Source organism: Hemiscyllium ocellatum, chromosome 2 (genome assembly GCF_020745735.1).
Source record: "Hemiscyllium ocellatum isolate sHemOce1 chromosome 2, sHemOce1.pat.X.cur, whole genome shotgun sequence".
NCBI lineage: Eukaryota > Metazoa > Chordata > Chondrichthyes > Orectolobiformes > Hemiscylliidae > Hemiscyllium > Hemiscyllium ocellatum.
This window is the reverse complement of record NC_083402.1, coordinates 39,130,196-39,251,047: the sequence shown is the minus strand read 5'-3', so window position 1 is coordinate 39,251,047 and position 120,852 is coordinate 39,130,196. Positions and strand designations below refer to the sequence as shown.

Here is a 120,852-nt window from a genome sequence, read left to right as displayed (position 1 = left end):
GTCTGGGTGGGATAGTCTTCAGATGGTCAGTGCAGACTTGTTGGGCCAAATGGCCTCTGTCTGCACTGTAGGGGATTATGATTGTAACATTCCAAATGGGCTGAGAAGGGGTTGGGGGGGGGGCACCTGAAGGCCATTTCCTTGGGGAAGACTCCATGCAAGACCCACCATCATATTAAGATGACCCTATGTGACCCATGAACCGAGATCAGTGAATTGGATCCAGTAGCCCCATCGAGTTCACCAGATCAGTTTGTATGTATTTTCAAGCAATCAGCCCAGCTTGAGAAAAATTAACTTAATTGTGTAAGAGTTGTTTCTTTATAATGCAAGTGTTTTAATAAAACTGAGTTTGAAGCACAGTCCTTTTACTCGTACAGTAACAGCACCTGGGTAAATGTGTTTGGTGAGAAATAAACTGGGTTGAGGTGTCTGTATAGAATATTTCACAGGCAATACGGAAGTCTCCCCTTTCTGTTGAAATTGTATAAAATACCCCTTGACATTGAAGAACAGCAAGGCTTCTTTCACTAAGGTAAAACATTGGAAATCTGGAAGAAAATTGAGATGCTAGAAACAACCAATCGGCTAAATTCAGTGGGAAGAGAAAGTTTAATGACCTTTCTTTGGAAAAGGAAGGTATAGTCTGGTCTGATATAAGGAGCCAAAATGTCAATGGCTATTCTCTCCACAAATGCTGCCCGAGTTGAATACTTTTGTCCTGATCAGCATCTTAACTCATGCTGATTTGAAAAAAACAAATTCATAAATCATACTTCACTTGCTCTGCAGGCCCTGCTGATGTCTTGCCACGAGTGATCTAATTTCAAAAGTAATTAATTGACCTGGGTTGAAAACTAGATATTGTAGGCCCATCCAGAGTACAATCTGTACCCTTTCCACCTTCAATGCATCCTCCAGTTGAGGAGCAGTGATCTATCAGCTCAAAGGGAGTGGTAGTTGTTGAAACAGCAGAAGTTTTCTTTTTCGTTGTTTGACTTGATGCCTCGAGACTTCATGGGGTTGGATTCAATATTGAGGACTTCCAGTGCAATTCTCATGACTATGTGTCATGGCACAACCACCTTTGATGAATCTGTCCTGCCAGTGGAACTGAGTGTACCCAGGGCTGGTGATTGTGGTATTTGAGACATTACAATATTGAGAGTGTTACTATGCCAGTCTGTAATTTGACTTGGGCGCACAAGCCCCCAGATGTTAAAAAGATGAGGAGAAAAGTTGAGAAAGAGAATCTGCCATAGTTTTATCAGACAGTGCAGGAACTGAATCCATGCTATTTGGCGTCACTATGCATTACAAGCCAGCCATCCAGCCAACTAAGCTAACCAACATGGGAGGGAAGGAGAGATGAATGGGTGTTGTTTGAGATAAGTGGGGGAGGAGCGTGATGAAAATTTATTATTATTTGAGAACTTGATTTCTAAGATAGAGGTAAATGGGGTTTTGACTGTGGTTCTGTGAAGATGACTTTTTGAAAACAGCTAATGTCATTTTGAACAGTGAGTTCAAAATAGCATTTCCAATAATGTGATTTGAGCTATCTGGTGAGATAGTTTAAATTTTACTTTGATACATTTTTGTAGCCGACAGAGAAGCTCGGGGCAATAATCAGATTCTATTCAGAAGAAGCAAAGTATCTAGACCAACAGAAAGGCAATTTAATTTGCATCCTCCAGGCCATCGGAATGAGTAAGAAGTTACTTTGGCTGCCTTGAGTTGAAAGACTGGAAAGCCCTGAGCTTTTCTCTGGCTCAGTGAGGAATAGTCTGAGAGTTGGCCCGTCTCTCTGGGTCTTTTAGAGAAACAGAGACCCGCATGTGGCAATGTGCGAAAGTCATTGAAAGAAAATGATTATGACCTCATCAGTTGAACAATAAATTTTAAATTGATGTCAGGGTGATATTTCATTGAGGCTGTGTGTCTGGGCAAAGGGTTAGAACCTTTTTCTTTGCAGTTTATGATGAGCTCTTTTGAAATCATCATCTTGTACGTTAAAGTTTTGTTTTTTTTTATTTTGTGTAAGCAGGTTGAAGTTTTAGTGTGACCTTTGCTGTTCACCTTATCTATACCCCTCATGGTTTTATAAACCTCAATAAGGTCAGTTCTCAACCTCTTATGCTCCGGCGGAAAATATCCCAGCCTATCCAGTCTATTTTAATCATTAAAACCCTCTGTTTCCAGCAACATCCTGCTAAATCTTTTCTGAACCCTCTCTAGTTAAGTAATATCCATCCTACAGCAGAGCACCAGAACTCTACACATTACTCCAGAATCTTCATGCCAACCAGCACTCCAACATTGCAGCATTGCTAACAGCAGAAGTGAGCTCATTTGTCACTTCCACATGTGACACTGACTTCACTGGCTCAAGACCAAAGTCCAGAGACAGTGGCCCAGTACTACTGTGACTAGGCCAGTACTCAAGGTCTGGCTAATGTTCTGGTGACGAGCTCTAATCTCACACCATTGCAGATGGTGAAATTTTAATTCAGTAAAAATCTGGAATTAAAAAGCTGACCTGATGTTGACTGTAGAGGTTGTAAGAGCCCATCTGGTTTACTTAGTTACCCTCTAGACAATAGAGATGGACAATAAATGCAGCCCTTGCCAGAGATGCCCATGTCCCTTGAATTAACAAAAAAAAGTGTTGTACACCTCCAGTGTCTTCCAATTAGGGCTGTGACATCAGGGCATTTAACATAAGAAACTGAATCGCAGTAGGCTGCACAGCACTCAAGCCTGCCCTGCCATTTAGCAAGACCATGACTGATCTGCACCAGGCCCTGTGTCACCCCAGCTTTCTGATATTTCAAAAACCTATTTCTCTCTCAATTCCTGTTAAGACCACTTAGGAGCTGTATGTTTCAATTATATCACACCTCAGTCTTCTAAAATCCAGTGAATTAAAAACCTATGCTGTTAGTGTTCTTAAGAGTCATAGAGATGTACAGCATGGAAACAGACCCTTCGGTCCAACCCGTCCATGCCGACCAGATATCCCAACCCAATCTAATCCCACCTGCCAGCACCCGGCCCATATCCCTCCAAACCCTTCCTATTCGTATACCCATCCAAATGCCTCTTAAATGTTGCAATTGTACCAGCCTCCACCACTTCCTCTGGCAGCTCATTCCATACACGTACCATCCTCTGCATGAAAAAGTTGCCCCGAAGGTCTCTCTTTATAAATTTCCCCTCTCACCCTAAACCTATGCCCTCCGGTTCTGGACTCCCCCGACCCCAGGGAAAAGACTTTGTCTATTTATCCTATCCATGCCCCTCATAATTTTGTAAACCTATATAAGGTCACCCCTCAGCCTCCGACGCTCCAGGGAAAACAGCCCCAGCCTGTTCAGCCTCTCCCTGTAGCTCAGATCCTCCAACCCTGGCAACATCCTTGTAAATCTTCCAAGTTTCACAACATCTTTCCAATAGGAAGGAGACCAGAATTGCACGCGATATTCCAAGTGACCTAACCAATGTCCTGTACAGCCACAACATGACCTCCCAATTCCTGTACTCAATACTCTGACCAATAAAGGAAAGCATACCTTCTTCCCTATCTATCTACCTGCGACTCCACTTTCAAGGAGCTGTGAACCTGCACTCCAAGGTCTCTTTGTTCAGCGACGCTCCCTAGGACCTTACCATTAAGTTTATGAGTCCTGCTAAGATTTGCTTTCCCAAAATGCAGCATCTCGCATTTATCTGAATTAAACTCCATCTGCCGCTTCTCAGCTCATTGGCCCATCTGGTCCAGATCCTATTGTAATCTGAGGTAACCGTCTTCGCTGTCCACTACACCTCCAATTTTGGTGTCATCTGCAAACTTACTAACTGTACCTGTTATGCTTGCATCCAAATCATTTTTATAAATTGACACATCAACCTTTCATCCCTGGAACTGGCCTGCTAAATCTCTTTTGAACTGCCTCCAATGCCAGTATATATTTTTTCTTGAATACGGGGACCATAACTGTACACAGTATGATGCTGCCTCAGTAACACTGTACAGTCATAACAAAACCTCCCTATTTTTAAAAAATCTATCCTCTAGCAATAAAGGTAAAAATTCCATTTGCCATAATTGCTTGCTGCACCTACATGCCAACATTTTGTCTCATGAACAAGAACTGCACTTTTTTGTAGTCTCTCTATTTAAGTGACAGTCTGCCAACTTTAAATAACAGTTCTTACTACCAAAGTGCATGACTTCATTCTTTCCTATAAAAACACCATCTGACAAGTTTTTGCCCACACATTCAACCTCTCTACCTCTTTGCAGATTCCTTCTGTCTTCATCACAACATGGCTTTCCACCCACTTATTGTATCATCAGCAAATTTGGATACATTATACTCTGCCTGCTCTTCCCAGTCACAAATATAAATAAGTGGCAACAATTAAGAACCCAGGGCTGATCCTTGTGGCAATACAAGTTATGTCTTTCTAACCTGAAAAAGATGCACTAATCATATCTCTCTTTCCTTTGTGTTAACAAATTGTCAATCGATACTAACACATTAATCCAATACCTATCTTGCACAATAATCTTGATAGCACTAAACAGTATAATTTGAAAACAATGTTTGAGGTATAGCTCATTTTCCTAATTGTCTCCTTCAGTTGCTAACAAATTAATACTTATCTGGACTAAAAGCCTAGTGTAGAGTGGCATGCAATGCTGTGTTATTGCTACTCTGAATGGACCTCCTCAAGTCAAAGTGAATGGCTTGCAGTTGCTTTGTCATGTTTTGGTTTTATCTTCAATTGTCATCATCAAATAACCTGTTCACGAAGAGAATGTCATAGCCTGAGCCATCTATTAGATTAAAATGTCACATTTTTTTTATTTTCTTAAGATTGGAGAAGAGAATTTACCAATATGCTGACTTAAGAATATTTCCAGTGCCTCAATTTCCATAAGCTAATAATGCTCCAGTTTATTAACTAGCAGTGGCCAAATGCTACTCCCTTTCGGTTTCATGAATATCTAGGGATAACACCATTCGAACGTATAATTCATAGGACAGAAGGAGATCATGAATCCACGATAATTTGAATATTTATTTTGATTTTGCCATAAAACCATACAGCTGCAATTTTTCGGATTTTAATGAACCACTACAGACACTTGAACTTAGACCAAATTAGACTCGTGTAGAAGTATCACCAAGTATTAGTCTGAATAGTCTGTCACTCATGAGCTAGTAAGGCATATCACAGGGTGTTCTGACATGGAGACATTCTTGGCTGGAAAGATAATTACATTCTGGAGGAACAAATTGTCTTCATATAACTAAGACATACATACATTTTCTTTGGAAGCTAAAATAAATATAGGTATTCAACTATTTTACTGAATTATTTCCAAATACACAAATTGCTTTGCATGAGGTGAGTAGACGTATCTTCGAACTTAGTTATGGTACTAACTTACTGCGCATTTAATTTTCAAGAAACAAATCAAGGCACCTGGTATTCAAATATATTAACAGAAAGGATATTTGTGCTTTTGCTGGCATTTCTCAACTGGTAGGGAGATTCAGAAAGAGATTCAAATATATCATCTTGGGCTATTTTTCATATAGTTTAATGTGAATTTGCAGATGCAATGTTTTAGGTTTCTCAATGCTATGCCAGCTAAGAATGTGTCCATGTTAGCTATCAGAAAAATGGGACAAGGAAGGTGTTACCTGCAGAAGGATATTTTATATAATCGCTCTGTGGTGCAGTTTGTTACTGCCTTGATGGTCTACAATAGTAACATTTCCCAGCCAAGTAATCCCACCCTGTTGGTTGTTGATTGCAATAAAGGATCATCTTTAGGGACACGAATTGAAAGCAACATTCTTCTGAGAGCAAGGTGCCTATTACATAAAAGAACTTTAGCATCGGTACTTGTATTGACTGACTAAAACAAGTACAGGAAAAGTAAAAACTGTTTAAAAACATTTAAATAAGGGCAAGCTACACATTAAATGCATTTTAAAAAGAGGTAGAATTTTCACTTTGGTTCTAATTAGCAAACTGGAAAGAAATTGGTAACTTTCTAAACTGAATATTTTGCTTAAGTTCCCACGCCCTCATTTGTGTTTAATAGTGTAAAATTGACCATCACCAGCACATTTAAACAGTGTTTATGGCACTTGACAGAATATTATTTAATGCAAGTAACAATTGAGTAGTAACCCACAATTTTATTAAATCTATTTTTAGCTACATTATTACATTAAACAAGCATTTTTAGTAGGTATCTATCTTACTGTCTGTCCTGATTTTAAACCGCAAAATTTAAATCACACAGAACCATTTACTTTTTTTTTAACTGATATAAAGTGATTAATTTTTATAAAAGTTAGTGTCCTTGCACCAAAAAGCTTAAAATTAACCACATACAGGAACAATTATCAAAAACTTGGCAGTATGATTAATGCAGTCTGAGGTCATGGCTAGTATTCTAGTTTTGTGGATCCAGCTAATTTCTAGTATACTACTTTTTTAAAAAAATCAACATGTAATGATACACCTCTGGGGCAAGTGAGCCTTTAAACCAGATATTATGGCTCAGAGTTAGGTAGACTACCACTTCACCACAAGATCCTTCCAGCATGTGATAAACTAGTGAAACATACTGTTAAATTTCTATTGTTAAACTTAATTCATGTTTGAAAGTTCTTGGTCTTTTGTGCCACTTGGATAAATATAGCATAAACTCTATCCCAAACTTGAACCAAGTTTTAGTTCCCTGTTCCATTTGAATCAAGTTTTTAATATGGCTTTTCCCATCTGCCACCAACTTCTCACCTCAGCAACAGAAAATGCATTAAAGATTTTCAAAGTTGATAAATGAATTCCTTTCATCGTGTTCTGGTGGATGCACGATTGTGACGGACCTACAAGGAGACAAAACAAGCTATAATTAAACCCTTGAATGGATTGTACTCGAAATGGTCTGTAGATCGCTGTATGACTACTCGTGGCAGATCTTCTGAATCTACAAATACAGTGAGATAGCGAAGCCACTGTCAATGCAGGTCAGAAAATCAAAGTCTGCACATACATCATGTTTTGAATCCTGACAAAATCTACCCTAATACCTGCAAAACATGTATAATTATTGTATTACTATCTGGCCTATAAGATTTTAAAGATTGATAATCTTATTGTATTTTATGTTTTTTTGATGCCTCTAGAACAATGAACTGAAAGACTGGTAAATAACCAGTGTTCAATCTTACAGGATATACACTCAGAACTTCTGCAGGATCTCTCCTGCTTTACTACTGGAAGTTTGGTGGAAATCATGTGTATGAACTCACTTTTATTTGTATCAGGCATTTTATTAATAAGAAACCCAAGGCTCCTTACAGGAGCATTATAAAATGTGACACTGAGCCACAAAGATACATTAGCGTACACAATCAAAAGGTTGCTTCAAGAACCAAGTTTAGAGAAAAGGTTTATTTTGAGGTGGGGAAGTGTAGTGGGGTTAATTTCCAGAATTTAAGCCCTTTGGAACTTCAAATGTTAGTGCAGAAGTTAAATAAAAGATGTTTCATGAGAAAGTATTGGACAAGTATAGATCGTGACATAGAAAACAGAAAAGTGTAGCTGGAGTGGGCCATTCAGCTCTTTGAGCCTGCCCTGCCATTTTTCCCACTCTCTCTCCATATCCTTGATGCCTTTAATATTCAAAACTCCCAATCCCTATCTCTCAGTGCATTTAGCTGGAGATTAAAAATCCAGAGGACCAAGACCACAAATGAATTTATAAACAACGATGAGAATTTAAAAATCACTTTTGGTGCTTAAACAGGTATAATTGTGTGCCAGACAGCAGGATAAAAAGTACTTGGAATGGCTAAGTCACATAGTACTTCAACCTCAGGTTTAGTAAGGGTAGAATGTGGCAGGTTAGCCAGGAGCGCTTTTAAATCTTCAGGCCTGGAAGACACTTCTCATCCAAGAGTGAAAGCTGGATCAACAGCCTGACGGAACGAGGAGAGGTTTGGCAGAGGGGAAACATTAGTTTACAAAGCAAAAGCATATGACAGCATTGCAGGGCAGCTATTCAGGTAATAATACCCAGATTAGGACAGACTATACAGACATAAAAGCAGGAGCAAATAGGTCCAAGGGAGAAACAATGGCTAAAAAGACAAAACCAACAGCTCTTTACATAGCACAGTGATCTGTGTAGCTAGCTGAACAAAAATGTGAATTAAAGGCACAAACACAGGTTCACTGGTATGATATTATTGTCATTACAGAGACACGACAAGAAAATCAAAGCTGGAAACTAAATAGTCTGGGGGTATGTGACTTTTCAAAAGGACAAGCAAGAAGGGAAGAGTGGTAGGGTAGCATTGTTCGTGTGAGGTCAAACAAGTACAATAGAAATAAACTATCTAGGATTAGATGTTGCAGAATCCAGATCAGTTGGGGTAAAAGTTAACAAGAGGGAAAAGTGGGAGTAGTCTGTGGATCACTAACACTAGGACAGAATAAATCCAAAATCTGGAGGGCATGTTAAAAATCATGGATGACTTTAACCTTCATGTATATGGGGAAAATCAAATTTGAAGAATTTATAGTGTGTATTTGAGATAGTTTCCTAAAATAATTGTGTGTGGATCCTACCAAAATTAGGCTATTTTGGATTCAGTAATGTGTAATGAAGCAGATTTAACAAATTATCTTAGATCTGCCAGGGAAAGCAACCATAGCATTGTAAAACATAGCATTCAGTTTGAAAATGAGAAGGTAACATACAGGCTCAGCAGGCGATAGGGAAGGCAAGTGAAGTTAGTCTTTATTTCAAAGGTAAATTTTGCTAAAAATATGCAAGGCACTAATCAGAACACATCTAGAATATTAGGAACAGAACTGGACATATTATTTAAGGAAAGATATACTGACATTGGAGGCAATGCAGAAAAGGTTCTCTAGATTGACGCTAGCTATGGAGAGGTTTTTTTTTACAAGTAGTAGTTGATGAGGTTGGGCTTATACTATTTGGCATTTTGAAGAATGAGGCAATCATACAGAAACAAGATTCTTAGTGGGTTTGACAGGGTAGATGCTGAGAGATTGTACCATAATCTCAAGAGTAGGGGGTCATCATATTAAAACAAAGCTGAGCAGTAATTTCTCTCAAAGCAATAGCAAATCTGAAATTCTTTTTGGCACAGAGCTTTTGAGCTAGATTGTTAAGTATATTCAAGACTGAAACAGACCGCTGTTTAATCAGTGAGGGTCTCAAAGCTTATGGGGAAAAACACAAAAGTGGAGTTAAGGATAATCAGATCAGCTACGATCATACCGAATGGCAGAGCAGACTGGGTAGGTTGAACTTTTGCTCCTACATCTTGACAGATGTTGAAAGGAAGGTATACATATAAAAACTCGCTGCTTTTGGATGATGTTACAGAGGGAGAACGTCCAGATGCAACAGGTTGTTTATATAGCACCTCTTAAATTGAATGTTCCAACGAACTTCACAATGTCATTATAAAACAAAGTGTGACGCCAAATCACAATGGGATATTAGGTGATACGATCAAAAGCTTGGTCAAAAAAAATGATTTTAGGAAGTATCTTGGAGGAAAGTGGGATAAAAAGAAAGGTCTACGGATAAATCATGGGGGTGAGAGGGGGTGGGGAGAAACACCTGAGGCTACAGGAAGGGCAACCTTTGTAGTTAACTTTCTAATTGTAACCAGAGAATTAAAAATGAGACTGGTGTGTGCAGTCTCAGCCAGCTGGAGAGGTTTTGGTGAAGATGGTGGGCTTAACTGTGGCAGATTCATAAACTGTCATATAGAAAGACGTTTGTGATACTGAAAACAAGTTTTATACAGTGGTGTGTTGGGGGTGCTTGGAAAGGGAGGCTGGAGTTTTATGAATGACAGTTACTTTGTATTGTCACCTCCCAAATTTGTAAAGTCACGATAGTCCCATCAGACCACAGACTTCTCTCAGAGAGCGATGACGAGTGGTGTAGTTTAGGCTGAGGATCACAATGCCTCAGAGAGGGGTAGAGGTGGAATGAAGATTCCTTCATGGTAACCTCAGGTGGTGTGGGAATGAACCCATACTCTGGGAATCACTCTGCACTGCAAACCAGCCATTCATATATCCTAGCACAAAAAAGGAATAGGAAATTGAAAAAGGGGCAGCAGTTAGCAATGTTTTATTTTGGAAGATGGATGTTTTGAAAAGGGAACAATATCTAAAGAGAGATGCGTTAGTATGAGGGCTGGGAAAGTAAATTGGTTGGGAAGCATGTTAGTGAGAATAGAGTGGTGAGTCCTATGGCAAGATTTTTCCATAAACCTGCACATCTTTGGATTGAGAGAGGAAACCGGAGCACCTGGCAGAAACCCCCGCAGACATGGGGATAACGTGCAACTCCACACTGGTACTCATCCAGTGGAATCAAACCCAGGTCCCTGGCGCTGTGAGCCAGCAGTGTTAACCACTAAACCACCGTGCCATCCTGGATTGCAGACAAGTGCAAAACCCAATACAGCTTTAGATTGGCAAGTCAGTTCTGACAATGGATTATTAAACCAGTTTACCTGTCCCAATTGGACTTCAGGATGTGATTGAGGTGAAAGACAATATTGGTTTTAGTGGGGACTATGGCATAAATGGTACGGGAAGGTGAGACATTATTACAACTATTGTTCTATTTAATTATGTTGTGATAGCACATTTTCCAGGTAGAAGAAAGATTGAGGGGAAAGAGGAATGCAGATTGAGAGTGACATAAGGAAGTGGTCAGAGACCGCCTTTTTATGACTGTGAGCAGTTCTATGCAACATGGAAAGGTCCAGCTGGTGGCTCTGAACGTAGGTTGAAGTGTTTTCATGGAGGGGGAATAATAAGGTAATGAACTCAGGAGGATCATGAATAAGAAAGGGAATTTGCCCTGAAACCGCAGCATCAGAATGGAAGCTGCCATGAAGGAACTGACTTCCTTAAAATTTTCAACCCTGGGCTCTGCTCAATAAAAGTGTTTGCATGTTTTTAATGCAGCTTAGGATGCCAAGATACTTCACACAATGAAAAATATTGGTATGCAATGAATATTGAGCAAATATGGTAACTTTTTATTTTGGAAGATGGATGTTTTGAAAAGGGAGCAATATCTAAAGAGAGGCGTTAGCAGGAGGGCTGGGAAAGTAAGTTGGTTTAATTCTTGCATGGGGTCTGGGCATTCATAGAATCGAGAATGTGTTGCTGGAAAAGTACAGCAGGTCAGGCAGCATCCAAGGAGCAGGAGAATCGACGTTTCGAGCCAGAGCCCTTCATCATTTATAGGGTCGTACACCCTTTGGCCCAACTCGTCCATGCCAACCAAGTTTCCCAAACTAAACTACTTCCATTTGCCTGCATTTTACCCGTAAACATCTAAATCTTTTCTATTCATGTACCCATTCAAAGTCTTTTAAATGTTGTAACTGTTTTGGCAACACAAGCATTTGTTGGTTATCCCTAATTGCCTCAGAACTGATCGACTCACACTGCAGTTAAGAGTTAGCCTTATTTTGAGAGTCTGGAGTCACATGTTGGCAAGACCAGGTAAGGACAGTAGATCTCCTTCTCTAATGAGTATTAGTGAACCAGATGGGTTTTAATGACAATTGTTACATGGTCACCATTAAATGGATGTTTTTTTCCTCATTTAATTCAATTTTGACAATTTGCCACAACAGGACTCGAATTCACCTCCACAGAACAGTAGCCTTGGTCACTAGATGACTAGTCCAGTGACATTACCATCCCACCACTACCTCCACTTTATACACAAGGCTGCACATTGAGAGAAGACCATTGGTCAGGTATCTCTCCTCTTCAAATAGTTCATGAATAATTAATGTTCTTTGAAGAAGGACAGCACCTCAGACAAAGCAGCAGCCTTACGGTACCCCAAAAAAAGGCTAGCTTGAATTATTCCTTAGAATAAACTCATTCTTGATGCAGAATTGTTGAGCATATCCTTCCTGATCAAGAGTGACAGTGGTATTGATCTAATTGACACCAGCTACAATATCCACACTTACAATAATCCTGCCAGAGGCTAAAAGGGGAGTTTCAAATGGGTTTGAAATAGCTGCTGCGCCATAAGGGGCATAGCAAGAGGATGTTAATAGCTGGAGAAATTTAGAGGTGGGGAGGTGTGGAATAGTCAGATGGTTTTGGATGAAAATTCGTGAAGTCGGAGTCCAAGTAACACAGTTTTTAAGGAAGAAGAGAAAAGGATGGTAGAGTTGGAGGAAGTCAGAAACAGGAGGAGCAAAAGGTCAGAAGGGATTTAAACAAGCATGATAATTTTAATCTACAATCAACAGTTGTGTCCTCTGTGTACTCTCAAACAGAAAATATTTCTTTATCTATAAATTCCATCAAATGTACAGTTCTACTCTTCCAAATTATCCTGTGTACTTGTTAAAATAAATTTATCAAGAAATTGTCTCCCGAATGCAGTGCGATACATATAAAGAAGTATTTTTGAGAGGCAATGCCTCAAAATGGATTAATTAAATGTTTACCGACTATTTGGATTATGAAAGTCAGTCAAATACTTATGACTCATGGAATCTTGCTCTAGGTTAGCAAATCAGCACAATTTGACAACATCCAGCAAGAAAAAACAAAATTCTTTTATTACGGCAGACATTTACTGTAAAAACTATGCATTATACACAAACAACTTCTGACATTTTAGTACCAATGTAAATGACTAAATACACGAAAAGTTGTCTCATTAAATAGCAGAATGTATTAAAAGATTTCAACATCCCCTCCCTAGACTTATTGTTAAAAGGACAATATGCCTAGAGTTGTGAAATTATAAAACTTAGAGACAGAATTGAATAGTTTTGCATTTGCTCACTAACATAAGTTGAAAGCAGTTATTAGGACAGAATTAAAACTCTACAGTAGTTGTAAAATCATAACATTGGAAAACGCAACAACTGGATGCAGATGAACTTGTTAACCATCCCTACAAACGGTGGAAAAGTGAGCAACTCCAGTTACAGTAAGTTTGTTCCCATGTGCATTTTTATTTTAAAATTATTGTAGTGGATTTCATTGCACTTGACAGACTCCACAAAAGCGTTTTCTCTTAAAACACCATATAACAAAGTAAAATGCATAAATTCTCCCTCAGTGGTTGTGCTTTCATGACAAAAAAAAAATCCATACTGTTCGACTAAAACACATTCTTAGCATTGCATTTCAGAATGTAGACATTTTAAGCATTCTGCAGCACTGATTTCTATCAGTGAAACCATGTCTAACATCATTAATTTGTTAGACTGAATAAACATTTTAGAAATAAATCTGGTTATTGAGCAGATTTTGCCAGTTAGTCAATAACATGAAGTCCCTGACAAATGCCTTCCCCTCCATGCTTTAATGCTCCACCATAACAACGACATAAAATTATAAACTTTATTTTAACACTTGACACTTGATATCTAAAAACAAACAACTACAACTGGAAATGTTGGAATTTCTGAGCATCAAGATATCCTTGTTGGAAATAGCAGGAGACACAGGCAAGTACTGTACTGGTAAGTCTGGTCTAATTCAAGACATCCGATGCACCAAACAAGCTCGCAACACAAAACATTGTTCTTTGGATTACCAAACTTAAGCAATGAAGTAAACGGGAAAGATTGTGGTGATGGAGGTTATCATAAACAGCCTATATTATTAAATTTAGGCACAGTATCAAAATATTACTGCGAAGAGTAAGTTTAAAAACAACCCCAAAATTGGAAAAACAAACCCTGCAACCCAGTATCTATTAAATGGGTCTTACGAGTCACTCCCCTGTAATACATTACCAAACGAAACATTTGTAAGTTCAGCGTGTTCTATAATTACAGTCCAAATCTTATTAAGATTCAATGTTTATAAAACAGTTTTTTCATAGGTGCAGACTTTCCTTCTTTTTAAAGTCTGTAGAACACACAAAAATCTAGAATTGGATTTTAAAATGAATAGGGTTGTGACTGATAAATGCTGGAGTCTGTTAATGGAATACAGGAACATAGGGCTAGCATTATAAAGCTATTATATAATACAGCATTGAGGCTAGAGCAGTACTCTTAAATAGGTAGCTCCAATACTGACTGGGTTCAATTTTCAGTAAACATTATTTCTGGATCTTTCGTTACACAGTGGGCTACAATTAGTTACACACGTATGGTGTGACGTGGACTTAAGCTGCTACCTTGCTTCGTTTCTTGGGAGGTCCTTTGTTTGCCTTGACTTTCCTTCTCAGATTTCTCCTGTCCACGACTGGTACTTCCGTTTCCATCTCTTCCGAGCTGCTGTCAGCCGCCTTCTCAACCACAGCAGGTGATGACTGATCTTTCAGATCATCAGACTCTTTTGTTTCATCTTCAGACAGCTGTACAGAAGAAACCTGCTTCAGTGAAACATCCTCAAGTTCAATCACAAGTAAGGGACCTAGACTGAGGTCCATTGGGGCATTAGATTCCCCAGTCTCACTCTCCGGTTGTGCTGTAGCAGTCTCCGAAATGCCCTCACCCTCCAAAGCACTATGTTGTGATACTTCCTCATTGACTGAAACATGGCTGTTATCAGATGTCTTTGCATTAGCTTGTACATCAGGCAATTCCCCAATTTCAGCTAGTGCAGGCTTATTTGGAATAGGTGCATGGTGGTTGGGAGGACAGCTGTTAACTGCTGGTCCTTGCACTGGTTCACACTCCTTGCCTTCATTCTGTGCAAGAACAACTTCAGCACTTTCCTCTTCAAGCTCTGCAGCCTGCACAAACAATAAAAAAAATTCTCTTAGCAAACTGTTTGGAATTGCCCAATGTCAACTAATAGGTTTGCTTTAGATGCAAATTGTTTCCCAATGTATTTGGTTAAATCAGAACCTTACTGCAAAAAAAGTATTCTCTTATTTATTTTAAAAAACATTTTATTTTGCTGTACTCTACTATAAGCAGAAGTATGGGCCAATAATTTGAATCCTGCCTCGGCATGAAGATTAGTTTCCACTATTATAAATTGTGTATACTAGGGGGACTGTGACTGGATCATGAAAGTATTATCAAAAATGATCTGAATATTGGCCTTTATCTCAAGGGGGCTGAATGAGAATGCAATGCTTCCATTATACAGGGCCACCCACTGAGTTGTAGGCACCAAAAGTCAGGAAAGGCTTTGGAGAGGGAGGCTTCACAGAATCACAACTTATACCAGGTTTCAAAGGGCTAAAATATAAACATAGGTTTGTTTGACATGTGTCCCCTTGAATTTAGGCCATTGCATGATGATGTTACCACTCCTTAAATGTATCAGAAAATGATTTAATTGGGTAAATATAGATAAATTATTTTCTCCAGTCTAAGAATCCAGATTAAAAGGGAATTTTTTTTGAGTAAGGATGTCATCAACATAAAATCCCTACAATGTGGGAGCAGGCCATCCAGTTGACACCAACCCTCCAAAGAGCATCCAATATTCGATTTTGCCCTTGGGCAACTGAGCAAATTCCACGCAGACATTCTACGTGTCTACATTGGTTTCTTCTGGGTGCTCTGGTTTCCTCCCTCATGCTAAAGATGTGCAGGTTAGGTAGATTGGCCATGCTAAGTTGCCCATAGTGTCCAGGGATGTGCAGGTTAGCTAACGGAAATGCAGGGCCAGAGGGATAGGTTGGGGGGTGGGTCTGGGTCAGTGTGGGCTTAATGGACCAAATAGTCTGCTTCCGCACTGTAGGAATTCTAATGATTCTATGAATGTTGGACAGTTAGATTTGTTAGGGCAGTGATTTGATTCTCTTTTGCCGAAAATGGTCATTGCCTAGCACTTGTGTGGCACAAATGTTCCTTGCCACTTGTCAGCCAAAACCTCAATGTGTTCCAGATCTTGCTGCTTTTGGACACAGACTGCTACAGTATCTGAGGAGTCACAAATAATGCTGAACATTTCACAATCACTGAACATCCCCACATCTGGCCTTATGATGGATGGAAGGTCACTGATGAAGGAGCTGAAGGTGGTTGGGTTGAGGACATTACCCTGAGCAACTCCTGCAGAGATGTCCTGGAATTGAGATGACTGATCTTCAACAACCAATTGTGTTCGCTTTATGCTAGGAAGTGGAGAATTTTCCCCATTAGGGGACTTCCCATTAGGTCTAGTTTTTAAATGGAGCTCCTTGAAGCCACACTCAATTAAATACAGCCTTCCTCTTGAGGGTGATCAATCGCACCTCACCTGGAATTCAACAATTTTGTCCATTTTGGAACCAAGGGTGAGATCAGGAGCTGAGTAGCCCTGGTGGAAATCAAACTGAGTGTCAGTGAGCAGCTTATTCCTAAGCACGTGCTACTTGATAGTATTGTTGATGACACCTTCCATCAACATCCATTTACAGAGGAACCTTGATTGTCTGGCATTTGATTAATCAGATTTCGGATTATGCGAACAGGTTCGCAAGGTCCCGATGCTTGGCTAACTATGTTATCCAGCACTCCATTAACTGAACGAAATGCTCTCCACCCATGTCCTTTGGATAAATGAGGTTCTTCTCGATAGGTTTCGTACTGAAGCAGACTGGGACCAAACAAAAATGGCCAAATCTTTGATTATCACCCACTTCAACTGTGCACATAAGACTTGCCAAAGTCAGTGAAAAACACATCACTCGAAAATGTAAGTTACAGTGCCCACAGCCCCAATTTGAAGATACTGTAATATTTTGCATAAAAGTCGCATTATTGTGCTCAGTACATTATATTACAGTATGGAAAGACCCAGATTCAAAGCCATGATTCTCCAGATCGGAAGTATCCAATAGCATGCAGACAGAGTTATTCATCACACAAAGTATAGCTGTTGATTCTATGCCAGCTTGGTACAGCAATCCAAGAAAGGTAGCATTTAAATGCAAAACCAAAACAGAAATTGCTGGAAAAGCTCAGCAGGTCTGGCAAGATCTGTTGAGAGAAATCAGAGTTAACATTTGGAATCAGGTGACCTTGCTCAGAACGGGTCTGTTCTGAAAAGGGTCACTGGACCCTAAACATTAATTCTGATTTCACTCCACAGATGTGGCCAGACTTGCTGAGCTTTTCCAGCAATTTCTGTTTTTGTTCTTAATTGACATTTCTATTCTGGGAAAAAGACTTTGACTATCCATGCCTCTCGATTTTTCTTTAGCATTTAAATGTAGTTCCTCAGCTGAAAATGTGTTGCTGGTCAAAGCACAGCAGGCCAGGCAGCATCTCAGGAATAGGGAATTCGACGTTTCGAGCATAAGCCCTTCATCAGGAATCCTGATCATTCCTGATGAAGGGCTTATGCTCGAAACGTCGAATTCCCTATTCCTGAGATGCTGCCTGGCCTGCTGTGCTTTGACCAGCAACACATTTTCAGCTGTGATCTCCAGCATCTGCAGACCTCATTTTTTACCCTTAATGTAGTTTCTCACACAGGAGGAGATGAAGGAAATCTCACAGAGAATCATTACTCAGCAGTCTGAAGCACTTATTCTCAAAATCAAAACATCAATAAAGTCTGAGGGTGAGGTTATTACTGCTCATGAGACATGATGTCTAGAAAAAGCTTAAAAAATTAAATTGTAAGTCCAAATGCAAAGACAAGTAAAACACTGCTGACAGTCTACAGATGATCACTATATTGCATGTATCATTACAATTATTTGGTCTACAAACCAAACCAGGCTCTTCAGTGTATTTAAAATGATCGTGGTAATCTGGTTGAAGAAATGGCTGCTCTGTTTCCCTGCATATAATCTAAAGGAATTAAGAATATTTAAAAACAAAATGCTTCAATTTTCTACTTGAACATGAGTTCAGGCATTCAAATTAAATGTCCTTTTGAGTTTTGAGAAGATTTGTAGCTCAGGTTGAGGTTCTGGATGTAAGTTTGCTAGCTGAGCTGGAAGGTTCGTTTACAGACGTTTTGTCACCATACTTGGTAACATCTTCAGTAAACCTCAGAATGAAGTAGTGATGGTGTAGCCCACTTTTTATTTATATGTTTGAGTTTCCTTGAGTTAGTGGTGTCATTTCCTGTGTTGACATCATTTCCTGCAGTGATGTCATTTCCTGTTCTTTTTCTCAGGGGGTGGTAGATGGGATCCAAGTCAATGTGTTTGTTGATAGAATGCCATGCTTCTAGTAATTCCCGTGTGTGTCGGTGTTCGGCTTGTCCTAGAACGGATGTGTTGTCCCAGTCGAAATGGTATCCTTCCTCATCCATAGGTAAGGATCCTAGTGAGAGTGAGTCATGTCGTAGCTGTTTGAGTCTGTACTAACCATCCAATCCAAACTTTGGGTCCGCTACGTTGATGACACCTGTGCCATCACTAAACAAAACAAAGTAGAGGAAACCTTCACGACCATCATTAATACCCTTACTGGCATAAAATTCACTAAAGAGGAGGAAAACAGCAACAAACTGCTATTCCTAGATGTCACAGTAGAACAAATAGCCAATGGAGGACTTCAAACCAGCGTTTACAGGAAAACAGCACATACGGAACAAATATTGAAACTACAGAAGCAATCACTCCAACACCCACAAATGAAGTTGCATTAGAACGTTACTTCAACGAGTCACCACACATTGCAGCACTGGGGAACTCCACAAAGCAGAGGAAAATCACCTATATAGTGTATTCAAAAAGAACGGGTACCTAATAAACACAGTCCGCTGGTTTCTGAGGAACAAATCCAACAAACAAAACACATCCAGAAACTCTAGCCACTCTCCCCAATATCAAAGACATCTCAGAAATGACTGCCAGACTACACAGACACCTTGGCATCGTGGTAGCCCACAAACCCACCAACACATTAAAACAGCAGCGAATGAACTTGAAAGACCCCATACAGACGAGAAGCAAAACTAATATCATCTACAAAATGCCTTGCAAGAACTGTAACAAACACTACATTGAACAAACAGGCAGAAAACTAGCCACTAGGATACATGAAAATCAAATAGCCATGAAACGACATGACCCTCTCTCACTAATATCCTTACATACAGATTAGGAAGGACACCACTTTGACTAGGACAACACATTCAGCCTAGGACAAGCCAAACATGCATGAGAATTCCTAGAAGCATGGCATTCTAACTGGAACTCTATCAACAAACACATTGACTTGGACCACATCTACCACTCCCAAGAAAAAGAACAGGAAGTGACATCACCGCAGGAAATGGCATCATCACAGGAAATCACGTCACCAATCCAATAAAACTCAAACATATAAATAAAAAGCAGGCTACACCATCAACGCGTCATTCGGAGGCTCACTGAAGAAGTTACTGAGTATGGTGATGAAACGTCCGAAAACGAAAATACAGCTCAGCGAGCAAACCTACATCCAGGTCCTTTTGAGGATTTATACCAATCAGCCAAGATAGGTGCACAGGATGTTTCACTGTGCAGCTTGAGTACTTTAAAGAGAATTACATTCAATCATCATAACGGAGAGAAAAAAAAATTAACAAAGACTTGATCCAATAAACATGTCTTCTTTCAGTCTCTCAAAATGACAATTGAAACAGAGTTAAACTCCGCTGCTCAACCTATTCATCTTGGAGGCTGGAGTGGATTTGTGAATCTAAATGGGATGAGGAAAGAAAAACTACAAGATTTCAAACATTACCTTTTCTGTCATGTTGCCTTCACTGTGATCTTTCAAATCTTCTTCAGGACTGGGTTCTTCAGGCACATTTTCTAACTGATCAGAAGGTGCTCCATTAGCAGCTTCATTCACTTCCCTGTCTATGTTTGTCGAGTCCTGAATGACCTCTTCCTTATCACTCACTGTATCTTGAGCAATTTCTCTCTCAGGCTTCACTGACTCTGGAGGAATCTCCACCTCAACCTTGATTGCATCCTCAGGAATCTCCTCCTCAGCTTCAATCGGAGCCTCAGGAATCTCCTCATCAGCCTTGGTTAGTTCCGGAGGAATCTCCTCTTCCATCTCCTCCTCAGTCTTGGCTGGATCCTCAGGAATGTCCTCCTCAGCCTTGGTTGGATTATTGGCAATCCCTTCTTCAGCCTTGGCCAGATTCTTGGGAATCTCATCCTCCACGATAGCCGGGTTCTTGGGAATCTCCTCTGCAGCATCAGATGGATCCTTGGGAATTGCTTCCTCTACCTTGACCGGTTCCTCAGGTATCATCTCTGCCGACTTGCTGGAGTCCTGAACAACCTGCTCTCTCATTTCCAAGTTTACTGATTCTGGAATTGTCTCAGAGGAAGATTCCTTATCCTAATATTAAAACAGAAATCAAATTAGTTCACCATTTCTTCTATATTCTCCACAGAAATAACCATTTGCTGAATGAAAGTTTGTTCAACTACTCAGATCACCTAGTTTAGTTTCATTATGACCCAGACAAATTACCAACAGACAGGTGGATATTTGAAAGCAATTCTATAAATGGATAAGAGCTTGAATTCATCCAAAGGGGCAGAATGAAGGGATCTTCAGCTTATAAAACTTAACCTAGAAACAGAAGAAGAGGAGAGTTTGGGATTCAGAAAAGACAGATCAATCATGATTGGTCTCTGTCAATTGTTATTTCAACATTTATAGTTGGTATTGGAGTAGGGGCAGAGAACTCCTCTCTAAATAGACAGGAGATTCATCAAAGTATGAAAATACAGCAGGAACTCCTTGTGCACATGTTCACATCCTGAAACTAGATGTCTCTTTTCTTTGCGGTGGGGGTTATCGGTGTGAGAGAGGTTATTGTCACAAAGCTGTTCCTTTTCTCAAGAATACTGTGTCCTTGATTTTTTTCAAAGAGGTTGTAAACAGCTCCTGGTTCTGTGTAGACTGGTTTGGTACAAAGGTTAAAAGGGTATTGAGAGGCCTTTTTGTAAGCAAATGAGACATCAAGCTAAAGTGGTCATGTTTTAGAAGTGACCTGTATAATGAAAGTGTAGTGGTCAGCTCTCAGTTGAGCAGTTAATTCCAGAACTAGTTAGAAGTTCAGCAGTGGACTGTATGAACAGGTCAAAAGCTCTCCTTCTGCCCTTCTAACTTCAACCTGCAAGCATTTGTTCCATTGTAACTGTTTTTAAGGGGAGTTGCTTTGGGACTGTTGTATATATTCAGAACAGCATAATTAAGTCTAGCTTGGATAGACTGAGTTCTGTAGGGGTTCTTTATTCTGTTCATTGTGTTTCATTGGGTAATTGGTGAATAATTTTTTAAAACCTGGTAGTTTACTAGCTGATTTACTCCGGTAATTTTCACTGTACACTTAAAATAAATTGCAAAGTTATGGTCCTGGGCTACCTGCTTAAGAATGAGTAATCTGGCCTAGTCCATAACAGCTGTATGACAGCACTTTTTTTTAAAAAAATCAATTTGATTATTGTTGAATAGATCACCATTTACTGCTCATTCCTAAATATACCTTGGAAGTTGGTGGTAAGCTGCATTCTTGAACTGCTGAAGTCCATGGAGTGTAGGGACACCCTAATGTTCAGAATGAGGTTTCATAATTTTGACCCAGTGACAGTGAAGGAACAGCAACTTGGTTGCAAGACAGGAAGGTGTGAAACATAGAGGAACATGCAGGTCATAGTGTACTTGTGCCCATGCTCCCCTCATCCTCTTAGCTGCGAGAGTTCGCAGGTTGAGAAAGTGCTGCTGAGTTAGTGCAGCGTATCTTGTAGATGGTACATACTGCTACCCACTGTATCGTTAATGAAGGAAGTAAATGTTGAAAGTGGTGGATTGCGTGGCAAGTAACTGGTCTGATTTGTTCTGGATGGCATCAAGCTTAAGTACTGTTGGAGCTGCACTCATCTAAGAAGTTGGGAATATTCCATCACACTCCTGACTTATGCCTTGTAGATGGTGTACAGGCTTTGGGGACTCATGAAGTGAGTTACACAGTGCAACTAACCTACTCCTCTATATGGCTAGTCCAGTTCAGGTTCTGGTCAATGGCAACCCTTGAGATGTCAATAATGAGGCTACCAGCAATGTAATTCCACTGAATGCCTAGGGATGAAAATTTTTAAAAAAGTACTGGAGAAACTCAGAGGAAAAATAGAGTTAAAACACTTCAAATAAATCTTGCTCTTCTTCAGAGCAAAAACAGGCTGGAATAGTGGTGGGTTTTGTGCTGTAGAAAAGAGGTGAGAGGTTTAGTGGTTGGTGTAGTAAAGTAAGTGGAATAGATGGTGAAGATGCTCCAGAGAAAAAAAATCAAATGGGGTTCCAACGATAGTACAGAAGAGATATAGATGAAGAGTGGGTGTTATTTCAAGTGTTAAAGACCGTTATGTGTGGGACCAAAACTATGCCATTTGGCCAATGGAGTCCACACTGTCATTCAGTGCAAACACGACAATCCTCAACTCCATTTTCCAATAACCCTAGATTCTGTTATTAATTTTATAAAAAGAAAGAAGTTATCTGACTCAGCCTTGAATATACTGCATGACCCAGCCTCGACAGTCCTCTGCAGTGATTCACTACCCTCAGAGCAGAAATTCTGCCTCTGTCCTAACTGGGTGACCCTTACTCTGAGATTATGCCCTTTGGACCTGCACGCTCCCACAATGAAAAAACCCCTCAACATTTATCCTGTCAGGATTCCCAAGAATATTATGTTTCAATAAGATTCAGTCTTCTAAACTCCAGTAAGTACAAAGCTAACCTCTCCTCAATAGAAAATCTCTCCATACCCAGGGCCATCTTAGAGGAATTTTTCTGGGCTGCCTCCAATAAGTATTCCTTTCCTTAGATAAGGGGACCAAAATCGTTCACAGTATTCTAGGTTGTGGTCCAACTAGTCCTCCTCCCTCCTCACTGTCCAAGGTCCTGAAGATAGCTTCCAGGTGAAGTAGAGTTTCATTAGGGTTCCTTGATACCATACTTTGTCTTTGTCTTTGACATCAAGACTGCATTTGACTATCACCCACCCTAATACTGGGATGTTCGCCTGCTCACTGACATATTTGAGACTTCATGGTTATGACTTCATAATTTGATGTATCTTGGCAGAAGCTTGACAATGGTTTAAAATGCTTTCCTGAGGACTGCCAAAGAATCATGACATCTTTAACTGACCTCAACCGTTTAAAATCTTGTGAAGATGTAATTCTTACTCCCATCACTCGTGTGCTCCCTTGACTCAAACTTAATTATGTCGGTTGTATGCGAGCATCACTGGCCAGGCCTGTATTTGCTTCCTATTCCCATAATGTCCTTGAGGTTGATCAATAATTATTTCAAATTAAAAATAGAGCATTTAGCATTTTCTCATTCCAATAGACTTCACAACAGCTCTTAACCATGTAAAAGTAAATCAGACCAACTCCCTCAGGATATTTTCAAGGACTTCACGCATAAAGAAGAAAATAGTGAAGTACAAGCTGGTTGCATCATTTCTAATTGATCCCATCATTCAACTTACTCAGCTCTCTTCCTTATATCCCTTTAAGGCTTTTGCTGAAATAATTATCCAGCAGCACTCTGAACTGCTGCCGTCCAAACACTCTTCCTGAGTAGTCTGTCCAAATATCCTCAAAGCCCTCTATAACACACTAATTACCTCACCAACATCCTGTTTCAAGATGTCAACGTCACTCTCCATTATTCCTGCAGGACCTTCTGGAATTATGCACTTTTCCTGATTTCCAATCATTTGTGGAGCATCTCCACTTCCATCTACCTTGGCTTCACATCTGTAAAATATACATATTTCACTTGTGACAGATCGCAATAGTAAAGCCTTTTGCCTTAACATAATTATAAATACATTATGCAACAGTACGTATTAATTGAATAAGATGTTAATTGGTAACAATTAGAGAAATGAACAGAAGCTTACAGCAATACTGATAATGAGAGAAATGTTGGACTACATGTACATTCCAGTCTCTCTCACAGACAGGAAATGCAGTATTTATAGATAAACCATCAGGTGTCTCATTTATAAACACACTGCTTTTGAGAGAAAGGGAAACAAAGACTACATTTAAAGCACAACTTCCATTTACATTGTATTTTTTATGACCATGGACATTTCACCAAGTGTTACAGGTAATGGTGTACTTTTTCTAAAACGTGTCATCATTGTAGAAAGATATAGGAGGTATGACCGTCAAGTTCACACAGACAGCAATGTGATCATCCACTCTGGTGATGTTGGTCGGGGATAAATATTGACCAGGTCATCAGGCTTAACTCTCCAGCTCTTCTTTGAAATTGTGACTTAGGATCTCTTCCATCCATTCACAGAGGCATGTGGGACCATGGTTTAGCATCTCAGCCAAAAGTCAGCAGCTAATTCAAGCAGTGCAACAGGACCTCGGTACTGTACTGAAGTGTCAGCCCTGAATTTTATGCTCAAATTCAAGAATAGGTTTGAGAGTCAAAGGCACGAGTGCTATCAACTGAGGAAGAGCTAATTGAAGCATTAACCTTTTGTTTATTTTTATTGATACTACAGAGGAACCTCAATTATCTGGCGAGATTGTAACATCCCAATGCTTGGCTGAACTATGTTACCCGGCATTCAATTATCCAGAGTTCAATTAACCGAACAAAATACTTCCCGCCTTTGTTCTTTGGATAATCAAGGTTCTCTCTGTATATGATTTACTGAGTGTTTCCAGCATTTCTGGTTTTAAATTTTTAAGGATTAACTTGACAATGGGAACTTTCCTTATCTCCCCAGCAGTCAGCAGGAATCAGGTTTATGGCATACAATGGGTTTGAAAGATGACCCTATGCCAAATATCAACCAGCTTCATTGTTTTTCATGATAGCCAATTGGACGCAAGACACTAGAAAATACCTCAACACATTTCACAAATCCAAAGAGAAACCTAAAAAGGGGGAAACCAGGGAATAAGGATATACAATGGGACATCATTGTTTAGTTTCCAACAGACTTTCCTATTCCAATTGGCTATAATTTAATTTGCGAAAAAAAGCAAGTTGTACAAAAGCATTTGTGTTAACACAAATTTAATATCAATCATCAGCACTTGGTAAACTAGCAAGTGATTTTTTATGAAAGAATTAAGAATGCAAAAGAAGTCTCCAGTCTAAACTCAAAAATGTAGGTCCGAGATACAATGTTTAATTTGTAATGAAGTCTGTTAGAAGTGTAGCAATATCAGTTTTATTAAAGTGTACAAAAGACTGAAATAACATCCGGCATCTTCATATAATGGTGCTGATGTGAAACTAATTGAGCTATATATAACAGACGCAATTACCTGTTTAACTGATCCTTAACCTCTGCCGATGCACTTGCCTCCTCTTTATTATTGAAACGTTTTGATTTTGTTTCCGACTCAACTCGACACTTTGCTGCTTTTGAACGTTTGGATTGGCCGCTTCTTCCCCGTTTAGCAACAGGTGGTCTTGTGAGCTCTAGTAACAAAATATTTTGTGGGAAAATGGGAGTTCACACGTTGAGAATTTCTCAACTAATAAAGTAAGCAACTGTTCCCATAACTGCTCCCATAACAGTTCACAACTGTTACAACTGCTACCACAAGGGTTCCCACAACAGTTCCCCACTCCTACCGCAACATTTTCCTGCGACAGTTCCCACCTGCAACCACAATTCCTGCAACAGTTCCCAATTGTTACCGCAACATTTTCCCACAATAGTTCCCAAATGCTACGCAACAATTCCCAACAGCTATGGTAACAGATCCTACAACAGTTCCCAACTGCTACGGAAACAGTTTCCAACAGCTACAGTAACGGTTCCTGCAACAATTCCCAACAGCTCCGGCAACATTTTCCCACAACAGCTCCCGCTACAGCAACCACAACAATTCCCATGTGCTACGGCAACAGTTACCCCAACAGTTCAAAACTGCTACGGCAACATTTTCCCACAACAGCTCCCCCAACTGCTACAGCAACAGTTTCCAACCGTGACGGCAACAGCTCCGACAACATGGTGAGGACAGTGCAGGAGAGACAGACAGAAAGAGAAAACCTGCACAGTTACTGCCTTTGCTGTTTGAATTTGTGTGTCGCTGGACATCAGAGTGCATCTGGGAAAATGACCCAACAGTGAAATTCACAACTAATCTTGGAGGAACTGTTGGGCGAAGTTCACAGCACAGAATCACATAAGTCAATTATTGGTTTAAGTCTGTCCAAGAGAAAGGCTGCAGTAGTGAGTATAGTGGATTCTTTCTTGATTGTGTGTTTTTGGAGAGAAGTCTCTTGATTAAACTTAAAATATATGCCATAGCTATTAATTTAACCTGGGGTAGTGTTTGTAGAGGACTAAGACGGTGTTATTTTTTGGGTCTGTAGATTGTGAAGGAGCAAAAATGGCCTTTGCAGTGATATGTACTTCTTGTCAGATGTGGGAGTTTAACGAGAGTTTAAGGGTTACTGCGGATTATATCTGCCATCAATGCTGTTGGATGTGAATCTTATCAGATCAAGTGGATCGGTTGGAGAGACAGATAGGAGCGATGAGGAATTTGCAACAGTAACAGTATGTGATGGATGGCAGTTATAGGAAGGGGGGAAAGTCTCAGATACACAGTCACATAGATGGGTTAACTCCAGGAAGGGTGAGAGAGGTCGGCACAGAGGGCAGGAGCCTTTTGTGAATATACCCATTTCAAACTGGTATGCTGCTTTGGAAAATGTAGGGGGTGATGGATTCTCAGGGGAATGTAGCACGAACAGCCAAGTTTCTGGTTTTGAGACTGGCTCTAATACAATGAGGAGTACGTTGGCTTCCAAGGGATCAATTGTGTTAGGGGATTCTGTAGTCCGAGGTACAGACAGACGTTTCTGTGGCCAGCAGAGAAAAAGCAGAATGATGTGTTGTTTCCCTGGTGCCAGGATCAAGGATGTCTCAGAGAGGGTGGAGAATGTTCTCACAAGGGAGAGGGGCCAGCAGAAGGTCATTGTCCACATTGGAACCAACGAGATTGGAAGGGAAAACGTTGAGACTGTGAAGGGAGATTACAGAGAGTTAGGCAGAAATTTAAAAAGGTCCTCAAGGGTAGTAATATCTGGATTACTCCCAGTGCTACGAGCTAGTGAGGGCAGGAATAGGAGGATAGAGCAGATAGAGGAGCTGGTGTATGGGAGAAGGATTCACATTTTTGGATCATTGGAATCTCTTTTGGGGTAGAAGTGAGCTGTACAAAAAGGACGGATTGCACCTAAATTGGAAGGGGACTAATATACAGGCAGGGAAATTTGCTAGAACTGCTTGGGAGGATTTAAACCAGTAAGGTGGTTGGGGGTGGGGGGGACCCAGGGAGATAGTGAGGAAAGAGATCAATCTGAGATGCATACAGCTGAGAACAGAAGTGAGTCAAACAGACAAGGCAGGGAGAGACAAGGTAGGACTAATAAATTAAACTGCATTTATTTCAATGCAAGGGGCCTGACAGGGAAGGCAGATGAACTCAGGGCAATGTTAGGAACATGGGACTGGGATATCATAGCAATTACGGAAACATGGCTCAGGGATGGGCAGGACTGGCAGGTTCATGTTCCAGGATACAAATGCTACAGGAAGGATAGAAAGGGAGGCAAGAGAGGAGGGGGAGTGGCGTTTTTGATAACGGATAGCATTACAGATGTGCTGAGGGAGGATATTCCTGGAAAGATGATTGATGAGGGCAGCAGTAGATGTGATCTATATGGACTTCAGTAAGGTGTGCGACAAGGTTCTCCATGGGAGACTGATTAGCAAGGTTAGATCTCATGGAATACAGGGAGAACTAGCCATTTGGATACAGAACTGGCTCAGAGGTAGAAGACAGAGGGTGGTGGTGGAGGGTTGTTTTTCAGACTGGAGGCCTGTGACCAGTGGAGTGCCACAAGGATTGGTGCTGGGTTCACTACTTTTTGTCATTTACATAAATGATTTGGATGCGAGCATAAGAGGTACAGTTAGTAAGTTTGCAGATGACACCAAAATTGCAGGTATAGTGGACAGCGAAGAGGGTTACCTCAGATTACAACAGGATCTGGACTAGATGTGGACTGAGAAGTGGCAGATGGAGTTTAATTCAGATAAATGCGAGGTGCTGCATTTTGGGAAAGCAAATCTTAGCAGGACTTATACACTTAATGGTAAGGTCCTAGGGAGTGTTGCTGAACAAAGAGACTTTGGAGTGCAGGTTCATAGCTCCTTAAAAGTGGAGTCACAGTTGGATAGGATAGTGAAGAAGGCGTGTGGTATGCTTTCCTTAATTGGTCAGAGTATTGAGTACAGCAGTTGGGAGGTCATGTTGCGGCTGAGTACAGGACATTGGTTAGGCCACTGTTGGAATACTGCGTGCAATTCTGGTCCCCTTCCTATCGGAAAGATGTTGTGAAACTTGAAAGGGTTCAGAAAAGATTTACAAGGATGTTGCCAGGGTTGGAGGATTTAAGCAATAGGAAGAGGCTGAATAGGGTGGGGCTGTTTTCCCTGGAGCGTCGGAGGCGGAGGGGTGACCTTATATAGGTTTACAAAATTATGAGGGGCATGGATAGAATAAATACACAAAGTCTTTTCCCTGGAGTTGGGGAGTCCAGAACTAGAGGCCATAGGTCTAGGGTGAGAGGGGAAAGATATAAAAGAGACCCTTTTGCCTGCAGAGGGTGGTACGTATACGGAATGAGCTGCCAGAGGATGTGGTGGAGGCTGGTACAATTGCAACATTTAAGAGGCATTTGGATAGGTATATGAATAGGAAGGGTTTGGAGGGAAATGGGCTGGGTGCTGGCAGGTGGGACTAGATTGGGTTGGGATATCTGGTCGGCATGGATGGGTTGGACTGAAGGGTCGGTTTCCATGCTGTACATCTCTATGACTCTAACAGTTCCCAACACCTGGCAACAGTTCAAAGTTTGGCAGAAGATTTGTAGCTCGGGTGCTCGTTGTTGTGGTTTTGTTCGCCGAGCTGGGAGTTTTTGTTGCAAGCATTTCATCCCCTTTCTAGGAACCTCCTGTGAAGTGCTTCTGTCATGTTTCCTCCGGCATTTATAGTGGCTTGTCTCTGCCGCTTCCGGTTGTCAGGTGCTGTCCGCTGCAGTGGCCAGTATATTGGGTCCAGGTCGATGTGTTTGTTGATAGAATCAGTGGATGAGTGCCATGCTTCTAGGAATTCCCTGGCTGTTCTCTGTTTGGCTTGCGCTATAATAGTAGTGTTGTCCCAGTCAAATTCATGTTGTTTGTCGTCTGTGTGCGTGGGTACTAAGGATAGCTGGTCGCGTCGTTTCGTGGCTAGTTGGTGTTCGTGGAGGCGGGTTGTTAGCTGTCTTACAACGCAAATACAACCCAAACTCTGGGTCAGATATGTGGACGACACCTTTGTAATCATTAAAAACACAGAAATAGAGAACACACACCGGATCATCAACGCCACACTCACAGGAATCCGATTCACAAGAGAGAGGAAGAAAAGGACAACCAGCTCCCATTCCTAGACGTGATGGTACAGAGAACACCGAATGGAGAATTCAGCACGAAGGTATACAGAAAAGCCACACACACAGACCAACTCCTGAACTATGAAAGCAACCACCCCAACACGCACAAACAAAGTTGCATCAGGACACTGTTCAAAAGGGCCACAACACACTGCAATACACCAGAACTGCAAAAAGAGGAAGAAGAACACCTATACAAGGTATTCACCAAAAACGGATACCCACGCAATTTCATCAACAGATGCCTAAGGGAAAGACAATGGAACGAGGACATGCCGCAACCCAAAGGGCTAGCCACACTACCATACATCAGGAGCATCTTCGAACTGACGGCCAGACTACTGTGACCACTAGGACTCATAACAGCACACAAACCAACAGCCACGCTCAGACAACAACTCACCAGGACAAAGGACACGATACTCAGCATGAGCAAAACCAACATAGTGTACAAAATCCCATGCAAGGACTGCACAAAACACTACATAGGACAAACAGGAAGACAGCTAACAACCCGCATCCACGAACACCAACTAGCCATGAAACGACACGACCAGCTATCCTTAGTAGCCACACACACAGACAACAAACAACATGAATTCGACTGGGACAACACTACTATTATAGCCCAAGCCAAACAGAGAACAGCCAGGGAATTCCTAGAGGCATGGCACTCATCTACTGATTCTATCAACAAACACATCGACCTGGACCCAATATACCGGCCACTGCAATGGACAGCAACTGACAACCGGAAGCGGCAGAGACAAGCCACTATAAATGCCGAAAGAATCATGACAGAAGCGCTTCATAGGAGGCTCCCAAGCACTGAGGATGTCACCTAGAAAGGGGACGAAACGTTTGCAACAAAAACTCCCAGCTTGGCGAACAGAACCACAACAACCTGGCAACAGTTCCTGCAACAGTTTCAAACTGCTATGGCAACATTTTCTCACAACTGTTCCTGCAACAACTACAGCAACAATTCAAACAACAGATCCCAACTGCTACGGCAACAGTTCCTACAACAGTTCCCAACTGCTCCCAATTGCTAGGGCAACAGTTCCCAACTGCTACCACAACAGTTCCAGCTACAGCAACCACAACAGTTCCCATGTCCTATGGCAACACCTTTCTCAATAGTTCAAAAACTGCTATGGCAATATTTTCCCGCAACAGTTCCCAACAGCTACGGCAACTGTTCCCAACTGGTATGGCAACATTTCTCACAATAGTTCCCAACAACTGCGGCAACAGTTCCAACAACTGTGACGACAACAGTCCCCAACAGCTACAGCAACATTTCCCGCAACAGTTCCCAGCTGCTATGGCAACAGTTCCCAACAGCGATGGCAACAGTCCCCGCTATAGCAACCACAACAGTTCCCACATGCTACGGCAACAGTTTCGCTAACAGTTCAAAACTGCGACGGCAACATTTTCCCACAACAGCTAAGGCAAGAGTTTGCAACCGCTACGCCAACAGCTCCGGCAACAGTTCCCAACAACTGGTAACAATTCCTGCAGCAGTTCCCAACTGCTACGGCAACATTTTCCCACAACAGTTCCTGCAACAGCTACAGCAACAGTTGCCAATAGCTACAGCAACAGTTCCCGCAACAGATCCCAACACCTGGCAATAGTTCCCAACAGCCATGGCAACAGTTCCCGCAACAGATCCCAACTGCTACGGCAACAGTATCCAACCGCTACAGCAACAGCTCTGACATCAGTTCCCAACACCTGGCAATAGTTCCCAACTGCTATGGCAACATTTTCCCACAACAGTTCCCACAACACTGCCCAACTGCTACGGCAACAGTTCCCGCAACATTTTCTCCAACAGCTCCCAATTACTAGGGCAACAGTTCCCGCAACATTTCCCAACTACCACAACACTTTCCCACAACAGCTACCGCAACAGATCCCACAACAATTCCCAACTGCTACAGCAACAGATCCCACAACAATTCCCAACTGCTACAGCAATAGTTCCTGCAACTTTTTCCCCAACAGCTCCCACAATAGTTCCCAACTCCTGGCAACAGTTCCCACCTGCTACGGCAACAGTTCCCTCAAAAGATCCCAACTGCTATGGCAATAGTTTCCCACAACAGTTACGGCAACCATTCCCGCAACAGCTATCACAACACTTCCCAAGTGCTAAGGCAACATTTTCCCACAACAGTTCCCGCAACACTTCCCGACTGCTACGGCAACAGTTCTCGCAACATTTTCAGCTACAGCAACAAATCCCACAACATTTTCCCGCAACAGATCCCAACAGCTATGGCAACAGTTCCAGTAACACTTTTCCGCAACAGCTAAGGCAACAATTCCCACAACAGATCCCAACTGCTACCGCAACAGTTCCCAACAGCTGCAGCAACAGTTCCCGCAACATTTTCCCCCAACAGCTCCCAATTCCTTGGGCAACAGTTCCCAACACCTGGCAACAGTTACCAACTGCTAACGTAACATTTTCCCACAACAGCCACAGCAATAGTTTACACAACAGCTACGACAACAGCTTGAACAACAATTCCCAACTGCTCCAGCAACAATCCCTGCAACAGTTCCCAATCGCTACGGCAACATTTTCCCACAACAGTACCCGCAACAGCTATGGCAACAGTTCCGCAACATTTTCCTGCAACAGTTCACAACTACTACTGCAACATTTTCCCACATCGGTTCCCGCAACAGGTACGGCAACAGATCCCACAGCATTTTCCCCAAGAGCTCCCAATTGCTAGGAGAAAGTGAGGACTGCAGATGTTGGAGATCAGATCTGAAAATGTGTTGCTGGAAAAGCACAGCAGGTCAGGCAGCATCCAAAGAGCAGGAGAATCGACCTTTTGGGCATGAGCCCTTCTTCAGGAATTCTTCATGAGCCCTTCTTCAGGCTGTGCTTTTCCAGCAACACATTTTCAGCTCCCAATTGCTAGGGCAACAGTTCCCCTAACAGTTCAGAATTGCTAAGGCAACATTTTCCCACAACAGTTCCCGCAACAGCTATGGCAACAGTTCCCGCAACATTTTCCCCAACAGCTCCCAATTGCTAGGGCAACAGTTCCCAACCCCTGGCAACAGTTCCTGTGACAGTTCCCAAATGTTACAGCAACATATTCCAGCAACAGATCCCAAGTGCGACAGCAATAGTTCCCAATTGCTATGGCAACATTTTCCCACAACAGTACCCACAACAACTACGGCAACAGTTCCCACAACATTTTCCCGTAACAGTTCACAACTGCTACTGCAACATTTTCCCACAATAGTTCCCGCAACAGCTACCACAACAGTTCCCAAGTGCTATGGGAACAGTTCCCCCAAAGGTTCACAACTACTACTGCAATATTTTCCCACAACAGGTCTCACAACAGCTACAGCAACAATTCCCACAACAGGTCCTAACTGCTACCGCATCAGTTCCTGCAACAGATCCAGACTGCTATAGCAACAACTCCCGCAACAGCTACAGCAACAGTCCCCGCAACATTTTCCCCAACAGTTCCCAATTGCTAGGGCAACAGTTCCCACAACAGACCCCAACAGCTACAGCAACAATTCCCACAACAGATCCCAACTGCTATGGCAACAGTTCCTGCAACAGTACCAACAGTTTTGGCAACAGCTCCCGCAACAGTTCCCAACACCTACAGCAACAGTTCCCAACAGCTATGGCCAATAGTTCCCAACAGCTGCAGCAACAGTTCCCGCAATAGTTCCCAACAGCTATGGCAACAGTTTCCACACAGTTCCCTACTGCTACGGCAACAGTTCACCCAACAGCGATGGCAACAGTTCCCAACTGCTACGGCAACAGATCCCAAAACACTTTCTAACATGTGGCAACAGTTCCCAACAGCTACGGCAAAAATTCCAGCAACAGTTCCAACAACTGCTACAGCAACAGTTCCCAACAAGTACGGCAACAGTTCCCAACAGCTACGGCAACATTTTCCCACAACAGTTCCCAACAGCTATGGCAAAAGTTCTGCAACCGTTCCCAACTACTAGCGCAACAATTCCCAACAGCTACAGAAACAGTTCCCGCAACAGTTCCCAACAGATACGGCAACAGTTCCCGCAAGCTACGGCAATATTTTCCCACAACAGTTCCCAATTGCTATGGCAACCATTCCCAACTACAATGGCAACAATTCACAACTGCAACGGCAACAATTCCCGCAACAGATCCCAACTGCTACGGCAACAGTTCCCAACAGCTATGGCAACAGCTCCTGCAACGATCCACAACAGCTACGTGAACAGTTCCCTACTGCTACAGCAATAGTTCCCAACAGCTACGGCAACGATTCCCACAACAGATCCCAACTGCTACGGCAACAGCTCCCAACAGCTACGGCAACAGTTCCCAAAAGCTACGGCAACAGTTCCCACAATAGTATCCAACTGCTACGGCAACAGCTTCCGAACAGCTATGGCAACAATTCCCACAACAGATCCCAACTGCTATGGCAACAGTTCCTGCAACAGTACCAACAATGATGGCAACAGCTCCCGCAACAGTTCCCAACACCTACAGCAACAGTTCCCAACAGCTATGGCCAATAGTTCCCAACAGCTGCAGCAACAGATCCCGCAATAGTTCCCAACAGCTACGGCAACGATTCCCACAACAGATCCCAACTACTACGGCAACAGCTCCCAACAGCTACGGCAACAGCTCCTGCAACAGTCCCCAACAGCTACAGCAACAGTTCCCACAATAGTTCCCAACAGCTACGGCAACAGTTCCCAAAAGCTACGGCAACACTTCCCACAATAGTATCCAACTGCTACGGCAACAGCTTCCAAACAGCTATGGCAACAATTTCCGCAACAGTTCCCAACAGCTACAGCAACAGTTCATGCAACAGTTCCAAACTGCTCTGGCAACAGTTCCCAACAGCTCTAGCAACAGTTCCCAACAGCAACAGCAACAGTTCCCACAACAGTATCCAACTGTTACGGCAACAGTTCGCACCAGCTACGGCAACAGTTCCTGCAACAGTCCCAACAGCTACGGCAACAGTTCCTGCAATAGTTCCCAACAGCTATGATAACAATTCCCGCAACAATCCCAACAGCTACGGCAACAGTCCCCGCAATAGTTCCCAACAGCTACGGCAACAATTCCTGCAACAGTTCCTAACAGCTACAGCAAAAGTTCCAAACAGCTCCGGCAACAGTTCCCGCAAACACTATCCAACTGCTACGGCAACAGCTCCCAAACAGCTATGGCTACAGTTCCTGCAACAGTTCCAAACAGCTATGGCAACAGTTCCCTTGACAGTTCCTAACAGCTACGGCAACAGTTCCCAACTGTTACTGCAACACTTTCCAACTGCAACGGCAACAGATCCCACAACACCTTCCAACACGTGGCAACAGTTCCCACAACAGTTCTCAACAGCTACAGCAATAATTCCCGCAACAGTTCCAACAACTGCTACGGCAACAGTTCCCGCAATATTTCCCAACTGCTACGGCAACATTTCCCGCAACAGTCCCCAAAAGCTACGGCAACAGTTCCCGCAACAGTTCCCAGCAGCTACAGCAACAGTTCCCGCAACAGTCCCCAGCAGCTACGGCAACAGTTCCCGCAACAGTCCCCAGCAGCTACGGCAACAGTTCCCGCAACAGTCCCCAGCAGCTACGGCAACAGTTCCCGCAACAGTCCCCAGCAGCTACGGCAACAGTTCCCGCAACAGTCCCCAGCAGCTACAGCAACATTTCCTGCAACAGTTCCCAACTGCTACGGCAACATTTCCAAACTGCTCCAGTAAAGGTTCCCAACTGCCACGACAATAGCTTTTGCAGGAACTGTTGCCATAGCAGTTACAATATGTTGCATTAGCTGTTGCAGGAACTACGGCAACAGATCCCGCAACTGTTCCTGCAACAGCTATGGCAACAGTTCCCAACTGGTACGGCTATAGTTCCCGCAACTATTCCCAACTGCTTTAGCAATAGTTCCCACAACTGTTCTCGCAACTGCTACGGCAACAGTTCCCAACTGCTACAGCAACAGTTCCCGCAATATTTTCCCGCAACAGCTCCCACAACTGTTCCCAATTGCTGGGGCAACAGTTCCCAACACCTGGCAACAGTTCCCGCAACAGTTCCTAAAAGCTACGGCAACAGCTCCCAACTGCTTTAGCAGCAGTTCCTGCAATATTTTCCCGCAACTGCTACCGTAAAATTTCCCCACAACAGCTAAGGCAATAGTTCCAATTGCTACCGCAACTGATATGGCAACCGTTCCCCCAACAGTCTCCACAACTGCTAGGGAAACAGTTCCCACAACGGTTCCCCCAACAGCTATCGTAACAGTTCCTGCAAAAATTCCCAACTGCTACGGAAATAGTTCCCACAACAGCTCCAACCGTTCCTGCAACTGACGGCAATATTTCCCACAACAGTTCCCAACCGCTACGGCAACAGTTCACAACAGTTACAGCAACATTTTCTCAACTGCTATGGCAACATTTTCCCACCACTGTGATGGCAACAGTTCCCCCAAAAGTTCCAACAGCTACGACAACAGTTCCAACAACTGTTACCATACCAGTTCCCGCAACAGTTTGCACAACCACTACTCAACAATTTCCGTAACAGTTCCCAACTGCTCTAGCAACGGGTCCCAAAGAGTTCCCACCTGCTCTTGCAACAGCTACAGCAACAGTTCCCACAACAGATAGGGTGGCACGGTGACTCAGTGGTTAGCACTGCAGCCTCACAGCACCAGGGACCCAGGTTAGATTCCAGCCTCGGGCGACTGTGTGTGACATTCTCCCAGTGTCTGCGTGGGTTTCCTCCGAGTGGTCCAGTTTACTCCCACAGTCCAAAGATGTGCAGGTCAGGTGAATTGGCCTTAATGTTACGTGCATTAGTCAGAGGGAAATGGGTCTGTGTGGTTTACTCTTCGGAGGGTCGGTGTGGACTTGTTGGGCCGAAGGGTCTGTTTCCACACTGTAGGGAATCTAATCTAATCTAATCACCTATGGCAACATTTCCTCCAACAGTTCCCAAATGCTACGGCAACAGCTACAGCTACAGCAACAGTTCGCAACTGTTACGGCAACAGTTCCCACAACAGCCCCTGCAACTGCTACGGGAACAGTTCCCGAAACAGCTATGGCAACATGTTCCCCCAATAGTTCTGGCAACTGGTACCGCAACGGTTCTTGAAACTGGTACGGCAACTGCTAGGGCAACAGTTCCACCAACAGTTCCCACAACTGCTATGGCAGCGATTCCCCCAACTGCTACAGCAACATTTTCCAGGAACAGTTCCCCAACTGCGACAGCAATATTTTCTCACAATAGTTCCTGCGAAAGCTACGGCAATATGTTCCCACAACGGTTCACGCAACTGCCACGGCAACAGTTGCTGCAACTGCGACCGTAATGGTTCCCGTAACAGCGATGGCAACGGTTCCAGCTGCTCCCGCAATAGTGACGGCGACTGCGGCCATGACAGTCCCCATAAGTGTTCTCCCAACTGTTCACAACTATTGCAACAGTTCCCACAACTGACCAAGATAAACCTGAAAACAGTCTGGTTTTATTTTAATAGCACCTCAGTAAGTAAAGCTTTCCCATCAAAAGTTCTCATCATCTTACATACGACGCTTTGGGAAGCTCTGCGTTTCTTCACAGTTCAGTGTCTTTAAGCCACCTTAACTCTAATCTCAGCAGCAAGTTAATGCAGAGTTATTCTCATCTCCATATGAGGGTTATGCTCATTTTCAGCAAGACTGGAGTGATGCTACGTATTGAGCCAAATGAGGATCGCAATATACTTCGAGATGCAAGAATTGGAAGAGTCAATTAAAAAAAAAGGATAGAAGAGGTGGTGGATGTTGTTGATCAAAGGAAGAGAGTTTCTGCAAGAGGTAAGGCAGCCATTAACAATGGGATCCAGCATGGGAGCCAGAAAGAGCACACAAACTGCTGTATCATTGATTAGATGTTCATGGGAGGCATAACCTTGGAGAAGGGCCCGGGGAAGATGGGACTAATTCACAATGATGATGGAGTGAACTTTGAATGGGTGGGCAAATAAGCCAAACATGGTTCAACTCAAATATCTTGTACACACAGAGACTGAAGTTTCAATACACCTTCACACCAACAAATCATTTCAAAATGCATCAACCACTGCAATGGAAAAATGTATTATAAGCATGCCAATATTCACCTGGAATTGAAATAGCAAATGCATTATTCAATGCCAGAATACTAACAGCAAAAAGCTCTACTGGCAATAAAATTTGCTTTCCCATCTAGTGTCAATAGAGAGATTTGTTTAGATTGTGAACTGCTAGTACATTTTGTTTAGAGCTCCCATTTATAATGCCATGGACTAAATCTCAAAGTATTCTGACCCCAACAAAGCCAATGAAGTAAGTAACAGTCATTTTAATCCAGCTTAAATAGTATCAATTCATGGAATTTCCAGAACCCCAAATCTTTAGAATCTCAATTTTCTGTTTAGAAAGTAGAAGCCAAACACAGTCACTGCTGTGCAAAGCAGTGGAAGACAGGAGGCTGCTGAGGAAAACTGTTTTACTGTTGGAGACAGGATGTTTGGTGATTTAAGGATGAAAGGAGTTGCTGCTTAACAAAGGCTGAATTAACTGGAGGTCAGTCTGAGGATTCTCAGAAGACTGATTGAGGGGACTTTCAAAGGTCATTGAAAGGCTTGCTCTGAGAAGAAGGCTGTTGAAAAGTTTGGAGGAGTGTGGGACTTGAGATTAAGACTACATACACACGGATAGTGTAGTTTGACGTATTAATGGATCATAAAGTCTTTTTGGTTGAGTTAGTTAAGGAGGAAATACCTTTCTATAGTCTCGAAGGTATATTAGCTAGCTATTAAATAATGCAGAGATTCTGATTACTGTGACAAGCTAAATACAGTTAAGTCATAAAATATTAAACTTTATTGGGCAATTCTTTCCCCCAGTCACAGGGAAGTACTTTTTCTAAAATAAAATATTTTGTCTTTATGGACATAGGCGAAAGTAGCCATAGTCCCAAGGGACCATACAGTTACTCTGTCATAACAGGGTGGGGCGGGGGTGAGAGAGAGAGAGAGAGAGAGAGAGAGAGAGAGAGAGAGAGAGAGAGAGAGAGAGAGAGAGAAGATGGCTGTTTAACTTGAGGGTCACTATGCATCAGGCAAGGGTGGTTCTTCATGGTGGCCTCAGGCAGAGCTCAGGGAATTGAACCTGCACTGTTGGCATCACATTCCTGACGAAAGGCTTATGCCCGAAACATTGACTCTCCTGCTCCTCGGACGTTGCCTGACTTGCTGTGCTTCTCTAGCGCCACACTTTATCTGCAGTCCTCACTTTCTCCTAATCGCTGTACATCACAAGCCATCCAGCCAACTGAGCTAACAAACCCCAATTATGGAGATAGAATAAACTCTGCTGTACATTGTTCATTTCACTAAAAACAGCACAAAAAAATACTGAGGAAATCCAACTTCCCATAGTTTGTAACAATTTGCAATTCTCACCTTCGGAAAGGATTGAAGAAGCACCTGGCAATGCTTGGCGAGCAAGTAATTCAGTCTGAAAGAGATCACAATGTTACAACATCAACCTTACTCACAGTCTAGTAATTCTCAGAATTTCAGCATTTCCTTTTTTTTCGTCATCTCACTAAAAACAGAAAAATAACACCCTTCTGTCAAAATAGCTTCGAACAGAAAATAAAACCCTATCCCTTCCAGACCAATTAGATCATTCCTATCCCTGGCAGACCAATCAGATCACAGTAACATAGGGACAGGTGTAGGCCATTCTGCCCATCAAGCCTGCCCCTTCATTCAATATCGCATGGCTAACCGAACACTGCAATGCCTTTCTCTCACCTCACTCTCATAACCCCGTCTACAACAGAAACCTACCTATCTCCCCTTGAACATACTCAAAGACTGAGTTTCAACTACCCTCTGTAGCAAAGAATTTCAAAGGTTCACAACCCTCGAAAATAAAAATCATTCTCCCTTATCTCAGATCCTTTACATCACTAAATTTCTAATTCAGATGGATTCTTTACCGGTAACCTTAAAAACCCTTCCTCCGAGTACACTCCATGCAGTCTCTATAATCTCTTTCTGATAGATCTTCCATATCCCTTTCTCAAAGAAGTTTCTTCAGAACTCTGAAATAGTCCTATCAGACTCAGAACATTAACTCTGTTTTTCTCTCTCCACAGATGCTGCCAGACCTGCTGAGTTTCTGCAGCACTTTGTCAATAGACAACATACAATCACGATGTCAAGCGTGTAGCTGCAGGAACGTCCATCAATTCCCATAATGAAAGTAATCCCCCAATGTTGCTCTCCAACCTTCCGTGCTGTCATTCCATCTCCTCACCTCATGCAACTGAGCCATGTGTCATGCCACGGACGTGGCTCCTGCTATCCTTCCCTCAACCAGGCCTTTTAATCAGACATTCAGTACTTGACAACAACAGCCACCCTCAGGACCCCATAAGCCAACAGCACAGGCTTTGTTCACTGAGCTACTGGTGTGGCAAGCCCCCTACTCACTGCTGGTTGGGTGGCTGTCCACGCGGCTTCCTGCCACAAAAATATTTGGAGAGGAGATGGGGAAGGGGACCCTACTGTCACCTACCATTAGATGTCCCTACTACTGTCAAACACACCACAAGGAGGGCACAAGATGATGCTCTTCAGCTTGAGGACAAATTTAATGTTCATTTAAAATTAAAACAGTTACCCAATAATTAATGTCATGACATGGAATTTTTGCATTATTTGAATCCTAAATTTGCTGTTTGCCCATTTCATAAAATGGTGATCGATGTGGGGAGGTGGTGGCTGAGTAACATTGGGCCGCACACTGGCTGTGGTTAGCACTTCACAGCGCCAGGGACCCGGATTTGCTTCCGGCCTTGGGCGACTATCTGCGTGGAGTTTGTACGTTCTCCCAGTGTCTGCGATAGTTTCCCCTAGGTGCTCCACTTTCCCCTCTCAGTCCAAAGATGTGCAGGTTAGGTGGATTGGCTGTGCTAAACTGCCCATTGGGTTAAGGGAAATGTAGGCTAGGTGAATTAGACATGGTAAATATGGGGATATGGTGCACTGAGTCTGGGCGGGACTCAGATCGGAGGGTCGGTGCAGACTCAATGGGCTGAATAGCCTCTTTCCACATGGCAGGGATTCTATGATGCAATAGTATATTGGCACAATATTCTGCTTTACTATTCATATACACATTTTTTTCCTTAGATGATTAATTTGTTTTTTTTTGAGAAGTTAGTTTGAACTTTAGTCAGTTGTATACCTTTTCAAAATAAATTATGTTTTTAGGTAGAAATAAGAAAATGCTCAAATGAACATTTCTTCATGGGAATTACATAACAACAAATGCAGGAACAAAGATTTAATCCATTCACTGAATAGTGGTCAGAACAACACTAAATTATGTTAGGCAGGATCCTGTCCCATTCCACCCAATGAGAAATCCCATGGACAGCCTTCCCATTGTACAACCAAGAGACATAGCAGCAAGTTCCACCGAGGAAGCGTGATGAACAAACACTGTGCTGTTTGTCAGGCACCCAATGCCTGCCTGGTTTAGAGAGCTGGCTGAGAGGAATACAACCAGAGCCAAATACATGGCCCAATTCATGAAACAATCTCTGAGAATGTCTGAGTAAGCCATTCTTTGAGCTATAGAGTGGTGATGACAGCAGCTTGCCACCATTTCCATCCATTCCCATCATTCTAGAACCTCTCAGTCTCTTCCCTTTGTTAGTCATTCTTTATGAAGAGAAGCTCTGTACGATAGGACCTACAGGCAGCTCGGTCATATGTGGCTGCTTCTCCACTTTGTTCGTCAGTTGGTTTGCTGTTCCACTCTCAGTCAAATCTAGGGATGAAGATTCTTCTTTGACTGGTCCATGTTCATCAGTATGAGAGATATCTATACCTTGGGTATAACACAAAAATACTAGAATGATAAGATACTCCTCAGAAAATCAGCACTGATACAACAAGAAACAAACAGACAGTCCCGATATTGCTAGATTGTGGTAGCAGCAGATCACCAATACTACGATTCAGTACATTGGTGCTGCCTTCCAGTCAGCCATTAATATCATAACTCAGGGGTACGAATGGTCATGTTTCCTCGGAACGCTAGATTCACTGACTTGTAATTGTGTCATATTTGGACTTTTTCTAAAAAAATACTTAAACCCAAATTTTTGGAGTAAGCAAGACAATTTGCCTAGTTGCACTTCAACATTAGAAAAAGGATCCCCCCACCACTGCCTTGATCAAGTCTGGGGGTGGGAAGACTCCGGGTCTGCTTACCTGCCCACTTCAATACCTCATCCATTAGGACTCAAACAGCAGGGCAGTTGTTGGCAGGGCAAACCTGGCAAAATATCTCCTCACTGGCGGGCATTCAGTGTCTGACCAAGGAGCTAACCCTCGGGGGGGGGGGGGGGGGCGGGGGGGGGGGGCGGGGGTCCCTGCTGAGAGTCACATACTCCCCCTCCGTCCCATCCCTTCTCCCACCTTTTCCCTCCAAACCCCTTACCCATAGGCCCCATGCTTCGATCTCCGTCAGCTCTCACTGACATGTGCCCCAGGTGTCTTTCTGATGCTGAGCCCCTGGTGGGATGCATTGCTCACAGGCACCATCATTCTGGTGCTGGAGTGGCCTGTAATCAAGGACTGCTAGCCCCCGACTGGCTGGGAGCTCTCAGAGCAAAATCTATACTGAGTCTTTTGTTAGGGAAGAACTTCACTATTGGTCATTTAAGTGTCTGACTGACATTACTATGGTGGGCTTTCCACGAAAGAAAGGGGCTCTCACTGGCTCCACAGTCAGCAAGCAAGATTTCGGACACCTGGATTTAAAGCAGTCCATGGTGTGCAGAGAGGACAGGAGTTGGGATGTCATGTTGCAGCTGTACAATACATTGGTGAGGACACATTTGGAATACTACATACAATTCTGATCGCATCACTATAGAAAGGATGTTATTAAATTGGAACTGGTGCAAAAAACAGGGATTTACAAAGACGTTACCGAAACTGGAAGGTTTGAGTTATAATGAGAAAATGATTAGGTTCGGACTTTTTCTCCCTGGAGGCTGAGGGGGGACCTCATCGAGGTCTATAAAATCATGAGAGGCATAGATAAGATGAATAGCAAGGGTCTTTTACCCAGATTAGTTCTGGAGTTCTGGACTCCCAAAGAGGTTATAGGTTTAAGGTGAGATTGGGGGAAAGATTTAAAAGGGATCTGAGGAGCAACTTTTTCACACAGAGTGGTGTGTATATAGAATGAGTTACCAGGAGAAGGTGGTAGAGGTGAGTACAATTACAACATTCAAAAGACATTTAGGTAGATGAATAAGCAATGTTTAGAGGGATATGGGCCAAATGCAGACAATGTGACTAATTCCGTTTAGGAAACCTGGTTGGCTGAAGGGCCTGTTTCCATGCTGTGTGACTCTGACTTTATGAGTTGTGTACTTTGTTCAATATCTATCGGAACTGGGCGGCACGGTGGCACAGTGGTTAGCACTGCTGCCTCACAGCGCCTGAGACCCGGGTTCAATTCCCGACTCAGGTGACTGACTGTGTGGAGTTTGCACGTTCTCCCCGTGTCTGCCTGGGTTTCCTCCGGGTGCTCTGGTTTCCTGCCACAGTCCAAAGATGTGCGGGTCAGGTGAATTGGCCATGCTAAATTGCCCGTAGTGTTAGGTAAGGGGTAAATGTAGGGGTATGGGTGGGTTGCGCTTCGGCGGGTCAGTGTGGACTTGTTAGACCGAAGGGCCTGTTTCCACACTGTAAGTAATCTAATCTAATCTAATGAAGTGGACAGGACAAGTTGCAGAAATCAACCTTCCATGCAAAATGTCTAATATGCTTGCAAAAGAATAACCTTTTACTTAAATAGGTAAATTCATTTAGCATTAAGCTGGGGAGAATGGGAAAGAGAGATAACAGTCATGGGGGGTCAGGTAGGTAACACGAGAAGCCTCAGCAGGTTCAGTCAGTGTCGTGTATTACCTTTCACAGGGGCGATCTGTGTCAGCAGTCTGTCTGCAATACGAACTCGCTGGAAAGGGTGACCAACACCTTCAACCTCCCACAGAAGGCTGTGGTCATCAGGATAATTGTTCAAATACTTCCTACAAACTGAAGAATCAAAGAAACAGAAGTTCAATCAAGGTGAAGAATAGTGCTGATCATCTGGTCTTAACAGCAGCTCACAAATCTGAATTGCCAGAGTAATTAAACTGCTGCAATAACTAAAGACAATTGTTATTAATACATCATTCATGGGCAGCCAATTATATTGGAGAGAAAGTCATTGGTGAACCATTTAAGCATCACAATAATGACACAGGAATCCTGGACAAATGTTCCCCCCACCAAGACAATCCTGTCCTTTCCTATCCCAACAATACAAGAGACTCAGCAAAAAGTAGTAACATAATGGTATACAGATGGAGAGAGTTGCCCTCAGCTGACTCTGCACTCTTTAGTCTCAAAAAACCAAGTCGATAATGGGGAAGAATTACCATCTACTGCCTCCGAGCCCATGTTGAACGCCATTTGGAGGAAGCACCAAGGGTGGCTCAGGCATAGAACATGCTTGGACTTAACATGTCATCATTAAAATCAGCTCAGTAGCACCACTACTGACTGGGCCCTGAAGGACATAGCTGCAGACAAAATCTGTGGCAGATTGTGAAAGAAACAAGAGAAAACGTACTCTACTTCATTCTGAACGATCTACCTGTCGTAGACGTATCTGTCCATGATGGTCACTCTCCCAAACTTACCACAGTTATTCAGAAGACCAAATCCCATTTTCATATTGAAAATGACACTGCCCATGTTGTGTGGCTTCTATCACCATGATAAATGGGACACACTTTGAACAATCGTAACAGTCAAGACCGGTCTCCATGGGCCATCAGCAGCAGCAGTGGAATTACGTTCAAATCACAATCTGTGACTGAATGACCCACTCTACCATTAAGCCAGGACATAAAACCAAGTTCAATGAAGAGCATGGCAGGAGCAGATCCAGCTAGATATAAAAGTGAGGTGTCAACCTGGTGAAGCCACAACACAACACTTACTGTGTGTCAAACAGCATATGCAGCAGATGATAGACAGAGCTAAGCAACTGCACAACCAACAGATGGGACCAAAGTATAGTGCTGCAACGAATAGCAGTGGACAATTAAACATTTCACTGGAGGTGATGGTTCCATAAATAAGCCCATCCTCAATAATGGGGTAGCCCAGCATATTGGTGCAAAAACAAAAGGCTGAAGTACATGCATTCATCTTCAGCTAAAACTGCTGAGCGGATAATCCACTTCAGCCTTCTCCTGAGGACTCCAGCACAAATGTCAGTGGGTGAACTCTGTTGGGAGTCAGAACGAGCACAAAGAGGGAGACAGTTGTGGTTTACTTGAAAGTTACTAGATCAGCCAAATAAATTGAGGTACAAGCACAAGTCAGAACTAGGAGTCCTCAGATGAGTAATTAGTCTTTTGTCTCCCCATTGCCTGACCACAGGCAAAAGTGGGGAGTGAGGTGGAATACAGCACCTTCCAAAACTGTGGCCTCTAAAATCTAGAAGAACAAGGACAGCAGTTGGCACACCACCAGCAAGTTCCCCTCCAAGCCATTCGTCACTCTGACTTGGAAGTACAGTACTTCTCTCCTTCCTTCACTAATACTGGGGCAAAATCCTGGAAGTCCCTGCCCACCAGCATTGTGGGTATCTGGAAATCCCAAGGACTGCAGTGGTACAAGGAGGTAGCTGTGACCATTACCTTGACAATTAAGGGTGGGCAATAAATATTGGCTCGCAGATGACATTCAGATCCATGAATGAATTTTTATAGAAACCCACATTTACTGACAATGCCTTGATTCCTGATCCAGCAAGTGTAAATTTAAAATTCTCATCCTTGTTTCTAAATCCTTTTGGCCCTATTCATACAATGTCCTGTCAGCTCTACATCCCTCCAGGAACATTTCCACCCCAAATTCCTTTACCTCAACTTGGCCTTCAACATTCTTGGCCATAAGTTCTGAAAACTGTTCCACAAACCCCTCTGTTTGTCCACTTCTCTTCTCCTTTGAAGTCGATACCTTCAGTACTCATTGAAAAGTTGAAAAATCTCACAACACCAGGTTATAGTCCAACAGGTTTATTTGGAAGCACTAGCTTTCGGACGCTGCTCCTTCATCAGGTAGCTGTCCACCTAATGATGGAGTGTCGCTCCGAAAGCTAGTGCTTCCAAATAAACCTGTTGGGCTATACCTGTTGTTGTGTGATTTTTAACTTTGTACACCCCAGTCCAACACCGGTACCTCCAAATCATGACTCAGTATTCATGGTTACATTTTGTGTGTTTTGATGTTAGAAGGCATCATTTAATTTTTTAAATTCATTCATGGAATGAGAGTGTTGCTGACAAGACTAGTATTTATGCTAATCAATAAATACGTTTACGGTAGTGGTAATGTACTGCCTCTTGAATTGCTACAGTCTGAATCAAGTTGCCATAACACTGATCAGGAGAGAGTATCTGAATTTTAATGCAGTGACAGCAAAGGATCAGCTACACGTAGTTTCAGTTCAAGATGGAGTATGTGTTTTAGAGGGGAGCCTCCAGGTAGTGGAATTATTCTTCTTGGTAGTAGAAGTCACTGCTTTGGAAGGTTCTGTCAAACTAACTTTAGCAAGTTGCTCTAGTTGCACCTTGTATACAGAACACACTGTGCGTCATGGTGGTGGGATTAAAAGTATGTTTTGCCCTGGATGATATCAAGTTTTTTGATTATTGTTGAAGTTAAATGCATCCAGGAAAATGCTGAGAATTTCTGTTTGTGCCGTGTTGATAATATACAAAGCTTTAAGGAGTCAGATGAATTCTTTTCTGCAGAAGTCCCAAGTTCTGACCTGCATGTATAACCACTGATCCAGTCCAGTTTCCAGTTAATGGTAACTCCAGGACATCAGCGATGGAAGTTACCACTGAATATTACTATCAAGAGATGGTGGCGGGTAGATCCTTTCTTCTTGAAACTTGCATGATGCAAATCGTACTAGACACTCATTAATGAAAGCCTGAAAGCTATCCAGGTCTTGCCACAGTGGTTTCTTTCAGTATCCATCAAGTCCTAGACAATACTGAATTGGCCACGAGCAGCACCACCTCTGCTCTTACAATGGAGGGCAGTTCATTGATAAAGCAGCTAAAAAATGATTGGGCCTATCACACAATTGTTGTAGGACACTAAATGTTGTAATTAAACATATCCATGATAAGGTCACACAACAGTGACTCTTCATAATTGAAAAGATAAATCAACTTGTTGGAGATAAAGTGGGATAATCAAGCCAAGGGGACTGTTCAAGGGCATTTAACTCACCACACTGATCTCAGGATGCAGTGTGCTAAATATTCCATCCCAATTTCCATGGGAATGTGCTTTATTTTAGTAAAATACATTTCTTTTCACATTAAATCACAGATTTTCTGTAGTAAATAATGATATTTCATGAGAGTCTTTAAGTTTTTTTTTCACAAATCATCCACATATTTCAACAATATTACAGTACCAATTTGTAAGAAAACCCTTTTAGCAAAGCAAAATATTTACCTCCAAACATAGAGGGTGAAAGTGGGTATCTCAAACCCAGCATATCCTCTGTGAAACTGTCAACAAAGTCTTCCAGCATTTGCAGACCATATCCCTTCCCCCGATGCTTCTTCCTCACAAAGATGGTGTCAAGTATTGGCAGCTGGTAGCGCTGAGTCAGGAAGGTATCGCATTTGCTTCCTAAAAAGGAAGGATTAAAAACAGTAACAGAGTGGCTGCGAAATGATGACATGCCATCAACAACTCAACTGATAACTACACTGAATGTGAGGTTTTGTTTCACTCCAAAAAACAAGAGCATGGGGCATTTAAGAAAAACTCTCTGGCATAGGCAACATTCTGGGAAATCTCCTCTATACTCTCTCCCATCCCTCCTCTAATATGGATTCCAGAACTTCATAGTACTCTAGCTATGGCCTAACCAACATTTTATACAACTCCAGCATCTCCTCCCTGCTTTTGATCACACTGCCTTGGCTAATAAAGGTAAAAACAATGACTGCAGATGCTGGAAACGAGATTCTGGATCAGTGGTGCTGGAAGAGTAGCTAAATCGACGTTTCAGGCAAAAGCCCTTCATCAGAAATTCCTTGGCTATTTCCTTGGCTAATAAAGGCAAGTATCCCATATGCCTTCTTAACAATTTTGTCTACTTGTCCCACTATCTTAAGGGACCAGTGGACATGCACACGAAGGTTCCCATGATCCTCAGTGCTTTTTGGGGTCCTACGTGGCCCCAAGAAAATACTCAACTGATGAGGTCCAATGTAAGAAATTTTAAAAAAAGAGTCATGGTAGGAGTGATACTTCTCTGGACCAGAATATCTGTAAAGGATATTGTTGGGAAAAAATGTTGACTTTTTTTTATTAAAAAACTTTCTAAATTGTATCTTATTTTTGTAATTTTTTCCCTGTTCTGTAATAAATTTATATTCTTTTGTAAAAGTACATTGGCAGTTTCATGTGAACATATGCAATGACTGACCACAACATTTAAACGAATAAAACATATAGGCTATTAAACTAGCGACCATTCTGGGATCAGACTTGCCTAATATTATTATTATAAGTTGTGATCGTAACAAACTACTCAGTACATTAAAAAGATGCACTTCATGCTGCAGTTGTTCTATTTGTCATCCATTTTGTATTAGTGTCCTTTGGTTCTCAATCATTCCAACAATGGAATAGTTTCTCTCTATCAACTCTGCCCAGATACCTCATGAATTTGAACACCTTCAAAATCTTCTCTCTACTTTGCCACACAGAAAACTATAGCATCTCTGAACTATTCAAGTAACCGAAGTCGCTCATCACCGTAACCATTATTGGATATCTTTGTTACACCCACTAAAGTATAAATCTTGACTGCCTCCTCACCAAGGCCTTCATTCTCCCCAGTAAACAAATGGCACTCGTGTAAGTGCCTATGCCCAATGCCAGGTAAAATACCTGCTATTTTGGTAGAGTAGAATCCAATTGCTTTCCCAGACTTCCAGAGAATTTTAGCATATTCGGTGGCGCTGTGGCAAAGGAAAGGGAGTTCATCTGCACTCATTTCCTGGGCTCTATAAATGATGCGGTTCAAAACGTACAGAACGATCCGCTCCCCAAGTGATGTTACCTGACAATATATGATACAGCAAAACACGCTGTTAGCAAATTAACAATGATCAAGTGTATTTCTGTTCACCAGTCTATTAATATCCATTCTATTGTTGATTAAGTATCATTTCATCTAGAAACATTGTTAAAAATGCTCTGTATATCCAAGTCAAGGTTATTAATATAGATCAAGAAAAGTAGCAGTCCTAATATTAATGTCTGGGACCATCACTATGTTTCCTTCCAGTTTGAAAAACAGCCATTCACCATCACTCTGCACTTTGTTTACCTCAGCCAATTTTTGTATCCATGCATTCACTGTCTCATTTAGTCCTATTGAGTCTAATTTTGATAACAGACCTATCATGTGGTGCCTAACCAATGCTCACTTTGAAAATCCACACCTATAGGTAAAGTTGCCATTGTCTTACCAGACCATAGGGCTGTTCTCTCATTAGAGAGAGATGTCTGGTGGTGGTTTAAACTGAGGGTCATCACGCCTCAGAGGGGAGAGATTGAGAAGAAGTCTTCAATGGTAACCTTAGCCATAGCAGGAGCTGTAGTCATGCTGTTGGCATCACTCTGTATTGCAAACCAGCTGTCCAGCCAACTGAGCTAACCAGACCCCCACAGATATACATGAGATGGATAACGCTCATTGACACAAACAAAAGAGAGAGATAGAAAAATATAATCAAGTTAGTCAAACCGGATTTACTTTCAAAAAAATCTGTATTTGTTGCTATTAATCTATAATTTTCAAAAAACTAGCAATTAATTTTATCTTTGATTATTTTTCAAAGTTTCCAATGGAGATGTCAAGTAGACTGGGCGATAGAGACCAACTGTCTCTCCATCCCTCCTTTCATAATATGATTAATATGAAACATGCAACTTAGTTTTATTCCAAGTTACACCTCAAAAAAACTTGTTAACCTATGGACTATTCATTTCCAAGTTTGTTCTTCAAGAGATAAGCAAAGATCTACAACTATGTTACAATGTAATCTTAAAATTGTAGGGTCTGATAACTTGTAAGAATATAATGAATTTTTAGTGACAGAGTGGGAAACAAAACCAAACGATATTTCAAAACTTTTGCAGTAACAAAACAATAAATTCAACATTGTCTAAGTGCTATTCAAAAGGCAACCTTTACTCTAACATACAGAAATTTCCCCAGTCTGTTAACAGGGATGTGGGAATCAGAACAGAATATAAAAGACAGTTATACTAAGGTGCACAAAATGTTGGAAGAGGCAGTTAACATAGAGAATAATAAGTCAATAAATGGAGATAGAGTAGAGTAAAAGGAGAAAATAATGAAGTTCAAATCAGGGTTACACAGCATATAGCAAATAAGGTTGGGAAGTGAGAGAGACAGATTATTTTCAGATTATGATGTGGCGCCAATAACAGAGACCTGGCTTAAAGGAAGGACAGATCTGGCTGTTAAGTACTTCTGGTTACAAACGCTTCAGAAATTTAGATAAGGGGAGAAAAAAAAGGGGTGAGGGTTGCAATTTTCAGTTAAGCAGAGCATTGCAGTACTGGAGGAAGAGGTGGCTTCAGAGAGTTCAAGGGCAGAATGGATTTGGCTAGATTAAGAAGGGTGTCGATTACATTGCTCAGCACAAGATATCGACTGCTAGTTGGTTTAAAGAAATAGGGGAATAAATTTACAAGGAAAATAAAGAGAGGTGCAAAGACCATACACACAGTCATTCAGGTGAACTTTAGCTACCTGCGTTTCAATGGGATAGCAGTACTGCAAAAGCACAGGGTTCTTAGATTGTGTTCAGAATGTTTTTGTCAATAGTCTAAGTCCAGTTCAATAAGTAAGAAGGCACAGCTGGACCTGCTGCTTGAGACTGAACTGGGCCAGCAGGGGGCCTGATGAAGGGCTCCGGTCCGAAACGATTTTCCTGCACCTAGGATGTTGTTTGACCTGCTGTGCTTTTTCAACAACACGCTCTCAACTCTGATCTCCAGCATCTGCAGACCTCACTGCCCCAAAGGAGTCATGATTTGGAGATGCTGGTGTTGGACTGGGGTGTACAAAGTTAAAAATCACACAACACCAGGTTATAGTCCAACAGGTTTAATTAGAAGCACACTGGCTTTCGGAGTGACGCTCCTTCATCAGGTGATTGTCGGAGCGTTGCTCCGAAAGCTAGTGTGCTTCCAATTAAACCTGTTGGACTATAACCTGGTGTTGTGTGATTTTTAATTTTGCCTCAAAGGAGATTAACTAACAATGGGAGAACATTTAGGGCACAGTGACATTGAATCATTAGGTTTAGGAAGACACTGATCAATCCAGAGTATCAATAATGAAATGGCAGAGAGCAGGCTTCAGTGGGTAAGAGGAGAGCCTGGCTGAATAGACCAGAACCAAAGAGTTGCCAGAGAGAACAGTAGCTGAACAATGGGTTACTTTCAAAAAGGAAATAGTTTGGGCACAAAGTTACATTTCCTCAAAAGGGAAAGTGGGGACAAACAAACCTGGGGCTCTGTGAATAACAAAGCAGGTGGTAAAGACATTACCTTTTTAAATCATAAACTGAAATGGGAGAAAAAGGCAATTTTTTTAAAAACAAGGATTGCTGCAGTATTACTGCACATTTTGAAAGCAAGTAACCAGGCAGTCAGTGTAAGCATTGTTCAAAAGGTAAAGTCACCATAGTCTTACCAGACCACAGGACTACTCTCTCATGAGAGAGAGAGAGAGAGAGAGAGAGAGAGAGAGAGAGAAAGAAAGAGAGAAAAAGAAAGAGAGAAAGAGAGAAAAAAGAGAAAAAGGAAAAAAGAGGGAAAAAAAAGGAGAAAAAAGAGAAAAGAAGGAAGAAAGAGAAAGAAAGGGTGATGGTTTAACTTGAAGGTCACCACATGAGGGGAGTGGTTGAGAGGAAGAAGAATCCTCCATGCTAACCTCAACCGATACGGAAAATGCACCCATGCTGTTGGCAATGCTCTGCATCACAAACCAGCCATCCAGCCAACTGAGCTAAACACATCACTGCCAGTTGAAGCAGTAGTAGGAGAAGGTGCAGACAAGGTAGAGTCAAGTGTATGTATGAATGGAGATTCATCCAGGAACATGTAGCTGATTTCTCTGTGGACTAGTGACCAGTTAGATATAGACGACAAAGGCCTTCTGCTACTAACAACAAGGTGATCGGTTCTCAGGTAGCTGAACAGTTTTGGGTTGTGAACAAGATAGTGAGAAGCTATATGATCTCCTATCAGCTCAGGAGCTCTCCATGTTCTCTGCAGTAAAAGCGACTTTGAACCTAAAGAAAACCAGGTTCAAGTTTCCTGCTCTAAAAATTGTGGTTAATAACTAATAAGAAGATCCTGATCAGTATGAACCAGCCACCTTGTACCATCTACAGATCAGTGAAAACATTCCAGTGAAGGAAGAGTTGGAAAGGCAAACAGGAGAAATGGAAGAAGTTTATGAAAAAAGATTGGCAGCAAACATAAAAGGAAATCCTAAATTAATTTATAAGCATATCATGAGTACAAAATGGTTGTAAAAGAAGTAGGGTCAATTCGGAACTAAAAAGGGAAGTTACATTTTAAAATACTGTTAATTGAATACTGCACACTTGTCTTTACCTAGGAGGCAGCTGCATAGATCCAGTGACAGAGCAAGAAACTCAATTATTGGAAGGGTTTTAAATTGGGAAGGAGAACGTATTAAATAAGCTGCATCAGTACTTAAAGTTGATAAGGCATCAGGACTGGATTAAATGCTTCAAGAGTATTGAAGGATGACAGGGGTGTGAAAATTGAATATGCACTGATATTAATCTTTCAAACGTCCTCAGGAGGATGGTGCCAGAGTACTGCAGAATTGCAAATATTATGCCCTTGTTCAAAAAGATTATAAAAGATTTGTCCAACAGGATTGGTGTGCAATTACTGGACCAGTCACTTTAACTTATGTGGCAGGGAGACTTCTCAAAACAATGATGTGGGACAGAACTAATAGTCACATGGAAAAACATTGTGTTGACTCTTCCAAATCAAACTAAGGGAAAAATCATGTCTACACATCTTGGAAGGTTTCTTGAAGAGCTAATAGAGAAGGTTAATGAGGAAAATGCTGTTGTTATGATGTACATGGAATGCCAAAAGCTGGTCATTATAATGCTACACAACAGATTTATGAGCAAAGTTATAGAATAAAAGAACAGAAGCAACATAGATAGAAAATTGACTGAGGGATTGGAAACAAAGTAATATTTTTGAGGCTTCAGGAAGTCTGCAGTGGAGTATCAAAAGGCTTAATATTGGGATCTTTTATTTATAAGGAAAAATAATGATCCATTTATTGGAGTATAGGGACAATTTCAAAGTTTGCATACAGCATAAAAACTTGGGAGAACTGTACATTGAGTGTAAAACTTCAAAAGGACATTGACACGTTGATGGAGAGACACGTTGATGGAGAGGGTGGATAGATGGCAGATACACTTTGGTGCAAAGAACATGGAGTGAAAGAACAAAGAACAAAGATCATGGGTACTATTTGAAAGCGTTCAGGAACAGAGAGACCTGGATGTATTTGAACAGAAGTCTTTAAAAGATGACGGGTCAGGGAGAAGGCGCTGTTATTAAAGCACGCAGTATTCAAAAATAGGGGCAGAGAGTACAAAAGCAGGGGGTATATGATGAACTTATACAAGACATTAGTTAGGTCTCAGTGGGAGTATGATGTATAATTATGGGCACCACATTTTAGGACGGATATACAAAAATAGAGCTTTGCAGGAAAGGCCGCAGGGACAAAGGAAGATTGGACAAATAGGGACTGTACTTTTTTGGAGAGGGAATGGCTAAAATGAGATTTAATAGAGGTATTCAAAATCATGAGGGGTCAGGACAGAGTGGATAGAAAGAAAGTCATCCTCTTCAATGGATCAATATCCTGACGGCTGAATTAAAAAGTGTTTTGTAAAAGAAGCAGGTGTGAAGTAATAAAAAGCTTTTTCACAAAGTGACTTGTTAGAGTCTGGAATGAATTGCCTGAACATGTGGTGGAAGGAGGTTCAATTGAGCTATTTAAATGGGTATCAGATGATTATTTAAATATAAAACATGTGCAAGGGTTACAAGGTAAAGCCATGAGATTGGCACTGGTTTAAAATACAGTATTCAGAGCTGGTGCATGCACGCTGGGCTGAATGGCCTCCTTCTGCACAGTAACAATTCTGAGATTCTGTTTAAACTTTTACACTAACCAAACTCCTACACCATGGTAAGACTTTAATCTGTCACTCAAGTGGCCACTTATTACTGTTGGAATCAGTCCATTGCCATTCTCAGTTCCCATCAGCCGGTTTCATTTTCCCTTTCTCAGCTAGCTAACTTCCAATCCCCAATTGAATTTTACAGTAAAGGTTACGCTGACGATTTCTCTCTCTAACCAATGAGAGGCAAATCTTCACCTCAATCCGCATAAATTTGGTCTCTTCAATTTTAGCAAAAGGTCCTGCCCACCTTATGTGGTGAAAATTAAAGACAGCATGTTCTCAGTTTCAGACGGAGGACTGGCTGCCTCAAACCCATCGCTTTCTCTCTCTCAGATTCTTGAAAGTTCCTTTATCAGAGTTTGAGGAAAACCTAAAAAAACTGCAATCTGATACAGCAATGACTCATTGTAGACTCTTGCCTTTCATTGCCCACTTTCATGGTTGCACAAATCATATGCACCTTGCATCTGGCTAGAAATGCTAATCTGTGGTGCTCGAGATCTCTCCCTAACTCCATTCTATCTTGGAATTAAACAGACAGTTTAAAGTAAAAACAGTTTATAAAACTTTACATGCCTAGCACCACCTTAAAAGTAGAAAAGCAGAGATGTCTTGCTGCAATTGTACAGGGTGTTGGTAAGACCATGCCTGGAGTATTATGTGCAGTTTTGGTCTCCTCATCTGCAGAAAGAAGTTCAAGCTGTGGAGGGAGCGTAACAAAGGTGTACCAGACTGATTCCTGAGATGGCAGGACTGACCAACTGGGAGGGGTCTGGAATGGTTAAGACGATATTCATGGGAGTTTAGAAGAGTAAGGGAGGACCTCTTAGAAATAGACTCTCATAGAAACCTCTGAAATTCTAACAGGTTTGGACAGAGTAGATTCTGGAGGATGATCTAGATGACCAGACAACAGGGATAATAATCAAAGGATAAGGGGAAAGCTTTTTAGAACTGAGATGAGGAGAACTATCTTCATCCAGAGTGTGTGGAGCCTGTGGAATTCCCTGCTACAGGAAGCTGCTCAGGCCACAAAGCATTAGAAAGAGCTGGATGATCAACCAATATCATATTAAATGGTGGAACAGGCTCAAAGGGCCAAATGGCCTACTCCTGCTATTATATTCTATGTTTCCATGATTAGAACTTAACTATTTACCCAAGAGTCATCACAGAAGTTTTTGCCACTGTACACAGTGATGGTGAACATTTTATACCTTCTACCCAGTAAGGCTCCTGGATCCCACTTTAACATTGAACCACCTTGTTGTCAGGCAGTATTCAGGACAGGTCACAACACCCCCTTCATGTCTCCATATATCATTCTAAATGAGATAGTTCCAAAACATAATCTTATAACTTTGTGTTTATATTTAAAAATGAAGAGTGAAAATGTTAATTCACCTGCTGGGGTCCCTGACGGGAGGACTCAGCTGTTTTGATGATGTCATCAGTTGCCCACCATCTATCCACGAGGTAAAGTGCCACAGCTTGAAAAGGAAAACAAGAGGTAGATGTTCAGCTTCATCACAACCTTCCTCTACACACGCACAATGCAAAGGAAGTTGGCAAACAAGGACACATGATTAACAATTCAGTCAAGTCTTAGCGCATAGATGATGGGGTAGACAGTCATATCATTAGCATATGGTAAGAATGCAGCATAGATTTAACAGAGCAATATTTAAACTCCAAGAATTCATTTACAAGGAGGGAATTACACAAACTGGGATTGTATTGTCCAGAATTTAGAAGTTTAAAGAGCCAATTCAAAGCTAAGTTTTTCAGATACTAAGGATAATGGCAAAGTGAGGATAAAAGATAAATTTTGGTTAGGTAGTCTAAGACCAGGCAATGTTCGAGGCACGTTCTTCAGGAGCGATTTCCAGAAACATCACTACACATAAACGGACAGAGGAAGTCAAAACTCTGTTTTGTAAACAGCAGCTGATGATACTTTTAAAATGGAACAATTGATGTGAGATTGGTAACTTTTTTTAAGCTCTAAATGTTAAAATTAACCACCTTTTCCTCACAGACGTTAACTCACAAATCAGCTTTAATCTCTTGTGAATGATAAGACAGGCTTAAGGGAATAAAAAGGACTGTTCCTGTTTCCCATTTTACTACATTTACCAGAAGTGGTGCAATTCGGATACACTTCGCTGAAAAGGAGTTTAGTCCAACATCCGAATCATTCTATAGACCCAATAACAACATACAGAGGGAAACTCAGAAACTTGTAGAAGTAAGAAAAGACAATTGAAATTCTTTGATCATCAAAGTGATCGATGCTTTTAGCAAACAATACTGAACTACAAACATGTGCGCAGTTTAATGATCAGTATGGACACAGTGTGCAAAATTAGTCAACTAGTAATTCACATTTGAAAATATGGTACCAACCTGTGAACTGATTTTCGGGAGCAAACAAAGCCAGAACTTTATAAGTCGTATCGCCACCATAAAGTGGAACAAAAGCAACAGAGGACAGGCTAACTGGAATCTGTTTCAGAAACATACATTAAATCAGTGGAAAATCAGTGACCTGAATGTGTGATCCATAATCCAAACGGTAGGATTGACATGAAAAGTGATAAAACATGAGCATTATTTTTTTCTCACCACACCGCTGTTGCTCACTAATTCAGTATGTTTATCAGAATCCGTTTTTTCCCCTGTTGAATACTTTCCATGGAGACAGGATTGGATTTTAAGTCGAATACGTCTGATAAGAATTTGTTAGGATCAGGTCAGGAATTTGTATTACAGCCTGGAAAATGCAGAAACTAAAAAGGAATACATAATGGGCTGGGCTGTAAAAGCAATGTCTGACCGGAATCCACTCAGGTATGGGTTGGCTTAAAAAGCAGGGGGGTTGAAAATGTGTTGCTGGAAAAGCGCAGCAGATCAGGCAGCATCCAAGGAACAGGAGATTCGACGTTTCGGGCATAAGCCCTTCTTCAGGAATGAGGAATGTGTGTCCAGCAAGCTAAGATAAAAGGTAGGGAGGAGGGACTTGGGGGAGGGGCGATGGAGATGCGATAGGTGGAAGGAGGTCAAGGTGAGGGTGATAGGCCGGAGTGGGGTAGGGGGGGGTGGAGAGGTCGGGAAGAAGATGCAGGTTAGGAAGGCGGTGCTGAGTTCGAGGGATTTGACTGAGACAAGGTTGGGGGGGGGGGGGGGGGGGGGGGAGGGGAAATGAGGAAACTCATTGCATCCTCTGCACCCGATATGGCCTCCTCTATATTGGGGAGACAGGATTGCATCCGTTGCACTCGATGTGGCCTCCTCTATAATTGGGGAGACAGGCCGCCTACTTGCGGAACGTTTCAGAGAACACCTCTGGGACACCCGGACCAACCAACCCAACCACCCCGTGGCTCAACACTTTAACTCCCCCTCCCACTCCCACTCCACCAAGGACATGCAGGTCCTTAGACTCCTCCATCGCCAGACCATAACAACACGACGGTTGGAGGAAGAGCGCCTCATCTTCCGCCTAGGAACCCTCCAACCATGAGGGATAAACTCAGATTTCTCCAGTTTCCTCATTTCCCCCCCCCCCAAACTTGTCTCAGTCAAATCCCTCAAACTCAGCACCACCTTCCTAACCTGCAGTCTTCTTCCTGACCTCTCCACCCCCACCCCACTCCGGCCTATCACCCTCACCTTGACCTCCTTCCACCTATCGCATCTCCATCGCCCCTCCCCAAGTCTCTCCTCCCTACCTTTTATCTTAACCTGCTGGACACACTTTCCTCATTCCTGAAGAACAGCTTATGCCCGAAACGTCGAACTTCCTGTACCCTGGATGCTGCCTGACCTGCTGCGCTTTTCCAGCAACACATTTTCAGCTCTGATCTCCAGCATCTGCAGATCTCACTTTCCCCTTAAAAAGCAGGGGGGACCAGTGTTTCTCATTCCACATCTTTTCCCAAACAAGTAATACACAGCCATTTGTTTCTTTGCATTTCTCTCTGACAACAGCTCAGATTCTTTCCTAAATCTATTTTACTAACAGCAAGTGATTTGTTAACAATAAGAGCAGCAAAAAAGCAGTAAATATGTTGAAGTAGAAGTAGTAAGCATTGGAAACATGAAGCTGGTGGGCAAGTAGCTTAATGTAACATAACACGATGTTCCTATCTGTGGCCTTCTATCAAAACTGGGAAAAGATAGTAATGAGTCAGGTTTTGAGCAAGATATTTCCGGCTTTCAGTTCAACTGGAAAATTTCAACTTTACTTCCAATTTCCTACTTTCTGTTGCCTTCACGTGATCTTGTGACTTGTCTTATCCTTTTGATCTCTTGATTTATGGGGATAGGCTACTAACCTACAAGTCCACAGTCTCCAGAAGTAGCTTGACTACACTTTCTCACTCTCTCCGTCCTGAAAAGGACTCTGTTCCATTTTCCCAGTTCTGCTGCTACATGCTTAAATCCTGGAGTGGGATTTGAACTCAGAACTTTGGGACTCAGACACAAGTGCAACTGACCAAGCTACCCTGACAGAATGGGCAGATAGGGGAGAGGGCAGGAGAGTGTAAATGGTATCCCTTCCCTTTTCAGCACTTTGAAAGGTTAATTACTTCCTCAATACTCTGGTCTACTCGGATAATCAGCCCATTACCCTCTTCTGTTTCCGTTGCACATTTCCATGCAAACACTGGAGATGTGACACTCTTTTACCTTCTCCTTTCTCATCAAGGTTCTAAACATTCCTTCTAGATGATAGATATTTCTCTGTACTTCTTTCAAAATGGAGTCTACTGTATTTACTACCCACAATGCAATCTCTTACTCAAGGGAGCCCAAACATTGACTGGGGAATCACTTTGTGGAACACCTTTGTTCAGCTGGCAAATGCCTCTGGTGGCCCTTCATCTTAATTCCCCCGTTACTTCAACTCTGACCACTCTATCCTCAGCCTTCTTCAGTATATCAATGATGATCTGAACAAACTCCAGGAACATCACCATATCTTTCGATTGGACCAGTTGGTAAAATTCTTGGCATTGCCCGAGTATTTCACTGTTTTTTTTGTAGATATTTTTATTGAAATTTAACATTTTTGCAAATTTACAAAAATAAACAAAACTCTCAAATACAAACATTGATGTACAATTAAATCATATATACAATAGTCATAATTTAACAAAGAAAAGAGAAAGAAAGAAAACAAAAAAAGAAAAAAAAAGAAACGAAAAAAGAAAAAAAAACTCAACTTTCTACTAATCTAACCTATAACTAACCAGAGTGTATACCTAAGTCTCTTACATGCTCGGAATGTATAAACATCAAATATAATAAAACCCGTATTCGCGCAGGATTCCTCTCCCAAGGGGCCCCGGAGCAGCCCGGTCTGAAATCTTCACTAAATAAAAGCCCTTGTTAGGATAGCCGAAATATCTGCATTTATATAATTCAAAAAGGGCTGCCATATTTTATAAAATAATTCAGTCTTTCGGTGCACCATATTTGTGAGGAAGTCAAGGGGGATATATTCCATAATTAATCTGTGCCAATTTGAAAGTCCAGGGGGGCCCTCAGCCACCCAGTTCACCAAAATATTTTTCCTTGCACAGAAAGAGAGAATAGAAAATAGTCTCTTCCCATGCATATCCAGAGATGAGAGGTTCGAAAAGCCCAAAAGGAGAGATACAGGGTCCACCCTAATTTCCGTTCCTAAAATTTCTGTCAGGGTATTTGCCACTTTAGTCCAGTATCTGCGGATTTTCTGACAAGTCCACAGACAATGTACAAGAGTACCCACCTCTATTTTGCATTTAGGACACATTGGAGATGCTCCTGCCTTAAATTTTGCCAGTCGAGCCGGAGCTATATGGGCCCTATGAAGTATCTTTAGTTGGATAACCTGAGTTCTGTTACAGATAGCAATTCTTCTAGCATTTTCCCAAATGTCATTCCACATATCCTCAGAGATTTCTAGCCCCAAGTCCTGCTCCCATGTTTTAAGCAGGTCATCCATGTCTCCTGAGACTCCATCATGTAGCAAATGGTATATAGTACTAACGGAGGATGCCCCCGCTGGTCGTAAGACATTACGTTCTCTGTCTGATTTATAAAGACTATCTATTAATGTAGTCTTCCTCTGTATATAATCTCGAACTTGGAAGTATCGAAAGAGATCCCCATTAGGTATTCCGAATTTCAGACGCAGCTGCTCAAAGGACATCAGGATCCCATCTTTAAATAGGTCCCCTAAGCAGGAGATGCCCCTGGATCTCCAGAGTTTAAAGGTGACATCTGTAATCCCCGGTTGGAATCCCCATGCGCCTACTATTGGTGCATGGGGGGATGTTTTATGTGAGTTACCCTCATTTTGCCGCATTATATTCCAGGCCTTAATTGTGTTTAATATTATGGGATTTTTACAGTGGTCTGTAATGATTTTCCTCTTATCTGAAAATAAAAGGTTAATAAGTGGGTATTTTACTTGGGAGGCTTCGATATCCAGCCAAATTGATTGTGGATCAGATGAAACCCAATCAGCTATGTAACTTAGTAGGGAGCTTAACTGATATTTCCTAAAGTCTGGGAAGTCCAGTCCTCCCCTTGCCTGTGGAAGCTGTAGCTTCTTCAGCTTAATAAGGGGCCGTCTATGGTTCCAAATAAAGGAGCCCAACCAGCCATATAATTTACGTAGGGCTAGCCTTGGCAGCATCAGCGGGAGCATTCTCATAGGATATAAGAGACGGGGCAGAACATTCATTTTAATTAATGCTATTCTCCCTAGCCAGGAAATCGGAAGGTCTCTCCATCGCTAGAGGTCCTGCCTTATCCTTTCCATTAATTGTACAAAATTAGCCCTATACAGCTGATCAAATACTGGCGTGATAAAAATACCTAAATATAAGAAGCCCTCCAGGGACCAATGGAAGGGAAAAGGGGATCCGTCCATTAAGTGGGGTATCATAGCCAGACCACCCATTGGCATGGCTTCCGATTTTGAAAAATTAATTTTATAGCCTGAGAATGCACTAAATGTATTAATAACTTGAATTAGACGAGGCACTGACATTAAAGGATTACTGAGGAATAAGAGAACGTCATCTGCATAGAGGGTAATTTTGTGTTTACCTGTACCAATCCCGGGGCCGTTATATTAGGATCAGTCCGGATGGCTTCTGCTAATGGTTCGATTATCAGTGTAAACAACAATGGTGAGAGAGGACATCCTTGACGGCAGCCCCTACCCACACTGAAGCCATCCGATCTTAACCCATTAGTAATAACAGCTGCTTTGGGGTCATTATACAATGTTGAAACCCATTTGGTAAACACCTGTCCAACGCCAAACCTTTCCAATGTGTAAAATAAATATGACCATTCAACCCTATCGAATGCCTTTTCCGCATCCAATGAAATTACTACACCTGGTATCTTTCCCTGATGACAGGCTTGGGTCATATTCAAGACCCTTCTGATATTATTGGATGATCTGCGGCCCTTAATAAATCCCGTCTGGTCCTCCTTTATAATATATGGCAGTACCCTTTCTAGTCTTAGTGCTAACATTTTTGAGAGAATTTTAAAGTCTACATTTAGTAAGGATATTGGTCTGTAAGATGCACAATCTTCTGGGTCTTTTCCTTTTTTGAGGATAAGAGAAATATTTGCTTCTTTCAGCGTGGGCGGGAGACAGACCTGACTATGCGCAAAATTATACATATCCATAAGTGGGTCAACCAATATTCCTGTAAATTCTTTATAGAATTCAGCTTGAAAACCATCCGGGCCCGGTGCTTTTCCGCTCTGAAGTTGCCTAATTGCCTCAAGTATTTCTTGGACTGTTAAAGGGGTATTTAGGGCCGACACCTGTTCCGGAGTCAGGCCCGGGAAGGTCAAATTTTTAAAAAATGACTGCATCCTCCTAATCCTATCTTCACAATCCTGCGATCTATATAGTTCAGAATAAAATTCTTTAAAGGTCGCATTGATCTTTTTATGATCATGAGTCAGGGTACCTGTACTTTCCTTGGTCGGAATAGTTTGAGGGGCTTTCTTTTTCTTTGCAAGAAATGCTAAGTATCGACCCGGTTTGTCGCCATATTCATATAATCTTTGTTTCGCAAATAATATTTCCCTTTTAGCCGTTTGAGTAAGCGCGGTGTTTAAAGCTGTCCTAAGAGCTGTAATCCTCTGCAATTTTGTGATAGAAGGTCTATCAGCGTTTGCTGTTTCGGCTGCTTTTAAGCGAGCTTCGAGCAGACGCTGTTGCTCTCCCTTCATTTTCCTCTGGGTCGCTGAATAGGAGATGATCAAACCTCGTGCATAAGCTTTGATGGTCTCCCACATCATTGACGGATTGCTAGCCGTACCAGTATTAATTTCTAAAAAAGTTTTAAGTTCTTGGGAGAAGTACTTTAAAAATTTGCTATCTTTTATCAGGAAGGGGTCCATACGCCAATGCCGAGCAGATGTCCCATTGTTCTTTACCTTAGTTTCCATGTATACAGCGGCATGGTCAGAGATTGCTATAGTACCTATTTTACAGGTTGCTATAGAGTTTAGAAAAATCGATGGGGCAAAAAACATATCAATTCTTGTGTGACATTTATGTGGATTAGAGTAGAAAGAAAAATCTCTACCCTGTGGATGGAGACATCTCCATACATCTACCAATCCTAATTCTTTATTCAGGTCCGCCAGTTGTCTAGATCTGGGAGATACTCCAGCGGCACTCTTGGGAATCCTGTCTATTTCCGGATCCATAATACAATTAAAGTCTCCCCCTATAATTGTATGACGGGCACCAAAGGCCATCAGTTTTGAAAAAGCTTCCGTTATGAATTTAAAGGGGTGTGCCTGGGGGCAGTATACATTTAAGATCCCATATTCCTCTCCATTTATGAGGGCTTTAATCAAAATATATCGTCCAGATTCGTCTTTTATCTGATTTAGAATTTTCAAAGGGAAGTTCTTCCGGACAAGGATAACGACTCCCCTGCTTTTTGAATTAAAAGAGGAAAAAAAGGCCTGATCAAATCCGCCCTGTCGTAATTTTAAGTGTTCTTTATCCGACAGGTGTGTCTCCTGTAGGAGAGCTATATCAACTCTCTCCTTCTTAAGATTTGATAATATTTTCTTCCTTTTAACTGGCGAATTACTCCCCCTGACATTCCAGGTGCACCACTTAACCAACTGTTCAGCCATAATCATCTGGACAGATCCGAGACCCCTCGGGAGGGGAAACCCTATCTAGAACATCCCGAGCATGGAGCATACAAGATTTACAAAAGTAAAGATTCTCTGATACACTCAAAACAATATAACAAAAAACTCTTTCTAAGTATAAAAAATATAAAACATTCCAAATTGGAGATTTTCTCCCTTGTTCCCAGGGAGTGTCACTTCCTCTCCCACAGTCCATCTTACCCTCTTCCAACCAGTGCCCCACCCTTGACCCAGGTGTTCCTCAATAAAATGAGGAGAATTCAAATATAATATAAAGCTAGAGTTAACAGTGAACACCCCACCCCCACCCACACCCACATCTAAATATATTTGGGAATATTAATACCATATATAACTATAAGATTACAATCTCAACATGTAATACTTAAATATAATACCACAAAATAACAGGGGAAAGAAAAACAACCCCACTCCTAAAAACAGAAGTAAAATAGAATAAGGTAACCACCTCTCCCCATCAACATTAACCAAACGCCCCAACATATATATATATATATATATATATATATACATACACACATAGGGGGAAAGATAAGAAAAGATGAAGGGATGTAAACCAAAATAATGGGAAAGGCAGACCAGCGTCCACAATCTCTTACAGTTTATTTAAGAGAGTCCAAGAATTCCTTAGCCTTCTCCGGTGATCCGAAGTTATATATGGATCCTTCGTGGCTAAGGCGTAGCGTCGCTGGATATCGTAAGGAGTACTGGATATTTAAGTCCCTTAAACGCTTCTTCGCCTCATCGAATGCCTTCCTCTTTCGGACCAAAGCTGGGGAGAAGTCCTGGAACAGCATGATCCTGGATCCTTTGTGGGTCATAGCTTGGGGATCTTTTCCCAGATTTCTTGAGGCTTCCAGGAGCATCTGCCTCTCCCTATAGCTCTGCAGCTGGAACAGGACTGGGCGTGGGCGCTGGGTTGAGCCGGGCCCACGTACTGTGACCCGGTAGGCCCATTCTACCCTTACCTGGCCTGATCCATTATGCAGATTTAAAAGTTGTGGCAGCCAATGCTCTAAGAATGCTGTCAGCTGACCTCCCTCTTCCTGCTCGGGCAGGCCCAACAACCGAATATTTTTTCTACAACATCGATTTTCGAGGTCATCAATGTGGTTTTCTAAGTTCTGGACTCGATTCTCGAGAAAACGGATGTGGTCGGCTGTTGATTTTATCCCAGTCTCTGAGGCTGCGGCCTTCGACTCCACCTCTCTGACTCGGCACTCCAATTCCTGAATGTCTCTGCCCTGCTTCTGCAGCTCGGCTGATTGAGTCTCAGCAGAGCAGAGAAGCACTTCGATAAAAGCATCAATCTTCGCCTCCCACCTGGCAAACATCTCCTCAAAGCTCATCTTCATTGGTAAATCTCCTGAAGTAGCTGAAGACACCTTTGTTGCAGATGAAGAAGGAGAGGGTGGGGGAGGGGTCCCTGCTTTCTTAGAGCCGCCTGTTCCCTTCCCTTTACTCATTTTCCAGCTAGTATTAGACTATTTAAATGTACTAATAGGTAACTATTTAAGGTTAACAACTATTATAAATGGTTTAGTGAGTGTGGTGGGGGTGGATAGCCCACTTTTCCCAAGTTTTGGGTAGAGCACTGTGGACTCAGTCTTGCTGGGTCGCCGCCATCTTGGATCCCCGTATTTCACTGTTGAAGGTGCCATCTTTTAATGAGACGTTAAAGAAGTCTGTCTGCTTTGCTGGACATAAAAGCTCCCATGTTATTACTTGAAGAACAGTACAGATGAGATCCCTGGTGTCTCACCAATATTTATCCTTCAGCCAACATCAGAAAAACAGATGAAATACTCATTGTCCCATTGCTGATTGCAGGAGCTTGCTGTAAACAAAGTGGTTGCCATGTTTCCTATATTATCACAGTGACTAGACTTCAACAAGAACTTAATTGACTGCAAGATACTTTGATGTGTCTGATTATATAAAGTGCTTTCTATATGCAAATTTATTCCCCCACGATTTCATGTGTTTACTCAAGTATTTAACTTTTACCAGTTTTGCTGAAATGTCTAAGACTTGAAATGCTAACTTTGTTTCTCTTTCCACATATGTTGCGAGACCTGAATATTCCAATTATTCATGCTTTTCTTTTGAATTTATAGCATCTGCAGGACTGTGCTTATGTGATTTCACAGAACAAAACTGGCATAGGCAGGTGAACAAACCATCTTCACAGAAATCATCTGTACTTCATCCATCTAACCATTATAAACAAGTACACTTACAAGTGAGGAACATCACAGCCAAGCTCAATTCTTCCCTCACATTCAATTCTTCCCTCACATACACCTTTACTCTAGTCAAAACCAACTAACGCAAGATCGGAGATCAAACCTGGGAATTTCCGGTTCTTTTTTTTTAAACTTTACGTCACTTGTTTACAGAACGTGGGCTCACTGGCTGGACCAGGATTTATTGCCCATTCCTAACTGGCCAGAGTGCAGTTAAGAGGGACAGTGAGGTCTGCAGATGCTGGAGATCAGAGTTGAGAGTGCGTTGGAAAAGTAGAGCAGGTCAGGCAGCATCCGAGGAGCTGGAAAATCGATGTTTCTGGCCAGAGCTCCTTCTCCTGCTTCTCGGATGCTGCGCTTTTCCAGCAACAGACTCTCAACACAGCGCAGTTAAGAGTCAGAGTCAATCACATTACTGCGAGTCTGGAGTCCTATGCAGGCAAGGATGACATTAGTGAACCAGATGCATTTTTACAGTCATCAACTGTGGTTGCATTGTCATCAAACAGCCAGCTCTTTATTCTAGATTTTAATAAATTCAAATTTTACATCTGTCATGGTGGAATTCAAACCCATGTTCCACGAACATGGAGTTCTATATTGCTGGTCCACCACCTTCCCAAATGTATTAATGCAGCAACTATTAAAACGTACTTCCACACTGGACCAAAATTGCTAAAATAATCTCTTTATTAAAAATTGCATAAGAAACAAGGGTCCATAAATATGAATGTAAAAAAAGAAGAATTTCTTTCTGTAGTAAACAAACCATATTTTTGACATGGATGTTTAGGTATTGGCTGCAATGCCCTTGAGAGTTGAGTATTCAGTGAATACACAGACTGTGAATCTGAATACTTACTCAGATCGCCTACATTCCTCTTAAACCACCTTACAAGATAGATTCATTACCAACTACAATTTAATATAGTACAAACCAAAAAGAAACTGCTCGAAGTAATATAGGAGAAAGTGAGGACTGCAGATGCTGGAGATCAGTCAAGAGTGTGGTGCTGAAAAAGCAAGTAGGTCAGGCAGCATCAGAGGAGCAGGAGAGTTGACGTTTTGTTCATAAACCCTTCATCAGGAATCCTGCTCCTCGAATGCTGCCTGCTCTCAGTAATATGTGGTGTTTACATCTAAATGGTAAAAGCTACATGAAAAAGCAAGTTTCAGGGCGTTATATTGCAGCACACTGAAAAATGGAATTTATCACATTTACTTATACAGATCCTTTTCAAATTAATGCATTAGGTACTCTCTGTGGTCTGTGTTTGATTTACCAGAGAAAAAAGAGTAACATATTAATTATACTAGTAACATGCTCTAGCTTTCTATATCAATCCAATACGTTTACTTAAAGTTTTTGGTTAACGGTGCTGCCATGAAACCATAGTATAAATTAAAAACACAATAATAATAAGAGAAAAAGCACAGTACATTCAAATGTCACATCACAATAATATTTAGACCATGTTCTACATAATATCATGTAAGCACTTTTGGCTATAGTTGGGTGGGGGTTCACTGCACAGAATTTGTGTGATGATTTCGTTTCGCACCAGAAAGCCTGAAGTAGATGTGCTGAGCTTCCTACCTTCCTTCTGTTGGGTAGGGTAAAATATTCCAGCTTCTCGGGGTCACCGTACAGAAGATTAGACATGTATTCCTCAGCTGAATGCTCAATGTCTTCATGCTCCAACTCAGCAAGCAAATCCACAGGGAATGCCATCCCCACTAAAGGGAATCAAATTAATATCAATTAAAATAGAAAATTCTTTTGCAGTGCATCTCCAAATTGAAATTGCAGTACATCAGCCATTTCATGTTAGGACTTAAGGAGATACTTGTAGAAAGATTTAGTTGCCATTGTAATGGCATTTCTTGCTAATTCATTCATCGGTCCATGCACGATTTGCTATTTTTGTTAATACTGTTCGGTTTGAGCAGTGCCAAATTAAGCAAAATACTTTCCTTTCTTAAATTACATTTCATTTCAAATCATTCACTGACATTTTGGAAAAGATTTGAAAAAACTTCTTTACAGGTCCAATATATCCATCATAAAAGTCAAATTACCTTATAATAATTCAAAAGGAAATGTAACTCAACGCTGCTGTTCTGCTAGTATCCATCAGCTCAGAAATAACTCCACTTGACTCTATTGAAACAGTAAGTTGCTCAATAATCTATGCATGCTGGCTCAATGAGATCATGGCTGATCTGATAATGATCAACTCCACTTTTCTGCCTTTCCCCCATATGCCTCGATTCCCTTACTGATTAAAAATCTGCCATTCTCAGCCTCAAATATCCATAACGATCCAGCCTTGCCAACCCTCACAAATTCACAACCCTCAAAAGAAATTCCTCCTCATCTCTACCTTAAACATGCAACCCTTTATTCCGAGATTGCACCCTCTGCTCCTATACTCTCCCACAGGGGAAACAAAAATTCTGCATCTAGCTTGTCAAGACCCCAAGAATCTTATGTTTTACTAAGGTCACTGCTCATTCTTCTATATCTCAAAGGGCACAAGCTTAATTTACTCAATGTCTCCTCATTGGTCTGATCCACCATATCTGTTATCAGCCCAGTGAATTTTCTCTAGACTGCCTCTAACGCGAGTGTATATTTCTGCAGATAAGGGACCCAAAGCTATGCACAGTATTCCAACCGTGGGCCAACTAAAGTCTTGAATAATTTTAGTAAACCTTCTCTATTTTCACATTCCATTCCCTTTAAATCAAAGACCAATATTCCAATTGCATTCCTGATTACCCACTGACCAGGGTGCAAGCTTTTTGAGATTCATCGACAAGGACTCCCAAATCCCACTGTTCTCTACCTTTCTGTAGTCTTTTTCCAATCAAATTGGTTTTCAGGTCCTCTATACATCCTGCTAAAGTGAAAAACCTTGTGTCTCCCTACATTATATTCCATCTGCAATTTTTGTCAACTCACTTACCTGTCCATATCCTTCTTCAGACTTTGTCATCCTCACCACCCGTTTGAGTGTATGAGGTCTGTTAGTTATTTAGGTGTTCAACAATACATTTAATTGTCTAACTTTTCTTGTTTAATTATTTTACTTAATTTTATTGGAACCACCCAAAGTCTCAGATTTAAATGGAGAGTTTGAGAGAGACACCCAGTGAGAAAATTCAAATTTTCTGGGCAATTTCTTCAAAATGTGATACAATAAGGAGTCCATAGGGTCCCCAGGCATAACTCTTATCTATACTGGGAAAACAGCTGTCTGACTAGTGAAAAACCTGGAACGATAGATTGCATTTTGTTTTGAAGGTAAGTATATTTAAGACTGAGATAGATAGGTTCTTGAGTATCAAAAGGGATCAAGGGTTACAGGGAGAAAGCAGGAGAATGGAGATGATAAACTGATCAGCCATGATTGAATGGCAGAGCAGATTCGATGGGCCAAACAGCCTAATTTGTGCTCCTAGGTCTTATGGATCTAGTAGCAGCAGGATTTCAGTCTTTCAGGACATAACTGTAGGAGTTTTAGCTTTTGTGCATGTAATTTCATTTTCTTTAGAACCTCCAAGTAAACAAAATAAGGATGGCAAATAACGTGCCAGTACAAAGCTTACTAACTACAGAAGTGGAAAATTATCAGATTTATAGCTAAAAAGGTCCATCTGCATTTCCAATATTTAGCTTTACAAAAAAAAAGTGAAGTTAACATACTTCCCGAAAGCAGCATTCTCACCATTTTGTTAATTGTTTATTACTTTCGATACTACTCAAGTGTAGGCATGTATTTTAAGTTTGTGTCCAAGTGCCCCTTGTAATCGCCCATCGTAATAAGTAAAGATTTCAACTCCTGTTGCATTCAAACTAAAAAAGGATAAATCTGCAGTCTCGTGAAAGGCATTGATATGATTGTATGTGGGCCGTATTATGTCTTATTTATTATAGTAGTTACAGATTCACGGAACGACTCCTATGAATAGTGCAAAAACTGCATTATTTTAGATTTTTAGCATCTGCAGTAAGACAGGAGAATGCTAGAGATACTCAAAAGATTTTGCAGCATCTGTAGAGAGACAAGCAGGTCACTGGGTCTTTGAAATATTTGGGAAAAGGTCATTAATCTGAAACACTAACTCCATTTCTCTCTCTGCTGATACTAGCAGATCTTCAGTATTCTCGATTTTCAATCACCTCCAGATTTGCAATAAGCAAGTATTTTTAAGTAAGAGCAGTCAAAGTCTCTTGTCTACAGAATGCGAGCATTTTGTTTTGTGGAAATGCAGCAAAAGGCTGCATTCTTTATCTGCTTAACAAACCCAGTCAGAAGATGTACATAATGTACTATCTTTAAAGTCACACTGAACTGATTAGATACTATGGAATAACCTCTTTAGCAAAGCATTAGCCTATGGAAAACCCAGAGCACAACGTCACATCAGCACATCTGGACAAATTAACATACACACACAAAAATTGGATTCTTGCTACGTTGTGAAGGGACGTGGTTATCTTACATACTCAAGGATTTGATTACTTTGTCATTGTTTTCTGACACTGTTAAGAATACATGGGACTAAAAAGCTTAAACATTAAACCATTGAAAGACATCCGCACAACCACTCATACCAAATTCAGGAAGTTAACTCTAAACCTTACTCCAGTCAGAAGTGGTCAATCAGCCTCCTTGCATCCAGGGAACCTGGACTAGTTCAGCTTTCTGCTGGTGAATGTGCCTGCACCAGCTCTCTGAACATTTTGCATTTGAACCAAACTCCTACCTTTTTCTCATAACCCTGCACGTTAGATTGTTATTTGGACTTGACTTCTATTGTCATCGGAAATTCTGTGAATACAGTTTCGGAATTTTGCTGCCCCTTCCACTAATTACCTGCATTTTGACCGGGAGAGCAGCAACATTCCCCTCTATAACTACATGATGTCTCCACCTCTAATTTCCTTGCAGGTTTGTTCTTCTACATCTTTCCCACTAGTTGGTGGTTGATAGATTACACCAACCAATGTCATTGCACTGGTCTTGCTCCTTAGCTCTCGTCAACTCAATTCTCTCCTTGAACCCGCTGAAGCATCCTCTTTCTCCAGTACAGAAATGCTCTACTTAATCAAGATCCATCAATCTTTCTCCTTTTTTCTTCTTTCCTATCTTTTCTGATCATCTTAATATTTACCACTTCCACAGCCAGGCGGGAAAGCATCATAATTCCAATGGCAACCTGTGCCTGTAACTCTCCAACATTATTGACTATGCTGCATGTATTCACATATACTCACAAACATGCAGTGTAAGCCTGATGATTTGGATTCCATTATTTTGTCCCTTACTGACTCCCTATATTAACTCACTGTGCATTATTCTATTGCTATCTGCTCTCCCAGCACTTTTTATGAATTACTCTAAAATTCTCTCGATTCCCAAATCCCTGGTGATTCCTATACACTGAATTAGTTTAAACCATCCCCAAGGGCCTAGCAAAAGGGCCTCACAACAAACTCAGGACTGGCTCTGCTCAGAGGCAGGTCATTCAGCTTGTGTTGGTGCCATCTGCCCCAGAGCCAGTCCAAGTGTCCTGGGAATCTGAAAGCCAAGCCACATATTCCCTTGAATGAGACATTACATTAATCCAGGAATTGCTATATCAAAAAGGTTTTGCTTGATAGTTTTCTATTCATCTCCGCAAATTCCAATTGCAAGGTCATGTCCCCTTCTTAACGACATCATTTGCATAAATGTGGACTACAACCTCTGGCTGTTCACCCTCGTCTGAAAAAGGTCCTGCAGCAATTTTGATACATCCTTGATAATTGCACCAGGGGTACAGAAAGGTCTGCCTGTTTCCCCAACAAAAGAATCGCCTATCAGTACTGTCCTTCTGATTTCCTCATATAGCCGGACCATGCTTGGTGCTACGGGCTTGGCTTTCATTGCATTCCACCATGGACCCATCACCCTCACCAATATTCTAACAACTGCGGGAGATGAATCTCTGCGAACTCGTGCTTTAGTTGTCTGCCTGCCCCCATCATGCAGAGTGAGCACCTCTCTGAATTTGTTATCCATGTAGTTCTCTGCTTAGTGTATGTATCTCAGTAACTGCTGCTCGACCTCTAACCTGGAGCTCAAGCTTGTGTAGTCAATGACACTTTCCACACGTGGGTTTGTCTAGATCACTAGCAGTGTCCAGGAATCCCTATGTACCTCCGATTGGACACCACACTTGACCACCCATATCTTGGCCTTTACTCAGGTTACCTTACTGTCTGTATCTTTAGTTACTTCATATCACTCCAGCCTAACTCGTGTACTAATAACAATGGATATAATTGCAAGTAAAGATTTCTCCACCTTTACTGACAAATCAGCTCCTCTCCTGCAAATTCTTACTCCCTCTGTGCTAGTTTAGAATTTTATATTTTTCAAAATAATTCAAGTTGAAACAATCCCTAGCAGCAGCTACTCAGCAACCAACTAATTCAGGACTTTCTGGTCATGTTACCCGAGACACTCTCCTTCCGTAGTTTTATCTCGTATGCAGTCTCGTGGCTGCTGGCGGCTGTCTCCAGGTCCTCCTCATTCTCTCACACCATTAGGTGCTGGTGACTATGTGGATGTGAAGGATGGCATGTCACTTTATTCTGAATTTGTATTTTGAGAAAGTAGTTCACCCAATGGTCAACCCAGTACCCCTAACACATTAACTGGTCATTAGTGTCACTGTAGATTAAGGGGATCTTGCCTATAAGACGACAGTTTCAATCTTTTGCAGAGCTGTGCTTTGGGACACTGAGGAGATATAAAGACATGTGCCTCAAGGTCTTTCCCTTTTCTTTAGTTACTGGACTGCCCACTGTATATAATTTTACTTGGCCACAAGTGAAATATTGCATACAGTTTAGGTTGCCACACTACAAGAAGGATGTGCAAGCTTTGGAGAGGGTACAGAAACAGTTTACCAAGATTTTGCTTTGTATGGAGGGAATTAGCTGTGAGCAGAGGACCCCTGCTGTTCTTCATCTACAGAAGAATCCACAAACTCAACAAACAGTTCTTCCTAGCCCTATCAGAGATTAAAGACAGTAAGTACCAAAAACTTTCATGTACTTACCCCCACACTCGTGGCCCCTCAACTATTCCAGAATCTTCCACAGGCCTGTCGGACGCCATTACACATGTGGCCTCCACAGCGCCCGCGGCACCAAAGGCCGCCGCCGACCGTGACGTCACTTCCGCCCCCACCGACCTCGGAGCCCCCGCGATCGCCGCCCCTACAACTGCCCCGGTGACCACCACACACACAACCGCTTCCACAATCGCCGACGGACCCGCGACCCACGCGGCCACCGGGAATGACCACCACTCCTCCGTCGCCGCAACCATTTCCGCCCCTCCGGTTGCCGTCGACGCAGCCACTTCCGCCCCCACTGACATCACTAACCTGCAGGAGCACAAATCCTCAGGTTTCCCCGCCCCCACGCCGTCTTTCGTCACTATGCATAACCCCGCCCATAACCCCGCCCCCACGCCATCTCCCGTCGCTTCACGTAACCCCGCCCCCACGCTTATTTCCGTCACGACGCATGACCCCGCCCCCACGTCGAGCAACGTCACCACGTCTAACTCCGCCCCTACTTCGATCTCTGTCCCCGCCCCTAACCCCGCCCCCAGCTCCAGCTCCAGCTCCAGTCCCACACCAGGTCCTAGCTCCCAGCCCTGCCGGATTTTCACCATCCCTCCAGATCTCCCCCTCTCTGAGGATGAGAGATCAGTCCTCAGCAGGGGCCTCACCTTCGTTCCCCTACGCCCTCGGATTAATGAGTTCAACACGCGGCGAGATATTGAACAATTCTTCCGCCGCCTTCGCCTCCGTGCCTACTTTCACAACCAAGACTCCCGCCCACCCTCTGACGACCCCTTCTCCCGCCTCCAACACACCCCATCCACCTGGACACCCCGTGCAGGCCTCCTACCCGCCCTCGACCTCTTTATAGCCAACTGCCGCCGTGACATCAACCGACTCAACCTGTCCACCCCTCTCACCCACTCCAACCTCTCACCCTCAGAACGTGCAGCCCTCCACTCCCTCCGCTCCAATCCCAACCTCACCATCAAACCCGCAGACAAGGGAGGCGCGGTGGTAGTTTGGCGCACTGACCTGTACACCGCTGAAGCCAAACGCCAGCTCGCGGACGCCTCCTCTTATCGCCCCCTTGACCACGACCCCACCTCCCACCACCAAACCATCATCTCCCAGACCATCCAGGACCTCATCACCTCAGGGGATCTCCCATCCACCGCCTCCAACCTCATAGTCCCACAACCCCGCACCGCCCGTTTCTACCTCCTGCCCAAAATCCACAAACCTGCCTGCCCCGGCCGACCCATTGTCTCAGCCTGCTCCTGCCCCACCGAACTCATCTCCCAATACCTCGACACGGTCCTGTCCCCTTTAGTCCAAGAACTCCCCACCTACGTTCGGGACACCACCCACGCCCTCCACCTCCTCCAGGATTTTCGCTTCCCCGGTCCCCAACGCCTTATTTTCACTATGGACATCCAGTCCCTGTACACCTCCATCCCCCATCACGAAGGACTCAAAGCCCTCCGCTTCTTCCTTTCCCGCCGCACTAACCAGTACCCTTCCACTGACACCCTCCTTCGACTGACTGAACTGGTCCTCACCCTGAATAACTTCTCTTTTCAATCCTCCCACTTCCTCCAAACTAAAGGAGTTGCCATGGGCACCCGCATGGGCCCCAGCTATGCCTGCCTCTTCGTAGGATATGTGGAACAGTCCATCTTCCGCAACTACACTGGCACCACCCCCCACCTTTTCCTCCGCTACATCGATGACTGTATCGGCGCTGCCTCGTGCTCCCACGAGGAGGTTGAACAGTTCATCAACTTTACTAACACCTTCCATCCCGACCTGAAATTCACCTGGACTGTCTCAGACTCCTCCCTCCCCTTCCTAGACCTTTCCATTTCTATCTCGGGCGACCGACTCAACACAGACATCTATTATAAACCGACTGACTCCCACAGCTACCTGGACTACACCTCCTCCCACCCTGCCCCCTGTAAAAACGCCATCCCATATTCCCAATTCCTTCGTCTCCGCCGCATCTGCTCCCAGGAGGACCAATTCCAACACCGCACAACCCAGATGGCCTCCTGCTTCAAGGACCGCAGATTCCCCCCAGACGTGATCGACGATGCCCTCCACCGCATCTCCTCCACTTCCCGCTCCTCCGCCCTTGAGCCCCGCTCCTCCAACCGCCACCAAGACAGAACCCCACTGGTTCTCACCTACCACCCCACCAACCTGCGCATACAACGTATTATCCGCCGCCATTTCCGCCACCTCCAAACGGACCCCACCACCAAGGATATATTTCCCTCCCCTCCCCTATCAGCGTTCCGCAAGGACCACTCCCTTCGTGACTCCCTTGTCAGATCCACACCCCCCACCAACCCAACCTCCACCCCCGGCACCTTCCCCTGCAACCGCAGGAAATGTAAAACTTGCGCCCACACCTCCACACTCACTTCCCTCCAAGGCCCCAAGGGATCCTTCCATATCCGCCACAAGTTCACCTGTACCTCCACACACATCATCTATTGCATCCGCTGCACCCGATGTGGCCTCCTCTATATTGGTGAGACAGGCCGCTTACTTGCGGAACGCTTCAGAGAACACCTCTGGGCCGCCCGAACCAACCAACCCAATCACCCCGTGGCTCAACACTTTAACTCCCCCTCCCACTCCACCGAGGACATGCAGGTCCTTGGACTCCTCCACCGGCAGAACACAACTACACGACGGCTGGAGGAGGAGCGCCTCATCTTCCGCCTGGGAACCCTCCAACCACAAGGTATGAATTCAGATTTCTCCAGCTTCCTCATTTCCCCTCCCCCCACCTTGTCTCAGTCGGTTCCCTCAACTCAGCACCGCCCTCCTAACCTGCAATCCTCTTCCTGACCTCTCCGCCCCCACCCCACTCCGGCCTATCACCCTCACCTTGACCTCCTTCCACCTATCCCACCTCCATCGCCCCTCCCCCTAGTCCCTCCTCCCTACCTTTTATCTTAGCCGGCTTGGCTCTCTCTCTCTTATTCCTGATGAAGGGCTTATGCTCGAAACGTCGAATTCTCTATTCCTGAGATGCTGCCTAACCTGCTGTGCTTTGACCAGCAACACATTTGCAGCTGTGAGCAGAGTTTGGACAAACTTAAGTTTGTTTTCACTTGAACATTAATGGATGTGGTGGAGGTGGGAACTGCAGATGCTAGAGATTAGAGTCAAGATTAGGGTGGTGCTGGAAAAGCACAGCAGGTCAGGCAGCATTCAAGAAGCAGGAAAATCGACGTTTTGAGCAAAATTCCCGATGAAGGGCTTTTGCCCAAAATGTCGATTTCCCTGATCCCTCAGATGCTGCCTAACCTGCTGTGCTTTTCCAACACCACACTAATCTTGACATTAATGGATGTGGGACAATCTGATAGATGTTTACAAACTTGAGAGGCTAGAGAGAATGGATAGTCAAAGTCTTTTTCCCAGGATAGAAATGTCAATTACTAACAAAAAGAGAAATTGCTGGAAAAAGTCAGCAGGTCTGGCTGCATCTTTGGAGAGAAATCAGAATTAACATTTCTGGACTTTGAAGAGAGAGCTAAGAGCAGCAAGGAGAGGACATGAAAAGTCCTTAGTTGGTAGAATTAGGGAAAACCCAAAGGCTTTCTATAGGTATGTCAGGAATAAAAGAATGACATGGGTAGGAATAGGTCCAGTCAAGGATAGTAGTGGGGAGTTGCGTCTGGAGGCTGAAGAGATTGGGGAGACACTGAATGAATACTTTTCGTCAGTATTCACTCAGGAACAGGACATTGTTGCCGATGTGAATACTGAGTCACAATTCATTAGAATGGATGCCTTTGAGGTATGTAGGGAAAAGGTGTTGGAAATTCTGGAAAGGGTGAAAATAGATAAGTCCCCTGGGCCTGATGGCATTTATCCTAGGATTCTCTGGGAAGCAAGGAAGGAGATTGCAGAGCCATTGGCCTTGATTTTTATGTCTTCGTTGTCTACAGGAATAGTGCCAGAAGACTGGAGGATAGCGAATGTGGTTCCCTTGTTCAAGAAGGGGAGTAGGGATAATCCTAGTAGCTATAGGCCGGTGAGTCTCACTTCTGTTGTGGGCAAAGTCTTAGAGAGAATTGTAAGGGATAGAATTTATGAACATCTGGATAGGAATAATGTGATCAAGGATAGTCAGCATTGTTTTGTGAAGGGCAGGTCGTGCCTCACAAACCTTATTGAATTCTTTGAGAAGGTGACTAAGGAGGTGGATGAGGGTAAAGCGGTAGATGTGATGTATATGGATTTTAGTAAGGCGTTTGATAAGGTTCCCCATGGTAGGCTACTGCAAAAGTTACGGAGGTTTAGCATTGAGGGTGAGTTGGAGGTTTGGATTAGGAATTGGCTGGCTGGAAGAAAAACAGAGGGTAGTAGTTGATGGTAAATGTTCATCCTGGAGTGCAGTTACTAGCGGTGTTCCGCAAGGATCTGTTTTGGGACCACTGCTGTTTGTCATTTTTATAAATGACCTGGAGGAGGGGCTAGAAGGTTGGGTGAGCAAGTTTGCGGATGATACGAAAGTCAGTGGAGTTGTTGACAGTGAGGAAGGATGTGGCAGGTTACAGCGGGATATAGATAAGCTGCAGAGCGAGGCAGAAAGGTGGCAAATGGAGTTCAATGTAGCTAAGTGTGAAGTGATTCACTTTGGTAAGACTAACAAGAAGATGGGGTACTGGGCTAATGGTCGGATACTTGGCAGTTGTGGATGAGCAGAGGGAACTTGGTGTCCACGTACACAGATCTCTGAAAGTTGCCACCCAGGTAAATAGTGCTGTGAAGAAGGCATATGGCGTACTGGCTTTTATTGGTAGAGGAATTGAGTTCCGGAGTCCTGAGGTCATGTTGCAGTTGTATAAGACTCTGGTGCGGCCGCTTCTGGAGTATTGTGTGCAGTTTTGGTCGCCATAATATAGGAAGGATGTGGAGGCACTGGAACGGGTGCAGAGGAGGTTTACCAGGATGTTGTCTGGTATGGTAGGAAGATCGTATGAGGAAAGGCTGAGGCACTTGGGGCTGTTTTCATTGGAGAAAAGAAGGTTTAGGGGTGACTTGATAGAGGTGTACAAGATGATTAGGGGTTTAGATAGGGTTGACCATGAGAACCTTTTTCCACGTACGGAGTCAGCTATTACGAGGGGGCATAGCTTTAAATTAAGGGGTGGTAGGTATAGGACATATGTTAGGGGTAGATTCTTTACTCAGCAAGTCGGGAGTTCATGGAATGCCCTGCCAGTAGCAGTGGTGGGCTCTCCCTCTTTATGGGCATTGGATAGGACATGGAGGGTAGTGGGCTAGTGTAGGTTAGGTGCGCTTGGATCAGCGCAACATCGAGGTCCAAAGGGCCTGTACTGCGCTGTATTTTTCTATGTTCTATGGTCGAGTGATCCTTCTTTAGAACTGATGTAGCTAGGAAAGAGTTTTTTTTTAAAATGAAGGACGTAGGGTGAGGGGGGGGGGGGGGGGGGATGGTGTTGAGGGTAAGGCACAAATGATAGGTAGATATAGAGCCCAAAGAGACATAAGAACAGTTAGACAGTCAAAGAGTCTGAGGAAAGGTCACTGGACCCGAAACCGGAAACTCTGATTTCTCTCCATAGATGTTGCCAGTCCTGCTGAGCTTTCCCAGCAATTTCTGTTCTTGCTGTAGACAGACAAAAGATTGGATAACAGTCAGCCTAAGAGAATGAATATCTGCTAAAGGGGACTATTAGGTCATTTGTAATAGCAGACCATGTGATGATAAGGCCTAGTGTGTGGGGTAGGGGAAAGCATTGGGAAGGTGCTCAAACCCTGAAATTGTTGAACTCAACATTGAGTCGAGAATGTTGTAGGAGTTCCTAAGCGGACAATGAGGGGCTGTTCTTCCACCTTGTGCTGAGCTTCACTGGAGTACTGCATCAAGCCTGAGACAGATGTTGGCTAGGGAACATAAAGGTGTGTTGAACTGGCAGGGAACAGGGAACTCGGATGTTCTGTGATGCACCCAGTTTACTGTTTGCTTCCCCCATGTAGAGGGGATCGCATTGTGAGCAGTCAATGCAGCAGACTAGATTGAGCGAAGTGCAGGTAAAACGCTGCTTAACATGGAAGGGGTGTTTGGATCCTTGGATATTAAGGAGTGGTGAAGTAAACAACTAATGATCCTCTGGATGTGGGTGCTGGTGGGATAGTAGGCAAGGACAAGGGGGCCCTAGCACTGTTGTGAGAGGGAAGAGAGGTTGAGGGCTGAAGTGCAGGAGATAGAGCCCTCAACCAGGTCTGACCTATCATCTACCGGAGTCCTCAGTTGAGGAAGGCGGCGAACATTGGGAAGTCCCCTTGTCAAAGTCAGCCTCACCAGGACAGATGCAATGAAGATGGTGAAACTGGGAGAATGGAATAGAGTCTTTACAGGACGTAGGGTGTGAGGATGTATGCTCAAGGTAACTTTATGGGTTGGTGGGTGTGTAGTGAATATTGGTGGCCAGACTATCTTCAAAAATGGGAACAGAGATATCAAGGAAGGGAAGGGAGGTGTCAGATGGACCAGGTGAAGGTGAGGGCAGGGTGAAAATTGGAAGCAAAATTGAGAAACTTTTCCAATTCTGGACGTGAGAGGGAGGCAGCGCTAATAATACCACTGATGTACTGGAGAAAGAGTTGTGGGTAGGGGCTAGTATTGGATGGGAACAAGGAGTGTTCCACATACCCCACAAAGAGACGGCATAACTGGGGCCTGTGAGAGTATCCATGGCCATCTGTCTGACCTGAAGTAAGTGAGAGGAGTTAAAATGGAAGTTATTCAGGGCAATCATGAGCTCTGCCAAGCGGAGCAGGGTGGAGGAGGGGGACGATTCAGGGCTTTTTCCCCCAGGAAGAAGCAGAGAGCCCTGAGGCCATCTGGATATGGCATAGATGTATAAAAGGAATTGCGACAAGATTGTGTCCAAAAGTCCTTAGCGTAAGGAGAGCTTTGTGATATCCTGTAGGTATGAAAGAACTATACAGATCCAAGCCTGTTCTTTTGTGACAAAGAACAAAGAACAGTACAGCACAGGAACAGGCCCTTTGGCCAACAGGTCAGATCCTCGGATGCTGGCTGACTTGCTGCGTTTTTCCAGCACTACTCTAATCTGGACTCTGATCTCCAGCATCTGCAGTCCTTATGTCTGCCGTGTAAAGGAATTGAGGCTAGAGCCCGCAAACTGGAAATTCTGAAACTGATGTCAAGTGTCAGAGGACTTGCGCCTGTAAATGGAAAGGGACTGGACATAGGGAGGAAAAAAACACAAGTCAAAGTAGGACGAGATGTGTTCTGTGGGGCAGGAGCTGGCACAACCAATGGGTCTGCCCAGGCAGACCTGTGTGTGGACTTTGGGAAAGAGCTAAAAGCAAGCTGTGTGGGGTGGGGTTAGTCAGCTTGGAGGCAGTGCTATTGAGGGGTGGTGGAAACCACCAGACTCAGAAATGTCATTTACTAGGGGACGTAGGCTTAAGGTAAAAAGGGGGTAAGTTTAAACGTGGTGAGAGAAGGGTTTTGTGTTTTTTTTAAAACACAGATGGTGGTAAATGCCTGGAATGTGCTGCCAGAGGTGGTGGAGCAGGTGGACACAATAGCAACATTTAAGAGGCATCTTGACAGATGATATGTATTAGCAGGGAAGAGGGGTTACAGACCACATAGAGGCAAAAGGGCTTTAGTTTTGAAAGACATCAATCTGTTGGCACAGTCCTGTGGGCCAAAGGGCCTGTTCCTGTGCTGTACCATTCTTTGTTCTTGGTCACAAAAGAACAAGTTTGTATTTGCATAGTTCTTTCATACCTACAGGGCATCCCAAAGCTCTCCTTATGCTAATTAAGGACTTTTGGACATAGAGCTACTTTGGTCACATCAGGAATGCGGAATTCAATTTGTTCACAAGATCCTACAAGCAGTAGCAAAATAAATGCAGAGACATGGAGAATTCCTTAGTTTTTTTGTAAATGGTGGCAAAGCACATGTAACGGACATCCGACAAAAGGTAGAACAAGATTTACAAGGATGTTGCCAGGGTTGGAGGATTTGAGCTATAGGAAGAGGCTGAATAGGCTGGAGCTGTTTTCCCTGGAGCATCGGAGGCTGAGGGGTTACCTTAGAGGTTTATAAAATTATGAGGGGCATGGAGAGGGTAAATAGACAAAGTTTTGTCCCTGGGGTGAGGGAGTCCAGAACTAGAGGGCATAGGTTTGAGATATAAAAGAGACCTAAGGGGCAATGTTTTCATGCAGCAGGTGGTACATGTATGGAATGAGCTGCCAGAGGAAGTGGTGGAGGCTAGTACAATTGCAATATTTAAAAGACATCTGGATGGGTATTTGAATAGGAAGGGTTTGGAGGGATATGGGCCGGGTGCTGGCAGATGGGACTAGATTGGGTTGGGATATCTGGTCGGCATGGACGAGTTGGACCGAAGGGTCTGCTTCCATGCTGAACATCCCTATGCCTCCTCAATTTAATGTCTCCTCCGAAACCCTTCTGACAGAAAAGCAACTCCCTCAATGCTCAACAACTTTTACGTTCTCCAACAGAACCATGGTGAGGACACTCAATGTCACTGGGGATGGAGAAAAAAGTTTACGTCAAAAATGTTACTATCTTGTTGGCAGCTATAAAAGTGCAAATCCATAAAGAAAAACCCACTACATGTAAAATTTTAGGCCGCCATCCCCAATTTTCTCCAACCTCTCAGATGTCTCACATTTAAATTAAAAAATCACACAACACCGGGTTATAGTCCAATAGGTTTAATTGGAAGCACTAGTTTTTGGAGCGCCGCTCCTTCATCAGGTGGTTGTGGAAGGAGCGACACTCCGAAAGCTAGTGCTTCCAGATAAACCTGTTGGATGATAACCTGGTGTTGTGTAATTTTTAACTTTGTACACCCCAGTCCAACAATAGCATCTCCAAATTTTGTCTCACACTGAGATACCATGGAAATGAACAGCTCTTTTGTAGCTTAAGTTCAAATTTGAGACCGCACTATAACTCTCAATGAGCCTTCCTCCTCCTAAACCACTAGAACAGCATCCATTTCAATTACGCGCAGACATCACAGAAAAAGGGGTAGAGAAAAGAGCAGCCATGGGCTACTTATTTTTAAAAAAACTCCTGAGTCCAGAGACACTGAAAACAACATTGCTGCTTCCACAACCATTCAAAAAGATTAATCAGCATTGACTTGGCACTTTACTAGTCAGAACAGCTCAGTAACACAGCATTCTGGCCACTGAGCAGATGATGATGTTCATCTATCAAAACATCCCTCAAAAAAGTAGCAACTTATGTGATAGGAATAATCCTTTCAGTCCACATCTGACAAGTATCCAAATTCATTATTATTTAATGATCGACTTTCATACCTTTTGAATCCTTCACATGTTTAGGATAAAATGCCCTTAAAGAAAGGACAAGTGGCAAATCTAAAGGATTAGATCAGAGAATCACATCTGATATATACCAAAGGAAGCCAGCAGGAACTTTAGAGACATTCAGGCTGCAAATTGCGATTCCTCTCACTTCATTTCACTTCTTTGGCTGGACATTTGTCTGAACAAGTCCAATGCTCCGATCATCCAGGCAACACACAGCTGTCAATTCAAATAGATGTCAGCATTCAAGTGCCCCTCAAGTCCCAGTCGCTATTGGTTCAAACATCTCTGTGCTGAGCAGGCGGAATGTTGCCAGAGGCAGGAATACAGACCAAAAGCATTCAGATAGAAAAAGCTCTGAGCACACACATTTACAAACGCTCTGCTGAAAAGAAACAAATAATAGCCCCAATACCTGTGCACAAGTTACAGGAATGACTCAGAGGCAACAAATGCCTCTGGAATGGACTGCATAGCTAAGAAACCAACAAATGTCGCCCATTATTTGGATGCAGACAGCAAGTAGCTATCCATTAACCAGCAAAGGGAGTCGCTGCTCCACTGAATCCAGATAACTGCCTGTAAGCAAAGGTCCAGAGATAGGCATGTGATACACGAGGAGGAGTAATTGTGTTTCTCAGCCTTGGGAAAATCAGCAATGTTGTCCTCAGAAATAACACGCAGTCACTTCCTCAGAGTAAGTAATCGATTGAAGTAGCAAATTCTATCTTCCCCCACCAAAACAATTAGATTTATGAAAATGGCGCTGATCCCGTAAATTAAGAAAGAAAATGCAAACTTGAAATAAAACAAAATCTCATAATATAACACTAGGTTCAAGAGACAACAAGACAGAAATAAACATTTGCGACATTTGAAGAACTTCAGTATGTTCATAGAACATTTTATTGTTCTGTACCAAGGGGCACTTTGGAGCAAGATAACAGCTCTGCTCAATTGTTAGATCAAAGAATGTCACATGAAAATGTTTGCTTGTTACAGTTACCCATGGCTCCTGAATTGCAGAATTATCAAAGCACAGGAGATGGCCATTTGGTCCATCATGTTTACACCAGCTATTAATGTAATTAATTTTTCAATACTTGAAAGAAAACTGTCTCCACTATACTCCATATCTTAATTTATCTTTTTAGCTTTATTTCTTACACCTACATTACAAATATACATTAAGAAAGGTAACTTTTTTCTTTATTTTCTCTATTTTTTTGAACCTAAAATTTGTACCAGGTATAATTTATAAGTAAGATGCTGCCATATTTTGTTGACATTATACATTTTTCACTGTACTCCTATTCTTTTGTAACTGGAGTACTTGTGACAAAAAAAACCTAATTCCAATTCTAACCACTCACTAGGTTAAAAAGTTTGTACCTTATGTCACTTTTGCTTCTTTTGCCAATTACTCTATAAACTGCCTTCTCTTTTTCAATCTTCTCATAAGAAAGGACATTATCTCCCTGTCTACTCTGTGCAGACCCCTCATGATCTTGAATACTTCCCTCATAGGAATAGAAGGAGTCCAAGCGAGCTTGATCCACCATTTAGTACAATCATGGCTGATCGAGCATTTCTAAGCCTTTCACCTACACTAGCCTCATGAACCTTTACATCATTGGTAATCAGAAACTCTACTTTAAAGCTTCCACAGCCCTCTGGAGCAGAGAATTGCAAAAAGTAATGATCCTCGGAGGGAAATGAATTCTCCTCACCTTGGTCCTAAAAATGGAATCTTCCTCATTTTTAAATTATGATCCATGGTTCTACCCTTCCCAAATCAGAGGAAAGATCTTATCTGCATCTAACCTATCAATCAATTTAAATATTTTGCAGGTTTCAAATGAGATTACCTCATTCTTCAAAACTAGAGAATAGAGGTCTAGTTTAACCAATCTCTCATCATAGGACAATCCTGCCATCAAAGCAAGTTTTCACTATATCCGTATTTAAGTATTCCTGTTTGTAGGAATTCCATTAATCTTCCTAATAGCTTTCTGCAGTTGCAGGTAAGTGACTTATTGACAAGAACATCTGCACTTTCTAACCTCCCATCATTTAAGATATACTCTGGAAGAAGAAAAGAATGTGTGAAGTGGATAACCCTCACATTTTCCTACGTTATATTGCATCTAGCCCATTCACTAAACATGTTCAAATCCTCATGACACCACTTGACATTTTCCTCCAAACATACAAAACTAAGTGGAAATGTATCATCCACAAATGCAGAATACTTTGTATGGTCCACACATCCAAATCATTAATACATTTTGTGAACAGTTTGGGTCCAGGCTTTCATTCTTCGATACCTCATCAGTCACAACCTGCCAATATAAGAATGACCCATTTATTCATACTCTGCTCCCTGTCTGTCAGTCAATCATTAATCCATGACAGTACATTACCATCAAGTCTAGTTGCTTTAATTATCTGAACCAACCTCCTGTGGGGGTCTTATTGAAAGCCTTCTGAGAATCCAAGTGTACCAAGACTTTCGACTCTCCTTTATTAGTTTTGCTAGTAATAGCCTCAACATCTCCAACAAGTTCATCGAACACCATTTCCCACTCATAAACCCAAGATGACTGTGCCCAATCAGATAATTATTATTCAAATATCCATTTATCAAAATTCTTTATTATAGATTATAGAATTTTTCATACTTCTGATGTGGGCCTACAGGTTTGTAGTTTCTTGTTTTATGTTTTGCTTTGTTCTTAAACTGAACAACTGAACAGCCACAGCTGACATAAGATGATTTGGATGGTCACACTAATAGTTTGCCGAAATTAACCAAAAGAAAACACATTCAGTTCCACAAATCACCCCAGTCTCACTGTACGCAATCCTCTTCATGATAACACATCAGAAGTAAAACAAGGATAACAGTAGAACATAGGAAAACCCAATAACATACTTGATCCAGGCGCAACCCCTTATTCTGGGTTTATGCCCTCTGGTCCTAAACTCTCACACAAGGTGCAACAACTTTTCCACATCTAGCCTGTCAAGTCCTTAGAATCTTGTATGTTTTAATAAGGTCACCTCGTATTTGAGGGACTAATATGGTTGAATGGATAAAGAAATTAAAGAATTATAGCAATACATAAATAAAGGAGATGCAAAAGTTTTTAAAAATGATAAATAATAGGACACGTTTACAGAAATAATTCAATTTTTAAGAAAAAGCTCTATTGAGAAACAAAAACACAGAAAGAGCAATCCATCCATGGCTTACTCAGGAAGTTAAGGGAGGCTGTCAATTCAAGGAGAAGGCTTACAATGTTGCCAAGCACAGTAGCTACTCTCAAGTGGAAATGTTTTAGGAACCAGCAAAGAATTAGAGCAACCCAATCAGGAAAATAAATAAAGGATTTAAAAAGGAGAGAAGCTGACATAAATGTTACTTCTTTAGAAGTAAGAATAGGGGAAAAAATGTGGAATGAAGAAACAGTTGAGAGGGTGAACAAATCTTTTGGGCAGAATCATTCTTTATGCAATCCAAAATCAGCGTGAATGCAGAGTCATCTTCATGTGGGAGAATGGATTGGGTTTTTCTTGTTCTCACTCTACAGTACTCAGCTCGTGACCTATATTAGGTGTGTCTTTGTACAAACAGAATGGCAAATTGTAGGAGGCAGGCCAGTGGGATTGAAGGTCTGGGCAGCTTATTTAAAATCAACCAATAGGTATTCAGTCACTGCAAGCCAGGAGGACCACACATCCCGCACTGGTCACCCAAACTGTTTGGGGATGTGTCAGACCAGGCAGAAGATAGTTCCACTGTTCAGCAATACTTTGCTGCAGGTTCTCCTCCAGGCTGTTCGGTTAAGCTAAGCAGTTACATTTCAACAAGGTTGGTAGCAAGAGCTTTCCTATCAGATCAAAGCAGCCTGGGCATAGGTTGCAGCAAGTAAAAGCACATAGAGAGACTACACAGGAGACCCTAGCTGCAATGCAGGAAAAGAACAACGAATTTGCTGTGCATCACAGGCTAAGCAGCACTGCCTATTCCACGGAAACTGACAATTCATAGGGCCACTCAGTTTAACTGTGCCAATACAGAGGGATGTCAGATTGGATAGCCTTGTTACAGCCTTCTGTGCCACTTTGCTCTACCTTGCTGCACTCCCCCTCGCATGCCCCCCACCCCCTAGAGATCAACACTCTTTTCACCCTGGTCATCTTCCCTCCACTTGACGTACCTACACCAGAACCAAATCAGAAATATTACCGTAAAACATATCACTAGAAGGACAAAGCAGGAAGTACTTATGGTCCAGGATAGAAAGTTACATCACCATTGCACATTTCTTGAAGGCAGTTAAATATCTGCACACATGCATTTCTTGACTGGGGAGAACTTCATAGGAAACGACACTCAATTCCAGTGAGATGACCTTCAAATCGAGACATGAAATGCACACAAATAGACTTCCTAAATCTTGCCATCAGAAAGATCAAACCGAATCTTAAGCAGGAGAACTTACTGCAGAAGTTTATCAAGATTCTAAATTTTCGCTTCTTGCCCCATTAAGTTCCTCCACGGACATTTATTTCAGCCTCCTTTGGGCCTGGAAGATTCAGATTTTAGTGTTTGTATTTACTCCAGAGACAATTACAACTAGGAATAGAAGGCATGCTAGGAGCTTTAAAAAAAACACAAGGAAACTAAAGGAAATAACATTAGTAGAGGGAAGAGAAGTACTGGAAAAAAGCAAAGGACTAATAACAGTCTGATGGCCTGCCGACAGTCTAACATTCTAGAAACAGGTCGCTGCAGAGGTAACGGATGCACTATGATTTTACACAATTTCTTCAATTCTGTAATGTTCCAGCAGATTGGAATCTAGCAAATGTAACATTGTTTTAGAAGGGAGAGCAGAGAAAACATGAACTTTTAGGCCAGGTAGCATGATAGCAGTATTGGCAAGTGCTGGAAACAATTATTAAGATAGCCTTAATCGCACAATTGGAAAACCGCAGTACAATCAGACAAAGACAACATGATTTCACAAAAGGGAAGTCATTTCTAACAAATTTATTGGAGCTCTTTCAGGATTTAACAAGTTGGGTAAAGAAAGGGGATGCAGTAATTTAGTACGTTTGGATTTTCAAAAGGCATTTAAAGAAATACTTCACACAAAAGATTAATAGCCAAGGTTAGGAGTTGGAGTGTGGATAATGTATTGACACTGAAGGAGGATTATTTATAAATAGGAAACAAAAAGTAGACATAAATGGGGTATTTTGAGAAGTGTGGTGCTGGAAAAACACAGCAGGCCAGGCAGCATCCGAGGAGCAGGAGAATCGACGTTTCGGGCATAAGCCCTTCTTCGGGAAGGCTTATGCCCGAAACGTTGATTCTCCTGCTCCTCGGATGCTGCCTGGCCTGCTGTGTTTTTCCAGCACCACACTTCTCGACTCTGGTCTCCAGCATCTGCAGTCCTCACTTTCTCCCATAAATGGGGCATCTTCAAGTCGACAACAAATGATTAGTGGAGTGCTGCAAGGATCAGTGCTGGGGTCTTGGCTATTTACCATTTATATTCATGTATTAGAAAATGACAGTAACTAACTAACACTTGCTAACAGTCCATTGTTAAGGTGTGAGGAAGGCACAGCAAAGCAGCAAAGTGATGCAGTCAGAATTGATAAAAAGAAATTGCAGATGGAGTATAAAATGGGAAAGCATCAGATTACTCCTTCTGCTTGTGAAAACAGCAAATAATACTTTTAAAGACACAAAACATGTAAATATTGACGCTCAGTGATAGGAATGTGCTCAAACAGGAATGCAGAAAGTTAGTATACAGGTACAATAAGGGGATTGGAGTACAGGAACAATATAATTGTAGTGTCATGGTAAACCCATATCTGGAATACTGTGTAGTTTTGGTCTCCATATTTAGGAGAGATAAACTTGTATTAGAGGCAGTACAGTGAACATTCTGCAGATAGGTCCCTGGAATAAGAGGCAGTCCTATAATGAGTAGATTAGCTTTATACTCTCTGAAGTGGAGAAGAATGAATGAGCAGCAACCTCAATGATACCTGCAATATCCTGAAGTGGCTTTAAGTCATACAGCATGGAAACAGGACCTTCAGTGCAACTTGCCCATGCACTTTGACTTATGGACCGGGTCTAATCTTTTTCCTTTTCCATAGCTATTTTTAAATTAATAGAATTATAGTAATTGGCCCTAAACTGCTCCTCTACAAACACTTCAGCCATTTGTCCTCATTTCCCAAAAGGAGGTCAAATTGTGCCCTTTCTCTAGAAGGGGCCGTCTAAATATTAAGGAAGTTTACTTGAACACATTTGACAAATTCCTCTCCATCCAATTCCTAATACTATGGCAGCCCCAGTCTACATTTGGACAGTTAACATCCTCCTCCATTACAATCCTATCATTCTTACAGATATTTGTGATCTCCCTACATCCTCAATTTCCTGCTGACTTTTGTAGGGGGCCAACAGTGCAATGCCATCAAATGATCACTCCCTTCTTATTACTCAGTTCTACCCATATAGCTTCGCTGGACAATCCCTCAGCAATATCCTCTCTAAGTACTGCCGTGATGCTTTCCTTAATCAAAAACACTACTTCCTTCCTCTCTTGCCATCTCTATCCTTCCTACAGCATCAGTACACTGGGACATTGAACTGCCAGCCCTATCCCTCCCTCAGCCATGTTTCAGTAGTAGCTAGTGATACCTCAGTCCCATGTTCACATCCATGCCCAGAGTTCATCTGCCTTACCCGTCAGGCTTCTTGTTTTGAAATAAATGCAGCTTAATTGCGGCACGGTGGCACAGTGGTTAGCACTGCTGCCTCACAGCGCCTGAAGACCCGGGTTCAATTCCCGACTCAGGCGACTGACTGTGTGGAGTTTGCACGTTCTCCCCGTGTCTGCGTGGGTTTCCTCCGGGTGCTCCGGTTTCCTCCCACAGTCCAAAGATGTGCGGGTCAGGTGAATTGGCCATGCTAAATTGCCCGTAGTGTTAGGTAAGGGGTAATGTAGGGGTATGGGTGGGGTTTCGCTTCGGCGGGTCGGTGTGGACTTGTTGGGCCGAAGGGCCTGTTCCCACACTGTAAGTCTAATCTAATCTAATCTTAATTCATCAATCTTCCCTCACTCCCTGCCATGCTCTCACCTGCACGGAGTATTCAACTTGCTTTCTTTAACTTCTGTACCAACCTCAATCTGTTCTTTCATCTCACGACTGCTTGATAGAGACACCGATTGTTTCAGCCAATTGGAAAATGGTGTCAGGACGAGGACATAACTTTTTAAGACTGAAATGAGAAGGAAGTTCTTCACTCAGAATTGTGAATCTTTGGGACTCTACCACTCCTGCTCTTATTGTCTTGTATTCAAGACACAGCTTGAGAAGCCTTCTGATAGTAATTAGGAAACAATGAAAACAAAAAATAATAAAGGGGAGGTGGGGTAAGAAAGACCAGAAGATAACAAAAGGTAAATGTTGGGCTAAGAGAATAGAGACAAAGAAGTAGGAGAAAGAAGGAGAAACTGTTCCCATTGATGAAAGAATTATGAATCAGAGGATGCAAGTTTAAGATAAACTGCCACACTTGGAAAAACATTTAAATTTGGATTGCATTGCCTGAAGGCAGGATCAGCTGGAGGTATTCAAGAGGCACATGGATAAATATCCAAAAAAAGAAGATTGTGCAGGGGTATGGGGAAAATGCAGGAGAGTGTCACTAGGTGAACCCCTCCTCTGGACAGCCAGCACAGATATAAGTGTGCCAAATGTATCCTTGTGCACTGTAACTATTCTGTGATACATGAGCGAGACTGCACAGGAAGAAGAAAAGAGAGAAATGGCAGGTGGAGTTTAATTCGGACAAGTGTACAGTGATGCATTTTGGAAGGTCAAATGCAAGAGGAAAGTACACACTAAATGGCAGAACCTTTAAGAGCATTGATGTACAAGGGATCTTGGTGTACAAGTCCATTGCGCCACAGAAAATGGCATAATGAGTGGATAAGGTGGTAAAGAAGGTGTAGGACATGCCCCAGTTGGAACATTGAGTATAACAGTTGGCAAGTTGAACAAATCTTTAGTTGGGCCACATGTGGTGTATTGTCTGCAGTTCTGGTCACTACACTATAGAAAGATGTAGAAGCTTTGGAGATGGTGAAAAAAGATATACCAGGATGTTGCCTGGATTGGGAGTGTATTAGCTGTAAGGAGAGGTTGGATAAACTTAGATTGCCCCTCAGCCTCCAGTGCTCTGGTGAAAACAATTTGATAGAAGTATATAAAATTATGGGAGGTGTGGATAGGGTGGACAGTCAAGAGTCTTTTTCCCTTGGGTGGAAATGGCAGATATAGGGGGCATAGGTTTAAAGTGAGAGAAGAAAAATGTAAAAGGAGGCTATGTGCTAGGCAAGCGTTTTTTCTTTTATACAAAGGGTGATAGGTGCCTGGAACACACTGCCAGGACAATGGTAGAAGCATACACAATAGCAATACTTAGAGACATTTAGACAGACACATCAACAATAAAGGGATATAGGCAATATGCAGGCAGATGGGGTGAGTTTATAATGGCATTGTGATCGGCACTGACACGGTGGGTCGAAGGGTCTGTTCCTGTGTTATATTGTTCTAAGCTTGAATTCTAAAAGAATGAAAGCTGTGAGCAATGGTAGTATGATGGGGTTTACACTCATGACTCAAGAGCACAGTGAACAATTTCAATTTATCCACCAAATTTGTAACCTAAAGAGGTGTAATGATGACATTGTTGTTGATCAGACTAATTTCTGACTGAAAGACAAAGAATGGAAGTATTTAGAACTCGCTGTTCCAAGCTCAAACTCTCTAATGAGGTAACAAAGTTTATTAAAAAGTTCTGGGCAGGACTTTCCACTAGGTTACACTTGATTCTATTCAGTGCACTTTACCTAGGAATCAGCAAAACTAACACAACAGATAGAAACATTTCAACCATAGATTATGTGTAATGAAACAGAGTTGATGTGATGCGTTACAGGTGATAGCGAGTCTGGGGGTAGTGGAAGAGGGGTTTGGAAAGTTAAAAAGAAAAGGCTTTAGTGCAGGGGCAGTGATGTGGATATTGGTAACCAAAGCGTAACAGGAAGATACAGAGTAGGTACATGTAAGATCTCACCAAAAAATAAGGTTCGGGGTAGGGACAAAACAGTGTTAAAAAATAAACAAACACAGATTAAAGGCTCTTCATCTGAAAGTTTTGAGCAATTTGCAACTGGGTGGATGAATTGGTGACAAAAATAGATATAAATGAGCATGACGCAATAGCCAGTTCAGATGCGTGGCTGTGGAGTGACCACAACTGGGCTCTGAATATTCCAGGACATTTGATATTTCAGGCGGGCAGGAAGGAAAAAAATCAAAAAAGGAAAGAGCTTCGTTAATAAAGGATGAGGTTAGTGCAGTAGTGAGAATTACTCGGTGCAGAGGATCAAAATGTACTATCACTTTGGGTGGAAATATGAAAAAGCAAAAAAGTAATGGAGAGTCATTTACAGGCATTCTGAAAAGAACAACACTTGAGAGCAATATATAAACCAAGAAAACAATGGGGGCTTGTAAGAAGAGTGCTGCGTATCAGGAGAGATTTTAATCTTTGTGTTAATTGAAAAAAATGAAACAATAAGAACTAGGTGCAGGAGTAAGCCAACTGACCCTTAGAGTCCACTCTGCCATTCAGCAAATTCATAGCTAATCTTTTCGTGGCCTCAGCTCCAATTACCTGCCCGCTCACCATAACCCTAACTTCCTTTATTGTTCAAAAATCTTTCAGTGAGGTTTCTCAACTACTTCACTGTTAGGGAATTCCACTGATTCACAACCCTTTGAATAAAGAAGTTCCTCCTCACCTCAATCCTAAATCTGCACTAATTTATTTTGAGGCTATGCCCCCCAGTTCTAGTTTCACCCACCAGTAGAAACAACCTCCCTGCTTCTACCTTATCTATTCCCTTCATAATTTTATATATTTCCACAAAATCCTCCCTCATTCTTCCAAATTCCTGTGAGTATACTCCCAGTCTACTCAATCTCTCCTCATGAGCTAACCCTCTCAACTTTAAGAACAAACTAAATGATTCTCCTCTGCTCTCCATACAATGCTTGAGAAAGGATGTTCTGGCGCAAAACTGCCCATGAAAAGCCAAAAAAATTGCAAAAACGAGCAAAAATAACCTGGAGGACGATATCACAGAATGTGTTTTGGACCATTTCTTAAAACAACAAGTTCAGGAACCAATGAAAGAACAGGTTATTTTAGACCTGGAATACGTAAAGGAACAGGATTAATAAATAGCCTCACAGTAAAAAGGGTTTTCTAGATAATTATTATCATGTTATGAAATTTCATATTCAGTTTGAAGGTGAAAAATCGGGGTCCAAAACTACTAAACTTAAAAACAATTACGATGATCTGGAGACAGAGCTGACTAAAAGAAACTAGGAAATAAAGTTAGAACATTGGATAGGCCACTGCTGCAATACTGCATGCAATTCTGGTCTCCTTCCTTTCGGAAAGATGCTGTGAAACTTGAAAGGTTTCAGAGAAGATTTACAAAGGATGTTGCCAGGGTTGGAGGGTTTGAGCTATAGGGAGAGGCTAAACAGGCGGGGGCTGTTTTCCCTGGAGCGTCGGAGGCTGAGGAGTGACCGTATAGAGGTTTACGAAATTATGAGGAGCATGGATAAGATAAATAGACAAAGTCTTTTCCCTGGGGTTGGGGAGTCCAGAACTACAGGGTATAGGTTTAAGGTGAGAGGGGAAAGATATAAAAGGGAGCTAAGGGGCAACTTTTTCACACAGACGGTGGTATGCATATGGAATGAGCTGCCAGAGGAAGTGGTGGATTGCAACATTTAAATGGCATTTGGATGGGTATGTGAATAGGAAGGATTTAGAGGGATATGGGCCATGTGCTGGCAGATGGGACTAGATTAGGTTAGGATATCTGGTCAGCATGGTTGAGTTGGACCGAATGGTCTGTTTCCGTGCTGTACATCTCTAAGACTCTAATTAATTAGATCATAAGAAATCAAAGTCATTGCCTATCACCATAGAAGGTCTCAAACTCTGTTGTTGTCTCTGAGTAAATCAAAATAATTACTGATAGCTTTATGACAAGGTGTCAATAATGCTCCAGTGTCTTAAACTTAACGAATGAGTTTGATTTAACAAATGAGTCTCTGCAAAGGCCTGAGAATGGTTCCAATTATTGAAACCTTGCAATGTTCTGTCCATTTAGTATTTGCAGCATTTTGTTATGAAGTAAATTTGTTTTTGAAAACTCAACTCACGGGTAATGGACACTCCATTTAATAATACTTATTTTGGTGATAACCGCATTTTCCACTGTAATAATAAAAATGCATTAAGCTACCACTCCGATATATCATGGAACTTTTTGTGTGCAATTTTTCTTTTCTAAATGACATTCTGAAACACTGCCTGATTGCACAGGTTCATGGAAGGTTTCAAGTTGGTTGATGTGGAAATGGATCAGCAGAAACTGGAGCATAAAAAGAAACATTTCTAAACAATATAATAGACACAATTTCTGCCTGGGTGACAAATTCAGCGTAAAGAAGAAAACCTTTTTCAATAAATTAAAGCTACATATTACAAGATTCTACAGCAGGCCTAGCAGAAATGTTCAACACTGCAAAAGTAAAATTGTCTCGTTAGAGACTTACCTCTAGAGCAAGAATTATAATCACTACACTATGCCAAACCAATTTATACAGTTGGTCCAATTTTTGATCATTAGTAACCCCCAAGATATTGATGGGGATTTAAAGATGATAATGACATTGAATGTCAAGGTGTACTGCCCAGGCTAATATACCAATAAAAAGGCTATTTGTGAAGCCATGAGATGTAACGATCTGAGATTCCAAAAATTATTGTTCTTCCCTTCCTGAAACTTCATGGTGTCAGAACTAATTTTACACTCACCTTAGGTATGTTAAAAGGCATTCCTTCTTTTCACCTGTCTTGTTAAAGCCAGTCAGCTAAAATCTGAATCTCTATTGGTTTTTAAAAAATTGTTTACTGATGGACCAGCCTGTTTTTATTAAATAAATTAAATGTTGAACTTTGCCCATCAAATTTCCTGTTTTAAATCCACACAATAAAGCCAAAAACTTTGGAAATATTTTCCAATAGTAAAAAGACATATTGTCATACCAGATGGAAATGTTGAGGTACTCAAATGTTAAAAGTCAACAAAGAAATTTCCCTGAAATTTGTTGTTCTCAGCATAATAGCTACATATGCTGGTCCACTGTGGAGTACAAACAGGAACACAGGCCAGTTGGACCGTGTAGCCTGTTTCTATGCCATGATACCTTGTGTGATGTTATATATAAACGTCTGGATAGCTGAGTAGGCTGGACAACTGGTTTGCAGTGCAGTGTGACTTTAATAACAGCAGGTTCAATTCCCATGAAGGCCCTACAGTCTTGCTTGTCACCTCAGGTGTGGTGCCCTTAGATCCACTGCACTTCTGTAATCAGAAAGTAGCCCATGGTCTTCTGGGACTACAGCAACTTTCACTTTTACCTGAAAGTCTATCGTCTTACCAAGTAGATAATTGTACTTAACTATGCAAAAGGAAGCAATAGCCAAGTTTAAACTAATTTTTGGGTTTTCTTATAATGGTTCATATACATCTGGGTACAATTTTTAGGAACTTTTGTGTGGCTGACTGCAATAAATCTGTCACCTTAAGTTTTGAAATATCTGCAGATTCAAATATGGATGCATTCACATCTTCAGTAAAAAAAAAGTCTTGTTTTTCTCAACTATATGTCTGGAACGTCTGTTTACAAAACAGGCTCATGATTGGAGAACCCTTGTATTTAACCAAATCAAAGTTACAAAACATTTTAATCAAATTAAGATTCCATTTCAGCATGGCTTGACAAAATAGAAGGGATTCATTCTTTCATTCAGTTCCTGTGTGAGAAGTCACACCAGCTGATATTACTGAATTATTCACCATGTATATCATTGACACACTGAAGAAAATTTATGATTATAAGGAGTCATGGAATGTTTTCAGTCTTTGTTACCCATGTTGATATTCAATGGCAATATAATCACTAAATCTCCAAAGGGGGTGGCACAGTGGTTAGCACTGCTGCCTCACAGTGCCAAAGACCCGGGTTCAACTCCCGCCTCAGGCTACTGTCTGTGTGGAGTTTGCACATTTTCCCCTGTCTGCATGGGTTTCCTCTGGGTGCTCTGGTTTCCTCCCACAGTCCAAAAATGTGCAGGTTAGGTGAATTGGCTATGCTAAAGTCTAAAGTGCCTGTAGTGTTAGGTGAAGGGGTAAATGTAGGGGAATGGGTCTGGGTGGGTTGCGCTTCGGCGGGTCGGTGTGGACCAGTTGGACCAAAGGGCTTGTTCCACACTGTAAGTAATCTAATCTAAGTATCTTAGAGGTTACTAATGATCGGAAATTGAACTGGACCAAACATATAAATGCAAGAGCAGGTCAGAGGCAAGGAACCCTGTAATGAGTCACCTCATGACTTCTCAAAGTCTGTCTACCATTCACAAAGCACAACAGAAGTATGATGGAATACTCCTCACTTGACTGGGTAAGTGCAGCTCCAAAAAACACTCAAGCAGCTTGACACCATCCAGGACAAAGCAGTCCACTTAATTGGCACCACATCCACAAAATTTACCAGCAGCATCTTTAAGATGCACTGCTGGAAATAACCAAGGGTCTTTAGGTAGAACCTTTCACCAGTACCAATTAAAAGGACAAAGCAGCAGATACATAGAAATACCAAATACCCTCCAAGTTACTCACCATCCTGTCTTGGAAATATCATTGCTCTTTTAGTGCCACTGGAACCAAATGGGATTGTGGGTCTACTTACATCAAATGGACTGCAATGGTTCAGGAAGGCAGTTTACCATGACCACCTTCACAAGACAAGGAATGGGTAATAAATGCTGGCCAAGCCAGCAACACCAACATTCTCTGAATAAATAAACAAGAACTACTTAAAAGGGTTCAATGTTTCATGCTCTTTGGATTAAACATGCTTCAGTCCAAGCCTCCTCATTCTTCCTCCTGTCTCTTTAGATTTCAAATTTTAGTGGCATTGTGAAGACTTCAACTGAGATCGGATGGTTCAGCACAGAGCAGGAATCAAAGCTGGCATTTGGTAGCTTCGATGGTTCTGTACCAACAGGAGAATGAGAGGCACTTGCTCTGGTCTTTAGTCACATTTTAGCAGATCTGTATCGAAACACCATTCATCCAATTTGGCTCCATATTCATTAATACCCCAACAAACATTAATCTGTTGAACACCACTTTCAAACTTATTAATTTGAGGGAGCATGTACTGTTTCTCCAGAGAGACACTGTCATTATCATTTTTTGCAGAGCGTTTAACTTTCCTTGGCTCTTATTTTAAGGTTATCACCCACAGTAAAAGCTTTTCTATCTCGAGAATCAATTCCTTTCTTTAACATTTCAATCAAATTGTTTCTTAAGCTTCTATACTCTACAGCAAACAAACCTATCCTACATAGCCTCTCTTCATACTTTAATCAAAAGATCTCTGGAACATTTGAAAGTCTGCACGGTACTCTTTCCAGTGTGGAGTTAGTAGAACTAAATCAATCATTGTTTGGAGAGCTGGAATAGCTTTATTTTCCATAATCAGATACCTGGATCCTTCAGGTAAGATTTAGGTGACTTAGCCAAATAACTAGGGTTATGTGATAGCAGCATCGCTAAACCATCTAGTTCGATGGAAGGAGGGGAAGAAGTGGTGATTTTTTTTCCCCAAAGACTTTTCCCTTAACACAGACATTTACATCAATCTTTTTCTTGATGGAATATCTTACAGACCAGTCAGCTCAGTTGGCCATAACAACTAGAATGTCATTCAGAATAATACCAAGGGCATTGGTTACAAGGTCATTCTGGTTGAGTCAGATTTCAGACCTACCTCCTCATCTTTCCACAAGAGGAAGGTAAGGGCTAACCTCCACCAGAAATAACCAAGAAAATGGTCCTGGATAGAAGTTCAGCAGACAACGATCCAAGGACAGTGAGCAGCACAGTGGCTAGCACTGCTGCCTCACAGCGCCAGAGACCCGGGTTCAATTCCTGCCTCAAGTGACTGTGTGTGGAGTTTGCACATTCTGCCCGTGTCTGCAGGTGCTCCAGGTTAGGTGAACTGGCCATGCTAAATTGCCCATAGTGTTAGGTGAAGGGGTAAATGTAGGGGAATTGGTCTGGGTGGGTTGCGCTTCAGCGGGTCGGTGTGGACTTGTTGGGCCGAAGGGCCTGTTTCTACACTAAGTAATCTAATCTAAGTAATCTAATCTAAAAAAGACCTGCCTTGGGGCAGACAGTCATGGCATGTCTGAATTAACAAATCTTATCCCAGCCCTACAGACACTACATTCATTTGCTCAAAATAACAGTTTTAGGAGGGACACAGCAGGATCAGAGGGAGTAACTGACTGATCACATTTTAACTATTCTCTCCCTCTCAGTATTACCAGACTGGATGTAAAATCTGAGCCAAAAAGTATTGTTTAAAAGTTACACAATTAGTGATATTCGCAAACTGGTCCCTTATCTTTACTTTTCATTGCTTCTCATTCTCTCTGAAATTACTACAGCAATCTTTCCGAGAGCTGAATTTCTTTCAGAAGTAACATTTTAGCAAAGATATTTTTGTGGTAGCATATAGTAATAAACAGTGTCTGTGTTGTTAAGAGTCCAGGATGATGAGGTACGATGGAGGTTAAAAAAGATGAAATATGCACTTACATACTGTCTTTCACAACTTCAGGACATTCCAAAATTCTTTATAAACAAACAAATCCTGAGGTCCTCAGGCGAATTTGAATCAAAGGTTTAGTCAGATGATAAACTGGACCAAGGGGTGTGTTATTGGTGAGTTGACATCTTACCACTGTCATTGAGTGGGTGTTCAACCTCTGAGCAAGAGACCTGGACCCTATCTATCTATACTGGGTGTGCAAACACCACTTCAAACATGACTTTAACCAATACTCATACCTACCAAAAACAAGGTGAACTTATATCAGAAACACTCAATTTTCTTTCATATTATCTTTTTGTCCCCCTCTTCCTCACTTTGTTTGTTTTACACAAGTTATGTTCTGATCAAAGGTATTCACCAAAAAAAAAGGGAGAAAACAGCTATCCTCAACACACAGCCACAAGTACATGACTTCCATCCTTTCATGAGCTACCTGATCCACTGAACATTTTTCTTATGGTAACCAGAAAATCAAAATACACCTTCAAAAATAAATCAGAAAAAGGTACAATTGAGTAAAATGAAGAAATCTCTTCACTTTGGCTCAAGAAAGAAAAACTTTTAACGAGATGTATCATGAAACATTTAATGCTTCAACAAACACTAATAATGCAGAATGCAGAGAATGATTATACAGAGGTTATATTTGAATATTTTACATCCACATGAGTGTACTGACAAGACATTGAAGAAACAAGTGAGGATGTAGATTTTAATCCAGAGGATTTCGGGTGACACTCTGTTGGAGAGAATGATTGCAGAAATTAAATAATAAAAATTGTAAATCTAATAAAACTACAGTGAAACCCAGTAAAGCAAATGCAATTATTGGTGAAAACATTTTTTTCAAACCATACCTAAATTTACAAAAGTAAGATTCAAAAGTAAATTTATATTTTTGATAGTAAAATTGTTAATAAAATAAGGATTATTTTAAACTATCTACATCAATCAAAAAACATAGTCTTTAGAGATTGTTAGCATGGTTTTATTAAGGCCCCGTGCCTTTATAACTTGATTGAATTTGAGGAATTAACAAGGATGACTGATAAGGGTAGTGCAGTAGATATTATCAACATGGACTTTAGGAAGGCAATTGTCAAGCTCCCACATAGTAAACTGTTAAAAAATCTTAAGACTCATGTGCATCAGCAAAATGTGGGAAATTGGGTCCAAAATTGACTCAGTGAGAGGAAACAAAGGGTAATGTTTTTGTGAATGGAGCACTGTTCGAAAGAGCACAATACTGGTTCCCTTGTTGTCTGTTGTGCTCACTAATGCTTTACACTGAACTGTAGGAAGGCTTGATTTGGAAATCTGCAGGTGACACAAAAATTGGCTGAGGAGTCAACTGCGTAGAATATAGCTGCAAATGAGAGAGGATATCAATGGCTTGCTAAAGCTGAATGAGCAGTAAATGGAATTCACTCAGAGAAATGCAAGTTTGTGCATTTGAAGCAAGTAAGCAGAGCAAGGAAATAGAATATAATTAGGTGGTTGAGATCTTGGAGTGAATATCCTTAGGTCCCTCAAGGTAAAATGTTAAAGTCAACATTTGGGATATATGCCTTTTTTAGACAAAGTTATTAAATACAAAAGCAGGAATGTAATTCTAGAACTACAGAAGACACTGATTAGGCCACAGCTGGAGTTGTGTGTGCAAATGGTAGAAAGATTAAAAAGGACAGGAAGAAGAGCTTTTTCATCCAGAAGGTAATGTATGCCTGCATTTCACTGCCCAGTTTGGTGGTCAAGGCAGAAACTGTCAACCAATTTAAACAGGAACCTGGTGTTGCACCTTTAGGATCCGGTGCTGGAAAATGGCTTGAGAGTAGGTGGTCAGTTGGTACAGGCAATATCAGCTTTCCCATAAATGGTTACACTAACAAAAACAGAAGTCGCTGGAAAAACTCAGCAGGTCTGCCAGCATCCGTGGAGGAAAAACAGAGTTAACATTGATCCCTGTGACCCTTCTTCACAACTGATTACAAAGTCAGGGTTGGGTGCGAGAGCACAGAGTGTGGTTAGTTCAGAGGGAAATAGGTTTGAACGGGTGAGTGGGGCACAAAAACTAAGGTGACTATTGTCACGTTGACAGTTTTCAACGAACAGGTTGAGCGCAGCTAAAAGGGCTGTAGGAGGGGCCAAGGTGGAGGAAGAGTGTTGGAGATGGGTGAAGAGACCTGTAGGAGAAGACTGTGAAGAAATGGGCACACAGGCGAAGGTGACAGAAGAGTTCAATGTCTGTCATGCCTGAAATTCTTTGAGTTGGGGATCCAGGTAGAGAACATCAAGACCCTTGTTGAGTACAGAACATTCAGCAGCAGACAGCCGAAGGTCAGAAGGAACTGTAAAGACCTGGCAAGGAGAAATTGAGATTTTGGTTAAGAAAAAGATAGAAACAGGTACAGGCAAGAGAGATCGAGCGAATCCTAAGAAGAGTATAAAGGCAGTAGGAGTATAATGATGAGGGCAAAAAGGGGACATGAGATAGCTTTGGCAAATAGGGTTAAGGAGAATCCAAAGGGATTTTATAAATACATCATGGACAAAAGGGTAACTAGGGAGAGAATAGGGACCATCAAAGATCAGCAAGGCGGCCTTTGTGTAGAACTGCAGATACTAAACGAGTATTTTGCATCAGTGTTTTCTGTGGAGAAGGACATGGAAGATCTCGAATGGAGGGAAATAGATGGTGACATCTTGAAAAACGTCCACATTAAAAAGGTGGTGGTACTGGACAACTTAAAATAAAAAAGCGGATAAATCCCCAGGACCTGATCAGGATACCTAGAACTCTGTGGGAAGCTAGGTAAGTGATTGCTGGGCCTCTTGCTGAGATATTTGTATCATCGATAGTTACAGGTGAGGTGCCAGAGGACTGGAGGTTGGCGAATGTGGTGCCACTGTTTAAGAAGGGTGGTAAGGAGAGGCAAGTTGTTGGAGGAAATCCTGAGGAACAGCATTTACACATATTTGGAAAGGCAAGGACTGATTAGGGATAATTAGCATGGCATTCTGCGTGGGAAATCATGCCTCACGAAGTTGATTGAGTTTTTGGAAGAAGTAACAAAGAGAATTGATGAGGGCAGAGTGGTAGGCATGATCTATATGGGCCTCAGTAAGGCATTTGACAAGGTTCCCCTCGGGAGACTGGTTAGCAAGGTTTGATCTCATGGAATAAAGGGAGAACTAGCCATTGGTACAGAACTGGCTCAAAAGGTGGTGTTAGAGAGTTGCTTTTCAGACTGGAGGCCTATGACCAGTGGAGTTCCACAAGGATCGGTGCTGGGTCCACTACTTTTCATCATTTATAAAAATGACTTGGTTGTAAGAGGTATAATTAGTAAGTTTGCAGATCACACCAAAATTGGAGGAGGTGTAGTGGACAGTAAAGAAGGTTACCTCAGAGTACAACAGGATCTTGATCAGATGGGCCAATGGGCCAAGGAGTGGCAGATGGAGTTGAATCTAGATAAATGCGAGGTGCTGCATTTTGGAAAAGCAAATTACTGCAGCGTTTATACACTTACTGGTAAGGTCCTGGTGAGTGTTACTGAACAAAGAGACCTCGGAGTACAGGTTCATAGTTCCTTGAAAGTAGAATCGCAGGTAGACAGAATAATGAAGAAGGCATTTGTTATGCTGTACCCAATACTCTGACAAGTAAAGGAGTTGGGAGGTCATGTTGTGACTGTACAGGACATTGGTTAGGCCACTGTTGGAATACTGTGTGCAATTCTGGTCTCTTTCCTATTGGAAGGATGTTGTGAAACTTGAAAGGGTTCAAGAAAGATTTACAAGGATGTTGCCAGGATTTGAGCTATAGGGAGAGGCTAAATAATCTGGGGCTGTTTTCCCTAGAGAGTCGGAGTCTGAGGGGTGACCTTACAGAAGTTTGTAAAATCATGGTGGAGTCCAGAACTACACGGTATGTGTTTAAGGTGAGAGGGGAAAGATATAAAAGGGAGCTAAGGGGCAACTTTTTCAGAGGGTGGTGCGTGTATGGAATGAGCTGCCAGAGGAAATGGTGAAGGCTGGTACAATTACAGCATTTAAAAGGCATTTGGTTGGGTATGTAAATAGGAGGGATATGGGCCTATTGCTGGTAAATGGGACTAGATTAGGTTGAGATAGCTGGTCGGCTTGGACAAGTTGGACTAAAGGGTCTGTTTCCGTGCTGTATATCTCTATGACTCTAAGTGGAGTAAGGAGAAGGCTGAAGACAGAGGGAAAGGGAGGGGAAAAAGAAATGCCAGAAGTAGGTATCTCCGAGTTGTTGAAGTTTACATTACTTCCTTCCGGGCAATAAAGTATGTCAAGAAAAACCAAATAATGAAATGGAACTGGGGAGCAGGACAGCTCGGAGACAGCATGAGGCGTTGCTAATGGAGAGAGATTGAAAGGCTAAGGGCAGCATGGTGGCTCAGTGGTTAGCACTGCTGTCTCACAGAGGCAAGGACCCGGACTCCATTCCAGCCTTGGGCGAATGTTTGCGTGGAGTTTGCACATTCTCTCCGTGTCTTTCCTCTGGGTGCTCTGGTTTCCTCCCATAATCCAAAGATGTGCAGGTTAGGTGAACTGGCCTGCTAAATTGCCCGTAGTGTTCAGGGTTGTGTAGGTTGGGTGTGTTAGTCAGGGGTTAAATTTAGAAGAATGGGTCTGTGTGGGTTACTCTTCGGAGGGTCATTGTGGACTTGTTGGGCCAAAGGGCCTGTTTCCACACTGTAGGGATTCTATGATCTATGAATGTGTATATTGTGTTACACGGCATGGAGTGGAGATCCCAAGTTGCAGCAAGAACAGTTGTCTGAGAAGCTTTGTACATCACAGAGATACCAGTGATCCTGTGTGGATTTGAAACAAGAAGGATCAAACTTCAGTTGGAGTCCACCAAGGCAAGTCTGAGCTGGAGGCACTCACTGAGAAATGAGTTGTGGTTCTGGAAGCAAGTTTTGGCAAATGCTTTGTCAAATACTCGGAGGCTGAAAGAAAGTAATGATGGTGTGGAAATCCTGTTAGAGACAGAAGCAGAACTTCAACTTGTGCATACCTGGAAACGATATGGCAGACAGTTAAACTTTAAAACAAAGCAAAGTATTATGGACGGTGGAGATCTGAAACAAGAAAAAAGTAGTTGTGAAGAAGGGTCACAGGACTCAAAACATTAACACTGTTATCTCTACAGACCTGCTGAGTTTCTCTCACAATTTCAGTTTTTGCTTCAGATTTCCAACACCCTTGGTTCAGAGATTAAACCAATTGGTCTGTCATTCTGGGTTAATGCTGCTATCTCCTCATTTTTTATTAAACCTCCATGGAGTATGGCTGCAGATTTATGACCAGTGCCTTTGCAATTTCCACCCTTAGATGTGACCTATCCAGTGTCTTGCCACTAGCACAAAATGGCAAGTGTAATCGACTCAACAACATGGACCTTTTGAAAATGGCATTATTTACCTTAAAATTCTTAACCCAGCATTAGCAATGAAACAAAAAGTAATAAAAAACCAAGTAGTAAAGTGCCAGATGCAATCTTGTAACAGCTAAGTGCAATGGTTCCAGTGTTGTCAGCAAATGCAGCATAGACATGAGGACACTGCAGCCCTATCTATCCACTATTACCTGCTACTTGAACAATATTCATAACCTATAATGCTTCTCTGTTCCAATTTCCCTTTTCCAACCCCATCTTAAAAGTTGACAGTAAATTTAACCATTAATTTTACACACCCTCAAGTTCCTGTGCAAGAACATCTCTCTTGCTCTGACCTAAATCTCTCTAATGTAAACTTTGACAAATGTCCTAGAGATTCAAGACCCCTCAGAAGCAGGTTGTTTCAGCTATTCTTTGCCCCTCACTCTCTCTTTTAGCATTTGAAATAGCCCTATTGAATTAGCCACAACCTACACCATTCTAACAGAAACAGTCAAAATTTTAAGTCTTCCTTCAGACTTCTACTTCCTCCTACCAGGCAGCTATAGGTCTGGTTGGAATTTATGTATGGTTTCAAAATTCTTACTGTAGTACTTTCTTATCTCTCATTCAGCTTTTTCCAGGTTATATGGGGGTCACCTTCATATGAACCATCCTTTTTTGCTTCTTGCTGTTGTTCCAAGCCTAACACAGCACACAACACCTGAGCCATTAAAGGGTTTTACATGGATTTAATATTACTTCTTGATTATCAACCTTACAATCCGGTATCCTGTAAGGATTTTTTAAAAAATAAAATGTTATCTACTTGAGGTTCCACTTTAAGTGTTGTAAACTTGAAAGCCAAACATTTTCTCTTTGTGATATGGAAAGAGCAGACAAAGACGGGACTGAAACATTCCCAAATACCTTCATCTAGAAGAGTTCAGTGGATGATTTCAGTTCCTCTTAAAACACTCCCCACCAGATCCAGTTCAACTCACACTTCATTTGATAACAATATTTGGTTTATCCTGACAATCTTCTAGCTATAGTACACAAGACTCTAGAACTAGCCTGCCCCTATTCCTGATGAAGGACTTTTGCCCAAAACTTCAATAATCCTGCACCTCAGATACTGCTGACCTGCTGTGCTTTACCAGCACCACTCTAATCCTACCCCTACCCACAGTTGCATAGCTACAACAAAGATCCGCATCTACCCGGCTGCGTGGAAAACTGCTCAAGAATTCAACCAATTACTATCAGATTAGGCCACTCACAATGATCATAGTGAGGAATTTGTTGTCAACTGTACTATCAAGTGGCACTTATTCAGCAATAAGCAGCTCACAATGCCAGGGTCATACTGCTCAGATCATCTTACGGTCCAAGAAAGAGCTAAATTCCATAAGACAGGGTACCTGCTAACATCAGGTATCATTAATACCACTCTCAGTACAAAGGAGCCTGAGCAAAATTGAAGTAGATGGGAATAAGGCAGTAGGTTCTGCATTAGTTAGCACAGAGGAAAATGGTTGTGATTGCTGGAGATCAATCATTTCAGACTCAGAACAGATCAGTTGTCAGGGTAGTGTCCTAGACCCAACCATCTTCAGCTGCTTCATCAATAACCTTCCCTACATCATAATGTCAGAAGTGGGCATATTTGCACAATTTTCCGTACCAACTGCAACTTCGAGTCATAGAGCTATACAGCATGGAAACAGACCTTTTGGTCCAGCCCATCCATGCCAACCAGATATCCTAAATAAATCTAGTCCCATTTGCCAGCATTTGCCCCATATCTCTCTACACCCTTCCTATTCATATACCCATCCAGATATCTTTTAAAAATGTTGTAATTGTACCAGCCTCCACCACTTCCTCTGGCAACTCATTCTATATACGTGTACCACAATCTGCGTGAAAATTTTCAGATACTGAAGCAGTGTCCAGATGGAGCAAGACCTTTGTATCTTTCTGGCTTGGGCTGATGGTGGCAAATGCCATTTATAGCACACATGTGGGGAATTACCACTGATCAGAAACAAAACTCGAACAGTCAAATATACATGGGTGCAAGAGCAAGTCAGAGACTAGAATGTTATTTCCATGTTAGCTAATAACTCATCTACTGACATCAAAGCCTGCTCATCATCTACAAGGCACAATATATAATGGTTTTAAGACCATAATGTACTTGAAATTTTGTAATTTATTAAAAGTAACAATGTTGACACACACCAATGTCAGACTACTCGAACAAACTGTCCAAGGCTATATGCTGAAAATATTCTTAATACCAGCTTTTGTTCTGCCATAGCACAAATTTATTTGGGCATACATTCAATTAATAGTTCTTATTAACCCTAAATTAATGCAACATTTCTTACATATTCTTCTCAGAAAAATGTTAAAAGTGCTAGTTTTATGAAAGTAACAGCTTGTTCTCCAGGTTAATGTACAACAATACAGAGTCTAATGACAGGAAGGTCGGAGTTTTAATTTCTGGTCTGAGCCAAATTTCTCATTCCAAATCAAGTGGCAGTCAGGATACATAAGCGTTCTTATGTTTGGGGAGGGGTGTGGTAGGTGGGGGAGAAACTTGCCAGGGTTGCTTTGCAACCATATGTAGGCAAATGTGGGGACTACAGATGCTGGAGATCAAAGTCAAGATTAGAGTGGTGCTGGAAAAGCACAGCAAGTCAGGCAGTATCCAAGGGAGGAGGAAAATCAACTTTACGGGCAGGAGCCCTTCCCTGATGAAGGGCTTTTGCCCAAAACATCGATTTTCCTGCTCCTTGGATGCTGCCTGACTTGCTGTACTTTTCCAGCACCGCTCTAATCTTGCAACCATATATGTTCTAACCAACTGCACACCTCTGAGCAAATAGGACTTGAACCCAGGTCTTCTCGTTCAGAGGTAGGGACACTACCACTCCACAAGAACCCTTGCCTTGCAACTATTATATTGTCTGTAATAATGCTCACATTCTGTTTACATGACAGATAAAAATCAGGATGCGTTAGCCTTGAAGGCAGCCATTGTGCTCTGGAAAATGCTATTAAGATTCAGTGAGCCTCCAAAAATAAAATGAATCTGAAACTGAACAAATGACTATAGATCTTTCCACAAGTAATCTCTCATTTCAAAAATGTATTACTGGAGCACAGTTCTTTCCTCTGAATACGAAAAATATTATGTGACACGTTTTGCATGCGCAGAACCGCAGCAAAGATAAATCAACTCCACGTACTCCAAACAAAAATTGGTGATTTTGCCCTGATCAGGAAAGCTGGATAAAAAAAATAATTTTCTTTATTTAGAGTCATTTTGAACTATACTCATTATTTTTATCTGCGAGACTCTCGTGCAGGATTCATACTTTGGCTGTTTCAAAGGAACTGCCTTCTTATGCAAAAAAGTCAGGAGTGGAACTCAGCCTCTTTCTGCCTAATATTCTTGGGAGAAAGTCAGAAGGCTGAGGGGTGACCTTATCGAGGTTTACAAAATCATGAGGGGCACAGATAGGGTAACAGGCAAAGTCTTTTCCCTGGGGTTGGGGAGTCCAGAACAAGAGGGCATAGGTTTAGTGTGACAGAGGAAAGATATAAAAGAGTCCTAAGGGGCAACTTTTTCACACAGAGGGTGGTACGTGTATCGAATGAGCTGCCAGAGGAAGTGGTTGAGGCTGGTAGAATTGCAACATTTCAAAGGCATCCAGATGGGTATATGAATAGGAAGGGTTTGGAGAGATATGGGCCGGGTGCTGGAAGGTGGGGCTGGATTGGGTTGGGATATCTAGTCAGCACGGACGGGTTGGACCGAAGGGTCTGTTTCCATGCTGTACATCTCTATGACTCTGACTGCAGATGATGGAGATCAGAGTTGAAACATGTGGCTCTGGAAAAGCACAGCAGATCAGGCAGCATTCAAGGAGCAAATTTCTCCTTCAACCCAGCACCGTCCTCTTGAACTGTCCTACCTGTCCATCTTCCTTCCTACCTCTCTGCTCCACCCTCCCCTCTGACCTATCACAATTACCACCAATCTGCATCTATTTATCACTTTCCCAGCTACCTTCTCCCAGTTCCCCCTCTCCACCCTCCTATTTATCTCTCAGCCCCCTTTCCCTCCCCTTCCACATTCCTGAAGGGCTTATACCCGAAACATCGATTTTCCTGCTCCTCGGATGCTGCTTGACCTGCTGTGCTTTTCCATCGCCACATTTTTCAACTCTAATATTCCTGGGTCAAGGTGATCCATATGTTCAGATATATAACCAAGAAATTGCATTCCATTTCACTTGCTCCGCCAGCTTAATTTAAAAAAGACTTCTTGTATGTAGAGATTAAATATCCAAAATATGTATCAAGTATCTTAATATGAATCATACTTTCTATTTATGTTAAATTGATAAGCGCCTAAAACTGGCAAAACACCTGCAGAAAATGCAGACAGTACACCCATTTTAGCTGCATGTCCACACAAAATTTGATTAAAAATAACCAGTAACTTTGTTTCCCAAGAAGGATTACTGGTGGAACAACAGGATGGTCACACCTTGATCACAGGCAAGCAGTATTGAAAACTCGTCATTAAGATTAATGGGCTTTCTAAGTGAAAAATGGCTATAGTACAAATATAAAATGAAAACAACATATTGGCTGCATCACAATCCTGTGAAACACAATTGATAGTGGAACAGTATCAGAAACATCTAAAATGTGTAATAAATCTATAGCCAGCGACAACAGATGCATTAAGTAACAAGGGGTGACAAAAAAAGGGGGAACTTTGAGCCTGCATTGCCATTCAATAAGATATTGAGAGATTGGGTTTTAGATCAACTCCAGCTTCCTGCATACCATGAATAGATTCTAATAATTAGATTCAAATAATTGATTACCAAGAGCATGAAAAATTATCCACCTCTGCCTTAAAAGAGATTCTGCATCCAATGCCTCAAAAGAATGGAACTCCAATGATTCTCAACCCTCTGGAAGAAATATTTTATGCTCTTAAATCGGCGACCTTTCACTTTTAAACTATAGTGCCCTAGTTCTAGATGCGCCCAGAAGAGGAAATATTCTTTCTACATCCATCCATTCAAGTCCCCTCAGGATCTTGTGACATGTGAAAAACTAGACACTTTTTAAAAATCAAGAAGCTTAATGATGAACTAAAATTGAAACGGAGAACCACAGCATGTTTGAAAACAACAGAGATCAAGGCAAGAGAAGAATAATTAGAGGACAACGTGGATTTCAAAGTCAACATATTTTAGAAGGAAGGCACTTTAAAGGTAGTTGAAAAATATTATAAATGACAGTAAGGTGAATTTTGGATTTTAATTCACTAAGCACAGGGGATGAATCATCTATAAGAGATAGCTGTGGTTTAAGAGGAATAAGAGTCAAAAGTTGTGCCACGTCAACTTACAATAACCAACACTTGCTCCTGTAACCATGCCTCCAATTTCAAATATAAGTAAGCATTCTCCTTTTTTAAAAAAAATTCTTAATTCCAAAACATTGCAACATTAGAATCAGTACTTGAACAATTCAAATTAATGGATTTTGAAGTATTTCCTACATTGCTGCAGAAGAAAAAAAAGTACTCCATATAAAATTGAAGTATGTGGCTTACAACTGAAAACAGTAATTACAGAGGAAGTAAATTATACTGAACAATTTTTTTTAAAAAGCGGGATTAACTGAAGTAAGAAACATAATCCAAATGAGCTTCAGCAAGACGTTTGACAATGTTTCTCTAGATAGACTGGTTGGCAAGGTAAAGTCACATGGAATCACAGGGTATATGCCCTCCTTGAAGAGGGAGAACTAGCCATTTGGATTCAGAACTGGCGCGAAGGTAGAAGACAGAGAATGGCGGTGGAAGGTTGTGTTTCAGATTGGAGTCCTGTGACCAGTCTTGTCTTACAAAGATCAGTGCTGGGTCCACTGCTTCTTGTCATTTATATAAATGATTTGGATGGGAACATAGGAGGTATGGTTAGTAAGTTTGCAGATGACATCAAAATTAAAAGTGTAGTGGACGGCAAAGAAGGTTATCTCTGAGTAAAACGGGATCTTGACCAATTGGCCGAGGAGTGGCAGATGGAGGTTAATTTAAATAACTGTGAGGTGCTGCCTTTTGAGAAGGCAATTAGAGCAGGGCTTATAAATTTAATGGTAAGGTCCTGCTGAACAAAGAGACCTTAGAGTGCAGACTCATAGTTCCTTGAAAGTGGAGTTGCTGTAGGCAGGATAATGAAGGCGGCATTTGGTATGCTTTATTAGACAGTGCATTGAGAAAAGGAGTAAGGAGGTCATATTGCAGCTGTACAGGACATTAGTTAGGCCACTTTTGGAATACTGTGGGCAATCTGGTCACCCTGCTATAGGAAGGATGCTGTGAAACTTGAAAGGACTCAGAAAAAAGATTTACAAGGATATTACTAGGGCTATAGGGAAAGGTTGACTAGGCTAGGCTATTTTCCCTGGAGCATTGAAGACTGAGGGGTGACCTTATAGAGGTTTATAAAATCATGAGAGGCATGGATAAGGTAAATAGATGTCTTTTCCCTGGTGGGGAGTCAAAAAGCAGAGGGTATGGGTTTGCAGTGAGAGGGGAAAGATTTAAAAAGGGACCTTAGGGGCAACTTTTCACACAGAGGGTGGTGCATATATGGAATGAGCTGCCATAGGAAGTGGAGTAGGCTGGTACAATTACAACATTTTAAAGGCATCTGGCTGGGTATACAATTAGGAAAGGTTTAGAGGGATATGGTCCCAATGCTTGCAAATAGGACTAGATTTGTCTAGGATATCTGGTTGGCATGGTCGAGTTTGACTGAAGGGTCTGTTTCCATGCTGTATATCTCTATGACTCTCAGTACCTGTATAGTGCTTATCTCAATAAGAAAGACAGTTCTGTCAACTCTAGGTCAGAAAAGATTCAAAAAGAAGTCTACTCTGATTTCTTTGAAAATTTCAGTGGAAAGATGATAACTCTCCCTGCCCATTGGTTCATACCAGCATGCAAAGGATTCCCAAACTGAATATTTGCAGCATCAAAAGCAGATTTAGAAGCTACAAAATTATAGATGTTATACTTGTTCATACTTGAAGCAAGGGCAATTATCTCAAAAGACCAAGTTCTCAGTAACCATGAGGCATGTCATTGCAAACAAAAAATGTAAAGGTGACCTGCAATGCCTCAACTCAAAATAGAGATGAAATTGCTTTGTCATGTACAATTCTATAACTTGCACATTGCAACATGGGGCTTTCTTTTTCTTGTCAAACATAGCATTGTTCAATTCTATTCAAAGATTAAACTAGTCTTATTTCTTAAATCCCAATTGTTTACGGTCACTTCTTTTAAAAATAGATGTGGCAAAAAAATGGTATTCCTATTTCATTACAGCTATCATGTCATCGTTGCAGAAAAGGAAGTCTGGTTAACGTATTGTTCTGGACAACTAAAATAAAATTATTTGCTGAATTTTTTTCAGTCTAGATATCTTATAACCTATTCATTTATGCAAAAAGATAAGTTACAGGTTTACACTCAGTCCCCAAATGTGTAAACCGGCCACTATCTTGCGATAATCCATATAATGCTGCACTATACTTTATTACAATAACACTCCTACACATATGCACTAATTGATGATTTTATTAAAAGATTCCACTTGGAAAAGATTTTGTAGCATCTTAATGTCAACAGCACCTGGTAATTGGTATGAACCATTCACACTGCAGAAGGTACCAATTAGAGAAACCTCGCACTTTATGCTATGCAAAGTCTTTTGTTTCCCTTTCCCAGGTGCACAAATCTTAAATACTTCCCTGAGGAATTTAATTATGTCCACAATGCTTTCAAACAAGCCCTCTGTCCACCATTTAAAAACCTAAATTAATAAAGGAAATAGCTGGAACTTTCTTTTGCCTATTCAACCTCCAGAATAGCCACTAAAAAGCCAGGATTTGGTAAGAAACAGTGAATACCCCTTAACCATTCCTCCATTATGAAGCCATTTCCAAATATTAGATCATGTCCCTCTGTTAGTAGCAACATTCAATTACTGGTTTCTTAGATGACAGGAGGTTAATGCCTGAACATTATTTTAAAAAGGTCCCTCACAACAGTTAAATGTACGAAAGTCAACAGCATCACCTGAGCACTCAGGGGTACAAGAATTCCTCAGCTCTTGTTCAGGGATACTCAAGATTGCTCAACTAAGAAACCACATTCCATCGGTCATATATTTAGTCTTTGGTAATTTTATTAGTCTGTGGCAATACCATAGTCATACATAAAATGCAAATCATAACAACAATTGGTAATTCTATTGAAAGACTGTATTAAGACATTCCAGAGCCGATTACATTAGGATTAGGATTTGAAAACAGCATGGTATTGAGCATAACAAATTATTTTTACTTAAATAAGTATCACACAAAACAACACCAATGTTAGTTTCTCTCTTTTGTATGATCTGGGCTTGATTAATCAATCATACAGAATAAAATGTAAATTTACAAATGGATGAAATAACAGAGGGTAGGACTCTGAGCAAAACATCTTTCACTTCAAGAATAAATGCTAGGACCTTGAGAATTATTTATTACAGATAACTGATGCAATCAGAGTAAAGTTCAACCTTGTTGACCCAAACACAATCCTCTTGTTCCTCTATATAAGAAGTCAGAACTTGGCATACAATATGCTACCTAAATTTAATGATCACCTTTTGGGGAAAATCACAACTGGAATCCAAAAGCAAATGTTTACATACAATATCTTCACACTATACTAACTTGGCCACAGTCTGTTTTATAAAACAAAACATCGAACAAATACCTTTCCCAACTTCAGGATGACCCAAAACACTTGCAAAGTGGAGTCAGGAAATACTCACACACTAATGGAATCCATCAAGAAAGTCAAAGAAATATATTCCGAATAAAAATAAATTACATGCTACACCAAGCTTTGTGAAGTGAAACATCACTGATTTGTCAAGTAATTTGCTGTCGGTTATGACACACCCCTGTCAGAAACAATTATGCTCTGACTATATAATTTGAAGGATTACCAATTATCATTGAACTAACACAACAAGTTGCACCAAACACTTTGTTTAATCATCACACCACACTGATCCCTACTTTCATGTCAACAACAGATGGCAATCACATGAAAAACAAATTGGCATTTCTAACTTTCATTGATATCCTTTTTATCTGCAGAGAAGCATTTGGATTGGTTTTTTCCAAATTTAAAAACATTGGACACTGACTAATCACAACCCGATAGATACATGTTCACCACTGGGTCTAAGCACAGAGAGACAGAACTAAGATAAACTAAAATAAGAAAGAGCAATTCTGTACAATAGTCAAGATTAGAGTGGTGCTGGAAAAGCACAGGTCAGACAGCATCCAAGGAGCAGCAAAATCGATGTTTTGGGCAAAAGCCTTTCATCAGAGACATGCAAGAATTCAGTACAAGAGTCATACTTAACTCCAAGCTTTATTTCTATCTCCACAGACATTCCCAGACCTACCATTTCCAGCACTTTATGCTTTTATTTCAGAATGCTCCAGCTTTTATTTTTCTTTCTATGCCATCTTGTTCTGGACACCCTAACTAAAAGACAGAATTCTTCCTGCACACTTGACCAACTTTAATTACACAAAATGAAAATTAGAACAAGACTAAAAATAATTTAAAAATTAGTGTATAACACCTGAATGAAATCATAACTGAAATTATTCCACAATACAATCAACAACCACTTTAACATTTAGAAAAGCTATGTAACATTACTTAAGAGTTTCCATGTACATACATGAAGTGCTCACAAATAATAATTGAATTTGAACTGCCTCAAGGTGAGAAGTAATGTCAAGATACTAATAGCATTCTAGTTTTCTTTTCCCCAAGTAACCCATCATTACACAGGTCAATGGCATTCAATTACCAGAACATTTTTCATCCGTCACTTCTCAGTTACCTCTCTCTAATGAGACAGCAGCTCTATTGTCCATTATGGCTATGCCATCTTTAATTTTTATAACCAATCATAAAATTGACACCGCAAAATGCAAGAAATAACCTAAAATACATTTTATGTCAATTCATTCCTAATAAGTTTGTATAGCACCAATGACAATCTCACATAACCCAGGTCCTACAGGTATTTGTTATTGTGATTCCTTAAATCAATCAGTTTTCAAATGACATCAAGGCAGATCAAGTCTATTCAGAAGAATCAATTAACTCACAAACCTGTTCTAATTCCCCCTAAAGCTAGGATGCACTTGCTCCATGATAATAAACTGGTTGAAGTTCAGCAACTGTACAGGACTGGTCTTCTGAGCTGCAAAGCTGTGGTTCACTTTATTAGTTCTTGGGCAAGTATTGTTGCTGCCTCATGTCTTTCTGCCACCTCAAGTACAGAAGCTTCATCTCATAAGCCTGACCCCGTTTCTGGTTTCGTAAGTGGGCGATCAAATTTTAGAAATTTCGTATGAGAAAATGACACAGGAGGACTGATTATGTTGTGACTGATAAGAAAAGGAGGTATTTTCTCAAAATTATTCCAATAATCCCTCAAAATATTGCGCCAATAACATACATTCACGATCACTATCATCTATACACTTGTTGACAGAGGGTCATCCTAAAAATAAATTTTCATCTTAGATGGTCAGTTCTAAAAGAGCTATTTTGTGCAGGAATGTCGACCATCTCCCATTGGTTTTGTTGTCTCCTCTAGCTATTGAAAGCGCATGCTCCGATGCCGATTTGCACATCAATCCTTAAATCCAATCGTTCACCTCCACTCACTAATACCTACATCTCCAGTGCAGCCAGGGGCCTTCCAACATTTCACTGCAATCGAGAGTAAGCATTTGAAATTTCCTAAGAAAACATACCAAAGGTCAGGTGCACGATTTGCCTCTCCTGCCGGCTTTGGGATTTACAATGAAGTCTTGCTGAACCTCTCACTGTCTGCCAGTCTCAGTCTGTCTCACTGCTGCTGCTGCCGCTTATTACACCCAGTCTGGGAGCTCATGCATCTGACGCACGCAATGCGACGCCGGCAATCTCAATTAAAGGGACCCCGTCTTAACTGAGAAAAAAACAATTGCTCCTCCAGCAAATATTCCCAAAATCCAATAAAATTATAAGAATTTGTACATGTCCCGTTTCATATCAAAATACAGCTGATTTGCAACTGAAATAAAATGAACTGCGGATGGTGGAAACAAAGACAGCAACTGCTGGAGAAACTCAAGCAGGTCTGGCAAAACACTTTCTCTCCACAGACCTGCTTGAGTTTCTCCAGCAATTTCTGCTTTGTAACTGATTGTGCAAGTGAAGCAATAAGAAGCTGCTATTTTTGTTTTGATTTCGGAAATAATATTCTGATTGTTTTCAGCTCACGTTAAAATGCAACTGATGCCTCGAAAAAGTTATTTGGAAAAGCTTTCAATTCTGCCCCCCCCCCCCTCCCCCCTTCCTGTGTTTGACACTTTTCTATTTACTCATGAGTTGTGAACATTGTTGGCTGGGCCAACATTTATTGCCTGTTCCTAACTTCCCTTGAGTTCCAGGGGTGAGCTGCCTTCTTGAACTGCTGTATCCATGCTGTGTAGGTATACCCCAGAGTGCTGTTTGGAAGCAGATTCCAGATTCAAATTGAAGGAACAACGAGACAGTTCCAAGTCAGAATGCTGTCTGTGTCTTGGAGAGGAATTTGCTGAAAACATAATAAAGTAAGATCATAACTATAAAGTTAAAAATCACACAACACCAGATTACAGTCCAACAAGTTTAATTGTAAGCACTAGCTTTCAGAGCACTGCTCCTTCATCAGTTGGTTGTGGAGTAAAAAGGTGTAATCTTATAATCTTACAATCTTACACTCCACAACCACCCGATGAAGGGGCAGCACCTCAAAATCTAGTGCTTCCAATTAAACCTGTTGGACTATAACCTGGTGTTGTGTGATTTTTAACTTTGTACACACCAGTCCAACACCAGTCCAGCATCTCCAAATCATCATAACTATAAGACAGTCACAACATTGAAGAACACAACTATATCAGAATATTACTTGTATTTGAAAGACGGTATTCTTCTTACTTTGCCAAGTGTTAATTTTGGTTTGGCTCTCTCACATCTGAATCAACAGAGCATTGATCCAGTTCCACTCAAGCATAAGTCAAGAATACTACTCCAATATCAGGGTAATTTGGATGAGATATAAAACATTATAATTATCTATCATTTTAAGTTGATGTAAAAGATTCCAAGCTGATATTTCAAAAATAGTAAGATGCCTGTCCCCAGTATCCTGGTCGATATAGATCCCTCAGTTGGTACCTGTTCATGATCATTTTGCTGTTTGTGAGAGCTTGCAAATTAGCTACTGCATTGTAACAGTGACTGTACATCAAAACTACTTTGTTGGCTGTGAAGGGCATTGTAAGGTTGCAAAGGTTTTTTTTAAATAAAGTGTTTATTTTTCCTCAGTAACATTATTGCAAGGATAATAAGGCTGAGCTATTCTCTGCTAAAAGAGGGTCAAATGTTATTTCAATCCATGGCTTTTGACCATTTTGTGTAACATATCCGCTTTTATCCAAATGGCAATAAGCAAGACCTTAATGTCCCAAACCATTTGAACTTGACAATATATTAATTTTGTTACATGTTAGACTTAAAGGAAGAAGCTGCTTCTGCTCATTTTACTCATTTGTCTAGAAACCTACAGTTGAGAGTAAACCGCAATAACTTCATCACAACATTATAACAATTCAGCATATTCCACATATTATTAAATCATTATTGACCAATCTAATCCACTGATTAATCATTGCAGGTGTGGAATGCTCCTTTTTTGAGGAAAGATTTCTGATAATAATGTTTAATAAGACTTACACCAATCTGGAGTTGTGCCTCACTGTTCTAGGGTCATGCTCTAATTTGAAGTGATTGAGAATATTGTGGGATATGTCTGACCTCAAATACTTTGTGAAATAGCTGAAAGTGGTTGGGCCTTGAACATTAACTTGAGGAACACCTGCTGACATGCCTGTTAGGTGAGATGACTGACCTCAAACAGCCAAAACCATCTTCTTTTGTGCTAGGTATGAGTCTAACCAGCAGAGAGGTTTCCACCAATTCCCATTGACTCTAGATTTGCTCGGAAGCTTTGATACCACATGGGCTGCCTTGATGTCAGGGGCATTCTCAACTCCCCTCGAGTTCAGTTCTTTTTTTCAAGTTTGAATCGAAGCTGTAATGAATTGAATAGCTCTGGTTGAAGCCAACTGAACACCAGTGAGGAGGGTTTTCCTTTGCAATTGCTGTTTGATAACTCTTTAGATGATTCTTTCATTACTTTGGTGCTGACGGACAGTAGATTAATAGAGTGGTAATTCAGCAAATTGGATTTGTCCTCCTTTTTTCTGCACAGGACATTGCTGGGTAATTTTCCATGTTGCCACGGAGAGTCCAGTCTTGTAGCTGTACTGGAACGCATTGACCATGGGTTGGCTTGTTCTGGATCAGAAATCTTCAGCACAGTTGCTAGAAGCTGTAAGCACATTGTCTTTGCAGTTTCCAGAATCTTCAGTTACTTGATGTCATGTGGAGTGAATCAAATGGGTTGAAGCCTGGCAGTTGTGGCGCTGGGAGCCTCAGGAGGAGATGGATAATCAACTCTCAGCTCTTTCGGCTGAGGATTGTTGCAAATAAGACCAAAAGCTGTAGGAGCAGAAGTCGAGCACTTGGCCCATCAAGTCTGCTTTATCTTCCAATGAGATTGTGCCTGACCTGACAACCCTCAATTCTACTTATCTGCCTTTTCCCCTTAAATCTTAATACTCTTGGTTAGAAATCTGCCAATCTAATTGACACAACCTCCCCAGTCCTCCAGGGAAAGAATTCCACAGGTTCAAGACTCTCCATGAGAAGTAATTTATCTTCACCCGTTAAGAGTCAAACAGATTGCTATGGTACTGAAGCCACAAGTAAGTCAGAGCAGGTAAGCATGGCATATTTCCTTTTTTGAACGACATTAATGAACTGGACAGTTTCTTTTCATGAAAATTCTATTGTTGTCATTAGATTCCAGATTTTTATTGAATTCAAATTTCACCATGACACAACATGCTCACTCTACCTTAGCACGGGTCTGCTGGGATAAGTTGTACAAGGAATTGCCTCTCACAGGTTTGACATTGTCTTAGAGGGTGCTCAAATATTTCAAGGCAACTTTTCAATATATCTGCACTCTGAAACATGGAAGGTCACTGATGTTGGAAAGGTCAAAAGGAGATTCTTCAACCTTCTGGCTAACATAAGGGACTTCACTGTGCAACTCTCAGATGTCCTAAGAGGCAACGTTTTCACGCAGACGGTGATACGTGTATGGAATGAGCTGCCAGAGGAAGTGGTGGAGGCTGGTACAATTGCAACATTTAAGAGGCATTTGGATGGGTATATGAATAGGAAGGGTTTGGAGGGATATGGGCCAGGCGCTGGCAGGTGGGACTAGATTGGGTTGGGATATCTGGTCGGCATGGACGGGTTGGACCGAAGGGTCTGTTTCCATGCTGTACATCTCTATGACTCTATGTCACATTCTGCCAGATGCTTTAAAAGCGACATAACCTTAGCAGCATGCAAAGTCAGTGTACTGTCTCAAAGCTGCTTTTTCTTTAATGCTTATGTAAGGCAGTTGATGTGTAGATACTTTAAGATATCAAGCATACAATTGGATAGCTAATATGAAATTTACTCAGGGAAACAAAGAGTCAAGGACTGCAAAAGAATGTTTTTTAAATAAGTATATGTCCATCTGATATTGTTTTTTAAGCAATATGAATGCAATTCATAGCACACTGCATGTAGAGGAATCCAGAAATGGTGGCAAATCCCACTCTCTGAGCTGTTTGACCTTCCTTGCTATAGAGGGTAGGAGGTGAAGAGTTTGGCTCTGCCAAAAATGCCACCAGTAACGTCCCAAATGCAGTTGCAGGTCAACAATTGGTTGGATGCTTCAAAGGTCTCCAGCTGTTTCTTGAAAGAAGCAACTATAAAAATTCAGAGCAGCTGCGATCTTGACGGTCACTGGATGGGATTACCACCCAGTCTTTCTGGGTGCAAATCCACCTCCAGCAGAGGACACAGTTGGGTGATGATGGGCCAGGATATCCTTAATAGTCACAGTCTCAGAGAGTTGAATAAATTGCGGCGAGGTCGATACACCATAAACCTGCACCTCTTTTGATGAATTTTCAACCAATTCATCTCTCTATGGAAACTATATAGCAGCAGCAGCTACAAGTTGCTGTTCTTGCTGGGCTTGCTGATATTGTTCCATGTACGGTCACTTTCAGCATTTTCTTCACTGAATCATCAAGGCCACATTGTCTCGAATAATGATGTTCTCCACATGAGCTCTGTGACCAAATTATCTTTGGGAATGTAAAGGAAATTGCAAAGGAAATCTATTAAAGAAACTCCCGAGCCCTCAGTAAAACAAAAGATCAAGGACTGCAGAAGTATGTCTTTTTAAAAAACGAATATGTCCATCTGTCATTGTTCTCAAAGCAATATGAGTGCAGTTTATATTGTCCTGCATATACAGGAAGTCAGCAACGATGAGAATCCCACTCCCCAACCTGTTTGACTGTCCTGTTTGATTAGGATCCAAAAAGTGAGGCATTATGTTATGCCCTTGCACCGTGTGAATTAGAGGTTTCTCAAGGAGCTAATAGACCCATGTCTCAATAAGGAGCTCTGAACTATGTGACCTTGTGTAATTGTGTGGTGTGCAACCAAAGGATTCATATTATAAATTACTGTGAACAGGCTCCCATGAAAGCTCCTTTCCATAACACAGACCAGTATCCTTGCATTCTTCAATATGAGAATTTGGCAACTGTGATACATTGTCTTCCAAAGCTTACTATGGAATGTGGTTGGAAAATCAGAGCTTCAGGTTCCACCTTTAAGTTTATTGTTGCCATGAGACTTGTTCATGCGACATGACAAGGTGGCAGTTAGTGCCCACAATGTAACGCGAAGCCATAATTTTGAATCTGCAGTCTTGAGCAAAAAACTGACCTGCTGATAAAGTGCAAACTGAAGCTAGATGGATGGCATTTCTTGATCAATGAAGGCATGATGACTGTAGTTGCATTGAAGTCAACACTTTTTACTTCAATGTCCCAAGGAAAATACAGTAACTTAGCCCAACTGTCTTGCGTGTGGTTGCCGCTATTTTGTGAAGTTATTGTGCTTTCAATTCACCGTGGCAAGGTTCCAACTTCCTTTCAGTTTGAGTGACTTGCAGACTGTACCTGTGATGCAGCAATTTCATCCCATTCTTTATTTTCCCTTTTGTGCTGCTGCCCCCGTGGCACCAATGATTTTTCATTTCCTCCTGTTTCAATTGAGCCTCTTTACATCATTATTAATGTGCCCACAATACCCTCAGACCCCATCATTTTGTAAATTCTCATGGCCTTTCGATATGGCCCTAAACCCTCCCCACATATGGACCAGAGTTACCATGACCTGTTTAAACTCCTCTCCAAACCTCCCAGTCCCCTCTAATTAAATCTGAGATTCCCATCCTACTATCTGCGATTATCTCCTATTACTGTCACCATTCCCTCAGTGATCCAGGACAATGAAGCTCATCCCCAGATTTGAGCTGTCTGTTTTCCCCTGGAGTCCATGGGCTGTGTCTTAATCATTAATGATCAAGCCCACCTCTCCCCAGATTGACCTGGCAGGACTATGACTCACCCTCTTGTCTGATGTCTCAATAGCACTCCAACTGAACGACCTATAATCCTTTATATGGCTTGCACTTGACCTGCAAGACTGACTGTGATCCAATCCCATAACTGCAAGGCACAGATCCCTGCATTCATGTAGAAACAAGTATTTGACTGAACATGGCCAACCTATTGGACTGGAATACGATGAGCACTTTGATGCACTGTGACAGTATGCCCTGACTGACTGTGGTCCTCCTTGATGCATTAAGGGTGCTTCTGTTTAGATTTTCAGCTATGGGCATTTGTTAAAATACACATTTGTGTAGTGTGCTTGCTGTGTAATCATCTGGTAGGTGCTGTAGCTCCATAGCACAGTGCTATACAGTGAGAAGTCCTCCCCAGGACTGATACAATTGTTTGGCTAATACATTTGCTGCCCATTGCAGTCCAGTATCACAAGCTGCATGCCTTTCCCTTTGGTGCTGTGTGTAATGAGAGGTATGGAGACTGTCAGCCTTTAACTAAGAGCTGAATGAATTGAGTGCTAACAACACAATGCCATCCAAATGTGGTTGACAGTCTGTAATGTTGTGCTGAAGTCCAATGCTCAATGTTCAGCACTTTT

The 120,852-nt window shown here is 41.9% G+C and overlaps 1 protein-coding gene across 5 annotated transcripts; it reads right to left on the bottom strand.

The window, feature by feature from the left end:
* Window positions 1–5,105: 5,105 nt before the first annotated feature.
* LOC132822701 (soluble lamin-associated protein of 75 kDa-like) lies at window positions 5,106–114,420 on the bottom strand. Of its 5 annotated transcripts, none has more exons than XM_060835980.1 (14): window positions 114,360–114,420; window positions 67,164–67,303; window positions 56,505–56,604; window positions 55,503–55,588; window positions 48,685–48,856; window positions 47,233–47,412; window positions 43,606–43,734; window positions 41,373–41,506; window positions 39,061–39,115; window positions 25,325–25,481; window positions 23,650–23,782; window positions 19,731–20,342; window positions 14,276–14,836; window positions 5,106–6,917 (listed from the first exon to the last, which is right to left on the bottom strand). In XM_060835980.1, the coding sequence occupies exons 2-14, from the start codon at window positions 67,296–67,298 to the stop codon at window positions 6,882–6,884; spliced, it is 2,490 nt and encodes an 829-aa protein (XP_060691963.1). In that variant the 5' UTR covers window positions 67,299–67,303; window positions 114,360–114,420; the 3' UTR covers window positions 5,106–6,881. The 5 variants fall into 5 exon arrangements, with proteins under 5 accessions (XP_060691963.1, XP_060691954.1, XP_060691981.1 ...); XM_060835971.1 differs by lacking the exon at window positions 114,360–114,420 and adding an exon at window positions 72,683–72,789; XM_060835998.1 differs by lacking the exon at window positions 114,360–114,420 and adding an exon at window positions 72,683–72,789 and having other exon boundaries at window positions 14,276–14,455.
* Between the last annotated feature and the right edge of the window lie 6,432 nt (window positions 114,421–120,852).

Coding starts and splice junctions, on each gene's coding strand:
- LOC132822701 (XM_060835980.1), bottom strand. CDS start 67,298: ATGGCATTCCCTGTGGATTTGCTTGCTGAGTTGGAGCATGAAGACATT. Junction 41,507..43,605: donor ACAGATCGCCCCTGTGAAAG/GTAATACACGAC, acceptor GTTATACCCAAG/GTATAGATATCTCTCATACT. Junction 39,116..41,372: donor CACATATGACCGAGCTGCCT/GTAGGTCCTATC, acceptor GATCTCTTTCAG/ACTGAATTACTTGCTCGCCA.